This window comes from Vigna unguiculata, chromosome 3 (genome assembly GCF_004118075.2).
Source record: "Vigna unguiculata cultivar IT97K-499-35 chromosome 3, ASM411807v1, whole genome shotgun sequence".
In the NCBI taxonomy this organism is placed as follows: domain Eukaryota; kingdom Viridiplantae; phylum Streptophyta; class Magnoliopsida; order Fabales; family Fabaceae; genus Vigna; species Vigna unguiculata.
The window spans coordinates 38,715,884-38,860,062 of NC_040281.1; the positions used below are offsets into that span (position 1 = coordinate 38,715,884).

At 32.0% G+C, this 144,179-nt stretch overlaps 10 protein-coding genes, 2 long non-coding RNA genes and 2 pseudogenes across 15 annotated transcripts; 8 read left to right on the plus strand and 6 right to left on the minus strand.

Annotated features, from left to right (window-relative positions):
* The first annotated feature begins 1,015 nt into the window (after window positions 1–1,015).
* On the plus strand, window positions 1,016–5,945 carry LOC114178333 (protein DETOXIFICATION 29). The gene is made up of 7 exons (XM_028064174.1): window positions 1,016–1,413; window positions 1,966–2,507; window positions 3,623–3,709; window positions 4,625–4,681; window positions 5,082–5,439; window positions 5,542–5,628; window positions 5,728–5,945. The coding sequence occupies exons 1-7, from the start codon at window positions 1,099–1,101 to the stop codon at window positions 5,806–5,808; spliced, it is 1,527 nt and encodes a 508-aa protein (XP_027919975.1). The 5' UTR covers window positions 1,016–1,098; the 3' UTR covers window positions 5,809–5,945.
* Window positions 5,946–23,590: 17,645 nt separating this feature from the next.
* Window positions 23,591–30,297, plus strand: LOC114177557 (primary amine oxidase-like). 3 transcript variants are annotated; one of them, XM_028062951.1, is made up of 12 exons: window positions 23,591–24,005; window positions 25,175–25,275; window positions 25,408–25,713; window positions 26,004–26,116; window positions 26,214–26,544; window positions 26,630–26,845; window positions 26,949–27,185; window positions 27,533–27,718; window positions 28,182–28,322; window positions 28,923–29,191; window positions 29,560–29,641; window positions 29,965–30,297. In XM_028062951.1, exons 1-12 carry the CDS (start codon window positions 23,825–23,827, stop codon window positions 30,088–30,090), a joined length of 2,289 nt encoding a protein of 762 aa, XP_027918752.1. In that variant the 5' UTR covers window positions 23,591–23,824; the 3' UTR covers window positions 30,091–30,297. The 3 variants fall into 3 exon arrangements, with proteins under 3 accessions (XP_027918752.1, XP_027918751.1, XP_027918753.1); XM_028062950.1 differs by having other exon boundaries at window positions 23,592–24,005; window positions 25,166–25,275; XM_028062952.1 differs by lacking the exon at window positions 23,591–24,005 and adding an exon at window positions 24,266–24,410 and having other exon boundaries at window positions 25,166–25,275.
* Window positions 30,298–30,957: 660 nt separating this feature from the next.
* LOC114175426 lies at window positions 30,958–33,237 on the minus strand (annotated as a pseudogene).
* Window positions 33,238–40,337: 7,100 nt separating this feature from the next.
* Window positions 40,338–41,278, minus strand: LOC114177086. The gene has a single exon (XM_028062322.1). The coding sequence runs from the start codon at window positions 41,194–41,196 to the stop codon at window positions 40,564–40,566; it is 633 nt and encodes a 210-aa protein (XP_027918123.1). The 5' UTR covers window positions 41,197–41,278; the 3' UTR covers window positions 40,338–40,563.
* Window positions 41,279–47,345: 6,067 nt separating this feature from the next.
* LOC114178009 (anthranilate phosphoribosyltransferase) lies at window positions 47,346–56,708 on the minus strand. The gene is made up of 10 exons (XM_028063671.1): window positions 56,212–56,708; window positions 54,516–54,998; window positions 54,266–54,423; window positions 53,959–54,042; window positions 53,798–53,850; window positions 51,184–51,265; window positions 49,698–49,805; window positions 49,369–49,492; window positions 49,057–49,142; window positions 47,346–48,079 (listed from the first exon to the last, which is right to left on the minus strand). The coding sequence occupies exons 1-10, from the start codon at window positions 56,582–56,584 to the stop codon at window positions 47,858–47,860; spliced, it is 1,773 nt and encodes a 590-aa protein (XP_027919472.1). The 5' UTR covers window positions 56,585–56,708; the 3' UTR covers window positions 47,346–47,857.
* Window positions 56,709–58,144: 1,436 nt separating this feature from the next.
* Window positions 58,145–61,100, plus strand: LOC114175427 (protein POOR HOMOLOGOUS SYNAPSIS 1). The gene is made up of 8 exons (XM_028060190.1): window positions 58,145–58,393; window positions 58,562–58,678; window positions 59,303–59,368; window positions 59,491–59,597; window positions 60,049–60,248; window positions 60,334–60,380; window positions 60,548–60,575; window positions 60,872–61,100. Exons 1-8 carry the CDS (start codon window positions 58,145–58,147, stop codon window positions 60,949–60,951), a joined length of 894 nt encoding a protein of 297 aa, XP_027915991.1. The 3' UTR covers window positions 60,952–61,100.
* A 23,786-nt stretch (window positions 61,101–84,886) lies between these two features.
* On the plus strand, window positions 84,887–87,958 carry LOC114179927 (lysM domain receptor-like kinase 3). The gene is made up of 10 exons (XM_028066437.1): window positions 84,887–85,563; window positions 85,672–85,876; window positions 85,978–86,143; window positions 86,239–86,328; window positions 86,538–86,643; window positions 86,818–86,969; window positions 87,052–87,149; window positions 87,276–87,414; window positions 87,541–87,639; window positions 87,776–87,958. Exons 1-10 carry the CDS (start codon window positions 84,912–84,914, stop codon window positions 87,938–87,940), a joined length of 1,872 nt encoding a protein of 623 aa, XP_027922238.1. The 5' UTR covers window positions 84,887–84,911; the 3' UTR covers window positions 87,941–87,958.
* LOC114179928 lies at window positions 86,939–87,803 on the minus strand. Its single transcript, XR_003603551.1, has 3 exons — window positions 87,724–87,803; window positions 87,569–87,632; window positions 86,939–87,342 (listed from the first exon to the last, which is right to left on the minus strand). It is a non-coding gene; the product is annotated as an uncharacterized LOC114179928 (long non-coding RNA).
* A 7,587-nt stretch (window positions 87,959–95,545) lies between the features above and the next one.
* Window positions 95,546–102,850, plus strand: LOC114178910 (AP-1 complex subunit mu-2-like). Its single transcript, XM_028065057.1, has 11 exons — window positions 95,546–95,928; window positions 96,157–96,303; window positions 96,399–96,461; window positions 96,555–96,731; window positions 96,804–96,907; window positions 99,597–99,704; window positions 99,840–99,936; window positions 100,059–100,156; window positions 100,328–100,469; window positions 100,927–101,049; window positions 102,319–102,850. The coding sequence occupies exons 1-11, from the start codon at window positions 95,800–95,802 to the stop codon at window positions 102,415–102,417; spliced, it is 1,287 nt and encodes a 428-aa protein (XP_027920858.1). The 5' UTR covers window positions 95,546–95,799; the 3' UTR covers window positions 102,418–102,850.
* A 1,593-nt stretch (window positions 102,851–104,443) lies between these two features.
* On the plus strand, window positions 104,444–107,223 carry LOC114178964 (pentatricopeptide repeat-containing protein At1g60770). The gene is made up of 2 exons (XM_028065120.1): window positions 104,444–104,814; window positions 105,807–107,223. The coding sequence occupies exons 1-2, from the start codon at window positions 104,587–104,589 to the stop codon at window positions 107,049–107,051; spliced, it is 1,473 nt and encodes a 490-aa protein (XP_027920921.1). The 5' UTR covers window positions 104,444–104,586; the 3' UTR covers window positions 107,052–107,223.
* A 3,928-nt stretch (window positions 107,224–111,151) lies between these two features.
* LOC114179583 lies at window positions 111,152–114,122 on the minus strand. The gene is made up of 7 exons (XM_028065978.1): window positions 113,599–114,122; window positions 113,420–113,506; window positions 113,120–113,335; window positions 112,511–112,675; window positions 112,376–112,429; window positions 112,102–112,248; window positions 111,152–111,705 (listed from the first exon to the last, which is right to left on the minus strand). The coding sequence occupies exons 1-7, from the start codon at window positions 113,950–113,952 to the stop codon at window positions 111,331–111,333; spliced, it is 1,398 nt and encodes a 465-aa protein (XP_027921779.1). The 5' UTR covers window positions 113,953–114,122; the 3' UTR covers window positions 111,152–111,330.
* A 9,691-nt stretch (window positions 114,123–123,813) lies between these two features.
* Window positions 123,814–127,616, minus strand: LOC114179933. The gene is made up of 7 exons (XM_028066443.1): window positions 127,218–127,616; window positions 127,028–127,114; window positions 126,727–126,942; window positions 125,394–125,558; window positions 125,000–125,053; window positions 124,726–124,872; window positions 123,814–124,378 (listed from the first exon to the last, which is right to left on the minus strand). Exons 1-7 carry the CDS (start codon window positions 127,569–127,571, stop codon window positions 124,001–124,003), a joined length of 1,401 nt encoding a protein of 466 aa, XP_027922244.1. The 5' UTR covers window positions 127,572–127,616; the 3' UTR covers window positions 123,814–124,000.
* Window positions 127,617–137,691: 10,075 nt separating this feature from the next.
* LOC114174911 lies at window positions 137,692–140,586 on the plus strand. Of its 2 annotated transcripts, XR_003602767.1 has the most exons (8): window positions 137,692–138,003; window positions 138,591–138,731; window positions 138,825–139,088; window positions 139,172–139,247; window positions 139,343–139,470; window positions 139,540–139,630; window positions 139,716–139,914; window positions 140,231–140,586. It is a non-coding gene; the product is annotated as an uncharacterized LOC114174911 (long non-coding RNA). The 2 variants fall into 2 exon arrangements; XR_003602766.1 differs by having other exon boundaries at window positions 139,343–139,630.
* Window positions 140,587–142,895: 2,309 nt separating this feature from the next.
* Window positions 142,896–144,179, plus strand: part of LOC114175428 — a 12,044-nt pseudogene continuing 10,760 nt past the window's right edge.

Here is a 144,179-nt window from a genome sequence, read left to right on the forward strand (position 1 = left end):
AACCACATCACTTAATTCACGTAAAAGTTAAACAACAGAAAAGTTAAACAAGGAAGAATCCAATTAAAAATTAGCCGGATTCAATGTATCAAAAATTTAAAACTTAATTAAGTCTTTAGTTAATTATTCTAACAATCATTTAGCTTAATAATATTTATTCTAACTATTATAAGTTAATAAATTAATTTTCAAATATTACATTCAAAATTATTTTTCATTTAATTTCAATAATTAATTATTTATTAATATTACAAAAAACCTAAAACCTTTTCTAATAAAAAAAATCAAATTTCAATTCTTTCTAAAAAAAAATTCTATCTAATTAATTTTTAAACAATAAAACACATACAAACATACATCTTGATTTCACGCATATTTATTACACATTTATTTGTTTTCTTCTTATCACATCATATATCTATAAATTTATTAACTTTATTCTCGCTCAAATGTATATTAAGTATATTAGCCTTTTTATATACATAAATATTTTTGTATAATATTTCAGACACCTTTCAAAGAAAAGAAAAAAAAGTACATAATTTGATTAAATTTTAAGGCTCTGGTCGGGTCCTGTAACTAAAAGGCACACTATTTTGATTCTGGAATACTTTTCCAAAATGGATTTTTCAGGGAAAAAAAAATTAATGATAGATTTACTCATTTAATTTTTAAATATTGTAACTATTTCTATACAAACGTTTTCTAAGACAAGAAAAACTAGAATTCGACTTTGATAGGAAACGATCAAAAAAGAATTCTAACTAACCATACAAATTCATGTCCATTTTTATAAAATTCTGGGACCACGTTGGTCTGGGAATTTTTTATTAGGTTTTATTTGGATAATATTTTCTCTCTGTTTATGTTTACGTTAAAAATTGTCAGTGAATATTCTTAAAAACGTGGGAAGAAATTTATATTTGGGACAAAAATTTGTATAGGTAATTTTGATTCCATTTTGAAGTTATATTTTCCAATTTCTTTTTGTCATTTTCTTTCTTCTCCCCTCCCTCTTCCGCAGGGAACAGGGGGTGTGAGACTATTAATGTGTTTTTATGGCCCTAACCTCTCTTTATAAAACTCTCACTTCTCTCTATGGGAGATCATATCACCATGGGGGACAACGATAGCCAGACGCAACCGCTTCTCACGCCGCGCCCAGACACAGCAGTCTTCACGGCGGATTCCGATGACATCGCTCCGATCACCGGTACCGCCGACTTCGCCAGAGAGTTCCTCGTCGAGTCCAAAAAGCTATGGTACCTCGCCGCCCCCGCCATCTTCACCTCCGTCTGCCAGTACTCCCTCGGCGCCGTCACCCAAGTCTTCTCCGGCCACGTCAGCACCATCGCCCTCGCCGCCGTCTCCGTCGAAAACTCAGTCATCGCCGGCTTCTGCCTAGGCATCACGGTACCTAACAAAAACAGAAAATCTCCCCGTCTTATTTACGCATACTGATTTTCTCCTAAAGTTACTACCACTCAGTATTCATCGTCTTTTTTATTTTATAGATACAATTTTTATATTAATTTCTTTAGTATCATTTTGACTTCTTTCAATTTTTATGTAAACACTAAAATAGATTAAGAATACCGAAGATCCTTTACCATAAATGATGTTGGTTCCAATCTTTGCACTTTCCTATACGAAAATGGAAAAAAAAAAAGAAAAAGAGAGTATCGGAATAGATTCATCAACAGTATAAATAAGATCATGGTTTTACATGTATACAACAAAACAATTCTTGTATGAACTATAGAAAATAAACGATTCACATTTGTATAATTAATCTCTTTTAATTTCCATTTTTATTAACGTTGTCTATTTTGTTTCACTGAATTTAATTTTAAATGATTAATAAAATTAAATCATATAGATTAATTTTATTTCTATTCTAAAGAGTACAAATATAATTAACACATTATTGATTGATCCATTAATTAACGATGGAGTTTGGTGCAGTTTGGAATGGGAAGCGCGTTGGAAACACTGTGCGGGCAAGCGTACGGGGCGGGGCAGGTGCACATGCTGGGTGTGTACATGCAGCGCTCGTGGGTGATTCTGAACGCCACCGCCATTCTCCTGACTCTGCTCTACGTCTTCGCAGCGCCGCTGCTGAGGGCGATAGGTCAGACGGCTGCGATTTCTGCGGCGGCAGGGGAGTTCGCGGTGTGGATGATTCCGCAGCTGTTCGCCTACGCCATGAACTACCCCATGCAGAAATTTCTGCAGGCGCAGAGCAGGATCATGGTGATGGCGTGGATCGCCGCGGCGGCACTGGTGCTGCACGTCGTGTTCAGCTGGCTTCTCATGCTGGAGCTCGGGTGGGGCATGGTGGGCGCCGCCGTGGTGCTGAACGCCTCGTGGTGGTTCATCGACATAGGTCAGTTCGCGTATATACTGAGTGGGACCTGTGGTGAAGCGTGGTCTGGCTTCTCCCTTAAAGCCTTTCACAACCTTTGGGGTTTCGTTCGCCTCTCTCTTGCCTCTGCTGTCATGCTCTGGTTTCTCCTTCTCCCTTTTTCTTTTTACCATATTCACTTAACAGATAAAAAAAATACTATTTTTTTTTAATTCAAAGTTATATTTATTTTTACTAAAAAACAGCTAAATTATTCAAATATATATAAGCATAATTGAAAAATTACATAATGAATGGATTATCACAGTTACACTGTTTTATTTAATTTTAAAATTTAAAGCAATTAATATTTTTAGTGAAGTATTTTTAATATTTCCATTTTCTTGACAGATCTTATAAGACAATAAATAGAAATGACTGCTGTAAATATGGAAGAAGAGTTTTTAATATCAACTTTACGACTTGTTAAGGGTTGGTGAAAAAGTAATTACCAATTGAGTGGCAGCAAAAAGAAGATAAAAGTTAAAATATATATTATTAAAATACTATATATATTATAAAAGTGTGGACTTATCTCTTTCTTTACCAACTAGTTATTTTGTTGAAGGAGGATGTTTTTGACCCGATCGAAATGACAGCTGTTTTTTAATCTGTGGCTGTAATATTGTGCATGCAATACTTACCGTTCACATTCCTTTCATCTTGCTTATCCCTTTCATGTTGCTTATCATATTAGTGTGGTCTCCTTCACCTCAACTGGCCATGCCATCCTAGATTTGTTTTCCCCGTTTTGTACGTAAACAATAGCGTCTTTGGATTGTCGTGGTCGTTCTCAGTTTTTTATTTTTCTGTGGTACAAAAATTTAAAGATCAGATAGAATAAAAATAAAAAATGAAAGCAACTGGTGGATCTCGCCTTTATTATTTTATTCCATATTAAATAGACTTTCTTTTTTTAATTCCCGTCTGTTGTTTTCCTTTCGGCTTCTTCATTAAGGGTCAACAAACGAGGAGCAATTATTTATGGATTTGATTAATATCAATCCTTATTGTACTAGATTGTAGTGAGTGTGTGGAAGAATTAACAAAAATAATTTGCATAAAAATAAGTTAATTTTATTTTAATAAATTTTATTTAGAAAATAAATGTTTAATTAATTAAATTACGTGAACTAATTAAAATGGCATATTAATGTTTTATGAAATCGATCTTTATTTTTTGGTTTTTAATAACTTAATTTGGTTGAATGTGCGCAGCCTCGAAGTGTGGTACTTTATGGCCCTGATTCTCTTCGCCGGATATTTGAAAGATGCGGAAGTTTCGGTTGATGCGCTGTCCATCTGGTGAGTAATTTCCGAATCATGCTGCTGATTAACATTGTGAAATTAAAAAAACAGAAGAAAAAGTTAACAACAAGAATATTCACTTTTTTAAGGAAAACATTCAAGTGTTTTACAAGTGGGGTAATAATTTTTTATTTAATATAATAGATTTGTTTAGCATACTGTATGAAACTAATCTGAACAGCAATACTACGCTGTTATTACTCACTTGGTGCACATGTATTAATTAGCCGAGTGTACAGGTCATGCATCTCGGTGGAATTTTTTTTTCATCGAGATGTGTAAATAGCTACATCACATGAATATGAATCCACTTAAAACAAAATGGCAGCCAGCCGGCGGGGTTCAAAATGATGACTTCCACTGATGATATTTGTTTATTTAATAAAGTTATTAAATAATTAAAAGTTGAACATGGAATTTAAAAATTAACGTGCAGTGGATCTGAATCCATATGCACATTCATTTAGTCATTTAGTGCCTCTTTCAAAAGTTTAATTTGACTTGTACTCATCCTTAAGTGGTTTGTCTTACCCCCTGTTTCGACAAAGGATTAGTTGTACGTGCTTTTCACTATTATATCGGGGATTCTTGTTATTTCCTCCTGTTTGTGGAAATAATTTATTAGATTTTGATGGTAGGTGGACCAAATAAATTTTCTTTACTTAATATTAATAAATAAATTACTTAAATATTAATGTTTATTTAATTTTATATTTAATAAATAGTTACTGATATCTGTAAGTAGGTGTGTATATATTCACAAACTGTGTTGATAACTTTTATCCACTGGAGTGTGTCTCTGTCATCTCCGATTAAGACTTTGGAAACGTATTAAGTTTGTCTACAGCTACGTGGACCGAACTTGTTTACATCATTTTTTTTATGGAATATTGACGTTTACTGAATTTGCAGCATGAACCTATTGGGATGGACCATCATGGTCTCCTTCGGATTGAATGCAGCTGTAAGGTTTGTTTCTAGCTACCTAACCATTTTAGGCAATGCAATTTAATGATATTTATTTATTTTATGTATTTATAAAAAATTAATTCATCAAAAAGTAAGAGAACAATGGAAAAGATATTGTTGGAATGACACCTCTTAACAAACAGTCAAACCTTGGAATATAACGAACTTCGTGAAGAAATATAAAATAAAAACATCTATTGACAAATTCAAAATAAAGTCATTAACTTAATGACAACTTAACTAAATTCCTAATTATTTTACCTTTACCTAAATCAGTAAATGGATTATAAAAGTACATCATTAGTTTAAAATATATATATATAGCTACAGTGAGAGAGAGTTTACAGAAAGTGACAAACTTTGGGCTAACTGGTTGATGAACATTGATATAAACTTGCAGTGTGAGAGTGTCAAATGAATTAGGTGCATCTCACCCGAGAACAGCAAAGTTTTCACTTCTTGTGGCGGTGATTACTTCGACTCTGATTGGTGTGACGCTGTCGCTGATTCTGATAATATTCCGGAATGAGTATCCCTTTTTGTTTTCAAACGATTCAGCAGTGAGAGAGATGGTGGCAGAGCTGACACCGATGTTGGCCATTTGCATTGTGATCAACAACGTGCAACCAGTTCTCTCAGGTGTTGCTGTTGGTGCAGGGTGGCAGGCTGCAGTTGCATACGTGAATATTGCTTGTTACTACCTCTTCGGCATTCCTCTAGGTCTTCTTTTGGGCTACAAGTTTGAAATGGGTGTCACTGTGAGCCTTCTTCTTCTTCTTCACCTTCCCTTCATTATTTACTTCTTCTTTTCATCGTTCTTCATGGAGTAATGGATTTCTTTATATGATGGCTCATTTCAGGGGATTTGGTCTGGAATGCTGTCAGGGACAGTCTTGCAAACTTCTGTTCTATTCTTCATGGTCTATAGAACTGATTGGAATAAAGAGGTAATGATACATGTTTTTCAGTGTGTGTGTGTGTGTGTTGAGAATGCTAACCAATCTGGTGATGCTTATGATTAAGATTTTTGGTGTGAATTATTGCAGGCATCCCTTGCAGAAGATAGGATAAAGCAGTGGGGTGGTGGGGAAGAAGATTCAAGAGGGAAGAATGACCAAGAAACATGAAATTTTGCAGATTCTTGAAGCAGATTGTATCTTATTTTATTTCAACAAACATTGTTTTCTTTCTCTAGGGTCGTGTGGATGTCAATCATCCATTCATTTTTGTTCTCAATAAGAGTGATCTTATATTCCGTCTCTCACCAATTTTTCTAGTGTTTTATAAAATAAGTATTAAAAATAAGGGTTAAATATGTTTTTTTTTTCATAAATTTTAATAAATTTTGGAATTAGTCATTCTTTAAAATTTTATACCAATTTAGTCTTTCATTTTCAGAAATACGTTAATTTAGTCATTCTTATTAATTTTTGTTAAGTTTATTTGACATTTTAAATGTATTTTATGATAATATTTGAGTTAACATTGAAGTGAAAATATGTTAAACGATATAAACAATTCAAATACTATCATGAAATGTGCGTAAAACGTTAGATCAACTTAACAAAATTTGGTTAAATTGGACTAAATTCACGTATTTTTAAAGATGATGGATTAAATTGATCAAAAGTTTTGAAGAGTGACAAATTCTAAATTTCACTAAAACTTAAAGGACCAAAAGTATATTTAACCCTAACAATAAAAATGTTGAAAATTTAATATTTTTAAAATATATAAAAGACTTCTAATAAATAGGAGTTTTTTTTTTTTTTACCAGGATTTTTATAAGAATGGATTTAGCTTGGCCACATCGAGAAATTCCCATTCGTGAGATGAAGTGCACTGTTTGGTATGTATTTTGTTTTTCAAAAGATTGTTAGAGATGAATTCTGTAAGGCTAATTAACTTTTTAATCATTATTATTACATAGATTACTCTTTTTTATGTCACAATTAACTTATTACTAATAAAAAGGTAAGTTGTACGTCATTATTAAACCAATTTGTACACTAATTAATTTAATTATTATTGAAAATTATAATACATCGTAAAATTAGCTTTTTGTGGGTATAATATATCGTAATTGATTTAATTTCAACAAATGATAACTGTAAAAAAAATAACTTTTATAGTTAGATATATGACTTGAACGAATATATGTTATGTTTTGTGAAATACATAATTGTTTACGTTATGTTATGTTATGCGCTGGGAAGTCACACAGAATTTAGATTCTCTTATAGGTTTTTTTTTTTCTTCAAAATACATCGACACTAATTTTTTATATTTTAAAATATATTAAAAGAAAAATTAAAGTACCAGATGACAATGTCAAAAGTTATAGTAAAGTCTGGACTCAAGTCACACCTAATAATAGCTCATAATCCAAATCATTGGTTTTGCGAAAAAGATACTTTTTAAAAGTTGAGGATGATTTAGAAAAACATTGGGTGCCAATAATAAATTCCTAATGTTTATTTATTCATTGACACAGTTTGCTAAAGTTGCGTTAGTGTGGTTTTCACATATGGCTTTGCGTTTGCTCTTATAAAAGGGCCAACGGACCCAAATTTGAATAATGAAAATAAGGTTTTTCTTCTCGTGTCTTCATAATTTCTAAGTGTACTCCCTAATTGCTAAAATCATATTTTATTCTTTATAGACGTAACTTTTTGATCATTTACTTTGAAAATTTTCTGAAACTAGTGTTCTATATTTTGGGAATGAATAAGACTATTAGAACAAGTTTTCTGGAATACATAAAATAAAATACATTTTGGAAGGAGTGAGATATAACAATTTCCTAAGAGTGAGAAACATGTTACATAGTGCCTTGGCGATAAATGAAGTAGGAGATGAAGCACGTAAACATGTTACATTGTGCTTGAAATCCATTATAGTTTTTTTTTTAATATAAATTTTCTTTTACTTTTATGTTCTTTCTCACCTAAGGTTATGACATTTAATGGCATACCAAGGTTTGTTACAAAATTGAAGACAAACATGTATATAAGCAATTTTTCAATTTAAAAAAAAAAAAAATTCATTCATAGGATGTCCACTAAATAACATTTTTATCCATAAAAGCTGGGCGAGTCCTTCTATCACTATTGAAAATAACATGGTAAGGGTGTTATTTTCAACTTCACATTGATTACAGGTAAATATCATAGTCTCTTATTTATTATAACCAAGAACAATTATTGGGCTTAGTTTGCCTATTAAATGTATGCAGAGGTTCTGTTACTACACTTCCCCAAACAGGTCTGCTATGTCTTCAGTGTCTGGTCCACCACACTACTAAACTATCCACATTTCTAGTTCAGCCCATGATCCTATAGTTGGACAAATTTTGAATGCTACATAGAGCTTCTGGGAGTTATATTTCATGTATTTTTTGTAGATCCCGTTTATATTTACCATTTTTTTTTATTTTTTTCAATAAATATAAAGGTTTATTTCCTAACAATTATATATGAGTAACTCTTGTCTAATGTTGATTTTTTGTAATGTTCATACTTAGGATAACAAATTTAAGGAAATAATTTGATAGATTATATGCCAATTGGCTTAAAGTAAATACTCATGATGTAATTTGGAGTTGTCCTGATTTAGTTAAATGTGATAGAATGTTTGGATAATAGAGAAAAATATATCGATAATTTTTATGTTTTTTAAGGGTGTAGACTTTTCTTCATGCTAAGTTTATGAAAATTATTTATGTTTTGGAATATGTTTGGAGGAAGGATTTCATCATCAACTTGGGTAGGAAAGTAACTCTACTTTGATTTGTCAAGGTCCTAAGTTCCAACAAGTGATACCTTGGACTCTTGCCTCTGTACCTTTTTGGGAGATGACTTGAGAGATAATGAGTAGATGAATTTGAGGGAGAATAGGAGATAAAGTGGTGTTTTTTTTAAGAGATTTAGAAGTAAAAATAGAGAGATTTGAAGGTAAAGTTTGTAAAAGTTTGAAAATGATTTAATGAGCGTTACAAATAAAAATAATGTTTTAATAAAATAAAATGTAAGATTGCAATTTTGTCTTTATTTTTAAATGAATATAAATAAAATGTATTTAGTTAAAATTAATGGAAAATAAAATGAAAATGATTAATTTTTTTTCGCAAATGTTAGTTGTTAGTTTTTTGTTAGAACTCACAACATCTTCCACACGTATTTTTAAATCCACCAAAATAACCTTATTTCTCAAAATTGTCTGTTGAAGTCAAACTCACGACCTTTTCCTCCCTTTCCTCTCATCCAATCACTAAGCCCTTAATTATTTCATTGATCCTTGTTTTTGTAGAAAAGTGTGAAGTCGGTCTTCCAATTTTTTCTTATCTCAATTTGATCTTGACTTTTTTAATCTGATTGAATTTTGTCCTTGTAGTTAATTTTTTTAAAATTTTTTCAAAATTTATTTTTTATTTTTTTACATGTGTCACTTCACATTTATACTATGACACAGTCAGTGTGATGTGATAGTAGAAGTGTGATTTAATTAATATAATAAATTTTTAATGAAATTAATATATGATTGGTTGAAGCAGTTTTAGTTATGTTATGAAACAGATGTTAGAACAATTACCGACAAGCCATAGGGTTCACTATTGCATTGATATCTGAAACATAACTAGTGTCAATAGTTTTTCATTGGATGGTTATACTAAAAGTGTGGAGTCAAGACAACAGGTGGAAGAGTCCTTAGAAAAGCAATGGTTTAATCACAACGTGTCATCGTGAGTAATCCAGTCTAACAAAGTTTGGAAAGAGAAGTAATTATATGTTAAGATCTACGACCGTAAGTGGTTAAGATGAGTGGGAAAAATGTTAAGGGAAAGGAAGTTCTAAGAGTGACTTTAAGTAAGGTTTTTCAAGAAAGATGTTATCAAGGTTTCGCGACAAGTTTCTCAAGTGTGAAGAGAGTTGTCAAGACATTGAAGAAAAACATGATTGACGCTTCAATGATTGATTGTTCTTTGTGGTCGATTGCGGCTAAACACATCAGATGTGAAAATGGTTGTTGATCAGAGTACGCAGCGGAGTAATGGTGGGATATACTTATCAATAGTGGGAATACAAGAGACGAGGAGGTATCTAACTCATAACCTGGTGGTTGACGTGGTAGTGAGTTCTCTAAAATAATAGACGTGTCAGTGTTATGATGATTTGTAAAGATGTTTAGTGATCATCAACAGCTAGAAGTATGGAGTTGCATAGAGGGAGATGGATAGGAAACGAAAGAGATGAATCGAGTTATGGTTTTGAGTTGTGCTATTACCTTAGAAGTGGAAAAGTACTAGTGTGTGTTTTAAGCAGAAAGAGCATTGCAGTGGTTGGTTCGATAATGAAGAATAAGAATTGGTGGAGAGATGGTTGCAGATTAGTGGTTTAATAAATGCTAAGGACGTGTTAGAATTTGGTGTCGTTGTTGCCGCAAGTGAAAGGTCTAGTCTGGAAGTGGGATAACATTGTTATAGACTCTGCTGCTCTGGTCAAACTCAGTATGAGAAGCATGATGTCATGCGGATGGTGATGGATAGGGTGGTCAATAATGTTATAAAGTTGTGTGTGATCAAGTCAGATGAGTGGTACCTCAAGGAAGAAACTAGATGATGAGAAGTGATAACAATCACGTTTTAGGTTGAGATCGGTTGCAAATCTTTAAATTTTGGTAAAAATCTACCAGAAGTAGTGGAGAGCATATGGAAGGTCAGTAAGCATATCAAACATAAGTGGGTTGGTTAGGTGTAAAGGATCATTCAAGTTTTAAGGTAGAAGCTGGAGAGTTGCTTAGAGAGTAGTGACTAATCCAATCTACATTGTTAAACATGCATCACTTAGCACAAAGGCAGAGTTTTCAGTAAGTTTAGGTGTTGCAATCGTTAAGTCAGTCATGTATAGGTGGTTGTTGTAGAGAACATGAGGAGAGCATGGTTTTCTTTCTATCTGACGAGTGAATTTTTGGGGACGAAAATTTGTCTTGTTGGGGAGAATGTAAGACCCTAGAAAATGGCATTTTAAAAGTGATAGTGGTTTAAAAATAGTGAGACTCGATTATTTTAATATTAAAAGGTTTTAGTATAAATAGAATTGTTATAAATGAGTTTCATTATTTTAAAACACACCATCTCTCTAGAAACCACTTTTCTAGAGTTCTCTGACTTCTCTCTAGAGGTTCTGCCTCTCTGGTCGTTTGATTGAAGAACCGAGACCATAGGATTGATCCTCTCGGCGAGCTCTTCAAATTGGACCGACCAGTTTCTCCGTTCGTGTAAGTTGAGTTTTCGCTATCTTTTTTAGTCTTTTTCTATTTTCTGTTGCATGGAGCCTTTTTCCGCTTGCATGCGACGTTTTAATCATCAGTATGAGTCTCTGCTGATCAGTGATCATAACGGTATGTCGTGATCGTTCTTGTGATGTTTCTATGTGTAGATAGAGCATCTTGTGGAGTTAGAGGTGTTGACGTTTTTAAGGCATTGACGTTTATAAAGCTGTCTAAACAGGATAACAAGTAAGGGAAGCTAACTGTTTTACTTGAATTTCGTATAGAAATCATTCTGATGACTTTGAATTGCATGATTGAGTGTTGTATGAGTGCTTGAACTGTGTAATTGAGTGTATGATTGGATTGTGCTAGATTTCTGGAATGTTGCATGTGAGAACAGATTGGGAATCTGGTATTTTCGCCTAAGCGAGCAGCTCTCGCCTGAGCGAAAACACCAGAAACTCATCCCCTATCTCTGTGCGAGATCTCGCCTAGGCGAGCCAGTCTCGCTTGAGCGAGAGTCACTCTTGTCTAAGCGAGACAGCTTAGCCTGAGCGAGAATTTGCCCAGAGTTTGGGTTGTTCTCTGTTTCGAGCCTCGCTCAGGCGAGAATGCCTTGCCTAAGCGAGAGAGCCTTTTTGCCTGGGCGAGATCTTCTAGCTTGGGCGAGAACCTCTGCAGCTGAGTGTTATTTCTCTGTTTCTAATGGATGAAGCTATGTTTGAATGTTAAAATATGAACTTAGTTATGATATGCATGAATTGTTATGACTGGTAATATGTGTGGTGAAATTGCATGAAGTTGGAATATGAGAATATGTGGTTGAACTAGGATTTCAAGCGAAAATCCTAAGAGGAATGTTTTAGTGTATGTAAGGACATAAGGACTTAGTTTTGGTTGGTATCCTGACGCTCCAATAACCATGAAGGCTCATGTAGAATGTAATGGATTATGTCGTGAGGAGTAGCAGGAGGTCCTAGTCTAGTTTGTGGACCCAATTCAGTCACAGACGCGAAAGGGACTTATCTTGGGAGTGGTTGGGTGATAACCCCTTGTGTCCAAACTCTGCAGAGTTTGGGAACCGTCATAGGTGCATGCCACCAAGAGATCCGATGTCGTTTACATAATCCTAATATCGAGTCTAGAGTAATATATTTGCATTGTGTTTGTGGTGGTTTATGTGATTCTGGTGAAAATGAGAGAGATTGCATGATTTATGTTTATAATTGAACTGTATGATTCCTTTAATCAGATTAGCTTACCCTTGCTTTTTGTGTGTCTGTCTCGTGTTGTATGTTTTCCTTTTGCGATGATCACCTATTCGCTGGGAGCAAATGTGGTTGCAGTGTCAAAGGCGCTTCTGGAGGATAAAGAGTCATCGTTTTAGTGTTGAGAAGGAGGTTTCCAGTGGGAGCTTTAACAGTGGTCAATTTAAGTATAGAGTTTATTAGTTTAGTTTAAGTGTATAAGTGATATATTTTTATAGTCATATCTTTTGTAAGATTGTACTAATATATTGTGTACACTGGATTATCTATTTTGGAACTATGATGAAACTCCCTATTTTTATTAGTTTTAAGCTGCTAAAATTGGGATGTTTAATAAAATAAAAAATATTATAAATTAATTATCATTGTGATTAATGTTTTTATTATGGATTTAACTTAAAAGAGCATGTATAAAATCCCGAGCATACTTAAAAAATAATTAAATGTTATGAAAAGTAATCTTTGCATGGAAATAATGTAAAAAATTAAATTAAAGCAAGGATAAAAAAATAATTACATATGAGAGTTGGCTTTTTGCCCAAATCTTTATGTTTAGAGGAGTAGTATTAATAACTCTCCTCCCTTTCTTCTCCCTTAAATTGTTGCAAATCAAGAAATGGAATAAGAACACATCCTTCAAATCTTCTTTCACAAAGGGTAAATACTTTGAAAGTGTTAGAGAGATGGCATAAATATTTTTTACGTGTCAAAACACAATTCAAATTAGTGTGTTTACCCTGTTTTATATGTTCCGCTCAAATGTTAATTTTAAATATTATTTAATCAATAACAAATTTAATTTTATTAGATAAAAAAATTATATTCATTCATTTTTAAATTTAAAAATCAAAATATATAAAATTTGAGACAAAAACAGATTTCAATTCTGTTCAAAATTTATGAATTAAAAATATATTTAAAAATTTCTAATAACCTCATTACCTTTCAAAACATTCACATTTAAAATTTAAAAATCAAAATATATAAAATTTGAAACAAACACATATTTCAATTCTGCGTCAAAATTAAAAGATTTAAAAAATATATTTAAGAATTTCTAATAACCACATTACCTTTAAAAACCCTTTATAATAATCACATTAGCTTTGAAAGTGAATTTTCAAGTGATTGGTGAAGTGTCAAAAGATTATTTTTCTTTATTGTATTATTTCTTTTAGGTTAAATCTTGAATATGACATCATGTTTAATTTAGTAATCATCGACCGTTAAAATGTTGCAACCAAGTTGAAAATAACTAGGATTTATTGTAGGACTAAAAACAACAGATCCCTCTTAATATTAACATAAGACACTTATTTTTTGTTTAATCCTTATATTTTAGTATAATCGCGTTCAAATTGAACATATTATAATCACTTTATACAGCTGGATAGGAACTAAATCGTTAAGTTTCTCATATGATACGTAATTTAAAAACAAAGAATGGAATAAATATAAAATATAATTTTAATATTTTGTTTTTTAACTTTCACGAGGAATTCTTAGAATTTATGTAGCCAAAGTTGTCCTTGTCTCCTGGTGGAAACCTCTAAACCAATGAGGATGTTTAATTAATTATCCAAAAGTCTTAATTTGCTCTTTCACCTCTTTTTTCCCCATCACCTTGTTGCTACTTGTTATCATTATGAAGAAAAAAAAATTATTGTGGGAGGTTTTTCAAATAATAATAATTGTTATTATTGCTAGTATTTTTTTCTTGTTATACTTAAAGAATTTAATTAAAATGTAAATTTTACATTTATTCAGTTACAAATTATTGTGCATGATAAAATCATTATTTTAAAAATTTAAGTTTAAATAATTTTGATTAGTTGCAATAATATTTTTTTTACAGCTATACTACTATTATGCCTTTTTAAACTTTTGCATATAGTTAATAAAAAGATGTTATATTTAAGTGGGCGCATAGATTTCAAAATTATTTCAATTTAATTTGTAAGGATCATGTTGCTGGCCAGATAACCCTTGTCATATTGTCATCACTTTAATTGACCAATTTTTTTTTTTCAGAGATCTCTCATTTGAAAGATTTGACCACCCTAGTTTTGTGTCACCCTCTAAAGTGAAATCAAATCTTATGCAAGAAAATATGTTATAAAAAAACCATAAGATAGAGGCATGTTATTGATCTTATCTTTCCACATATATTGAATGATATCATGTAGCCAATTAATGATAACATTACGTTTCATTGTCTACATCATGAAGATGATATCTTCACTATCTTGAGAATTTAGAATATAACTGTCCACGCCCAATTTTGTTTGGGTTATAATGTTTTTTTTTTCTTTTTTTTTCATTTTATTTTATTTTTATTTTATTTTATTTTTTTATTTTTATTATTATTCTATTTTTATTTTATTTTATTTTATTTGTTTTAATCTTATTTTATTTATTTTTATTTTATTTACAATTTTTTTTATTTTCCTTTTTTTACTTTTTATTATTTAAGAAAAAAAATGAAATGAAAAAAAAAGAGAGAAGACCAAGAGGTTAACGTAAGGTCTCTGATGGCTAGCTGGCCATGGTCATGATGGTTGAAGAAGGAAGGAACAAGAAGCAACATCTGCTTTCAGCCTTATCCCACGTCTCGAAAAAGCGTGTTCCCTTCAGATAACACGCACCGTAGGCCTTCTTCGTTTTCGATGAAAAACAAAAAAAAATCTCGATCTCCGAAAGCGTTTTCCTTCCCCTGCCGCATCTCCCTTCGTCGAGCCTTTCCTTTAATGGTTGGGGGAAGCATTCCCTTATCTGAACTTGGCGGGCATTCTTTCCAGCCTTATTCATTCAATCAAATCAAATAGGGGGTGGGTTTGAACATAGGATAGGCTAGGCTCAAACATGATTTGAAGATCCTAGCTACGCCATACGTTCAATACAAAATCTGGAAAGCTGCGGGGATGACAAAAAGAGGGTGCTTTCCTGTGTTGCACTGAAAAAAAAGAAACCTAAGAGGAGACGCTCTTCTCTTAGGTTTCTTCCTCTCGCACCCCTTAACTACTTAAGCGCCCGGCCCACGTTAGAAGGGAAGATTAGCAAAGCGAGAAAAGACAGAGGGAGGGGGAGCAGCATCTTATTCTCTTCGCGAGAACTTCCAGATCGGAGAAGCATTCGGAACGGGCTCCGCGTTCATTTCATTGGTAGAAACGATCCACAATCCATTCGGGGCTTCGGGGAACCAAAATAAGTCTTTCGACTTGATTCATAGATTGAATCAATGATAGATAGAAAAAAGAGATCTCGTTCATCTATCTTTTTTTCTCTACTCTCTCTCAAGAGGAATAGAATAGACATCCCCTTAGATGTCTATGTATCCTTTATCCATCCCCTTTTTTTTAGCGTTATATCTTATCTACTCTCTCTAAAAAATGGAGAGAGAAAGAGCAGATGGATCCTATCCCCTATATCGAACACTAAATCCTATCTATTGATAGAAAGATCTTCGTCAAATACCGGACTTTGCCTGTTTTTTAGGAATTCCTAAGACTCATATCCAAGGCAACTTACCACAAGCACCCCACTCCATACGACTAGTTGGGGTTCGCCTTTTTAATCAAACAAAGTAAGTATAATATAATAGAAGTAGTAGGGGCTTCATAGCGACTTTCATTCTAAAGGAAACCGAAGAACAAACCTTTAGTCAATAGGAGCCCTACTTCCCTCTTTGCGACCTCATCACTTCAAAGCGCAAACCAATTTCTTAGTCACCGGGCAGAGCGCACCTTAGGTACTTCAGTAGGGCGAGCTTTTTGATAGCGACTTCTTTCGTTTGGTAGGGCGACGAAAGAAAGGCTACTTCAATCTAGGAAACAACCGGAAACTCGAGAGGGTCGCCTTTGGAAGCGGGTGTAGATAGGTTAAAACTCGAGCTCCCGTTCTGCGGCGTGGTGGCAGGACCGATAGGAGATTGGCTCCGAGTGTAGATAGGTTAAAATCCGCAGGAGTCATGCAAATACATAGGCCCCTTCCCCTATCTTTTAGATGAATGGGGTGGTTTTATAACGTTCCGATCTACGGTCCCTCGGAGCGAGGGGTTAGGCAGGTAGTATGGGCCCTCTAACTTCCAGCTATGTGTTGTGCGGCTGCTGCGAAGCGAATGAAGGAAAGCTCTTCGAGCTTACGCTTACTCTCAGCCTCTTTGATTGGTAGGCAGGCGGGCTAAGCCCCCCACTTAAGATTCCATTCATAAGGGTCATTTTCTGTTGTCGTGACGCTTTGGTTAGGCCGACTACTAGAGGTTACTTCTAGCTTCTATAGGGGCCTTTCCACTTTGGTGTAGTTTTTGTTTGTATTGGTACTTAATGAACATATCAAACAAAGGCGAGCAGTATAAGCCCTTCTCTGGCCTAGGAAAAGCAGCGAACTCTAGAAGCACGCTAGGGCGTTGTTCACCTTTGGACACGAACACTATTCCGTTCTCAGCGTAAACCCACCTTAGAGATTGAACGGCAATAAGATAAGTCGACGTTCAATCTAAGACAGCGCTGATAGCTTGTAGTGAACAACCCCCTTATTTACCATTTACCAACCGAAAGCAGCCTTTGGTACTTTACTTAAGTAGTTCAGGTTTGGAACCCTTACAACTATGATAGAAAGCCGTTTGCTTGTTGCCAAACCCTTCGCCTTTCTTTTGTTTTGAATCAAAGTAGGTTGCGACTGTTGTATTTTTGTTTAGTAGGTCGGGGGAAGCTACCGCTTATACGACAGCTCTGCTTCCCCGTCTTGCTTCTGGCAAAGCTTCTACTTTGCTTGCTTCTCTCGCGCTTGCTTGCGCGAAGGCTTATAAAGTCCTTTTCGCTAGGTCCAAAAGCTTCTGTCAAAGCGAAAGATCTGATCCAACTGAAATCCCGCATATCCGCTGCGCTCAATATGCGGCTACGGCTAGGCGATCATATCATGCCATAAAACTCTTTTTTATGTATAGAGAGACCCCCTAGATATACAGATAGAATAGATGTTCATGGATAGACAGACATTCCATTGATTCTTAGTTTTGGGGCTCGTCGATCCAAATGAATCATTTTTGTGGTCTCTCTTCGCCCTCCGCCCCAAAACTTACCCACAGCACAGCGCCCATTCGCTTCGCGCGCGGGAAGGCAACGAAGTTCAGTTCATGAGACCGCGACGGAGTGGAGCAGCCGCGACACGAAGTTCCTTACCTTAGCTGGATCTCGCTGGTGCCACCTAAACGGTAAGTAGGCGACGAATGTGTGACATTTGGAGTTGTCGTTCGTGCACCTGTCCCCAATGGAAGAATGAGTGATCCGTTCCCCTGCGGATCATGGCCTTACCACTTGGTCCCCGATGGCCAGCGGGGGATTCAGTATAGCAGCTTACGTTTTTTTGCGCTGCGCGTTCCCGCTGGACTGGACATGTGTTAGCTTTAGGAAGTATGGTTCCGAAAGTGACTTCGGTTCGCCAGTTCAGGCTCAACTCCTCGCTTTACGTTAGCGGACCTACACTACAGGTCGGGCCGGGGCTCTGCGCTCTTTCTTTCTGTGTGGGACAATGCCGGGGAGAGAAGGGAATGCGTCGAGGCGGCGAACAACAACAACACAACTACATTTTGGCTTTTCCCTCCATCCATGAGATGAGCCCAGTGCATTGGACCGATGGATAAGAGAACTGAGCTGGCCTAAAGCTTGGGCGCTCTACGTACGATGTAGACTCCATCAGATACATATCGATTTCTTTCTGATGGATCAAGAAGAGTTGTCTTCTCAATAGATAGAAAAAGGAGATTTCTCCTTATTCTTGATGGATTCCCTCTATTTCATAGATACTCTTTCGATCTATCAGAACGGATCAGGCTATCTATCAATCGATTTAAAAATAGCACGTTCATCTCGCTCGTTCATTTCCGCCACGCTAACCCACAATAATAAGAAGCAGCTAGAAGCGCTTCTAGCCCTTGAATTCTTATTCACGAATGAATTGGGAAAGCCAACGCTTTCGGGAAGAACATAGAATAGTAGAGGATCCAGCATGCAAAACACGGCGATCATTAGAAATTCACGAATTAGAGATGCTGTAATATACTCTTTCCCATAACTTCTCATACCAGACCAACCCACTAAAATACAAATAGGGATCAGAAATGTGGTCAATATTACGAAGAAAAAAGAGAGATCGTCTATACCCAAATTCAAATTGATGTTTTCATAAGGAAGCCATCGAAGGTTTTCCACAAATTGAGATTTGGCCGTAGAAGGATCGAATTATATCCGAGGAATAGGGGAATACAAAAAAGTAATAAGAGATTTGCATTTGTCTTTGGCCATAGTTGTTGTCCATTAATGGGTGAAATATGAGGCCCATAACAAGCTTCATATGCCTCTCTTTTATAAAATCAATCTTCAGGCTGTTCTAACTTGTAGTTAATAGCAACAATGGCACGTCTACATGGAATGCCTACTAAGTTCTAAAAATAGCAAGAACACCTATGATTTGTAAGGTCAACGACCAACTTCTCCATAGTAAATCCTTGAGTGACTTCAAAAATGCCATCACCACTCTAAACAGTAATCTAATTGCCACTCTTTTCACCTATATGCAACTAACCACTCATATGCAACAAGATTCACCTACTTCAAGTCTTCCATTTTAGCTTTCCAACCTTGGTAATACGTTGCTTTGGCATCCCCCATCATGAGGTTTCTAATCAAGACACTCCTCCAAAATTCTTCTTGTAGTTGTTGTACAAGTGTCTTAGACAAAATCTATGTTCCACCCTATGTAGGATTTCGTCAAACACTTGCATTAGCCTCTGCAAATAATTACAAAACAGCAAAAAAATGATTCAGATACAGATACAATGTGCCTAAATAAACAGATACAAATTTAAAATTTACCTTATGTTGATAAGAAATAAACACCCAGCGATTAGATTGTACATCCCCAATGTCATCCAACAAGAGACTAAGAAATCATCTCAAGGTCTCCTTACACTCATTTTCCACCACTACAAAGGCAAGTGGGAAATACTGGTCATTTGGGTCCCTCTCAACAACTACTAACAATTGCCCTCCATAACTATTTTTCAGGTGACAACCATTAACACCTATAAATGGTCTACAACCATTAATGAAACCTTTCTAGCACCCCTCTAGACACATGTAAAAAGCCCCAAAACGTGGTTGTAGGGTGGGTTGGGGAGGATTAATTTTAATCTTGCATGTTGTACCAGCAGACACTCTTTTCAACTTTGCAACATAGTCATGCAACAAGCTATATTGCTTCTCCCCATCCCCTTCTACAATGTCCATGGCAATTTGTTTTCCTTTCACAACCCTCCACCTACTAATCCCAACATTGTATGTCTTCTTTATGTCATCTATAATTTCATTTGCAGTCATTTTGCCAACATTTTTGTACTTGTCAGCGATAATTTTTGAAATCCAATCCTTGTTTGCATTCCTATTCGTAAATACCCTCCCACAACTATGTGAATCAACCAATGTTTTCACTCGAAATGTGTGACTGCCTCCAACTTTACTACATAGAATAAAAAAATCACATTTCTTCTTACGAATAGCCCTAACTCTAATGTCATCATTTTTAAGAAAAATTACCTCTCTCCCATTCAATACTGAGTATTCCTTGAGAGCTTGTTTAAACTCTTTAAAGGAACAAAACTCCATTCCTAAGCAGAATTTGAAGTCTCTTCCCATATCGTCAGCTTTAAACATTAGGTTCTTCTACACATCCTCCCCTTCACACTCCAGATCACTTTCTAATTCATTTGTACTATGTATTGCATCCATCTCATGATTTCCACCAAATTGGGGTGTTTCAAAACCACCAGCACTTGCACTAGCTGAAGGCTTCATTTTTCTCCTATTCATTCTCATATTAGACCACCTTTGAAGAACATCTCTTATGTTCCTGTGTGATGTATCATTGCATCCAAAACCATCATCATTGTCTCTATGAAGTTCTTCTTCACTTTCATCCAACACTTCATATCCACTTTCAACTGCACTATCATCACCACTTTGGACATCCACACCTGCAACCACATTTACATCACCCACAACAATAGCATTTAACCCAGCCTGTCCGTGAGCATCCTCATTAACAACTTCATCATGATCCCGAGCTTGAACATCAACATCCCCAGTTACATCAATCCCATCCTCAGGTTCATTAACCATGTCACTATTAACATCACCAACATGAACCTTCTGACCAACCATCTCATTAACACCAATAGCTCCCTCCTGACCACCACCACCCTTTGTACCACTCTGTGTCCATTCAATAAACTCAATTGGTTCAGCAATACTAACCACATGTTCTACATAAATTTGGACCTCTTATTTTCTACTTTTAGCATAGTCAGACAATTCAAGTGCATCTTTTATCTGTTACCAGAGGCCTCTAATCTCTGTTCATCTTACCTCTTTTAGGCTTCAATCACACTTTCACCATTCCGTCATATTTAAATTCCTCCTTTAAGATGGACAATGCCTTAAAATATGACCACCTATCAGCATTCACTCCATGGACCACATGTTCTTCCCCTCCCTGGTATCTTAGAAACCTTCCTTTAAAGGATTCAAATTTTCCTATTGGTAAAACGCAATCGAAAAACCCATCTCTGAAAAACCAACAAAGGTACACTTTAGTTAGCCCAAATATTGACACCAACTCAAGCAATTGATCACCCCAACAATTCATACAAACCATTCAAAGCATAAATGGAAGAAATAGAAACCCTAAATGCATGAAATAAAACCATAATGGCAGTGAACACAAACCATTGTGAAAACAAACACACAAACCCTAAATCAACTGAACGAACTAAACTAAACGCCTCTTTCAAATCAAAAAATCCATACCTTCGTTTTTGTTCTTCACCAAAGGGATACAACTTTATCGAACAAAATGACCTTCGTCTGCAAGGTTTTCCACTTCTATTAAATAACGCAATTCAAACCAGCTTTCTCTACAACCTACAAACCTTTATCGAAACAATTTATTTGTTGCGCGCGATGATGAATGTTCTCCCTAACGATGGTGGTCACGATTCATTCTTCCAGTGGTGGTCTTTGAATTCACACAGGTAAAAAACAAACGTAGGTTAAAAACGCAAAACACACGTTTTGATATTTCATTTAAGTAAAATAATAATAACACGTGTCAAACATATCTTAAAATATGTGTCAAAATCTCTCCTGTTGAGGTGGAACATCGTTTGCCACGTTTTTAAACACAGTCCAAACTAAGGGACCAATACTAGTGATTTCGAAAGTATGAGGACCAAACAGTGACAAAGTTTTGATGAGGGACCATTTGCAATTTTTTATGAAACTTGAGGGACCAAATACGTATTTTTTCCATATATTTTTAGTGGATAATAACAGGTTTGCTCAACACCTCTGATCTTATTGTTTAAGCCAAAGCAACATCTCTAATGATTGAATTATTTAGGGATGTCTGTTTAAATCAAACTTTTGTCTCTCATATTTTAAGTTTGTGACATTGACCTAATAATCTTACTTGATTATGATCTTCTTCAATTCCTCAATGTTTAGATTTTCTATGTTAAGGAGTTGGAGAGTTCTTTGCAAGATCTCATAGTGCTTACCTCTCAAACATAATTCTTTATAAGAATTAAAAAGCCATGTTGAGGAAAAGAAAATATAGTCGTCAGAAGGAAAACAAGGTCTTTTACCTTTTGTTGGACAATGATTCTATTCTCATTATTATTATAATTTTTTTTTTTCATTTTTCTTATTATAATCATTGAAACATTATATGTTTTAAGAAATTATTTTTATTAAAATAACTTTAATTTCATGAATTTAAATAAAAATATAATATTAAATCAACTTCTAAATAATTTTTCAATAATTAATATATTTCTCTGGCAAAAAAGTACTCATGTAAAATTCATTAACAAATAATGGTATCTAAGGGTTAATCTTATGATTATCTATTAAAAATATTTATTCAATATCTATTATGAATTTTATCCGGGGTACGAATTTTATTTTATCATCATCAACTCATACACCTAGTTTTTATTTTATTTATTTATCTTAAACATGATTTTCTTAAGAAATCTCAACTACATGCTAACACATTTTGTGTGTTTTTACCTGGTCAAACAAGTCTGGTTAATAGCCAAGCTCCTTAATTGGGCTCATTCGATCTTATTCTAAAAGTAAGGACCACATCCATAATTTTTGACTTCACATTATCATTTATTCCATTAAATGATGATTGTTGGATCATATTTACTTGTATTAGAATTTGCACACATTTGTTCAAAAGTATGTATTTATTCCAGTTTAAATGTGATAATAATTGTGATAAAGTTTTTCTATATATTTTTTGAGCAAGATATTGTTAATATTTGTATCATAAAATTCTTAATCACTCTTCAACCAAGTGAGACTCTATTGGGTAAATAAGGATCAAACCTATCACTACACAATCTCTGACCTCAATTTGAGCCTGTTAGAATGTATCAGGTAAGTTGAGATTGAACGTACTACGACACAGTTCCTTCATCATCAAATGAGTTAGGATGCATTAGGTAGATGATCATGGTAGTAACTTGCAATAAACAATAAAGATATTTGTAAATATTTATAAATATTCACACACATAATAAAATTTCATAGATATTATGTTACGACTAATATAACACAGAATTTTTTTTTATACAGCATAAATAGAGAAGGTGCGGCAACCTTTTCGTCCTACTCAAAAAGTTTACAAAAGCACACGAAGAAGTTAAAGCAAATGGTTACCTCGAAAATAACCTATAAGCAAATCAGAACCTCCAAAAGGTTGAAGCAAATGGCCCGAATCATAGTTTCTATCTTATTGATGTTTGTTTCATATTTTTTCAATGACATATTTATATTACAAATTGTAACTACAAAAAGGTAGTAGTAGGAGCACTAAAGCTGGAAGCAATAAAAGGGATCCGTTCGTTTGATGCACACGCAATTGCAAAAAGTTAGGAGCACTATATCGCATCATTTTCCTTTCCTTTGTGGCACAGGGAATTGCCACATCGTTGGGCAACTTGGAGGAGCACACTGAAAACAACCTTAATTTGAATAATTGAGTGATAATTTACTCCACGTATAAGTGGAATGATAATGCAAAGAAAAGGGTAAAAAGAAAAGATAGAGGAATGAGTTGCATGTTCCGTGGGAGTGTGTGTTGCATCACTGTCGATGCTGTCTGATATGCTTATTTGGCAACCTTGTCGCTTTCGCTGAGGTGACGTCCTCTCTTCCCCACCTCCACCTACCTTCCCTCATCCATCCACACACTCGCATCAACCACTAATCATTATTTTAATTAACCAAATTCCATTCACCAAACTCCACTCACCCCATCGTTTTTCCCTTCATCCCTAATTAAAAACAAAAAAAAAAGCTTATTTCTTCTTCTTTAAAGCACCGTCCTCGTGTGATCCCGGTCAAGTGAGTCATTCAGTTGTTCAGTGGGTGATAGTGGTGGTGGCGGCGGTGGCATACACTCGAAACAACTGGCATTATTGCTGTATGTCAGTGGGGTATTACACTGGAATTTACTACACTGAGCTCGCTAACCCTCTCCAATGGCCACAGCTCAGGAAAAAACGACGCCATGTTGCGCCACCACCGGGGCTAACAAACCGTCTTCTTCTGCGTCGCCCCAATCACAACAACAACCTTCACAACAGGAACAACAACAACGGTCCTCCGTTGCCACCTTCATTCCCGCGATCGATTCTCCTCCAAAACCGGCGTCTGCCAAAGGTCTTTCTTTTTTCTTTTTAAGTCAATTTCGTTTTTATTTGTTTAAAACTGGATATTATTATTATTTTTTACTTGATCTCGTCTCCGTCTCCTTGGTTGCTGATAGAATGATACCAATAAACAAGTTAGTGTTGTCAAAGTGTTTTTCTTTTTTGGGTCAATTTATTTCTTTGACTTCAAGTTATAAAGCACACTTTACTTGCTCCTTTACTTGCTCGCATATGCATGATTGATCATGCTCTCTTTCTCGGCAGTATTATATTGAGTTCGTTTTTTTTCCTCTGTTCGAACTATCCGATTCCAAACTTCATTTCATTTTGACCGTCATTTTCTCCTTATACTCTCATTTTCGAAACAGAGTAACATGCATACTCCTTTCTTACGGCTTCCACCACTTACGACATGGTAAACACTGCGTGCATCAATTGTACTAGGTCTTCATGTTTTCTCTTTTTCTTTCTTCTTCTTTTTGCATCAATTTCATTCTCGGTGGAAGTTTCAACTTGTCATGCAGGAGAACTTGAATGAAGTGTCATGTTTCTTTTAATTGCATAAAGAAAGAGAACCTTATCTTTTTCCTCTCTAAATATCAACATGTATTAATTTGGAGAGTGATGGACGACTTCTTCTGGGGCGATCTGTAGTTTATGCAGTCCTTAATGTGCCTCGTTAAGTGAGGACTTATCTAGCCTAAGTCCTATCTTTAATATGTGTTTTTTAAGTTCAAAATTTAGATATCGTTCTTAGTTGTTTTAGGTTTTAAGTTCATTTCGGTTACCTTCTTAGTAAAAGTTTGCATTAAATGTGAGCCTAAGTTATTGAAGTGAGATCTCTAATTTTGATTCCAGAATAGTACTAAAAGTACTTTAGAAATTACATCTAAGTTTTGTCCCTTCTTAAATTCCCCCAATTTCAATAAGGATAGAGTTACCCTTTTAGCTTCTCTGTGGTGCATTGCTCATGGATGCTTCAACTTTGTTGCTCTCTCAGGTTTTCAGGGAGATTAGGAGCCTTATGTATTGGGTCTTATGCTCAGCTTTTCCATTTTTGTTGCTCTTGGTCTTTTGTGTTTTTCTTTATCGTCTCCCTAGTTTATCTCTTCATCTCTGATGAAATTTCTTCTTATGTCCAAAGTTGAAGAAATGTTCTTTTTGACGTAGGTATCACAGTCATGGTGAGAGCTCAAACCAGTCATCCTTTGGATCCACTATCTGCTGCTGAAATATCAGTAGCTGTAGCAACCGTTCGAGCAGCTGGGGCAACACCTGAGGTACATAACTTCTTCCCTCCTTGGTATACATTTTGCGTGGTTTACTACCGATTTATGGAACAACCGTGCTAAGCTATAACCTCTTTATGCTACTGTCTGCATGTTGATGAAGTTATTTGATTATCTTGTTAGGTGAGGGATGGCATGCGCTTTATTGAAGTAGACCTGGTAGAACCCGAAAAGCAAGTAGTTGCATTAGCAGATGCATATTTCTTCCCTCCTTTCCAACCATCACTGCTCCCCAGGACAAAAGGGGGACCTGTGATTCCTACTAAACTTCCTCCAAGGAAAGCAAGGCTAGTTGTTTACAATAAAAAGTCAAATGAGACAAGCATATGGATTGTTGAACTTAGAGAAGTTCATGCAGCAACTCGAGGTGGACACCATAGGGGCAAAGTTGTTTCATCTACAGTTGTTCCGGATGTTCAGCCTCCAATGGTGAATACAAACTTACTCCAAATTTTATTCTTCCTTAAAATGGTGATGCTTATTAGGTTTTTTGGAGTCCTCCTTATGCCCAGCTAATTAATTATTAAACTATTTACCTTTTCTTTTCCAATTTTTCTATGTTGAAGTTTATTACTTCTTTTCCGATTTTGCTAACTGGTCAATAAAAATCCTATTTACCAATTTATGATAACTGCTGCAACTGTTACATTGAGATTCGAGTTGTTACTTTCAATTATTTTCAAATCAAAATTGTTTGTGTTGTTCTCTCTGTCCCATAGGATGCTGTGGAGTATGCTGAGTGTGAAGCTATTGTGAAGGAGTTTCCACCATTTCGTGAAGCAATGAAGAAGAGAGGCATCGAGGATATGGATCTCGTGATGGTGGATCCCTGGTTAGTGACTGCTTTATGATGATTTTATAGACTAATACGGTAATTCATTTAAGCTATGCTTTGTTCTGTCTAATTCTTGTGCTGTTGACACTTTTAGGTGTGCTGGATACCACAGCGAAGCTGATGCTCCTAGCCGAAGACTTGCTAAACCACTAATCTTTTGTAGAACTGAAAGCGACTGCCCCATGGAGAATGGCTATGCCCGTCCAGTTGAGGGAATTCATGTACTTGTTGACATTCAAAATATGGTTATTCTTGAATTTGAAGACCGTAAACTTGTTCCCCTTCCACCTGCTGATCCACTAAGAAATTATACTTCTGGTGAAACCCGGGGAGGAGTTGACCGAAGTGATGTGAAACCCTTACAGATTATTCAGCCAGAAGGTCCAAGTTTTCGTGTTAATGGACACTTCATTGAATGGCAGAAGGTGGTTGTCTATCTGAAGCATATTTTCCAAAACCGCATTATCATACATATTGAGAATTGCTAAAACTGATGGACCATTTTTGCAGTGGAATTTTCGTATTGGATTCACTCCTAGGGAAGGTTTGGTTATTCATTCAGTAGCCTATATTGATGGAAGTCGAGGACGAAGACCAGTGGCCCACAGATTGAGCTTTGTTGAGATGGTGGTCCCGTATGGAGATCCTAATGATCCTCACTATAGGAAAAATGCTTTTGATGCTGGGGAAGATGGCCTGGGTAAAAATGCTCATTCTCTCAAGAAGGTCAGGACATTTGCTTATATTCCAATTAATTTTTTCTTCATTTTATCTTCCTTTCTCAATTTAGATGAAATTAAACTGGTTATGCATAATATCATCATTTCAGGGTTGTGATTGTTTAGGCTATATCAAATACTTTGATGCACACTTCACTAACTTCTATGGAGGTGTTGAAACTATCGAGAACTGTGTTTGCTTGCATGAGGAAGATCATGGTATTTTATGGAAGCATCAAGATTGGAGAACAGGTCTGGCTGAAGTTCGAAGGTCTAGAAGGCTGACAGTGTCTTTCATATGCACCGTGGCTAACTATGAGTATGGATTTTTCTGGCACTTTTATCAGGCAAGTTAGATTTCTATCTTGCATATACCTGTCAGTCTGTTGAATGATATTGGTGGAACCATCTATGATATTTGAGGCCTACTGATATATAGTTACTTTCCTTTAATAAATACAAGTATCTCAGGTAGTAAGTTTGTGTATAATAGAGAATACTATCAGGGATTCAAGAGGACGGTCGTGTTATGTTACCCTAAATCAGAACGGAGTTAGATCTGTAGCACCGCTTTCATCGTTATGTTATATTGCAGCGAGATATTCCCTTTACTGTTTTAAATTGCATACATATTATATCTATGTCTAAGCTTCAAATATTCTAGTTTGCGGTCTGTAATTTTTTTTTCTTGCAGGATGGGAAAATAGAAGCAGAGGTCAAGCTCACAGGAATTCTCAGCTTAGGAGCATTACAACCAGGTGAAACACGAAAGTATGGCACAACTATTGCACCTGGACTATATGCGCCTGTCCACCAACATTTTTTTGTTGCCCGTATGGACATGGCAGTAGATTGCAAACCTGGCGAAGCATTTAATCAGGTTAGCATGCAATTTCATTTTTAAGTAGGAAAGGTCTTTAGTGCAAAACGCAAACTTTTCTCTTACCCCACCTGGCCCAAATCTTAACTTGTAATAGTAAAAATATCAAATAGAATGTCATAAATCAGGTGTCTTCGCTTTCTATAGCAGGACAATGAGCTGTGTAGAACTATTCATGTATCAAAAGAATACCACATATGAACGGTGCTGTGCTCAGTAATTTCTATTTTCATTAGGTCCTTTTTATAGCAAACTACTGATCTAAATCTTTTAACATTGTTAACATTGCTACCGTGGCTTATGAGGTTTCTGTTCTTTTATCTGTTGAATTTTCATGTTGAACTCCTGATTTTATGACTCAGTAGTTTATTCTACAGTTCCTTTCTGATATTTATGTTTTTTCTCTTCCATCGTATAGCTAGATTTCATTAAGTATAAGCTTATATCTACCCTCTCTGCCCAGGTTGTTGAGATGAATGTCAAAGTTGAAGAACCAGGAGACAATAATATTCATAACAATGCATTTTATGCTGAGGAAAAACTGCTTAAATCAGAATTGGAAGCAATGCGTGACTGTGATCCTTTAACCGCTCGTCACTGGATTGTAAGTTCTTTCTTATTTTTAACCCCCTCCTCCAGGAAAAAAAAAAAATTGGATATTGAATTTTTCCCTGGGTGAATATTTCTGCTGTCACTGTCCACTTTAGATGTTTTAGCAGGGACAATCTAAAATTTTCAAATCTGGCTGCTGTTTTAAGCTGCTTCTGCTCTGTAAGTTGTGAAGGATATTTCACAGTACTATTTATGCCTACATATATGTTAAATTTATTCACATCAATTGAAAAAAATGTTATAGTTATTGTGTGTGTGTGAGAGAGAGAGAAATTGCATGATTCAGGTCGTCATTGATTTAAGATTGCCACACTACTAGTATTGTGGCCCCCGTATTGAGAAACTATAAATTGTAGAAATTGTTTTTTTACAGATTCCAGGATGCTTATAGTTTTTGAAAATCGTGAAACGCAGGAATGCGTTTGTTATCTATCTTGCCAGTTTTTCTCCCTACTTTTTCTGTATTCCAAATTTCCTAGGGCATATATTTCCTACCGGCATATTCACTGTGGCAGTAGTTATATTTTAAAATGTTGGGATTATTTGGTAGTTTGAACAAACTCTATATCTTACGTAATAATGCACATTTTAGGTTAGGAACACAAGGACCGTAAACCGAACTGGGCATCTAACTGGTTACAAGCTAGTACCTGGCTCAAATTGTTTACCTTTAGCTGGCTCAGAGGCCAAGTTTTTGAGAAGAGCAGCTTTCCTGAAACACAACCTTTGGGTTACTCCTTATGCACGCGATGAAATGCATCCTGGCGGAGAGTTCCCTAATCAAAATCCACGCGTTGGAGAGGGTTTGGCTACTTGGGTTAAGCAAAACCGATCGCTGGAGGAAGCTGATATAGTTCTTTGGTTAGTTCACTCCATTCTTCTAGCTAGATGATAACTTCTACTTCCACAGTTTAATATAAAAATATACAAATTTTATCAACTATATTTCAATTTTTTTAACCAAGATGAAATAGTTTTATTCATTTGACTTTAATCTGTTAGTTTGATATGAGTATGGTAAAAAACAGTGTGTAGTGTACTGTTGTATTATACTTGCTATGATGCTACTCCTCCAATACCCTTTTCCATTGCAAACTTGAATATGCAGCAGTGCTTATAATTAGTAGCTGAGTTGCCATGAATAACTGATAATTGTCCTATACTTGAAGTTCTGATGTCATGGTTATTTATTTTTTGCACTTGTCACCTTATTTGACGGAATATTTCAGGTACGTATTTGGAGTGACACACATTCCTCGATTGGAAGACTGGCCTGTTATGCCCGTGGAACGCATTGGTTTTATGCTTATGGTATGCTATTCATCCTCTCTGAATTTTAAATGAGATTCATCCTGAAATGAAACACTTTTCACTCAAATATACAAGAATAGAAAAATATAAGCAACGCACTCTATCAAATCCTCTCTGTTATTGGTTAAATTCATTAAAAATGGGTCTCATTTTTTCATTCAACGAGTCTCTCCTGGTACTATACTTTTTAATAAATTTTAACCAATAGAAAACTATGGTTAGAAAGAATGTTTTTAGCACTTTGTTCCACCAAATGTTGAAACACATTTTTACATGAAATCACAAGTGATACTAGTTTTTTGATCGTGCATTTTATGATGCAGCCGCATGGTTTCTTCAATTGCTCGCCAGCAATAGATGTTCCACCAAACCCAGGTGATTTGGATGATAAGGAGAACAATGGCTTGCCTGCCAAGCCTATTCAAAATGGGCTAATTGCCAAGCTTTGAAAGGATTGAAAATCTAGACAATCGGGCTCTGTCTCTGTACGTTATGTTCAAATAAATCAATGTTAAATACTACTGTTTGTACTGGTGTGGTGTTCAACCTGGCTGGATATTTAAGAACAGGCTATTATTGTATGTATAATTAACATGTATGTTTATTGTTGCATGGTAGATGCAAGGTAGCTTTATGTCATTTGATTTTATGAAGAATCTATGGGTGAAGGTGAGTAATTGTGCTAAGTAATAAATGAAATTGGATAATAGTATCGGAAAATGTTTTCATACATGTCTAAAATAGTGATCTACCCTTCACACACATCAAGAGAGGAGATAATATAAGTTTATTGGAGATATGATCTAATAAAAGGATATGGTTCACAAAGAACACAATAATAACAATGAATGAGAGTAATTGTATTATAATATCAAATATCTCTATGATGCAATGTATATAGCATGTAGTGTACCCGAAAGAGTAAATAGGTTTCTATAAATACAACCTAGCTAGGGATAATAGAAAACTATTAAGATAGTTAAGAGTAAATATCATTTAATATATATGTGGTAAATGATCTAATTAGACTTAACATTCTAGATGATGTTATCTAATAAACGATGTTTTGTGCTTTTCATCCGTGCTTTTCATCATAAGATAATAATCTTAGAGATAATACATCTATGGTAGTTAAAAACGAGATCTTATTCAAGATGGGAAAGGAAAATAGAAATCGTAAATAAAAAAATCGTAACACGAATCGTAAGATCCTAAAAATTTATAAGTAAATTTCATAATACATGAAATAAAAAAGTACATCACTAGATGCCAACATCCTCTGTATATATAGGAGTTGTAACAAAATAATGATTCATCTAAACCAAATAGTCTTCTAAGTTAAATTCACAATCTTCAGCTCCATCATTTCCATCTCCTTCATCATTCAAATCAGTCATATCTAAGTCTTGACTATGTAAAGTTTCATCTTCCACAACTTCAACTGGAATCAAGTTCTCATCTAAATCCAATGTTTCATTTTGTTCATGCTTATCTTCCTTAATCCATTCTTCATCAAATGAATAATCATCAATGTTAATTTGAGCTGGTTTTCTTGTTTTTTTTTTCTTGGCTAATTTTGAGTTGGTCATAACAAAAACAACATCATTCATTGTGCTTTGCTTTAGCCTATTTCTTCTCTTTATGTGGACCTAAACAAATGCAAAGACAAATATGATAAGCAAGCACTACTAGTAATTTATTATAGAGTAATATTCTAACATTAAATTACTATCTCAAAGGAACTCCAATTACACTCACATCCAGAGGAACTACATGTCAAGCTTAATACATGAATCACAAATTTTTGTAGTTCAAGATACTTATCACCATAAGACTCCCACCAATCTGCTGGAGTCTTTAAACTAATTGACCTAGCCAAGGGACAACCAAAACATTTTTCTCGTTTTCTAAAATATTAATTTGAACATCAATGAGAGTTTTTTCATCCTCATCCTCTACCATCCTAGTTATACATTCCACCAAACCTTGTTTCACTTCTAAATATACTTTAAATCCAGGACGATAATGCATTTGACAGTTAAGAAAATAGCCTATAGCATGCAAGGGCCTATGGAGTTGTTTGTCCCACCTTTCATCAATGATGTTCAACAAAGACAAATAACTAACCAAAATACATTACATTGAGTTAGTTTTTACTTTCCATTAACAGAAAAATATAGATAGTTAGATGACTAATACATTTTTTTGACAGCATTGAGAGCCTTTTGAATCTTCTCCTTTGCTTGATCCATTGCTTCATAAATGAATTTTATGGTTGGCTTTTGATCCAAATCAACCAATCGAAGCATTTTAATTAAAGGCAATGCACCCTTCAAACAAGTTATTATATTCTTCAAAAACTCCTTATCTAAAACAACATCTTCAGCAATTTTACCATCAGTGGTCTTAGGAAACTTACTAAACTTCCATTCATTGCTAGTAAACATTCTAATCAAAGCTCATTTATTCTCATATAGGCATCCTAACATCAAGTACGATGTAGTGAAACAAGTAACACCCAACCTCACCAAATCCCTTTTTTTTGTGAAATGTTGTAATAGAGATTTTAGAGAAGATCTTGAATAGATAAAGGTAGTCATTTTTTTACCCTTTGGAATTGTCTCCTCGTGAATTGGGATCTTCTTTTCATAATCTTCCAACATTAAGTCGACACAATGTGCAACACACAGTGTCCAAAATAGCCTTTTTCTCTTTGTCATCAACAAATGGCCAACAACTTTATAGTTTTCTACATTATCGGTGACAACTTGAATGACATTTTCTTCTCCTACCTCTTCAACAATGTTATCCATCATATCAAAAACTTTCTCAGCTGTTTTAGATATTGCAGAGGCATCTATGGACTTCAAAAACACAGTTCCCTTTGGGATGTTCACCAAGAAGTTTATTATTGTCCTTCTTTTCTTATCAGTCCAACCATCGGTCATAATAGTACACCTTTTTTTTTCGTTCATCCTTATGTTCTTATAAAACAAGGGATGTATTTTTAACTTACTCCTTTAAATATTTAACTTTGATCTCATGATAAGATGAATGCTTAAATCCAAGACCATGCCTTGAAACCAAATCAAGCATAGCAATGAATTCTTCACTTTTTGCCACATTGAAAGGTATAACATTGTTACAGAAGAATCTAGCAATTGCTTGACAATCTTCCTCTCTCATACATTTCTTAAACATGTTATTGATGGTAGTTTGTGTACTAACTACTCTCTTCTTTAAAATATTTGTAGGACTTGAAGCTTCACTATTTTTCTTTTCTCACTAGCTTATATTGTTTCCTCCTCCATATTCAACCTTGATTTCTTGTTTAAACTTTGTTGCAAACCAACAACAATTTCCCACATTTATTTCTCCACTTCATCAATAACATCCTTGCAAGCACCAACATCTTTTTGAGTACTAGCCAAGTGATGCTTCAATCGATAAACTCCCCATGTTACTACCTTCTGACAGTATTTGCATTGTCGCTTTCTAGTATCCCCACTAACAGAATTACAATGTTTCCATGCTATATCACTCCTATTTCCTAGGACATTTTTTGGAGCAACAAGCATAGAAGATTTTGAAGTCATTTTAATAAAGCAAAGTGGATAACAATTTGGATGTCGTGAACATTGTAGGTTGACAAATTGATGTGGTGATGGTGTGAAAGAAACAAAGGGAATGGATGTTTGGGTACATGTACACTAAGTGAGGAAAAAAAATAGAGAGAGTAGAGGGAACTGTGCAGTACAATTGTTTGTGTCATGTGTGTCGTGGTTGTTCTATTATTTATATAAAAGAGGGAGTAGCTTTTTTAATCTTAACAAAAGGAGGGAATTAGTAGTTTTTAATTGTAAACAATGGCGACAAAGAGGGAATTAGTAGTTTTTTTAAGGTAAACAATGGCAACTATTATTTTTTAATCTTTCACTGTCCCGCTTTTTTTATTTTCTTAATCTTAAGGAGTAGATTTTTCAAGCCTAACAAAAGGAGGGAAACAATAGGGGCTATTATTTTTTAATCTCTCTTTTTTATTTTCTTAATGTTAGATGCCACTTTTTTTAACAAAAGAGAGGGAGTTAGTGACTTTTTTATTAAAAGTTACTTTTACCTGTAGCACATAAGAGACGGAGTAGTGACTTTTTAAAAAAAGGTTACTTTTACTTACAACTTTTACGGTGCAGGTTTTATGGTGACTCTTTTTACTTTTTAGAATCACTAATGGGATTTTAAAATTAGGCTTTAGAAGTTTAAAAAATTAGGTTAAAGAATTAGGGTTTTATTAAAAAATGTCTCAGTTCTGTCACCCTTCACGAAGAGAGGTTGTTGCATATCTGTGAGATGTGAGACTCGCCATCAACGTTGTCATTAGAGTCGACGTTGCAAGACTTGCCGCTGATAGAGGGCGTTGTCGCTACCGCTGCTGCCACAAGGTTTATTTGCTTAGTTTTCCTCACTGCTAGAAAAGATTGTGATGTGAGGCCGCGAGAGAAGGATTGTCGCGATTGGAAGGGACTGCATCGTCAGAATTGCCATTCCAAATCGAGTTGTGATTTACAACGACGATCCAACATGATTCGTGAAGATCACGAGTTTTAAGTGAAAAGAGATCAGAGAGGATGAAAAAGATTGTAGACTCGTACGATCTTATGTTCTGGGTTGCGATTTTAAGAACCATGAATACATCATAATTTTCCAAATTATGAAAGAGACATAATTTTTTTCTTCCAATAAGTTAGATGTAAATTTACGTCTGACATGTAAGATATATATGTAAATTTATGTCTGGTTTACAAGGGCCAGATGTAAAAATCCTCTTTTATGTTTGACCTTTGCAGGTCATATGTAAATATGTTTCAAAAAACATACAAGGCCCATTTCTTCCTCTCTTTCCTCCCTTTTGAGAAGCTTTCTCAACTTTGGAGACAATTTTTTGCACATGGGGACTTCCATTGGTTACGTTTTTGGCATTTCTCGTGTGTAGTTCATTGAGAAACATCTTTTCTTTGATTATTTTTCTAGATTGAGGTTAGTTTACTATACTTCTCACTAACCTATGCGCGTGACTAATGGTGGGAGAACTCAGTCTAATTATGCATGAATGTTTCCCTTGTTTGTCTCAAATGTGAGTTTTATGATTTTGGGTTTATACTTTGTTAAATTAGATTTTATATTAGTTTAGATGTAAAAATTTGTAGAAAATACTGTGAAATTATTTATAGTTTATATTATTTTTTGAATTGGACATATTATTGTCCATGTGTTTATTGTTTGAATCAGATACGTCAGGATTTGGGCGAAATGTGTGATCACCTATTCATCTTCGGTATAGTCAGGGGTTATACAATTTGAACTTGGCATGGAAAAGTATTAGACAACCCTACTACGTCACAAACAATATAATACGTTGAAGCGTGGATGAATGATCGTTTAGAGGATATGGTACGTGATGTTGGTGAAGATAATTTTGGAAGAGCTTATTTGTATGATTCTTTAAAGTCTGATTTAGAGGAATAATTGTACCAATGATGCAATAAATTTACATGACTGTATGCAACGTTGAAATTGTTTAGTTTGAAACCAAGAAATGGATGATTTGATAAAAGTTTCACATAATTATTGGAATTGTTAAAAGAACATGCTTCTAGAAAATAACATGTTATCAAATTGTAGCTACAAGGGGAAAAATATTTTATGCCCAATGAGTTTGGAGTACAAGAAGATACATGCATGTCCAAATAGTTGTATATTGTAAAGAAACAAGTTTGTGGCATTAAAGGTATGTCCAACGTGTGGGTTATAACAATTTAAAAAGAAAGTTGATGGAAATAGTGTTGATGAAGAAACATATGGTCTCCTCGCTAAGGTGTTGTGGTACCTTCCCTAATACCTAGGTTGAAATGATTATTTGTCGTTAAAGAAGATGCAAAGAACTTGACATGACACGTAAATGGAAAAAAATGTGAAAATCTTTTTCAACACCCAACTGATTTTTCACAATGGAAGAAGATTGATGTAACATTTCTAGAGTTTGGTACTTGGACTTGCAATAGATGGTATGAATCCTTATGGGAACTTAAGTAATAAACATAGTGTTGATGATTTATAATCTTCCTCTTCCGTTGTGCATGAAGAGAAAATATATGATTTTGCTTGTGATGATTTTTGGAACTAGATAATCGAGAAATGACAATGATATGTACCTGAAGTCTTTGATTGATGATTTGAAATTGTTGTGGGAACAAGGCGTTGATGTGTTCGATTTATATTCTGAAGAAAATTTTGGTTTGCGTGCAATGTTCTTTTGCACAATAAATGATTTTTTAATATTTGAGTTATTTACACCATTTGACACGTTTCTACTTCATCTTCTAGTGGAAATGGAACATAAGGCCTATTGGGCCTTGAAATTTCTGAACTTTGATACCTATTTGTCGGGTGAGAAGGGGTAATTGCAATTGCAAGAACTTGAAGAGATGATATTGATTGCTTATGATAGTTCAAAGTGATACAAGGAGAGGGTCAAGTTGTATCATGATAGAAAGCTTTTGAAAAAGGATTTTCAACTGGGCCAACAAGTTTTTCTTTTCAATTAAAGATTCAAACTCTTTTCGGGTAAGTTGAAATCCAATTGGTTTGGGTCATTCACTGTCAAGCCTTATGGTGCCGTTGAGTTGATGGATCATTCATTTGAAGATCCACTGATAAAGGACTATCTCAAGATTCCATACAAGAAGAACTTGAAGATGAACCTTTACAATTTAAAGGACCTAGCTATGACAAGGGCAAGGAGCAAGAGATTGAAAGATCAAAACTATTCAAGGCTCCTGATGCTACTAGCAATCTAAAATTCAAAGAATATAAAGATCATGACTTGAAGCACATTTGAAAGATAGTTTTTAGGAAAATTAGTTTATGTTTTTAGACTTTGGGTTTCCTCTTAGAAATTAGTTATGTTCTATGTTTTGGGCTTTGGACTTTCTTTTATAAATTAGTTTATGTTTTTATGTTTCGGGTTTGAGCCTTCTTGTAAGGTTCTTAGGTTTTCTTAAACTTATGTGCCTATATATAGAGGTACCAAAAAAAATGTAGACATTTTTAGTCATATATTGAATTGAATTTGATTTCATTAAAGTGAAGATTCTCTTTGTTCTTGGCTTAGGCCTCCAGTTCTTATCAAAAATTAACATCTTTGTGGCGAATCTTCACTTGACTTATCAATCTACTAGATTGTGGCGTTCTCCATCTCTATCTTATTCCGCGTTCTTCTCTGATTTATTCATTTTGTGCCTCTTGAGGATTCAAACTCAGAAACGATCACACTTTTTCCCGGATAGGATCGTATCATCCACTTAGAAGTTGGGTGGTGAATGGTCAAATATTGGAGCATTATTTGGAAGGTGAAGTTGAATGCCTCACCACTACTTGTCATCTACATGATCCATGAACTATTACAAGTCAAGCTAGTGACGTTAAAGAAGTGCTAACTGGGAGGCAACACAATGTTTATTGTTTTTTCTAGTTTTGTCTCATGGTTGTTGTTTCTATCTGGTTTGTCCAATGAACACGAGAGTCGTCCAGCGAGTCTGGTTTTTCACAGAGTCTGATAAAAAAGTATGTAGACTCGCCCAGCGACCACTTATCTCGCCTAACTCAAAGCATTGCAGCTTCTAAAAAAAATGGTCAAACAAGTCATTAGGCACCCAAACTCGCCCACCAATCAAAACTCTGACTTTTTTCTCGCTGGACTAGCACATTCACCCAACGACTTATGGTGGTGTTTCTAGCCCTGGAATCAATGGTTGGGTGACCCATGACTCACTTAGTCCAATAGATTAAAAAAATATATACCTAACTCAAAAGAACACATAACACTCAATATCCGAAATGAACATAAAACATGATTAAAAATAAAAGGTTAATAATTTTAAATACTAATTATTTATCAAACTTCTCGTATAATTCTGAAATGTCCTAACAGAATAAAGATCGAAGAGTCCATACTCTTCAACTTTAAAGTGTACAATAATCATGTCAATTATGAAGCTCTCGTAAACGTTCAACTTTTGCCAAGGACTTAGGAGCGATGCGAGTCTGATGCAAAACTTATTCTCAACTCACGGTGAATCCCAAGTTGAACTATCATTGAGATCAAGGGCCTGCATTCAACATTCAAACGATCATATTAGCTGAAGGAGAACGACAAGAGTAGAAATGTTAGGCTTTCAACATAAGAACAACATAAGACTTATCAAATCATCCAGAATAAAAAATTTCATTACTTTTATTTTCAACGATAGTCGAAACATATTCTTAATTATTAGATAGATCGAACATGAATTTCTAACTTTCTCTTGAAGAATAATAAAGAAAATTTTCTCATTCTAGAATACTATAATATAATTTTTATGGACAAGTATTATTTTAATATAGGATTCGTTGTTGATAGTTCAAGAACGGTCAAGAATCCATGCTAAGAAAAACAGTTAATATATATGAGCCAATAAATTTTGCTTATGGTCTCCAATAATGAGACTCCATTCAGGACTATTATATATCAACATAAGCAACAAACAACTCACTAGAAGCCAAGAAAAATTTTTCATTCTTCCTCTTGAAAAAATTGAGTCATATACTGTTTTTTTTAGTGGTGTGGATTAACCCAAATTAAAACGAAAGCACTTTATATTAAATGATAGTATAAATTCTTGAGTTACGCAAATATTTTATATCATAAACCTAATTTAAACACACTACATAAAGGTTTTTTGTCTTCTTTTTACATGTGTGAATGCAAGTTATTCTCCCAATCAAATACCAGATCCCGAGGGACCATTGTTTAGTACACAGTATTCGATGAAGTTTCTGAAGTCATTCCCCACTTGGTAAGCTAATGAGGTTTTTGTATATTCGTAATAAACATTCTATATTTAATAACAGTCTAAGAAGGAGACAGATAAGATAAGCATGACTTTATATTGTACTCTAGTGTTCAATCTACCAATTATTGGTCATCAAAAACATAACTTTATTATAAGTGTAAAATATATATACATAGAGAGGGTGATTCAAGTAGCATAGGATTCTAATTTTTCCCTCCACATGTGCCTTGTCCCTTTACCATATGAATCCATTAGCTAATATCACACAGAATAGGGAGAACCTTCCCACTATCAATACTAGCAAGAGGGTAGGGTTCATTTAGATAAAAAATATGCCAATTTAATTCTATTTATGTCCATCATTTCCACTAATCATTAAATTTTCATAACTTTGGATTCAAGAGTAAATGTTGAGCTCCTCTTCTTGAACAACAAATTACTTGTTAGATAAAATTATACTCTTTTCAAACTTTAACATTCATAAAGTTTACTTTGTCATAGATGGGCAGTACAAAGGATTATTTTGACATCATAAACTAAAATTCAGTTTAAATATAACTATTGTAAAATTGAAAACCTTAAACTATATAGGTCAATCTATAATAGATGTAAAGTAATTTTATATATGAATTAGCTCTGTGTTTTAATTAAAACACACACAAATTTACGAATGTATATGAATTTCTTTCCAATTCACACTATAAAACCAAAATTTCCCCGGGAAAATAAAGGAATTATTTACTTAGAAAAAAATGTTTATATTTTCTACTACAAAAGTATAGCATAATTTTACTTATTTTACTTACAGATTTAATTTTTTTTTTCATAAAATAGTAAAAAATATTTTTTTTTTAAATGTGAAGGAAACTCACCCTTAGGTTGAATATCAATAGTATCAACATATATATAAACACAAATGAGTGAATTTAAAGTATGTTTTATATATTCTACTAAGTTTCCAATACCTACTCAGACTTTTTTCTAAAATATGAATAAGAAATTACATATTATACGGACACTTATTGAGCCTGAGCCGTTCTTGTAAGCATCAAAACTCTAATATAGGTGACGACCTTGTTTTATATTGGAAATCAGTTTTCGCATTAATGAAAGTCACGCCTTCTCACAAAAAACACATCTTCCTAGTTAGTTTACACAGCTTTCAACTGTTTGAAACTCAACTTGATTTTATTCAAACTTCAAAGGTTTTCTTTTACTACAAGGTTTACACCAGTGAAGTTCAAAAACTCACCAAAATCACATGTCTCAAAATCTACAAAACACTTACACAGAGATAGTTATATACCCTTACCAATAAACTCTACCCTAATAACAAAGTTTGAATCTATATTTTTGTAAAGTGTGACTTAAACTTTTGATGAAAAGAAAACATTTAATGACAGAAGGAAAGGTAACGGTACTTGGCATGAGGACTCGTGTGGGGCTTCTGTGTGCAGTCAATGAACAATGTGCTGTGCCCCATCTCCTCTCTTTTGAAAACGATTGCATATTCCTCCATTCGCGTTTGGCAACCCAACTATTTCTTACTTATCTCTCATTTTGACTTCATAATCAAATTTCTTATTCCTTCGCGTGTTCATGAACAGTGTCACATGTACCCCTTTTTGGAATCGCACCATTTTTTAGCTACCAATTAGATAAGGAAATAGTTCTTCTATCAACATTATCTAAAAAAGCACAAACACATACCGTTTTTTCAGAAAAATACACTCACCATCTCAGTTCGCTTTCAATTCAACAAGAGGCCCGTTTTCAAAAATCTCACATATTATTATAAAGTAAAATGATTAATATCATGCAGAGCTAATTAAGATGCGATTTCATTTATTTCTAGCTGCTCTATACAAAAACACTTTCTGAACTACCGAAGCTCTAGCCACAGAACCAAAACGGAAAACACTTACACTATTGAGAGAGACGCTAAGATACAGAAAAACAGAAGCAGAAGCTATAGCTATAGCTATCTCTAAAGAAGAAAGCGGTGACTAAGATTCATTTTTTGATTTTTTTCGTTCATATTTTCTCCTGCGTGGGATCAATTACGTGGCGTATGAACACTGTTTCCAAGTCTGGTGGCGTGAAAAAGTCTTGAACAACGGCACGATAATTGCACTTGAAGGAAGGTTTTGGCTTCCTAGGAGGAGGTGGGCACGTGAAGGGTGTTGGGATCTTGGATTCGACGGCTGTTGGTGTGGTGGAAAACTCTTGTGTGTCATCCTCTTCCTTGTGTTCCTTCTCCACAGGGACAGTGTAAATAGGCTTCAATGGCGGTCGTAACGCGATTCCAGCGATGACCCATTTTCTGTTGGTATCTGAATCAAACCCTCCCTCTACTTGTGGCTTCTCGGAGAACCCCATGTGAATGAAAAAGCATAAGACTTTGTGTTGGTTGTTGTTGTTTTGATGAGGAATGGGAAAATGTTGACTGAAGAAAAAGAAAAGATAATGAGAGGGGAGAGAGGAAATGGAAAAGAGAAGAGAGGGTTGAGGTGATGGTGAGAATGAAGAGTAAGATACAGTATTAAATGTGTGGAATATAAGGAGTGTGAGGATGATGAATGTTGGTGTGTTAGAAGAGAGGTTAGAAAGCAATTGGTGAAGAGAGAAGAAAAGGAAGGAGAAACTCGTGACATAAGCAGTGACCATTAAATAAAGAACACCAATTAGAAGAGTGTGAGAGAATGGTGCTGCTGCTGAGGGTGAAGATGCCCGTGAAAATGCCTCAACATAAGACAGGATGTGTAAATAAATGCTTAATTTAGTAATAAAATAATTATCATCTCCCTCCACTTTTTTTCTTTACTTTTCATTTTTACACTTCTGCTTTCAGTTTATTTTTAGAGAAATCAAATGTCTTAACTCAATCTTAGTCTTAATTAATTTGAAAAAAAAGAGAGTTTGTTTAAGTTAAGAAAAAGTTGAGTTCAATCCATAAAGAATATGTTGGTCATCCATTCATGATTGGAACAATTTGTTTTCATCATTGGAACTAATAAAATAGCAAAATACTTCTTAAAGTTGTACATTATTACTTAATTCAATCATTCAAATTGTAATCGATCATCCCTTAAACAAATTAAATAGTTCTTGAAATATAAAGTATCAATCATTTTATCCATTGAAATTTTAATAGTAAAATAAAAGTTTATCTACAGCTATTAGTTTCTCTAAATCTATTTTCATGTCTTTTTGGTTGGGGAATCAAAAAGGCTTAAGTGCAATATTGATTGATAACTTATATTTTTTAAGGATTTTTTATTTTTATTTATTTCAAAAATCAATTTGATTATCACTTTATGTATATATTTTTATTAGTTCACTTTTATTTTCCTGAAAAAATTAAATCACATGCGGACATGTATCCATATCAAAATATCTCATTTAGGTATTCATATTTTTATTTTCAATTTTATCCTCTAATAAATAATAAATTTTTTAATTAAAATAATTATGTTACCATTTTAACTTCCAAATATCACTAAGTTAGATTTAATTATTTCATTCATTTAATTTTTCTTTTAAACTAATCATTTTTAAATTAAAATAAGTATTTTTAATAAAAAATTATCTACAAAATAAATAAAAAATATTTAAAATATTATTCATATTTATTTTTAAATTAAAAAAAGTGAACATACATGCGTATGATGCATGTATTTTCACTGAACAATACGAGTATTTTATGTGAAAACTCAACATAATTTTAAATATAAATAGTCTTTAACAAAAAATAGAACTTTTAATACAAGTAAATTTAAATATAAGATGAAGATACCATTAACTTTTATAAAAAATATAAGAAAGAAACATTTTTTAGTTTTTATTTTTTTATTGTCAACAAAAAGAATCAAAATATATAACAGTAATAATAAATGTTCGTACTATATCTAATAATCATACATAATTTAATCAAAATCAAAAATAGTTTAAATATTCATTTCTTTTACCATTTTTAACACTTTTTAAAAACAAAATTCTATAACCAACGATACTTCATACTAGGGCTAATTGATCCTAATGGTATCACATTGTATCCGAGTAAAAAAAAAAATGCATAGATATTAAGATATGTTGAAAGAAATAGAGTAGGTTGAAAGTTGGCGGGAATTGTTTTAGGGCATTATGTTGTTTGGATGAAGAAGAATGGGAAGTTATTCCCTCTATGCCAAAAGCCATAAGCAATACAAAGCACCTTTCTCTTTTACCGAACTTTTTTGAGATGCGGCTCACAGGGAATCATGTCACCACCAATCAGTCTTGTTTTCAATTTTTCTTTTTTTTATTTTCCTACTCACTATTACTGGTCTTTCAATTTTCTGCATCTCCATCATCATTTGTCCCTTATCCTCATCAAATTTTTATTTCCATCAAACTTTTTTCAAACTCCAATTTTAACGTAACATGCATACATACTTGCATAGGTGGTGCCTCCAGGCCCACGATTTCATACCATAAATTAAAGCTGTTCTTCTTGTCTGCTCATGCACATCTTTTTCTCTAGTTTTCGCTTCCTACATTTGTACTAATACTTCAATCAAATAAATTAAGCCCTTGTGTTCATAAAAAACAAGTTCCCCACTCATTATAATCTTATTTAACTCAAACAAATGCTTCAATAAAAGATACTTGTTTTCATATAAAAAGTTAACACCCATGAAAAAAACGTGATATTAACTGGATACGAGAAAGTGTAACACTTTATAATTTAGTGTTTTAAAATTTTGAATTTGAAGTAATATTAATCTCGATAAATCGTAAAAAAATAAGAACAAAGTTAGCAAAATTACAATAAAAGAAAACACCTAAAAGATCTCCTTGCAAAGAAGGTGACCACAAATTAAGATTCAAGCTTTTGAGTATGTGAACTGGAATCAATTCAATTTCGTCACCCTATTACTTTCACGAATGAAAACAAAATTACCATTTTTTTATTCAAGTTAGTTAATAGCATCAAGAATAATGGAAACAGAAGTATGGGATAAAGGTGGCCCTTCAAAATCAGCTGTAATAAAGTGATGTCATTTTGGTCCTTCAAAAATGTTAACATCGCTATATATGATTCTTCAATAAAGCAAACTATAGTCTATTATTTAGTTCATTTACCGTACAAGTATCAACAATTTAACATCTAAATTAGAATTTTCTTTTTCTCACTTATTTTCTCAATTCAAACATTACCAAATTCATGGTTTTTCATGACTGAGTTTTTATTAAAAATGTTTAGGATTAAAGTAACGATAATTTTGTGTAAAAATTGATATAATAAATTGTCATGTTGATTTCAAAGTCAAATGGTTGTCCATCCATGAAAAGCTAGAAGACATAATTTGTTTACTAATAGAACATTCATTAAACATATTCACAACATAATTTAGCAATCTTTAATATTCTATTTACGAACAAAAATTTCTCCACACCCTTTTATTCCCTTGTACCTAAATTTTGTAATGGATTCTACACATGTGGTTATTTTTATTCTTTTGTGCTCCTCCTATTTTCCATACCAATCGCATCGTTAAATATACATATCCTTGGTCCTCTAAATTTTCTTGTGACTTTCAATTTTGTCCTCCTTTGTTGATATGACATAACATTATTAGCATATATTTAATTTATGCATGTGAATGACCTGAGAATATCAATAAGCATGTGGAAAGAAAATCCAAGCAATGTTTCCATGGTCATTTTTGTCATCTTATGCGTATCCTATAGTGTTCTAGAAGGAATGTTGATTCTTTTACCTCCACAATAGCTTCTTCTAAGCAAAGAAGAATGTGATACATTCATTTAAACATCATAGAATTCACATAAGTGATTATGCTCATAAATCCGAAAAGTCTTCATGAAATAACCACCACAAAGTTCTATATTTTATAAGAGATGAAGATTATACTGTATGTGGTGTTTGTTCTCACTATAAAATGTGTCCAGCCTTATTTAATTATTTTAAATAAGAAAAAAACAAAATTACCTAAATTTGGTCAAATGAAATGAGTAAGTGGTGCAGTAAGCAACTTGTCGTAATGTGATCTTGAATTCATTTACCTGTTCTCACTTGTCACATGTGAGTTGAATTCAAAGTAACGAGTAAATCAATAATTTTTTAGAAATAAGTAAACGAAATGATAGCTATATTAAAATATATATATATATATATATATATATATATATATATATATGTATGTATATATATAAAATATGTTTGACATAGAACAGTGGGACCTTATCTTAAAATTAAATATTTGATAATAATTTATATAGAAAAAGTTAGAAGTTGTAATTGTTTTTAGAAGTTTGCAAAATAGCGCAGTGAAGTAGGTGTAATTAAATGAAGGAGAATGACATTAAATTCTGACACAATGGGAAACCGCCAAAGGCAACATCACAAGTGGCTTCAAGTACACTTCTGAAACCCTTCAACTTCGCATAGACAGCCCACCAACACCATTTTTTTTCTTCATATTCTCAATTTGTTCATTCTTTTTTTTTCTTTGGATCCTATCATTTTTTATTTTACCATTTAATAATTATAAATATTATTATTTTATTTCAAAATCTTGTTAGTTAAATATAATATATGTTATTATTAAAAGAAGTTGTAAAATGAAAGCAAGGAGAAAAGATAGATATCAAATAATAATTTTTCTTTTTTTTTTTTCGTGTCACCTACTTGCCCCAAAAAATAAATACGCAGAACATACTAAAAACCAAATTCTACTAGTGTGCCACTAAAAAGAAAAGAAAAGATAAAAAAAAATGAGGAAACAAAATGAATTTTTGTTGAAAATAAATAAATAAAAATCATAAATTTATAATAAATGTTAATTCATTTTGTACCATACATTTATTGTTTTACTTTCATTTGAGAAAAAAAAAATGACATAGAAAGTGTAAATTATGGAATTCTTCACAATCACAATTGGAGTTTTGTTTTGTAAGGAACAGGGTTTCTCTTCTTCCTTTGGCAGACTCTCTATTTCCTTGTTGTGATTTTCTTTCCTTCTCTCTTTCCTTTTTTTAACCACAATGTTTATACTATTTTTTCATTGTCCAAATAAAATAAGCAAAGGCTTCTATTTTTTGTATTTTGAGGAAAGGCTTTTCTTTCTATTAATTTAGATTGGCCCTTTAGTGTTTTAATGACAAAATGATCATGTTTTAGGTAAATCAAATTAATTTTTTATTATTTTTTTGAGTTTATAAACATAAATCTTCAAGCCAAAATGATTAGTTTTAAATAAAAGTAAAATATTTAAATGTTTTTACCAAACTTCTTTTAAAAGGATTTATAACAAGACGATTAAACTAAAATAACTTCTACATACTTTTAATTTTAACTTAAAAGTAACTTTAAATTTAAAAAAAGCTTGGTCAGATGCGTCATAAGAAAAACTTGCTGTCATTGAAGGAAAACTCATAATATCATGTTTGCTTAAAAGTGGTTTATGTGTTTAGTATAGTTTTCTGATATAAAAGGAAAAAGGATTTTGTACTTTAAAAATTCAAGTCAAAACACAGCCAAAATTTGAGGATCAAGTGCTAATTTAAAAGTAAAGATAGGTTGGACTAACTTTTACAAGCCGAATATACCAATCTATTGGTTTAAACGTGCCCAGCCTAATGCAAAGCAAAGTTTCGAATTACAGAACTTCATTTTCTTTTCTTTTTTTTCACTAATAACCTAAAAACAAAATCTGTTATCTATTTAATCTTCAATTTTTTGACATTGTCATCTCTTATACACTAACACGCAACACGTAACAAACGGTATCAATTCAAATGTGCAAGTTTCTTTAACAGTTTGCACTTTTTTTAGTCCTTTGCTAATTGAAATAATTTTGTATGGATAGAACAAAAATAATCCTTTTCTTTTATCATTTTTATCAAGCTTAAAGATTAGCGTATGTATACAACTCATTGGGTAAATATATATGAATAGCTTTTTTATTTACAAGACTCCCCATAAACCGGTGTATCCATCCAACAACAAAAACATGTTAGATACTTAAGTAAACAACATTATGAGTATAATTATGGAATTACACACTAAATTAACCCAAATTCATCTACATAAAAAATCCATGAAAATACTATAAATATATAAAATAAATAATTATTTTAGTATAATAAATATTGTTATATTTTAGTTTTAATACAATAAAAAAAGTTAATTTTGATACATTATCATTAATTTTGTTAATTTTATTTAAACTTTATTAATAATTAATATAGTTAAATACATATTTAATATTAGTAATTAATAATGTACTAATTAAAGAAAAAAATAATGTTAATATACAGTTATCTTTTAAGCATCAACTAAATATTTTAAATTACATATTAACATTGATTTTTCTTTAATAAATACACAATAATTTCTAAACATCAAGTACATGTTTAACTAATTTAATCATTAACATAATTAATAAACAATAATAATGTAATATAATGTTTCCATGTATCTACAGTTACATTCGTCACGTATTCATCAACTCATCTAAAACTATTGTTAGGTGAAGAAAGAATAATCTAGACAGAAGATATCATAGAGGAAAAGAGTTAAATCTTATGGAGTCTATTCAGTCTCAAAGAACAAGTTTAATCTTATTCATTCAAGTTTTATGTGCAAAAGATTATTTCATTGGTACAGATAAAAATCACAGTTAAATTTATGAAAATAGTCTCTTCCCAAATTGAACATCCTATATTTGTTGGAGAGAGTCTTAAGTATACAATAAAAAGTCGAGACCAAAACACCATGATCGAGCTAACAATAATCTAGAACACGTTGGCAGTTAATGTGTCAAGTTCTCTAATTATAAATTTGTAGGAAGTTACAATGTTCAATTTCCAATAAAACAATACACAATTTCTTCTCCTGACTAGAATCTTGCTAAACAATGTCTTAGCGATATTGGCGAAGGTATTAAAAGAAAAAAACATATTATTGAAAATCACAAGCACACTGGCACACTTCTATGTATTCTAATTAAAAACTTTCCCTGTTAATTTTTTAACCAGTGTCCTAAGAACACTGGTTAGCATTTGTATATTAGTATGCCACCCTAATTACAAATGAAGCTGCTATCTGAGCGTTCTAAACATGTTGGAGATTGCTATCCAAACGTAATCAAATCCTCAAAACTGATGAGTAAAAAAAAACCAATGCCTCTCCAATTTTTTCTTTCTTCCATATTCATTACTTGGGATCAAGAAGGGGGAACCCATTTAAGGTTGTTCCTACGCTTTTAATCTCTCACATGTTCAGCACGTTGTAAAAGTAAGGTATTTTGCAATGCTTAAAAATTCAACCCATCTTGTGGGAGACCTTGATATAGTTTAGAAGTCGTTTTAGAGCATTACCACTGTCGATGGCCTCTCTAGCCCTATCCAGCGCAGCAGATATATCTTCTGCACCATCAACTCCAAGCAAGTGATCCACAACTCCAGCATTCAAGACAATTCGATCATACGCTGGTCCTTTTTCTCCCAACAGAGCTGATAAACCAAATTCAATGTTCTTCGAGACCTGAAGTTCCAAAAAGGAAAAAAGATCATAATGCCAGTTAAAAATCTCACAATATAAAACAAACGACACACTAGAGGCTTCCTACCTGCAATGCATTACCTTATACAATAGTTTAATGAAACTTAATATTTCAACACATCACCAAACATTAAAATTCCAGACAAATTCACGAAATGGTCAGATCAAAGTACTACAATTCATAAATGATGGTCCTCCAAGTTCATTGATAAAATAGCACACGCATGCAAGGAGTAAGATAATTTACGAAATATATTATTCAAACATTGTGTTTGAAAGTTAGGTAAGTAGATAGAGCTCACTACAAAAGACACCAGAACTCACTAAGAGATAATTAATTGTAGAATGACATGTGCGGAATCACAGACCTCTCTGATGGTTCATAAATAGAAACAGTCGCGTATTGTATTTTTATCAGAGTTTTGGTAAGTTTGATTTTACTATGGATTTGAGATGTCTTGTCTTCTGTCTCAGAAAAGTGTGTTGGAGATCTACCTTAATTAGAGAAATAAGACTAATTTTCACTATATCAATCATCATGGATAAAAGGTATCAAGTGGCTTCTAAATTTTCAGTCAAATTGCATTGGATGAATGGAACAAAGATTTTATTTTTAGAAGATATAATTAAATCAATTAGATTGTTAGAAATAAGTATAACTTGGGACTTGTTCACTTGGTAGTTGATGGTAGATATTTAAAGCAGTGATTTGAAATTTTATTTTGGAATTATTTAGGTTCAGCTTTTTAAATACTCGGGAGATTCTCATGCTATAGGAATTAGAATTTCTTGAGGTTTACATACATACACTGTCTAATAAAAAAGGCAACATTTACAATAGCGACACAAAATTTTAAACATATTGGGAATAGTTAATTGCAAAGATATTGCTGGTAAGTTTCAAATATAGGATAGAGAAAGATCAAAGGAAGAAAATACAAAAAGCTAAAGAACTTTACAGATCTATCAGTTCTTGGTGTGTCTGTGGGTTGGAAACCGTACTCCTTGGCATTTACTTCGAGACTAAAACCTTGACGTGTCACTCCTGCAATATAAAAAATAAATTTACTTCATGGGTATTAATCTAAGATATGACATAGTACAGAATTATCAAGTTCGCCGATCAGAAACTGGCACAGTGACAGGGTTGTCAATTTGCTTTGAAAAAAAAAACCTAAAAACAACCACATTTACAGACTTGGACACTATGACGAAGTAATCATTTAAGTACACAAATAATGCATAGAAGTAAACAACGAACCAATACATACCGCCAAGTTCAGATGTGGACGAGACATCAAGTGCACGGAACCCTGAACAGTAGTTCACAGGAGGTCCCCTAGTTGCGTTAGCAGATCGCAATCTTGTAGTCAGTGAGAGGCCCCCTTCCTCTCCCTACAAAATGACCATAATCAACATGGTGTGGCTTCTTTTGCTAAGGTGTTAGCAACTTCCGATATTAATATATTATATTAGGACTATTTAACCAATTTTATGAGAAGAAAACAAATGTTCATAATACAAGCATATTAATATTTTTATGTTCGAAAAGAAGGATAAGAAAACACAGACTGAGAAGCGTCAAACGTGGAATCCCAACCTTCACTACCAAACCTGAATGTACTCCCCTTCTCTTCATGAGCATTAACAATGGCTCTTCATAACCTTCATGATAAAACCCAGCTACAATAGCTTCCTTACCACTTGCCTGTTGAAAAATGTCAGCTTTTAGCTAAATTGGGAAACAGTGACTTCTTTGATAAAAAGGGAAATCATGCTTGGTACCCCCATAACTTGGGCCAGTTTAATTGGTCTACCTAAGGTTTATAAGAGAAAGAAAAAGAAAAAATCCATCCAATTCATGGTCTGTTCTTATTCAGTTCAGACTTACATTCAAAATACAGAATTTCATATACTACAACAACGATAACAATAACCTTGTCCCACTAGTTGTGTCGGATATATGAATTATACAATGACATTGAACTTAAAAACCAAATTCTCAGCCATATAATTCACAATTAGACCCCTTTTAATAATTTTCCTGCTTAAATACACATTTTGTCCCTATTTTTGTTGTGTTTGTTCAATTTGGTTTTCATTTTCGTTTTACGTACAATTAGATCCTCATTTGTGTCAAATTGTGGTCAATTTGGTTCTTTTTATTAATAGCGTTTAAATAGTTAACATTTTCGAACAATGCATGTCACATGTCAGCTCCTGGTTAAAAAAAATTAAAGAAAAAATAAAAAAATAAAAAAAAACAGGAGCTGACACATGACATGACACTATTAAAAAATGTTAACTATTTAGACACCGTTAGTGAAAAAGAACCAAAATTTGATGAGAATGAGGATCTAATTGAACGTAAAACAAAAATAAGGACCAAATTGAACAAACACAATGAAAATAGAGACAAAATGTGTATTTAAGCCTAATTTCTCCATACATCTTTCTTCGTTCTCCTTCTAAGCCCTATTCTTACCTCCATTTATTTTTGAGATGGTTGCAAGTCATGATTCCAAAACTCATAGGCTTTAACTAAAAGTGAATAAACATTTTTTTCCATGTGAGACTAATGTGTGGTATTTATTTCGTTTGAGCAACCAAAAGCTTTTATTTTTCAGGCTTTTACAAAGAACCCCCTAATGGCCTTTTCAGAATCAAAGAACCGGAAAAGGAGTTAAGTTCTTATCTTGTTAGCACTCGTTAGGTTGAAAACTTCATTACTTATTAATACTTAACACAAATTTTTTCTTCTAAAAAATTCAAATTTGTGCTAAATTGACTGTGAGTTATTTTATTGATTTCTTAGTAACTTCATGCACAAAAATCTAATAACTTGTTAATATAGTACACGGAGTGCAAAACTAAATGTCCTATCAAGAAATATAATGTCATACTAAAATCACTTACAAAATTTACAAATAACCTTTTTTAACAAATAATGGCTTCTGATACAACTAAAGACTAAAATTAAAAATAGACTATTGAGTGGTGAATTTAAAATTTGTTAATACAGAATCAAGTTAAAATCCAAGAGAGATCAATAAAATTAACAAAAGAAAAACAAGTCTGTATCCCACCTTTACATATTGCTGAACCTTTTCAGTTGATGCAAGTGGAGGGCGTTTCTTTATGTGTTCCCTAATCCCAATTAAAGAGTAGCTGTAGGAAAAAAGAGGGGATTGAGGAGGGGAAACAAGTTTAACCTCCATTCCAAACAGTATTATTATAAACTTGGTTCTTGAAGACAACTCCCCTATATTATTAGCAGACATTATAATTTCAACCTGTATTGCTAACAGCATTAGTCTCTGTTAGTATGAGTTATACCATTTTTAACAATATCCACCTATATTAATTGACCCCATTCAATCTCACTGCTATTCTTGTAGTACTTTCCTAAACTCATTAGAAACGTGGGATATTATGGGAACTCAAATCCCACATCGAGTAATGTGAGATGTTGGTGGAGTACTTGAACGGGTCTTCCCCCATCAAAGATGGTTTTTAAGAGAGGATGCAACATAATAACAAATGCACCAATAGGTATAGTAGTGGAATAGAACATACCAATTAGGTAAAAATAACGGAAAATAACTGTTTTGCTTCTTTTTTCTCTACATCTGAACACATTTTTACCCTCACTTTTGCATCCATCTTTATCAACTTTTTTCCCTGTTCCAAATATTGGACTAGTCCATATGGTTTTACCACATTCAACAAAGTCTCCATCATTCAATACTGTTTTATGAAGTGCCCCTAGTTTTCATAAAATGAAAAATAGTCCCTACAATTTCAAAACCAGGTAATATGTCCCTATTTGGTTTAGTTTCAATCAGACTAGTTTCACGAGAAAGCAAAACTAGCTACAAGAGATATTTGCATTATTCCAAAACTATTGAGGAATTGTTTTCAATGATTCTAAGCTATCGTCGAGTGAGAAGAAAATATTGTTATAAGAGGAGATTGTAATAATTAAAAGTGTGTTGTAATAAGAGGATATTGTAATAATAGTTACAAGTGTGTTGTAGAAAGATACTATAGATCTTTGTCGAATCATGACTTTATAGATAGAGCTCTCTGTATATGGATGCTAATGAACTTTAGAGATAGAGTTCTCCCTCTTACACCTGAGTCTTTTCAATTTGGCATCAAAGCTCCCGATCGTGGGCGCTATGCTTTTGCATTCTTTCATTGTGGTCTTAGTTGCGACTTCCTTCTAGGGTTGCTTGAGGTGCACCAATTTCCTTTGTTTATCTAAGTGCCTAAAGAACACCTAGGTTGCGTTTCACAACCTCTGTCACTGTCACCACCAACCTAAACAAAGTCCACACCAAGAGATTCGTCATCCTCTGTTTTGACACTTCCTAGAGTCAGCTATCAATGAAGTAGCCATGCGCTCACATGCATGTTTACCTTCTCTACGCGTGGGTTCCAAGTGTCACTAATTTTTGACGTGTGACAGCACTTTTGATCGCCATTTGTGTCGTTGCTTGATTTTTCAAAGGCACCCTAGCAACTCATCCAAGTAATTTTGATCTTCCACATTTTTCTAATGTTTGTCATCTCAATAACCGAAATCATCTCTGGTGGGCTCAATTTTTTAGACGCAAATTGAAGGGTTAGGGTAAGTTCAACCATATTGGAGGGAGGTCATATCCCAAGATAAGCATAATTTTCAAATTTGGGACAATGATGTCTTGCATACTATTATTAGGCAATGGGGATCCATGACTATAGAAATAAACAAAAATTGTATGTTCTACTGTGAAGTTTGTCTTGGAAATACTTACTCCATGCGACATGACATCCTTACATGATTTAGAAAGCAAGATCTTCAGCGCCAAAAACAAGATCTTCAGCGTCAAACAGGACGCTCTCTTTGTTGCAGAATAATATGGAATATTGGAAAGTTTGTGGATTGAGTTGGAGCAACATCAAAAACTGAAGCTCGAAAATAGCTGAGATGTTATCACTCTCGCTCAGCTTGAAAGATGATATTTTAGTTCCTATCAAGATTGAATCCTATTTAGGCACAAATTATTGGGAAGGAAAGACTACCCTATCTTTTTGAAGTCATCTACATAGTTTGTGATGATGAGACTCGTCGAATGGTTATGATGAATGAACCCTCATCGAAAGAGTTGCCATGTTTTCTAGAAAGGCTTCCAAAACTAGGACCTCAAACCTTGGAAACATGAAAATCAACTCAAAAGGCAAGGAGGATCATTGATGCTCTCATTATAAGAAATTTGGCCACACCAAGGAGACTTGCTTCAAGTTTCATGAAAAGGAGAAGGTTCTCATTCGTCTGGCAGAACTAAAAGGTCATCCCCCAAGAAAGGTTTATCAAGCAACTTCAAATTTTGAAAATTTTGGCAACAAATCTTTCATCCTCTTCAATTGAAGAAGAAATGTTTTCACTACATGTTGAACTTAAATGTCTAAAAATTCTCATGGATTCTATAAGTTATCTTCGGGTACTTGTTAACTAACCATAACCGGTAAGAACTCTAATTCTTCTTTTAGTATTTCTAAAACATTATATAAAGACTCTTGCAATTAGTGCTTTGGTGTGACAAACCATATTCCAATAACTAGATGTGACACAATCCTTCATGTTCCACAACATTCTATACATAAGTTAATCTTTAAAAATTTTAGAATTCAAAATGTTTAATGAGATGCTCATACAGAGACGGGCGAGCTTCACGCTGACTGACATAAGCAAACCCAACTTCGTCATCCTGGAAAGACAATAGATCACAAATAACTTTATTCATAGTGGCTAAAAGAGGATAGTAAGAAAACCACTATGATGGTCTTACAAATTATTTTCCGGAAAATAAAAAGACCTCAAGAAGTTTTTTGGCCTTGACAGGGGATAAGTTTACATTTGCCCCCATAAACTTCAACATCTGCTCCTCAGTTACACCCCCCTAAAAAATAAACAATAGTTTATTCAAGAAATAGAACGTGGCTCAATGTGAAAAACGAGCAGATAAAATATCAAAGAATAGAATTCCGAAGTAAAAATTTGAATTTGATGATGCACTTAGTCAGCTCCAAAGATAGAATTTCAGTAAACTTCATGATCCGTAAGCATCTTAATTTCTGCTTAAACAAATAAAACATCCAACACTTGGAAAACAATTCACACACCTTAGGTGCCATCCAATCAACACCATGAAGCAAGCAAGACTCTCCATAGCAAGATCTAACAGCAGCAACAAATAAGGTACTCCTGAAGAAGCGTGTGTTACCATCATAAGGTTCACCATAATGAGTCAATGATCTGACATCAGCAACTGGAGGGGGGCCTGAGAATCAACTCACAATAATATTAACAAAAAGATTCTTATTTGTGACAATTAAAAAGAACAAAATGGAATAGTTGGGTTAAAATTCATACCAAATTCATCATCAAATGCAAGGCAGTATGCTTTTAATTCACGGTCAGTTTCACGGTTCATACGTTGACCAATTAAAAATGCAGAAAGCAAAGCCTCACTCGCTTCCTTGGGCTTTTCATGGCCCTCTTGGAAGGGAAGGACATCCTTTAACACACCTTGCACTTCCTCAAATCCAAGATGGCCACCAGCCAACACCTCCCTAAGAGCACCAACCAATCGCATCTCGCTGGTGCCATTGCCAACATATTGCGGCCCAATGGAACTTCCAACACCCATCATCAACCCTTCCGGGTCTGCAATGAATATCACCTCAGGTGGAAGCACTCTAACCAGAAGTGGCCAAAATGTCTTCATTGCACGGGTTTCCCCTTCACTCCATTGTGTTGCTTCAGGAAATGCATTTGCGCGGATTGTCATCCCCGCGAAAAATGCCCCAAGTTGTGCTTTAGAAACTTCATCTTCATCTTTCATTTCTCCCCTAGCTAGGATGAAATACAAAGTAATCAAATCTTAGACAATTTATTTGTTTATTTTCAATGACTCTAATATAGCTTGTAAAGAAAAGCATTATTTCAACAAAAATCATCTATTAGATATGATTGAAGGCCTTTATTCTTACAAACTTAATTTGTTCTAACAAAACCATCTTGGAACTGTTCAAATTTGATTATGATTATTGATTACTAACATTTGACCTCTGATGCACTGATACTACAAAATCAGTGACACGTCTTGAACACATACGAAATACTGATAAGCGTATCATACAGAACCTTAACTATCAGAACCTCGATGTTTCATTTTTTAATCCCTTATATTATAAAGAAAGATTTATTATCATAACTGAATCATATTAGTTTTATTTAAATTTGAATACACAAACGCTTTTTCAATGAATTTTGCAAGAGATTAAAATATTACTAGTAATATGATAACAATGCCAAATCAAAACAAATATTAATTATATTAAGAAAAAATAATTTAATAAAGAAAAATAAAATAATTAAATAAATATAAGAATTATATAAATATAGTAATTTTAATTAAATAAATTATTTATCTAACATATATACTGTATTTTAATTCTTTGAAAATTTAAATATTCAGAATGGTATTGTCCCGGTATCCATGCAACATAGCACTTGACTAATACTAGAGTCCTGTAAGCTGATATACATACTTTGGAGGAAAAAGTGTAGCCATAATAATTGGATTAAAACACCATTTTGGTTCCTTAAAAATTTAAAACGCTATCATATTAGTTCCTCGAACTAAAGAAATTTAAATAATTCTCTAAGATCACATCAATCCCTAAACTTAACTACTTATTATCACTCTAATTCATAAAAAATGTAAGTGTTTTCACTTCAGTCACTTGACATCTTTGAATTTTGAACAAAAATAATTAACAAATTGAAACTTCAAGGTTACAAACTGTCTCGGAAAATGCGAAAGGAAGATTCACAAACACACACTACACTGATTGTTTGCCCAAATAATTGATGAGAAAGTTATCAAACATTTGAGATTGTGATGAAATGAGTATGCCAAATTGTTAAATCTCAACTATTCATTTTCTAATCAAACAGTATGACTTTGATAATGTATTGTTCTCCGTTTCTGCTCTCACTTTAGAAAAGTAAAAACCAAACCACCACCAATAGCACATCAATGTGACATGAAAGAAAGAGTAACCTGATCTGAGGATTGTGTCGAAGACCTTGAAGGCTTGCTGCTCGTCGAGGGGACGAGTCTGGGTTGGGCCTGTGCAAACCCTAGCTTGGGCCTCCAGCACCGTCTGGTTGGGCCTCGGCAGCGCCGAACTGCGATACGAGGAAGACAGCGCCGGGTTCCGAACGTCGAACTCGGGAATCCCGAATTGTTCGATGGTGGTAGAATCCAGCGTGGCCCTCGGCGGCGGCGTGGAAGAGAGCCTCCGGTTGATCGAGCGGTGGCGATGGAGGTTGGGAAAGGGGCGAAGCTGAAAGCGAGTGATGCATGGAGGCTTGTTGGGGAAAATGGAGTTTGGTGGGGAGAGAAATGGTTCGGGATTAATCAGAACTTTCATCCCTTTCAAGTATTCGTTGTTAACGATTTTTCGCTTTCTCTCTCTCTCTCTCTCTGGCTAAGGGTGCTTGGCAAGCTTGGGAAGACCAACCTTGTGAAGACTATTGCTGAACGATAAGCTCAAACCTCAGTTTTTAAAATAAACAAAGAGCTCAGTAGTTCCTCATTCAAATACAAAAGTAAAAATAAATTAATAAAGTCAAAATTAAAGATTTCATACAAGCCCGTGTATTTTCCAGATTTATTCCTTCACAACTTTTTTTTTTGCTGACCTGGCACGGTTCCAGTTATTATTTATTTACCCCAATAACACAAGAAGCACAATATTTTTTATTTAATATAAATTATTTGTTAGGTTAGAATTTTGTGTAGGAAAATTCAATTCTAATCGTTTTGTTTGGCCCACGTTGGAAATAGTCGGGAAATTGTGACTACATATTTCTATTTTTGTAAGAAAATATAAGAAAAATATTGGAAGTAAAGAAATAATTAATTAAATAACAATTATTTTAATTTTAAATAAAATCATTAATTTGAATAAATGATTTGGAATAATTAATTGATGGGAGATATATTTTAATCAATACTTTTACATTTAATAAATTTATTTCAATTAATGAAATAAATGTTATGATATATTTTGATAACAATTGAAACTTTTCTTCTTCTTTTTTTTGAAAAATAAAACTTTGTTAAATCTAATCAATTCATTAAGTAGTTATATTATGAGATAATTCATTAATAACAAAAACTGAAAATTTATTATTATTTTTTATTTCATGTATAATGGGATTTGTCTCATTAAAAACTAAAAATAAGTATTATCATTAAAATAATAAAAATGTAACTCAAGCAAACATCACATGAAAGAGTTTGTAATTCAAATATATTCTCTAAAGACATTCGACTTCTTAGTGGTAAAATTTGTATATTTAATATTGAATTATTTATTTGAATCATCTTCTTGAAGTTGACAAGATGAACATGTTAAAAATGGCCTTGGTACTCAAGTAAATAACATGAATTACTAAGTAAATGAATTAAGTCTAAAATATGAATGCTGTGTCTCTTAAGTAGACGTGGAGATCTTATATTTATTTCAAGTAAATAAGTGATAAGACTATAGTTGCTTACTAGCATTTTAAAATTGATTATTTTAATTAGGTCAGTATTAACAAAATAGGAAGTTACGTAAGATTAACACTTTCTTAGTTTATATTTTGGATCACACTAGGGAGATTTCATGATTAGACTAAGTCTATGTGACTAAAATGGATGACACTTATGGGAGTTGCATTTATCTATCCATATGGAAGTTATATCCATACATTGTTATCAATGGAGCATCACACTCGTTCTTAAATCATACATTGTAAAAATCATATTTACACCAGTCTGTAACTAATTTAAAAATTATCTATATTTGTATATTTTTTAAATAATGAATTAGCAGGCAGTTTGTTTTACAAGCAATAATAGTGCATCATCCGAGCGGCATATATAAATGAACATAAATTAAAATAACAAAAAAAATCGAAAGAGAGCATTTGAAAAACGGAAAATGGCGGGCACCGTGGCAGTGATTGAGCAATCGGTGAAGAAGGTGAGAGACCAGTGGGAGATATGCTTCGCTCGCTTCATCCCCTATCCCTCTCTCCCTTCCTCTTCCGATCTCATTCCTCTCCCTCCTCGCCTCCGCAACCTCCCTCCCCGCGGCAGCTGGATCTCCTCCTCCGCCGTCGCCTTCCTCCGCCTCTCCTCTCACCTCTCCAACCTCCTCCTCACTATCTCCTTCAATGCCGCTCTCCTCGTCCGTTCCTCCACTCGATCCTTCTTATAACTCCATCTCTTCAATGTTTAATAACCGTTGCTATTGCTTTTTCTTCATTAGTAATAACCTTATTTGTTTCGCTCCTTTTTCGGACGACAACGCCTTCACTTTGAATTGTGAACTCACTGTGTTTGAATATCGTGACAGGAAGAGCACTACGTCTCCAAGCTGCATTTTACCTGGCCTCAGGTGTCGTGCGTTTCTGGATACCCTGCCAGGGGCATCAGAACTGTGCTAGTTAGTTACAGAGATCCCCTAGGCGAGGCATGATTCTTTATATCTATCGCAAATTGATTTTTAAGATTTTTCATCCAACACAACAACTACTAAAATTGCTCAATTCAGTTTGAATTCAGAATCAATTCTTCGATGTGAGAAACTTATGAACATTTACCTAAAATCACGTTAGCCCCTGTTGCAGTGTAAATGAAGCATGTTACTATGTTAGGAGTGAAGCTGCACAGAGTAGCTTATAAGATTTTGTTAATTGGACGTGGAATTTAGTTGGAAGCTCAAGTCAGCGATGAAAAATTTAACCGCACTATCAGTTGATATTTCGACGTGCTTTTGGATAACTCAACACGAAAAATGCACTTAATTAAATTACATCTGTCTGGTAGAAATAGAATGTTTTTTCTCTGGATTGCATAACAGGAGACTTGTTAATTCCCTCTGTGACTTATGTAAAGTTTAGAGATACAATAGCTCTATGACGGCTCCTTCAATATTGTTGATTATTTAACATTTATGTAAGATCAGTAGCTGTCTCGTGGTGGTTGGGTTGGTAGGGTGTAAGTGAATGTGATACTATTGTGTGGAGTTTTACCTGGCTAAATTGATTATTGGACAGTTAATGCAAGTTTTACACAGCCAATTTTCCTCTGTCAGATTCAAAAGTTTGCTATGCGGTTTCCATCAATCTATGAAGCGGAGTCATTTATCGGTGTTTTAAAGGTAATTATTGCTTATCATAGTTTACAATCGTCATTCACCAAAATATCTGCAACCTTGGGGCTGAACTTCTTCTAAGATCACGTTCTCTCTTATCAATTCTTGATGATTGTGTTGCTTCATAGGAGATTCTGAAAGCTGACAAGGACCCAGAACCTTTGAATACCGACTTTTGTTCTGAAATTTCATCGCAGTCAGAGTTTATGTCAACAAACGAACACTCCTATAGTAGGTATAAAGGAGTTCGCGTCATTGGAGAAATAGGAGGATGTAACTGAGTTGTTGGGCCCTGATAGATTGTTAAATAACCTTTCACTGATCTGTTTTCTGTTTTGCCACATTTATCTAGATTAGATATCTGTTCTCATTACTTATATTAAGGTATTAGTTGACTTAGCATGTTTAGAGGAAACTTCTCTATAAACACTTTTAGGGGAGAAAAATCGAAAGCTGAAGAGAAATTAACTTATGCATCAGTTAAAAAACAAATTTTGAAGAAGCTAACAGAAAATAACTTTACAAATTAACTTATTCATAAGTTAATTTTGACTTATTGAGAAACTGATTATATTTTTTCTTTATATGTTTTTCTCTTAGAAGTATTTATGGAGACGTTTCTTCAAACAAACCCTGAATTATGTTGGAGACTTTGAATGAATACTGAGACTTTGTTTTATTTGTAGAGGTTGTGAAGAACCGAGCTTCATGACTCCGGCTAACAATTACATTCCACAATTGCCAATATTTGTGAATAATGAGATGGGGCAACCTTCAGGATCCGAAGTAAAGGGAACCACACCCAGTCACAACTTTGAAGGCATGCTCCCAGCCTTGCCACCCAGTTTTTCCTCACTACTAATGGACTGCTCTCAGAACAACCTGGGTTTGTGAGCCTTTTTGTTTTGACCTAATATTTGTTCTGATTTCTATCACAACCTATTTCATTTGAATAAAATCATACATTGCAGCTCTGCCAACTTTTTCGGAGGATATTGAGCTCAAATCCCAAATTGTGGTACATATTTTTTAATTTTGGCAAAGATATTACTGGTTGATGCTTTAATTAACACAATCACATTGATATGATGCTCATTACAATTTAAGTTTGCTCTAAGATGCAAATATTTTGAGGGTGCAACTTCTCTACCGCTGACATGATGTTTTTTTATCTCTTTGATGTAGAGGTATATGGAAGATTCTTCCTTCCAAGGTAGGAATCCTTCTTTCTTATTGCATATTAGTGTCTCTTAACTTGGATAACCATGATGTGCTGTTTTATTTATTTTGTTCATTGTTTCCCTTTCTCCAGTCCCCGGGCAGAATCCGAATGGAAAATTCTGAAAGTTTTTATTTTTGTTTTGTTTGAACATTGATCGTTTTATGCACCTCGTATCATCGGATGCTTTAGTTATGCTTTTTAAGCTTAGGTATTTATTAGTAGTAGAGGTCATGTACGGTCTTCCAAATTGTGTCCAAGAGATTCCTGACCCATTTTCTTGTCATTAGATATGTTGATTAAGGTGGAGAAAGTTATCAGCGAATTGGGGGGTGATATGTCCCTTGAGTTTACCACTCCAGGGAATTGAAATTGATTAACGGGCAGCTTAGCATCTCTCCCTGCTTACTGCACCTGAACCACGAAGACCTTCACCACACATTCCCAACAAATGTACAGCGGACTTCTTTCTTTACAGTGAGGCTAAATTTTGTCTCGTTGTCTTTTATTGTTCAGCAAACAGCAATATCTGATGAAAGGTAATGCATAGTGTTTAGCTAGTGCAACCGTATCAAGTGGTTTCTGTTTAAGAAACCTTAGTTAAAACAATGACCTCAGAGTAATTGTAATCTGGTATAGTACAAATATATTAACAATGTGCTCCTCTCCATTATGGCACCACATGATATTGAGTCTAGCAAAATCGAGTCATAACACCCCTGTTTTTTAATTATGGTCAAAATTCATTTAGAAATTCACCAGTACTTATTTTTTAAGTTATTCTCAGTTTACTATCACTCTAACCATGTGTTTGGTTGGTTGCTCGTTCATTGCTTAAAAGTTAAAACGTAGTACCAACCATGCACCAAGTGGTGGAGTTGAATATTTATTTCAGAACAAAAGGAAAGGGCTACCTAAATATCAGCTACTACAGATTTGCTAGGATTAGGAGAGTGAAGAGACAGAAAACGTGGAAAGTCAAACACCGAGTAAACAGAGAATAACAGTTAATTTCTTTCCTTGTTTAACAGGTAACAAAAGAAGGTATTGATCATCAAAACAGTTAGTCCACGTAGTAAAGAGGTAATATTTAGATACAAAATCTTCGGTACTTACTTTTATCATTAGAATCAAACCTTTTGTTCAATAAGCAATTTTCTATTATGCGAGTTAGTGAACTAACGTTATAATTTTCATTGGAAAATAGTATAAATACCGTCTAAAGTATTTTACTTAAGTTTTTTTCATTGAAAGGTCATGTATAGACACTTAAGTGCCAATTAATAACAAGAAAGAAAAAGAATCCAAATATAACAGGTGATACGAGGAAAAATAGTAAGTTTTATTTAGGTGTGTGATATGTACAAGAGTGTTTATTATGTATTGTCACTAACACAATTAGGGACGTCAAAAAAATCTGTACCCGCAGATATTCGTGGATAAAACCCGCAACGAGTAGAAAATGGATATTAAAAATGGATATTCGCGGGTACGGGTATTTTTGATACCCGTATGTTAACGGGACGGGTACGGGTATAATAGTATCCGTACCCGTGGATACCCGTACCCGCTAAACTTTAATTCACAAAAGTACCATTATATATATATATATATATATATATATATATATATATATATATATATATATATATATATATATTAATAAAAAACATTCTGGCCTAATTTTTTTTAAGTTGGACATCTTGTCTTCCGTCTTCATTCTTCAAACTTCAAGTATTGGTACATTTTTTTCTTCCAAGTACACTCCTTGACATTCTTCTTTTTCCTTTATTTGAAATTGTGCATATACATCAAATCCTATATAGACAATGACGTTTATGATATGTTTGTTATCAAATGATGAAATCAAAATAAGAATACTTGGCGATGTTTATTATTTGTTTATTTTTAGGAATCAATTGGAGAAAGTTGACTTTTTGATCAAAACACTAATTAAAGAATTTTCATTGTGTTGAACGTTCTTTTATATTTACTTTTATAATTATTTGGACTTGTATGAATTTGAGTTTATTTGAACTTTATTTAAAATTTATGACATTCATGTATTTTATTTTATTTTATTTGAATTTATGATTAAATATTTGTTTTTTAAATAATTTTGTAAATACCCATGGGTATCCGTGGATATCCGTATCCGCAGATATGAAAAAATAGGCAGGTACCCGCATAACGGATACCCGAAAGATATGGATACGGGTACGAGACGGATATTTATCCAGCAGGTAGGGTACGGGTTGACATCCCTAAACACAACAATGAAAAGTTACATGAAAAACATCAAGTTTGAGAATAAAAATATTATTTTAATATATATTTTAGGTTGAACTATGATTTGAGTTCTGAATAAATTTAGAAATTTTTAGTTGAGTTTCTAATAAATTTTGTTAGCATATTGAATCTTGAATATTTTAAAACTTACATGTTTTGATTAATCTCATTAGGTATAGTTACGTTGTACCGTCACTCTTCTTATATGTTGTCACATCATATTTTATTATAAGAGACCTTGATGACATGATAAAATTATTCTCAAATATTTACTATATTTAACATGAAAATTGTTTTTAAATTTAATTAAAATTTTAAATTTCAAATTCAAAAATATAAATTATAAAAATATTAAATATAAAATTATAAAATTATGAATTATAAATTTATAAAATAGCAAAATTAAAAAATTTACGATTTGATAATGATATAATTTCATAATTTTATATTTTAATAGTTTCACAATTTTGTATTTTTATAATTTCATAATTTCACACTTTCATAATTTTATAGTTTTATAATTATTAAATTTCATATTTATATATTTTATAATTTCATAATTTCATAATTATAAAATTATATATTTTTATAATTTTATAATTCGTTAATTTTTGTAATTTTATATTTTTTAGTTTTATAATTTTATAATTTTATAATTTTATAATTTTGTATTTCATAATTTTATAATTACATATTTCATACTTTTAAAATTTTTGTATTTTTTATATTTTTAATTTTAAAATTTTAAATAAATTTAAAAAAAATCATTAAATATAGTAAAGAATTGAAAAAGGTCTCTTCATAAAAGTATTTTTGCAAAAAAATTATTTTGTGACGACATTTAAAAAAGATGAAAAATAAGTGTCATATCGTAATGTTAACAACAACATTTACCAAATCACAAAATTTATTAAAAATACAATCGAAAATTTTCAAATTTATCATAAACTCAAAATATAATAATTAAACATATATTTTATATATATAATTTTAATATATTTTTTTATTTTCATTCATGCTACTGTTTTTTTTTTCTATTTTTTCATTTTTATTTTCTAATCCAAATAAGACCTCAAATTAGCTCCCAAATATTCTTTTTCATTGTAATTTTTTAAGTAAATTATTTGAAATCTCAATCACCACAATTTTAAGATAAATATATTCGCATGCTTTGGCAGAGATGCAACCATGTAAAAAAAATGTAAAATAGAGAGAAAAAAAACACAAAGAGGCGTGAAATTTTTAGGAAATAAGAGAGTTATGTAAACGAGGTACACATCTCGATTTTCATTGCTAGATCTCATGTATAATGTATAATATTTAAAAAAAAAAAAACTTAAATGACTCTAGCTCTTTTATGAGGCGATTTGTTCAATGCAACAATATATAACCTATTCCTAGGTGTGTCATTAAAAGTTTCCAAGTAATGAAATAGTTCCAACAATACAAAACAAAAAATAACAGTTAATAAGTTGCAGCAAGATGTTTCCGCGTATTGATCTTTTCTATATATATATATATATATATATATATATATATATATATATATATATATATATATGAATAAACCTCTTTTAGGGGAGAGAAGAACTTAATTCTTTAGTGGAGATATATTATGAGACTAGAACCATTCATTATTATTTTTTTTCTTATAGTTTAAAATGTATAGGAATAATTAACTTTCGTATTCATAGAGTTGGACGTAATAATGTATATTTAATCTTTGTGATTTTTACTATTCAATATATATTTTTCTATAACCTTGTGTTATATTCTCATTTTTAACTACGTGAATTGAATGATTGTATATTTGTGAGTATCTAATCATTTAACACGATGTTTGAACCTATACCGTAATAAAACAATTAATTGATTGTGCATCTATAGATAGAACTCAGTGCTCAATAGAGACTATTAATGAAAAAAAAATATCTAACACATTAGGATTTTTATTGATAAGTTTATACTTATCTCTAAGACATTATGACTTGTTAAATAGTGATATGAAGGCTAGAGTAAGAATTGGAGGTATATTTGTTAGTGTTTTCACGTTGATTTGCTGTATGAAATCTAAGTCTTTGCCATGTATTTTAATTTTAATTAGCTTTCTATATTTAAAAGTAAAAAATTAATATTTTTCATTGTTTTAAAATTCTTGGCCTTACTTTAGTAAATAATCATAGTTTCTGCAAACAACACCAGGCTATGTGGAAAAACTATAACTGAATTTGGACTTATCCATTTTATTACTTTTATGATTTGGTACATTTGTTAATTTTGTAACAAATTTTGGGTATACTATTTATATATATATATATATATATGCTTTGTAATAATTCATAATTTAATAATAAATAAACATTAATTTATAAATATTTATTAAATTTTATATTAAATATATTCTTATAATAAAAAAATTTTATATATACATTTTATAGTAAATATTTATGATATATATATATATATATATATATATATATATTAAATTTTTTTATATTATTATTGTGAGAACTTTTTAATTTGTTAATTTTATGAATAATATTTTTGATAAATAGAAAATATATAAATGTTTATCATTAAATTTTGTCACAAAAACTCATTTATTGTAGTGAGTAAAAAATGTTTTGTTGAATTAATTATCAAAATCATCTATCAACAAATCATAAGTATTAGAATGCTCATCAATAGATTATACTATAATGTTTTTAATTATTTTATTTCAATCATTTAGGTTAAAACATTTTATGTCATTCTTTTACGTTTATATACTTTCTTTGCTCCAAATAGTTAATTTTCAATCATTTACTTTACACTTCTTATCTTTTTCTTTTACTACTTTCTTGCACTTTCTTGGTTTGATATTTCTTATCATTAATTTAGACAAATATTTTACACAATGTTTTTTCTACACTATTTTTATCAAATAGACTATATTTAGAATAGTATATTTATTTAGGAAGATATTTATAAACATTCAGCTGGTAAGAATTTAATATAAACTCATGACAAATTAATTTACCATAATGAAGTGTCCCTAAAGGAAATACTTGTTCCCTTCCTCAAAAATAATAGTGTGATTATGATTGTTGAAGAGATTTCCTTTTGATAAGTACATCATGAAATATATATATTACACTAATTTTAATATATATTAATCAAATATAAAATAATTTTGGATGTATAATTTTTTATATATATGATTTATGTAAAATGTAAGGCCCATTTATTTTATTCTACCCTATTTTTAAAGGGGCTGCCCAAATTGGTTGGGCCTAGGGCTGACCCATAAGGAACTAAAGACCCTAACCTCAGCTAACACTCTCATTTTTGCCACATTACAGAAACGAAGCCACCTTACACTCTCAATCTCCCCAACTGTGCTCTGCTAGGGTTTTGAGACCCATTCGATTTCAAGTGAGTTTGGCTCATTCTCCCATCCACGTAAGTTGTTTCTACTTCGTACTCTCCCCTTTAGTTGGATTTTCGTATTTCTAGTTAGGTTTCACTATGATAACCCATTTGGAATCTGTTTCCACCATTATTTTTCAGCTCCTCAGATCTGTTTCCAAAATTGTGGTGCTCGTAGCTTAAGAGTCGAGGTTTTCTGCTAGCTCTTTCCAGGTAAGGGAAGCAAGGGTTTATAGTTATTTGCATTTTTAGTATGCTTTCTTAGTTTGAATCATATGCTTGAAGTATGCTCGTGGTATGATTGCTTGATATTGGTGAAAGCATGATTTTTGGTGTTGTTTATGCGTTTTCACGAGTGAACAGTGGTGAACACTGTTTTTCTCGCCCGAGCGAGCGTGTCTCGCCTAGGCGAGACTAATAGAGGCTCGCCCAAGCTTTTCTGTGCGAACTGTCGCTCAGGCAATTGATCTTCATTTTGAGCGAGGTGTAATCTCGCTTAAGCGAGAAGGGGCTTGCCTGAGCGAGAAATCGCAGGAGCCACTGTTCCACTGCTTGAGCTCTCGCCTAGGCGAGAAGGGGCTCGCCTGAGCGAGAGGACCTTTCTCGCCTGAGCGAGGTCCTCTCGCTAGAGCGAGACTGGAGAAGGTTTTTGTGCTATAGTGTGAATGGCCCACTAACGTGGTTGCTTGCTTGCCGACTTGAATGCTTTACTAGAAAGGTTTGAGGGATGACGTCATGATTTCGATATGAGGTTGAGATGAAAATGATATGTTGCTTTATTGTGTATGAATTGGAAAGTATGAGTTGTATGATTGGTTGCCTATATTCATATACACATTGACATGAGATTAGTATTTATGGGGACTTTCTGATTGGTTGGTGAAACATGTACCAAGTGTGAGTAGGACGTAATTCCATGACTCTTGTAGTGAGAGCTCATGGTGGTGCCTCATCTAATGGACGTAATCCCATAGGCCCTCCTAGTGAGAGTGATTGGTGGTGCCTCACCTATTGGACTTAATTCAATGAACCTCGAGGTGAGAGTTCGTGGTGATGCCTCAATATAAGGACGTAATTCCACGCGAGTATCATGGTGGTGCCTCAAGGCCAGGACGTGATTCCACGAAGGCCTCGTGGTGGTGCCTCATGTAAGGATGTAATTTCGCAGAGGCCTTGTGGTGATGCCTCACCGCTAGGACATAATTCCACGGTCTCGTGGTGGTGCCTCATTATGCGTATCCAGATAGTCTGGTCTTGGAGTCTTAGATGGTTTGGTATCTTTGGTGTGGTTTCTCGTTATTTATTGCTTGACTATGTAATTGAATGTTGAGGGTTATGATATAAGAATCTTTTACACTAGCTTACCCTTTTGCTTGTTTGTATGTTTGTGTGTGGTTTCCTCCATTGCGATGATCATCAATTTCATTGATGTGAGCAAATGTGAGAACCCCTAGCAGTGGTAATGACAATAGGGATACTGCAGCTTGATGGTTATGGACGGGTATTGGGCTTTCTATGGAGCTCGCCGCTGAAGGAATGTTATTAGTTAGATTTCTCTTGTTCTGGACAAGAACTTGTGCTACTTTTGAACTATTGTACTTATGTTAGACAGTGTGGCGCCTCTTTTCTTTCGTTATGAATATGTTTGGGGTACTTGTTAAGACTTTGGCAAGTGTACCAAGTCGCGCAAGTAGTAACCGGTAAGACTGGGATATCGTTTCCCAAGAGACTCGTGTATACTAAATATTTGCGTAATTAGTGACTAATTTAAACTAATGAATAAATTCATAATTTGGGTTTTTGTATGAAATTAAATTTTGCATAAATAATTAAAATTGAACTTGGATATTTGAAGACTCTAAAAAATGGTAAAGACTAGAAATGCAATGGATTGATATTGTTGGAGTTAGACTTCACCTACTTCACTCTCATGTATATTAATCAATAAAACTCTTCTCCATTAATTACTAAAGTCAACCCACAAGTTTACTCAAACTCTAATCCCTTAGTTGAATGGGCCTAGGTTTCCTTATTTAGAGTCAATTCCTTGAATCCCTAAATAAACAAACCCGCTTTACAAATTAGGGTTTAAGACAACTAATGGGTCAAGTTCCATTCCTAGATACAAGTTCTATTAGGTATCTTGTTCCAATTCAAAGTTTCAAGAGATATTTTCCAATACCTAATGACTCAAATATCATGCAATGAATGGGTAAAACAAAGCAAGCTTTAAATACATAAACAAGATACTAGAAATCAATGGAAGAAGCATATATATATTCAAACCATTCGAAAATACATGAAAGTTCAGTGGCTACATCTAGCCCCAACAAAAATGGGTTTAGCTCTCCATTGTCATGGAGAGCTCAAGCTTACAAAATGGAAAATGGAAGAGAAAGAGATACAAAGAGGAAGATGGAGTTGTTCCCACAAGCCTTAGCACTCCTCCAAGCTCTCCTAATCGCGTTGCTCGAGCTCCAAAATGTCCAAGATCCGTTTCCCCTCGCAAAAACAGAAGAAAAAGAGCCAACTTGCCACATCAGCGAAAACGGGCGCCTGGCGAAAGGGTCTCACTGCCAGGCGCTAGCCATCAAACATGGGACAAATTTCCCATCTACCGCCCGGCGGTGGCCAGGTGCCGCCAGGCGATGACCAGCAGTGGCGCCTGGCTGGCGCTTGTCTGGCGCCTGACGCTAGCGGCCTGTTGCGCCTGGCGCTGTCTCTGTGTCGCCGGGCGCTTCCTGTTGATATTTTTGCTCTTCTCCTTGCTATTCCGGGTCACTCATTTGTCTGGACTTTTGGAGCAAAGCTTCCAATCTACAAAAAGGACACAAAAATGGGGATTAGTGGTATATTTAGATCAATGTAACCCACAATATATTTATTTACAAAAGTAAGGTAAAATTGAGGATTAAGTAGGTTAAAAGCTTTGGAAGAGATGATTTTGCTAATGAATTATAGCTTGGATAATGGTAAAAATTAACATTATCAACTCCCCCAGACTTAAAACCTTGCTTGTCCTCAAGAAAAAAGGTAACTTGGCATAGATGAACAACACAATTGCAATGATCTAGCAAATCAAGAAAACAATGTCAATTGTGCTTGCTCTTATTTGAAAGATTGTGTAGCACATGTGTTTCATTAGCAAGGCAAACTAAAGCTATGGTGTTCACAAAACAAAAATTTCACAAGTGCACGCAAGATTTTATAAGGGATCAACAATCATGGCAAAATGTTTCCTTGATCAATGGGAACCACTTCTCACAAGAACAGGTGTTTCACTCAAGCCCACTAGTGTATGGATATAAACAACATTCTCTCTACCATCACAATGTCACACAATTTAACTTTGCTTTTTGTTCAAAATGGCTAAAACTTTCACATGCATGCTATCATCACAAGGTCTTTTATGGCTTGTATCGTGGTTAGGCTAAGAAGGAAATTTGGTTTTTCAGGATAACAAAAGTACCTTAAGCTAAGAGAGCAACTAATCAAATCATGAAAGTATTTTTCTCCTTTCTCTATTGAACCAATGAAACCAATTCCCAACTTGCTTGCACCAATTTTCTTTTCTTTTCTTTTTTTTTGAATTGAACCAAAAACTTTATAAATTTTGCCATGCTCCCTTGTATTAGCAATAATTCCCCCAAACTTGAACCATACTCATTACTAACAATCATTTGCTCTCTCAAGCTCAAAGTAAGGTAGTCAATATCTTCACTATGCTCAAGGTTCAAGGAATGAGGCTCAAAGAAGATTAAAAGGGTTTGCATAAGAAATCAGCTTGAAAAGAATTGGCTCAATTATGTAACAGGCAAAAAGAAAGATGGCCTTGATCATCTGTAGCATGCAAGTAAATGATTAGCAAATGAACTCAAGCAAAGTCAATTATGAGTCCACAGTGATAGCATTCACACAAATCAACTCTAAGGCACAACCTCTCACAGGGTATTTGGGTTCCACAATTGTCAACATATGCCAAAATCATTGATCACAATTAAAATCAAGCATCACTATATCAAAATGAGAACAACCACAAGCTCATGCTCACAAGCCAATTCAACATCATTTCATAGCAAGCACAAAAGATGATCACGAAAAGTACTAATTCAATGCAAACGATTAGTTCACCACAACCAAGTTACAAAGTTCTATACTATCAAAAAGAAAGTTAAAACTGAAATCTAAAAGCATAAATTAAATCAGGACTATCAGCAAAATAAGTCCTGCAAAAAGTGAATCACTCTCTCCAAATGCTCAGGCGTCATCCTCGCCCTCTTCGTCTAGCTCCTCCTCATCATCATCACCAGCAGCTGAGGCTCCACCTCCCCCAGTAGTAGTGGCCTGGGCCCCAGGCCAAGCAATAGTGGCAGCAAACTCCTCAGCTAATGGGGTGTGCAGCTCGGGAATCATTAGGGAGATGCCCCTAAGCATGTCTGTATTGGCCATCCCCAGCCGGTATAAGGCTTGCATTTGGGGTTCTAGGAGCTGAAGGTGATCGAGCTTGGCCTCCAAAGCCTGCAACCGCATATCAAAGTTGGGAGTTGCCTCGGACTTGGGCTCTGGCTCAGCCTTTGGCTGTGGCTGATGGCGCCTCCTGGGTCTGGGAGCAACTGAGCAAAACCTCTGAAATTATGAAAAGTCCAGGTCCTGCGTTGCTTTCTCCAACGGGGGTACAGAAATATCCACCCCTGCCAGGCTGCAAAGATGGGTGATAAGAGAGGGATGGCCAAGAGCGGCCTTGCCAGCGGCGTTGACACACCGGTGGATCTCATTTGCAATAAACTGCCCTACATCCATCACTCGACCTGTTAGAATGATGTACAAAATGGTGGCGCGTCCCTCCGTAAGATCAGACACATGGGAGCACGGGGAGATGTTGGCGTGCACAAATGCTGACCAGAAGTAGGCCAAGGGGTGAAGGGAACCTCTTTGAATCGTGCCCCTGTGAAATCCTTCACCTGCCAAGCAGAGTGCTTGGATCAGCTCTCTAGGCGCCACGCTCTCATCATCCAACACTGAAAACTGGCACTCCACATCATCACCCAGCTGGGTGCCCAAAAATTCATTGATCGTGTTCGCATCAAAGGGCACCATTTTCCCCCCGCACATAGCTGAGAAAGGTGGGAGCTGCTGAGGTGGTAACCTTGGCATTAGCATAAAATTCTTTCACCAAGGTTACACTAAAAGTGCTAGGATAGCTACCCAGCCTTTCCCAGCCACGCCTGATCAACTCCAGCTGAAATTCGTTGATCTCCCCGGGTTTGAGAATCACTTTCCTCTCTGCCACCAACTTTCGTTGCATGATCACTTGGAAGCAGTCCTCATTATCCTTTGTGAGGAAGTAGTGAGAGTAAATTCTCTCCTTTCACTTTTGCCCTTTTGAAGGGTTGCCAACGACGATCTTCATTCTTTTAGGATTGGAGGAGGATGCCATCTGCAAAATGAGCATTGGTACAAAGAGGCAATTTAAATTAGTATTGGAGTGAGAGATTTAATCAAAAAGAGAGTTAATTGCATCTAAATACTAAACTAGAACAACAAAATAAAGAGTCATTCATATGCAAAAACAATTGTAGCATTGGTGCCTCACAACCCAAGCAACAATCACAAGAAAAGCAAAGAAAGAGGCAAAAACAGGAGCCACCACCTGGCCCTTCCAAAACAGCCGCCAGGCGCCAGCTTGCAGCAGTGAGCACTGCTAGGTGCCACCGCCTGGCGATAAAACAGGACAAAATGGCGACCGCTAGGCGGTACATAACAGGCCAGCCAAAAATTGCAGTGAACGAGCACAAAATCAACAGAAAAACCAACTACAATGGTAGCCCAAAAAGCAAACACGAGTTTATAACCACAAATAGCAACGGAAACAATGATTATCAAGGCAAAGCAAAACCCTAAACTAATGAATCAAGAATTTTTAGACAAAAACAAGCATCAACTACTCTAGAAACGATGAGAAAAACACAAGAAAGAGAAGTTACTTGAGTGAAATACTTGAGTGAGTGAAATGCAAGAAGTGTTGAAGCGTGAAGAGTGGTGGCGAGCAAGGAAAGAGTCGAGAGGAAGGGACTTCGCCTGGCGAGAGTGTGGTGGCAGTGTAAGTGAGTGTGAGAAAGGTACGAGAATGGAGTTTGGCAAGAGAGTGGGTTCAGATTAGGGGTTAGGGCTTTGAAATTAGGAGAGGAATTGGGAAAATAGAATTAGGGATTTGAGGTGAGAGTAGGGAACCAGCGGCGCCAGGCGAGATTTAGGTTTTGAATTGTGAGGGAGTGGGCCAGCTGAAACACAATTAAAAAGCCCAAATCAGTTCGTGCAACGCTACCGCCTGGCGGTAACTCACGAGCTGCCAGGCGGTATACCAATAAAATCACTCTGGGGATGTTTTTCTGGTGTGGCGCCAGGCGGGTGCTAGGGAGCCGCCAGGCAGTTGGCTTTTGTAGTGGTTCCAGGGGTCAATTTTTCAGGTGGCGCCTGGCGGGAGGGAGTGAACCGCCAGGCGATTACTACAGTCATGGAATTTTTTTGTGTTTTTGGGTTATTGTTGAGTTGGCTTTGACTCTATTGTGCTCCCACCAACCTTTCACTCTTGCACACATACTTTTTCAGGCTTTTCAACTTCAAACCAAGCATTCATACTCAATCAAAACATTCAATTCACTTAACAAATGCACAACTTAATTTAAGACATGATTTCACTACACAACTATGCTGCTCATATTCTCACAAACAACCAACTTTACACTACCACAATCTATGATGCATAAAGGTTGAACTCCATCCAAAATGCAACAACAAGCACATGCTATCACATCCTAAAACTAAACATGCTTAACAACATTCTAGGCTATGCTTCCACAAATTCACAAATGCATGCAACAAAATTAGCACAAAGTTCAAACATCAAATCAAACACAAGAATCTATGCTAACACACTTCTAACATGCATACAAACCTCATACTGAATTGAAAATGAAAATTAAAAACCAAAATGAGTTTAGAGCGCTGGGTTGCCTCCCAGGAAGCGCTTGTTCAACGTCACGAGCCTGACAGATAAGGCGTTTAAGCTTGGTTGGTGCTTTTGGTGTGCTCTTTCCCAACCTCACACCTATACAACTTCAATTGAGTACTAGTCACCAATTTAGTCCTTCTAGAATAAGGAGCTTCAATTTCAATCCTTCCATCAACTTTGATGTCTCTAATAACCCACAACCTTGACCATTTTGACTTGAATCTTCTAGGGGAAATCTTCAAATGTTCCTTTCTCATCACAATTGGTTGGCCAGGTCTAAGCCCATTAGTCCCCATCAAAGAGTGGTGGTGAACTAGAGCATCATCTTTCTCTTCCCTCTCTTCATTCACCTTTGCAGAGAAACAATTAGAGCACTTTTCAAGCAACTTTGAAGCTTGCCAAGGTCTACTAGTAACAGATAAGACTTCGTTGACGACCTTAAGACTAGTTTGTTCATCAGTCGGTTCTTGCACAGCTTCAAGAACATTGAACGTCACCTCCTCATCTTGGTCTTTCAATTTTAGCGTTCCCTCATCCACATTGATGACAACCTTGGCTGTCTTCATGAATGGCCTACCAAGAATGAGTGGTACCCCTTCATCTTTCTCCATTTCCATCACCACAAAATCAACCGGGAACTTGAGCTTATCTATCTGCACCACCACATCTTTCACCACGCCATAAGGGTATTTGATGGAGCTATTTGCTAGTAGCAAGGTCATCCTTGTTGGCTTGGCTTCGAGACCATCAATCTTTTTAAGCATAGATAGGGGCATCAAATTAATGCTAGCCCCTAAGTCAACAAGAGCTTTCCCCATATCTTGATTTCCAATGGTGCAGGGGATGGTGAAGCTACCCGGATCCTTGAATTTTGGAGGAAGATTTTTCTGAATAATGGCACTACAATTCCCTTGCACTTCAATGGTTTCCTCTTCTATGTATTTCTTCTTTTTGCCAAGGAATTCCTTCATGAACTTTGCATAAGAGGGTATTTGTTGCAGTGATTCAGAAAATGGGATCTTGATCTCAAGTTGTTTGAATATGTCTTTGAACCGAGCTAATTGTCTCTCTTTCTCTTTTCTTGAAGGATTTTGAGGATAGGGAAGGGGTTTCACAACAACTTTCTGTTTTTGTCTTTTTTCTTTATCCTTCTTTTCATTTTTATTCTTTTCTTCTTCCACAACAATCTCTTCATCAACTTCTTCCTCTTGAATCTCTTCTTCATTCTTTCTCTTTTCTCTAGCCTCCACCTTTTCTTTAGAACCTAGTCCAACCTCCTTTCCGCTTCTAGTGAAGATGGCCTTACATTGTTCTTTGGGGTTGGCTTCGGTGTTGGCGGAAAAAGAACTTCCTCGTTGATCAGCCAATTGCTTGGCTAATTGCCCCACTTGCACCTCCAAGTTTTTTATTGATGCGTCAGTGTTCTTTTGATTTTGAATTGACATTTGCAAGAACTGTTGCATCATGTCCTCAAGCTTTGAGGTTCTGTCAATCAAAGAGGGATGTTGGTAAGTTTGTTGATGTGGAGGCCTATTAGAAGGTCCTGCTTGGCCCATGTTTTGGTGAGGTTTCCATCCTTGATTATAGTTCCTTGGTCGGCCTTGATTGCCCATATAACTAACTTCCTCTTGAGATGTGCTTGGCATAGCACATTGCCCATTGGTATGGTTTCCTCCACATAACTCACAACTTTGCACTTGTTGGAGTTGAGCTACAGAGGCATTTTGAAGCTCTTGAGGAAGTTGTGACAATTTCTTCATTAGGGTCTCCAACTGCTGAGTCATAATCTTATTTTGAGCCAATAGAGCATCTTGAGATTGAAGCTCTAGAATACCCTTCTTTCGAGAATGGGCTCTCTCAATATAGGCTTCATTATCATTAGCTGCCATATTCTCTATTAACTCATACGCTTCCTTTGGCGTCTTCCACTTGATACTCCCACCGGCAGAAGCATCTAACATCAACTTTGACTGGGATTTAAGCCTTGCCAAGAAAAGAGTGAGTTGTGTAGGTTCATCAAACCCATGAATGGGAGTCTTTCTGAGCAATCCTTTGAACCTGTCCCATGCTTGCCCCAAGGACTCATCCACGTCTTGCTGGAAAGCAGAGATTTCTTGTTTGCCTTTGTTGATCTTGGATTGAGGAAAATACTTGCTCAAGAATTTGGCAACCACATCCTCCCAACTAGTGAGACTGTTTTCAGGGAAAGAATTTAGCCAGACTTTGGCATTTCCCGCCAAAGAGAAAGGGAATAGACTTAGTCGAATAGCTTCATCAGGCACTTGATGGATTTTCACTGTATTGCATATCTCTAAGAAGGTGGCCAAATGCGTATATGGATTCTCATAAGCCAATCCATTAAATTGATTACTTTGCACCAAGTGGATTAGAGCTGGCTTCATCTCCATATTAGTAGCATTCAACGTTGGTCGAGCAATATTGTTGAAATTAATGGTCCCTGTGAACGCAGCATAATCTTTCAGAGTGCGTTTAGCACGACCTCTACCATCACCATGAGGATTGTCTGTCATTTCTTCTTCTAGATAAGAATCAAGATTATGAGGAGTAGACGGAATAATGTCTAAAGTAAAAGAGTGATGGGCGACTTGTTGTGCTTGAGCTCGCCTTCTCCTTGTGGCACTATTGTTTCTGCGGGTGGTTTTCTCTATTTCAGGATCGGCAATGAGTGGTTCTGAAGATGCAGTCCTCCTTGTACGAACCCTACCCTGCATAAACTATAAAGCAACAACAAAAGCAAGCTCGAACTACAAGTTAGCCCAAAATTAATGTGCGTATATAAGTTAACAAAAAAAGTAAATATGCACAAAAGAATTTAAGTCTAAATAAGTCAAAAATCACACAAAAGTCTAGTATTAGACACAGGTCCCCGGCAACGGCGCCAAAAACTTGTTAAGACTTTGGTAAGTGTACCAAGTCGCGCAAGTAGTAACCGGTAAGACTGGGATATCGTTTCCCAAGAGACTCGTGTATACTAAATATTTGCGTAATTAGTGACTAATTTAAACTAATGAATAAATTCATAATTTGGGTTTTTGTATGAAATGAAATTTTGCATAAATAATTAAAATTGAACTTGGATATTTGAAGACTCTAGAAAATGGTAAAGACTAGAAATGCAATGGATTGATATTGTTGGAGTTAGACTTCACCTACTTCACTCTCATGTATATTAATCAATAAAAATCTTCTCCATTAATTACTAAAGTCAACCCACAAGTTTACTCAAACTCTAATCCCTTAGTTGAATGAGCCTAGGTTTCCTTATTTAGAGTCAATTCCTTGAATCCCTAAATAAACAAATCCGCTTTACAAATTAGGGTTTAAGACAACTAATGTGTCAAGTTCCATTCCTAGATACAAGTTCCATTAGGTATCTTGTTCCAATTCAAAGTTTCAAGAGATATTTTCCAATACCTAATGACCCAAATATCATGCAATGAATGGGTAAAACAAAGCAAGCCATTAAACAGAAGAAAAAGAGCCAACTTGCCACATCAGCGAAAACGGGCGCCTGGCGAAAGGGTCTCACCGCCAGGCGCTAGCCATTAAACAGGGGGCAAATTTCCCATCTACCGCCCGACGGTGGCCAGGTGCCGCCAGGCGGTGACCAGCAGTGGCGCCTGGCGCTGGCGGCCTGTTGCGCCTAGCGCTGTCTCTTTGTCACCGGGTGCTTCCTGTTGATATTTTTGCTCTTCTCCTTGCTATTTCAGGTCACTCATTTGTCTGGACTTTTGAAGCAAAGCTTCCAATCTACAAAAAGGACACAAAAAATGGGGATTAATAGTATATTTAGATCAATGTAACCCACAATGTATTTATTTACAAAAGTAAGGTAAAATTGAGGATTGAGTAGGTTAAAAGCTTTGGAAGAGATGATTTTGCTAATGAAATATAGCTTGGATAATGGTAAAAATTAACATTATCAGTACTGTGTACCTTCATATCCAAATTTCCGTACTCTCTGGATATTTATGTATATGGCATTTTATTAAATTGAATTTATGTATTTAATTGGGACGTTACATAAAAACAATCAATGTGGATTTGAAAATTACTCTACGATTAAAACTTATTGATGTTTGATGATTGTTAATTAAGGCTATTTGAATATTCAATCAAATTAGAATGTTTGAACAACTAACATAGTGATGTGAAAAACATATTAAGAGTAAAATTTGAATAAAGTTGATGAAAAATGTGAGATCATGAATATTGGTAACCAAGTTGAAAAGGGTAGTTCAAATTCATTAGATTGGGAAGTAAAAATAACTTTTAGTTAAAATATCTTTTATGAGATTATATTAAATTCGAATAAAACATTTTCAAACAAATGAACCGAAGAAAGTAAGGTAGAAGAAAGTAAGGTGATTACCAACATATTTTAAATAAAATACTTTTCAAACAAAAGAAAACAACACCAACTATCGTAATATGCAACAAGATTTATCAGAATGTCCAACAACAATTTATGATCTTTGGGAAATGAAAGTGAGAAATACTCATCTACACAAAAGTTCGTGTGGTGTCAAAGTTTGGTTTGTGTGGTAACCAACACAAATGAGTCCATGTATCAAAAGTTTTCTTGACGGTGAATCACGTAAGTGTGTTTCATTAAGATGAATGACAGTACAAATAAGAAGTACTTGTCTAAAGGGACTCACACTTAAGGGAAAGATTATTGAGAATCCAAGTGTGAGTCTAAGTTTCATATTGAGTAAAATAAAAAAGTTGAACACCATATAAGAATAAAGACCCATAAAATAAATTCATCGTCTTAAGTTTTTGAATTAACAATAATGTCTCTTATGCGTGGATTGGACTCATGTCTCATTGGTGTTGGACTCATAAATGATATTAAAGTCAGTTTAATCTTGGTAATTGACTCGTACAAATACATTATGGTCTCTGTATAAAAAATCTTCTTAACAAGGACTTGGATGGAAGGTGGTGCCTTTCTTTTATGTACATAAATAATTAGAGATCACATGTAAATATTTTCGAATTAATTTGTAAATTTTCATCAACGATATAATAGTTTATAAAATGTATGGCAGTGTAATTTAATCTCTTCTCAATGTACTCAACAATATAAGAAAGTTAATCCTCATGGTCTTTATTATTTTTTAATCCAATATTTAAATGTGAGTTATTGGAATTGATCTCTTATATATGCTTAAGGAACATCTCCACACGGCGTGTTTGGTGTTAATTTACCTTTGAAACAGGTTTGTTTTGTTTTCTTGGTCTTTTCTCCGTTTAGCATTGAAAATGAAGTCTTTAATGAATTAGCTGGAACTTGCTCAAAGGTAAAAGATGAACAAAGGTTTCGAAAGAATTAATGAAAATACTTTTGTTGTTTGGCTTGTTTCATGGTTATAGAATCACTGGTCATAACTTGTTACGATAGTGGTTACTAAAAACAAACGGTGAAAACAAAGACATAAAAACTAGACAACCACGTCCCAGCTTATGCAGGTCATAAGTTCCCACAGTAGGATCTCTATTGGTCTACTCATGTTAAACCAGATGATATTTCTTCTTGTATTACTCAACTCCATTCTTTAGAGTAAGGTTTTTAAATTTATATTTTGTAAATAACAAATCTAGCTGAAAAAATCTTATTAAAGATAAATTTATCGATTGGAAATATAAGATTTTTAAATTCATCTTATTAGACATATGTCAAGAAAAATAATTTTATGTTTGTTATAAGATTTGTAGTTGTATTTGACCTTTTTGTTATAATGTTTGTGGGTGTAGAAGAAAAAACTAAATATTCAGAATTTTTAATCCATGGTAGGCTCATTCAAATTAATTTATGTCTATTTAAATTGATCATTTTAAACTAAAATTCATATTTTTAGTTTAATCCAATTAATTAAATTTAAATTAAAAATAAGTTGAATAACTTCTACAATTTAAAAAATTATATAAAATCATTGTTTATTTTAATAAATTATATAGTCTAAAAAATGATATAGTCAATATAATGTTTTATTAATTTTGGTTTAAATACTTTAAAGTATCGTTGATTTGAATATCAGTCAAGATCCTATCAATCGTAATCAATCATTATGTTAAAAGCCAGTCTTACTCATTACATAAATTATTAATTATTTTTAAGAATTAATATTAAAAGAAATAAAAATATTTTAACAAGCAATAAGTCATTATGTTATAATAAACAAACACAACATGTAATTTTTTATTTTTTTAATGCAAGAGCACTATTTTAATTAAAATTGACAAATGGGTTAGATTGTTAAATCAGAGATACTTAATAATAATTTGTTTTTGTCACGAACTTAACACTTCTCAGTTATATTTACAAAATAAATTTATTTGATTCCATGTTTTTTCAATTTAAAGTGACAATCATAACATAACAAACATTTAAATTTAAAGGTTGATTCACTTAGTGAAAATCTATGCATGATAACAATTTTAGTAAAAAAAAAATACTCATAACTAATTTAGAAACTAATTTATAAAATTAAAAATTATTGGTTATTCAAATAATCACTATTATGAATAAAAATTATAATTGATTATAAATTAATCTCTAAAATTAGTTATCAAGATTTTTGTTATAAATGAATTAGTTTATAAATTTAAATAGAGATCAATTTATAAATTAATTCTTTCTGTAATCAAAATCTTGATAACTAATTTTAGGAACCAAACATAATTTTGTATCATAATAGTAACTATTTTAGTAATAAATATTTTGTTATTTTATAAATTAATATCTAAATTGGTCACTACAATAACTAATTATTTTTTGTCATAAAATTAGTTACCATATAAAATTTCTTATAGTTTTTGTCACTACAATAACTAATTATTTTTTGTAATAAAATTAGTTACCATATAAAATTTCTTATAGTGATTTAAACGAATTTAAAACTTTAGGAAATTGGTATGGGATTTATTTCATTATTGACCTTATCAATATTCTCCATATACAATATTCTCTTTTATTGGCATATATTCACATTTTAAAATAACTTATTTTTTATTCTATTTAGTTGTTTAAAATTGTACTAAATATTGATTTTTCTAACATATAATAAACATTTCTCAATCTAATTATTTAGTAATTAAGTGTTATCAACCATATTAGTACACATCGAAAATCAAGTTAATAGTTCATAATAAAACATAATGTAAATTTTATTCATATAAAAGTTTCCAAAAAATATTGTATAGCAATTACTACATAATTTCACGTCCAACGTGAAATATGAAATTTGTACTCACACACAAAGACTCTCATAACCCATTCATATACCAAGAACCAACAAACTCAATCTTGGAAGGACTATTGTATTGACTAGCATCCTCAGACCATGCACCTACCATTGATCTTTCACTCTTGCCTCTCAAAAGTTATAACTATATCATGTTCGGGTTGTTTCATGGTCCATAAGCATGGTAAGGTAAATGCAATATCACGATTTCAATCTCTTGCCAAAACTACATATATGAACCTCCCTAGACTCTCGCAACTAGTTATTTTCATCTATACAAATCTAATTACTAGTAGAGTCGGGATGATCTTATTCAATCATTTTTGTCAAAACAATTACACATAAATACAACACATTGTTGTATTCCAACTCTAGGAATAACTACCTTCTCATTCCATTCATATTCATCTCAACTCATAATCAACATTCCAATTTGTATACACAATCATAAGAAAAATAGACAAGGAACAACATATCATTAAAAAATAGAGTAGGGTCCGACGATATAGAAGGGCACCCAACACTCACAAACATGGGGCTCATTGCCAAGTGAGCAACCAATGATACCAAGGTAGCATCCGGTGTCCTAGTCTGTGGAGCTCATTGACCTTAATTTTTGAAATAGCACCCAACGCCTTACATCCACTACCCGACACCATATAAGTAATTCAATGAAATTGGGCAACTCAAATGGTGGGTCACTGTGGAAAAACACACAAACAATGTGGTCACACAACAAATGGTGAAAGAAAACAACAAAGAAAGAGCTCTTTAAACGAACATGAACAAAGAGGAAATGAACATGAACATAGAATAAGAAAGAGTTCTTTAAACACGACAATGGCAAACCTACAAACGCAAGAAAAAACAGATAATACTTGAAAATGAAGATGTTCGCAACAACGGGAGGTAACAATGTTATGTGCGGGCTAAGTAAAAAATGTTGAAATTAATCCTAGGGACATAATCTACGGGTCATTTTATTGTAAAACCGTAGCATATATTCTAGTAGTAAGAATATAGACTATGGTTCCTCTAGAGAACCGTAACCTATATGTAGGCTACAGTTTTATCTTAACCCAACCTATACCTTCTAAAAAATTGTAAAAACTCCAAAGTGTTTTTATGGGCTACATTTTTTTTATAATCATAGTTTTATAATAGATTGTTAAATGTGATATGTGCACCAGTAACAACAAAGTGAGTTCATAAACACAAAAGTAGGAGAAATGTTACTTAAAAATAAGAGTTGAATGCAATGAAAGCTTTGATTCACGAACACATGGATGTAGTTTGCATATCCGTTTCCATGAAATATTTAACACATATACTTTTTAATTCGTTGAAAATTCACTTACCTTCATAAATGCAAAATCACTTGATTTTGTGTCATATCACTTATTCTTTATTTCATTAATATCACGCCACTTCAACCCATTTTTAATATATTAGAATATTGTTATTTTATTCTTTTTAACATTTTCTTTTTTTAATATTAAGAACCCAATACTAAAAACCTACACAAATATATATATTTAGATAAATTTTTTATCTTATCCTTTTTAGTATTCCTTTCTTGAATATTAACAATTAGCATAAAAATAAATTTGAATATTATTTTTAATTTATTAATTATCATTGAATTTTTCTTTAAATTAAATTTTTAAATAATGATTACAATAAATAAAAATAATTTCAAATAAGAAACAAGTTAATTCTTAAAATATTAATAACAAATTATAATAACACATATTAAAATAAATTATAATATAACATTATATAAATTTTAATATAAAATAAATCGCACAATCAAAAACATGCCATATCCTATCTTTTTTAAGGTAAGATAAATCGTTGTATAAAATATATGTCTTACCTGATACTCATATTATATTTGTGCATTATGAAACAAATTTCTATGTTAGTTATAAATTGAAGACATATTCATTTATTTTATATGTAAAATAAAAAATAAAATTCTATATTTATAAAATTGTTACCGATGTCATTTATTAATTATACTAGGTAGATTAGAATATTAGAATACTAAATACTTTTTATTATTAAATACCTTTTATATATTTTAATGTTATAAAATTACAATATGTCATTATTTATATAAAATCATTTTATAAATTATTATTATTATTATTATTATTAACTAGTTTCTCTTTAATTACTTGTTTTTGTTAATTGTTTCTTATTTGGCTTGTATAGCAAGAAGTTATAATGCACCAACACTTCAATTTGTATCATGTATTCGTGTCCAATACATATTGATATCCGATTAGATACTTTACTGATACTTATCAATGAAGAATCTAATATGAAAACTAGTAATACTTTTATGATGACAATAATTTATGATTTTTTTTATGTTGAAAACATTTAAATACATTTGAATTTAGTTTGGATTAACATAATAGTAATCATATATTTATCATGTTTTTAAGAATTCTTGTACATTTTTTCAATATACATATATTACGTATCGTATTTTATTATTTTCAAAATACACATGTCAACATATCAAATACGTATCATATCGAGATATCATAAGCAAACAAGTGACTCTCGTCCTCCCATAATCCTTCTCACTTTTTTAACCACCAAAAACTTATAATCATGTAAAAGTTATTTTAAATCGCGGTAACATCTTAAGTCAATCCAGGTAGAACAAAAGTTTGATTCTACTTTGGTAACTATCATGATTACGAACTTTTACTATATCATTAAAATTTGAAACATTTTTATATGTTTAGAGATCTTGAAACATTTCTATAAACTTGTGTATTATTTTAAATTAGTCACAAGATTATTTTTCGGTCTTATACTTTGATATATATGCTGACCAAAAAAACCTTTTATAGACATAATTTTAACCACGTTTTCGAAAGAATGTTTTATATTGAATAATCTTTCATGCTTTTAAAAACGTATTAACACCTTCTATATTAGCCAAACATATTTGAATTCAGAATTATTCCTTAAAATAAGTTTAACCATTCACTTTAGTTTCAATACGAAGCTAACTAACACCATTAGTTTTAATTAAGACATATTATATGATATAACATCATTTGTTTCTCTTCTTTCTTCTTTAAATCTAAGATAAGAATATTCATTTTCCTCTTCTATCTTTCTTATTTATAAATCTAAGTAAAACACACTTATTTTCTTCTCACCCATTCCTTCTTTAAATTTGGTATAATAAATTACTTTTTCTTTTCTTTTCCTCGTTTTCTTCCCCTTTATTCTTTATTGTTTATTTTTTTTAAGATCCTCCATAGTTTTCTTCCCCTTCCCTCTTTATTGTTTATTTTTTCTAGATCCTTTATTGTCTCCTTTCTTCTACTTTCTTCTTTTTCTTCTTTCTCCTTTTTTCTTCTTCTTTCTCCTTTTGCAGTACAGTTTAGTGATTGTATTAATTATATGTGATATTCTAAATATTTTACATGAACTATGATAAAAAATTAATATTTTACTTAAATTTAGCATCAAAATTAAATTCTTTAAAGCGATGGAAGTGGATGAAAGAGAATAAATTGAACAGTAGTGTTGTTACCAAGCTTCTACATCTTGTAATATAAGTTATATAAGTATTAGTGCATACAAAATGCAATTGCAAAACTTCTTTAATTTCAATTTAGACAATGTCTGTGCTTATATATTAATATTCAATTTATCCATATGAATTTTAAGTCATTTCCTCCACTCACTTGTATCAAATTTCAATCCACATCAATTTAAATTAAAGCATTCTAATAAAAAGAGGAGACAAAAAATAACAAAAAAGAGAAGCGAAAAAAGATACATATACTTTAAATATAACATAATATATTACTTAATGGATACAAATTCCCTTTTACATTGCTTGTATTGTTCTTGTGTTTTCAAAATACACAAATTTTAATATATTAAAAAAGTTTTACGTTTTTAATATATTTTAAAACATTGAAATCAGTATCTTAAAAATACACCACCAAAAACTCAGAAGGAATCCAAATTAGTCCATCAACAAAATTGTAACGGATACAATATTTAAAAATTGAATTTAGCAATTTTTCATAGTTCATCGTGTGCTGCCAATCGAGTAACGTTGATTGGATAGGAAGTTGCCTCTAATACATGGTAACAATCATTAATAGTTAATGTTGTGTTTGACAACTATTTCTAAACCTACAAGAAAAAGGGTCCCAGATTATATCTATCAACAAAGAAGACTAAAACGTTTTTTTCTTGAAAGAATCTACAACCATGTGATGACAAGAGCAAGGGATGCACCTTAAAACTAGTACGATGTTTTCCTTATTGTCTCTCCTTCACCAGGGGAGTTTCTACATCACAACTATGGCTTCTCTCACTCCTCTTCTTCCATTTCTTTTCCCTTTTCTGGCAACTTCTTTTGTCACAGTTTTTGCCTTTCAGGTCTCAATCAAACCTTATAATTTGTCTCCTTTAAATTGCTCTGCTAAGATCACATGTAATGCCTCCCTCTACCACATATCTCATAATCTCACCATTCAGCAAATTGCCTCTTTTTACTCCGTTACTTCTTCCCATATCACACCTATAAAACATGGCACCAAACAAGACTACCTCGTCACAGTACCTTGTTCATGCAAACATACGAGTGACCTTAGCGGATATTTCTATGACACCATCTACAAAGTAAGGCCACGTGACACTTTTGTGAATATTTCAAACCTGGTTTTCAGTGGCCAAGCTTGGCCAGTTAATGGTACATTTCACCCAGATGAGAATTTAGCAATACACCTTCCGTGTGGGTGCTCAGAAAGTGGCTCTCAAATAATTGTCACCTATACAGTTCAGCCAGATGATACACCAACACTGATTGCTGATCTGCTAAATGCTTCACTGGTTGACATGATGAGCATGAACAACGTTCTAACTCCGAACTTTAAATTCATAGATGCTGGTTGGGTTCTATTTGTTCCCAAGGGATCCAAAGGGGTATTACCCAGTACTGCTGCTGAAAATGGTGACCTCTCTGCCTCTTCTTCTGCAATATTCCATAATGCATGATATTTACTAATTTACCTTTTTATAGAAATTGTGTGCAAAATTTACCTTTTTACCTTGTTTGCAGAAAAGAAACTTAAGTGGACAACAACAATAATTGGCATCTTAGCGGGAGTGACATTGCTTTCAGTTACTACAACCATCATTCTCTTTGTCAGGGTAAATAAAGTGACTCAAATGAGCAGTGAAGATTCACACCTTTTCTCTAGAAGATCAATGGCCAATAGAACTATTTCCTCAAAGTATAACTTTCAAAAGGAATATATAGAAGGTAATTAAATTGCAGTTTTCGTAGCAGATGCAACTTATGATTCAAATATAATTTTTTTAGTCATAATCTCTGTCAATACACTGAAAGAGAAAGACTGCTATACTTATTCATGCTAAATTTTGGTGCAGATGTAATTTCATTAGAATCAGAAAGACCAATAGTATACAACCTTGAGGATATTGAAGAGGCTACGAATAACTTTGATGAAAGTCGAAGAATAGGAAGTGGTGGATATGGAAGTGTTTATTTTGGAGTGTTAGGGAACAAGGTATGCAAATACCAAGTAAATTTTTTAATGATCCTCAGCGATGCACGCACATTCTTTGATGTGTTGACTAAAAGCTAGATATCATTTAACTGCAGGAAGTTGCTGTGAAGAAAATGAGGTCCAATAAATCTAAAGAGTTCTATGCAGAACTCAAGGTCTTGTGTAAGATCCACCATATCAACATTGTAAGTAACAAACAGTTCTGATGATACTTTCTTTGTCCATGCGTTAAGAATTTTATGTTTGAATATAACACTGATATATGATCTATTCAAGAGCCAGAGTTCGATCAATGTCCAAGCTAAGTTTAACCATTTTGAAATGCAATCAATTAAAATTTGTGTTGTTTGCTTTGAGAAAAACAAAACGGTGCTTTTGATAATGACTATTACAGGTGGAGCTGTTGGGATATGCAAACGGAGAAGATGACCTCTATTTGGTGTATGAGTACGTTCCAAATGGATCTCTCAGTGATCATCTTCATGACCCATTACTGAAAGGTACTTTTTTTCTTTTCCTAGCAAAACTAAAAGCAAAAATTGTTCCAAAAAAAGCCACAGAAACAGAAAAATTATAAGAGTTTGTCCTTGACAAGTCTATTGATTAGTTCAAGAAAAAAATGTAGACAGTTATAAGATATATTTGGAGAAACCTGAAGCATGATACTGGAACAGGGAACCAGCCTCTTTCTTGGAGTGTTAGGGTTCAAATTGCACTGGATGCTGCAAAAGGTCTTGAATATATACATGACTATACAAAAGCACGATATGTGCACCGTGACATAAAGAGTAGCAATATTCTACTTAATGACAAGTTCAGAGCAAAGGTACTTGTCAAATTGCATTGCTCCAATAAAGTTTATGTGCTAAATTTAGTTCTCATCATTGTTCTTGACAATGGATTCAAAGGTGGGAGATTTTGGACTTGCAAAGCTTGTAGACAGAACCGATGATGAAAATTTTATAGCAACCAGACTTGTAGGAACACCAGGCTACCTTCCACCAGAGTAAGGTTTTATGCATTTCAATCATCATAACTAGAATTTCAGTCCATTATAACACAAATGCCAGAAACCTCTTTTGAGCACAATCTTTTCATTTATTCATTCTGGTATTGTTTTTTACCTTCTAAGGTCTCTGAAGGAGCTTCAAGTGACCCCAAAAACCGATGTGTTTGCGTTTGGAGTGGTGCTTTCAGAGCTGTTAACAGGGAAACGAGCATTATTTCGGGAAAGCAAAGAAGAGATTAAAATGAAATCACTCATTAGTGTTGTAAGTGTTGATAGAGGAAATAATTAAAATGGTTGGTCCAGTTTGAAATTCCTTGGCTGAAAGCCGAGTGAACAATCTCATTCACTGAAATTTTTTGATTGAGGTTTTTCTTTTCGTGAAATTCAGGTTAATAAAATATTCCAAGATGATGAACCTGAGATTGCCTTAGAAGATGCCATAGATAAGAATCTTGAAGCAAGCTATCGGATGGAAGATGTCTACAAGGTAGTAAGATTCATCTATGATCATAATAGTTCAAAAAAATAATTGTATTAAAATATTAAAACAATAATAAACCTTATTGATTACCAAAATGAATATCACTAATATTATAATGTCTGACATGAATATGATGTTGCAGATGGCAGAAATAGCTGAGTGGTGCTTGGAAGAAGATCCAATAGAGAGGCCTGAAATGAGGGATATAATTGGGGCACTGTCTCAGATTGTGATGTCCACAATAGAGTGGGAAGCATCCCTATGTGGAAATAGCCAGGTCTTCAGCGGGTTGTACAGTGGAAGATGAAGATTATTAGGGTTTGGAATTATTGCTTCAAGTCTTTGTTAATTTTAGTAATTAAGTGAACCATTTCATGTACATTTATTCACCACATGACCATTTTGTCTTGAGCTTTTTGCATTTGCTCCCTATGATTTTCATTACCACTTCGAGATATATAAGTTTTTCAAAAGGAAAACAAAGTTTGGTTCGATAAGTTGTTAGACAACAAACTTTAAAGAACACTTTATTTACAGATAAGAACAAACTTTAAGGAAAACAAAGTTTGGCTCGATAAGTCTGAAAGTCGTTATTGAGAGACAATTTATAGAACACTTTTAAAATAATAAATAAATAAATGATTTTAATAATATAAAAAGTAGGTATTAATCAAAAGATTAACCGTCATTTTTAATTATTTTATTCAAAATATATGACATTGGTCAGATTGGAAATAAAAATAAAATAGTTATTTTTGGATTTTATGTCTCGGTTTTTCTTATAACTGAGGTAGAATGAAACTTTATGTCACATTTTCTTAAATAATTGAGACAGAAAGTTAGGTTAAATATTTTTAAATTTAATCAAATTACATTATTACTCTTTCTTTTTCCTCTCACGAATTTAGCAATAATGTTCCTGTTATATTCCAGAAGAAGAGAGATGTAGAGAGATTACTCAAGAGGGAGAGTTTTATATATATATATATATATATATATATATATACCAGAGAATTATCGAGTTTGATACAATAGATTCTAGAGAACAAGATAAAGGAAGAGTTTTTATGAATACCACATCCTATACGGTTACAAGCTATTGTATATATATGAAACACATATTGCAGTTACTACACTTAATTGATTTTCTCCTTTTGGATCAATAACTTCCAAGTTTTCTGTCTCGCACGCTTACTACACCTTGGTTCAATTATGTTGCGCTTATCTCCACTTGCAGTTACCATATAATCCATATCAACACTCCCTCCGTCGAAAGGGACCTTGTCCCCAAGGTCAAATGTAGGAAATTGAGCCTTGATGAAAGAAACAGATTCCCAAGAACTGTGAGCATGAGGTAAATTAGACCATTGAATTAAAACTTGATCATTCAAACAACCTTGTTGCCAAAGACGACGAGAATCTAGAATTTTAACAGGTGTGAGAGTGGAAGCCTCTTCAGCAGAATGTAGGGGCAGCGGAAAATATTGTGCAGAGGGGTCACCAACACACTTCTTAAGAAGGGAAACATGAAAGACAGGATGAATACGGGATGTAGAGGACAGTGACAAACGATAAGTAACCTTACCAATACGCTCCAAGACCGATAAAGGACCAAAGTAACGAAGGCCCAATTTTTGATGACGATGTGCTCACAATGTGAGTTGACGATAAGGTTGGAGTTTAACATAAACCAAATCACCAATGAGAAACTCAATATCAACACGTTTGCGATCCGCAATCTGCTTCATGCGATTTTGAGCACGTGCAAGATTATGCTTCAGAGTAGTTAAGGCTGCATCACACTACTGTAATAAGTGGTCAATCTCCTGAACAACAGAAACTGCAGAATCTCGTACTAAGGAAGGTGGAAGACGTCCGTAAACAATTTGAAACGAAGTCATGCCAGCTGAAGTTTGGTAAGCAATATTATACCAAAACTCTGCCCATGGTAAAAATTGCAACCATCCACGAGGACGATCAAATACAAAGCAACGAAGGTACATCTCAATACAACGATTAAGAGCTTCAGATTGACCATCAGTTTGTGGGTGATACGCCCTGCTCATGGCTACGGTAGTGCCCTGACACTTAAATAAGTGCTGCCAGAAGTGACTAGTAAAAGTCTTATCACGATCGGAAACAATAGAACGAGGAACGCCATGTAATTTCACCACATGTTGGATAAAAAGTTCTGCAACGGTAGAACTCGTAAAATGCGTCTTTAAGGGAATCAGATGGGCGTATTTGGACAACCTATCAATAACCACCATAATGACTGTGTATCCATTCACGAGCGAAAGTCCGGTAATGAAATCCATTGCAATATCATCTCAAATTTTATCCGAAATTGGTAGTGGATTAAGTAACCCAGCAGGTAAGGAGTGAGATACCTTTGCTTGTTGACACACTTGGCATTGGCGAACATAATCATGCACTTGTTGTTTCATTCCTGGCCAATAAAATTGGAGTAGGAGGTGCTATAATGTGCGTAGAAAATCAACATGGCCCCTAATCGGAGAATCATGAAATTCTCGAATTAACTTCAAAGTGAGGGGGATTGTTTGGGCACTACTATTCGGTCTTTCCAATATAAAAGTCCATCGTGTTCGCAAAAATAAGGGAAAGTTTGGCCAGCACGGAGATTGAGAATGAGACGACTATATTCAGGATCTGCAACAAGTTGATATTTCAATGTAGAAACAAGAGCACACTCTTGTAGATATAAGGCAAAGCAATCCATACGAGATAAAGCATCAGCCCCAACGTTTTGTTTACCCGGCTTATACTCAATAACAAAGTCGTAACCCATGAGTTTATGCATCCATTGTTGTTGCTCTGGTGTTTGCAGGGTCTGATCCATTAAAGAACACAAACTTTTGTGATCTGTGCAGATGATGAAACAATGGCCCAATAAGTAATGGCAGAACTTGGCCACTGCCTCTGTAATTACGAACATCTCCCGAGCATACGCTGATTTATTCTGCAGTCGACTAGAAAGCTTTTTAGAGAAAAACGCAATAGGATGTCCTTGCTGGCCCAATATAGCACCAATTCCTGTACCAGAAGCATCTGTTTTCAATTCAAACAGAATGGAAAATTTTGGAAGGGCAAGAACGGGGGCTCAGGTCATAATGGTCTTGAGATTGTGAAAAGCTACTTCAGTTTCTGCAGACCAATGAAAAGAATCCTTCTTTAATAATTCATGTAAAGGAGCGGTGAAAGTAGCATACCCTTTAATGAAGCGGCGATAATAACTAGTGAGACCAAGAAAACCACGAAGTTGCTTAAGAGTAGTAGGAATGGACCATTGGAGAACTGTTTCAACCTTGTCAGGATCCATATACACACCCGAAGATGAGACCAGATGACCCAAATAAGAAATTTGTGTTATGCCAAAAGCACATTTGGACAACTTAGCGTGAAGGTGATGTTCCTGCATAAGAGATAAAACCTGCTCCACATGCTGTAAATGGGCAAACCAAGAAGCACTATAAATTAGTATATCATAAAAAAAAATACCAAAACGAACTTGCGTAAGAATTGTTGAAAGATTTGATTCATAAGAGCCTGAAAAGAAGTTGGAGCATTAGTGAGGTCGAATGGCATGACCAACCATTCATAATGGCCTTGGTGTGTGCGAAAGGCTGTTTTGTGACAGTCCTCTGGTTTAACCAATAATTGGTGGTAGCCAGAACGCAAGTCCAATTTAGAAAAGTAATGGGCACCGTGTAATTCATCTAGTAACTCATCAACTGTTGGAATCAGAAAGCAATCTTTAACTGTGACTGCATTTAATGCTATATAATCAGTGCAAAATCGCCAAGAGTCATCCTTTTTCTTAACCAAAATCACTGGAGAGGAAAAAGGACTTGTGCTATGTTGAATAAGCCCTTCCTGTAAAAGGTCAGAGACAATCTTCTCAATCTCTGTTTTGTAACTAAAAGGATACCGATATGGGCGCACCTTCATTGGGGAAACACCTGGTAACAAAGGAATGGCATGGTCATGATTTCGCGATGGTGGTAAGCCATGAGGCTTGTGAAATACCGAAATGTATTTCCGAAGTAAAGCAAGCATATCAGATGGTGGAGGCGGTAACAAATCAACCAAAAGATCCTTTACATCAGTAGATAGAAGAGGGTGTAATGTGAAAACAGCGAAGATAACATTCGTATGATGAAGGCGACGAAGATGATGGTAGTGGGCTTGTGAAGCAGAAGGCAAATTTGGAGAATCGCCCCAGAGAGTAACAAAAATAGAACCATCGAAGAACTTAATTGTGAGTGTGCTATAATCTGCGACATGAGGGCCTAAGGTTGCCAACCAAGAAGCACCAAGGATAATGTTCGCACCTGGTTACTGGTAGAAGAAAAGCAAATAGGTGAATTGTATGTCCCTGAATGGACAGTGGAATTTGTTTCACATACCCTTCACATGTCAAAAAGTGACCATTACCAACTAATACCTTGAAATTAGGCACATGCTCAATTGGAAGGTGAAAAAACTTTGTCAAACGTGGTTGAATAAAATTATCAGAAGATCCACTATCAAGAAGAATTTGAACGTCATGCCCACACAGTAAACCGCGAAAGCGTAAGGTACTAGGTCCAGAAGCACCATGAAAAGCACAATGCGATAAGTGATGATATTGGGCAACTGTCTCCTCAACTATTGGAACAGAAACATCGGGGAAACTGGACGATGAAGCATCCGACGATGGGTCATCATCATGAAGAAGAAAAAGAAATTGACGATTGGGACAACGATGCCCAGGTGAAAACTTTTCATCACAAGTATAACAAAGCCCACGATCACGACGAACCTGCATCTCAGCGGCAGTGAGGCGTTTAACGGAATGAGTAGAAGGCAACGATTTCGGTGTAGGAAGCAACCTATAAGATGTGGAAGAGGGGGAGGCAGGAAAAGGGCCAGGGTAACGGTGTGGGGAAGAGGAAACAAGTGGCTTTTTTGAAGGGTGCGAATAGGACATGGGCTTAGCATCATATAATTTTGCTAACGCCACCGCCTTAACAAAAGAAGTAGGAACCTGGACCAAAACCTCCCGCTTAACATCATATTTGAGACCACTAATAAAACAGTCGAGTAATGCAGCATCGGTGAGGCCTTCGACGCGATTAGCCAACGATGAAAATTCATGAGAGTAGTGTTGAACGGAATCAGTTTGTTGAAGTTTGAATAAAGCAGCATGAGGAGAGTCAAATGGGGAAGGACCAAAGTGTGCTTAAATTGCATGCACCAAAGCTTGCCAATTAGGAAGGAGATTAGTGCGTTGAAGCATTTGAAACCACGGGCCAACGTCACCATCCATATGTATAGCAGCAATGGCTAATTGTTGCGCGTCTGGCGTTTGATAAAGAGCAACGAACTGTTCCGCGCGAAATAACCAATTGAGAGGTGCAGATCCATCAAACTTAGGAAAATCCAATTTCATAGAGCAAACAGGCAAAGCATTATGAGAATTCTCAGAAATAGAATCAGGCCGGACTACTCGTTTCAATTGACGGGACATGGTTTCAATTGAACGCGTAATGGTATCCATGGAAGCTTCAAAACGATCTAAGCGAGAGGGTTCATTAGAAATCACAAGGGAATCCAACGTTTGCTCTAATTTATCAACACACGCAAACGTGGTTTGATGAACCATAACTTGGTCATGGAGTCGCTTTAACTCCGCAGTAACTTCCTTCAAATGAGTATTTTCAGCCATGGGAGGGTCAATGAAAGCACCAAATGTTATTTTCCAGAAGAAGAGAGATGTAGAGAGATTACTCAAGAGGGAGAGTTATATATATATATATATATATATATATATATATATATATATGTATATATATGTGTGTATGTATGTATGTATTGATAACACACCAGAGAATTACCGAGTCTGATACAATAGATTCTAGAAAACAAGATAAAGCAAGAGTTTTCATGAATACCACACCCTATACGGTTACAAGTTATTGTATATATATGAAACACATATTGCAGTTACTACAGTTAATTGATTTTCTCCTTTTGGATCAATAACTTCCAAGTTTTATATCTCGCACGCTTACTACGCCTTGGTTCAACTATGTTGCGTTTATCTCCACTTGCAGTTACCATATAATCCATATCAGTTCCCCTCTGTGTTGCGGCGACATCGAGCAACACTGTTCACTACCGTTCCGTCGTGGTTGCACCACCAATCAACTGCCACTTTGTCATTCTTGTTGTCCATCGTTTAACCTCGCGATTTTGCGGTATTTTCTCGCATTTTTCTTCGTTTTTGGTTGAAGATGCCCGCACCATCAACTTTTGCTTCGTTTTTGCACCATCGGTTCATGCTTATGCAACATTGAGGGTTTCACATTCAAGCACGGTGATTGCAAGTGCATTGTCAACGTGGTGTATGGACATATCTAGTGTCACGAGGTGGAGATGGTGATGACACAATGGCTGTGAAATTGCAAAAGGTGAAAGCTCTGGGTTTGTAGTTCTGATATTTTTTTTTGTTTTTAATTTTTTAATGACTATTATGCTTTGATTGTCTTTATAACCTAGGTAATAAAACTCAATTTTATGTCTTGGTTCCGAACTGAGGTAAGAATGTCACCTCTTTTCACCTTAGTTAGATATGTCTCGATTCTTAAAACGAAATGAAATGACCAAAATAACCGCAACAAAAATCCTTTCTTGCAATAGTGAGTTTGAACATAATAATTAGTTGTGACACGTTAATATGATAAAATAATAAATAAGAGATGGACATTTTAAAATTTATAATATGATATTTTCTTATTAAATTATATTACTTCTTAATTATCTAAGTGTTTTCGATAAAATTAAAATTGAAAAAATTAAAAAGGATGAGATAACAATGTTGAATTGAAAGTGTGCAATCATTACAAAATATCCTTTAAACACCTAACACCGGTAAATTTGAATTGGTGAAGGAAGAAAGAGCATAGTATAATAATAAATTAAAAGATAAATTATTCTTATCTAAATTGTAAATTAAGAAAAGAAGAAGAATTAAAAATATTTTAACGGGAGATTAAATTAATTTATAACTAAAGATTTTATCTCGATAATTTAAATGAGAAAAATAAATTGGACAACATAACTACAGATACATACTAATTATAATTCAAAAATTAGACTTTGAAATAACTATTCTTTTGAAATAACTTTGAAATATCTATATTAAACTTTAAAAGTAATTTGAAATAATTAAAGTGTAAAATTATTTTGAATGAGTTGAGCTTAACTCCATCATGAAAGTAAATTAAATTAAATTGAGCTACTCTAAATTATTTGAATTATATGGATTTTTTGAATTATTACCAATAAAAATTCCATTTTGAGATATATTTTTCAATATTATGAATTACAATTCAATTTTGTTGAAGCATTTTTAATTACAAGCAATTCAATTTTTAAAAACTAAATATATAGAACAATTTAGTGTAATTTTTTAAATAATTTAATTTTTTACGCCATTTAATTCAATATTAAGTTGATTGAGTTTATTTTTTAATAACTCTAATTAGAGATACTTTCGCTAATGCCAGCATGTTTTAATTTCGTGATTTAAAATTCAAATATTGAAGATGACATTTTGGATATGAAATAAAATGATTTTTATTTTATTTTTTATGAAAAATTTGATTAGAAACTGGATTTGGAAAATTCACACTAAATTAGACTTCAAACTTTTTCACTTTATAAACGTTGGATTTGCTGTTTTTTTTTTCATCTTGTTGAAGATTGTTAATGTTTATAATTTTAGAAAACTTACAATGAACCAAATCTAAAACAAAATTTAATTGGAGGAAAAATAAAAATAAATCACATATTTGATGGACTAAATTGTTATTTAGTCTTACATTTATTTTATTGTTTATTGATAGAACGTCGTCGTCATAGTTCGTAATCGTTTTTGGGTTTCAACCCACCACCACCTTGAATGGAATCCGACATTGCATTGCAGCGATAGGTAGAAGAAACAATATCGAAGGCTCCAATTCCTACACGCAGTGAGCGAAACCCAATGACTCTAGCCATGGTTTAGCTTCTAACATGGCTCGCTGAACCCCTAGCGTTTCTCCCTCTTTGCAACGCTCGTCCGATCCCGATCCCTTTCTGATTCCGATCTGATCCAATCCAATGGCAGGGGCAGTCTCTGCTCTGTTCCTTCTCGACATCAAAGGCCGCGTCCTCATTTGGCGCGACTACCGCGGCGATGTCACCGCCATCGAAGCCGAACGCTTCTTCACCAAACTCATTGAAAAAGAGGTTCGTTCCTTCTTTTCACCAATCTATGATATGATTATTTATTTAACTCAGCACCAAGTAACGTCTCAATTGCATTCTTTTCGTTTCAGCTCCTGTTTTGAACAATTTGTTTCTGCTGTTTCTGGTGCAATTTATAATGTTTTTGTCAAACCTAGGCTGGATTTTATGTTAATAGGAATGGAAAATTTTGATTGTTGTATAGTGAAGTTTGTTTTCAAATTGTTGCAGGGGGATCCGCAGTCTCACGATCCGGTTGTGTTTGATAATGGCGTGACCTACTTGTTTATACAGCATAGCAATATTTTCCTCATGACGGCTACCAGGCAAAACTGCAATGCTGCTAGCCTTCTTTTCTTCCTACATCGAACTGTTGATGTAAGTGTGTTATTTCTAATCACGGTTTTGAATTGAAGGCTTGGTTTTGTCATGGCGATAATGATTGATAGGAATGGTTCGTGTCTTTGAGGCAGGTGTTTAAGCATTATTTTGAAGAATTGGAAGAGGAATCTCTAAGGGATAACTTTGTTGTTGTGGTAAAATGCTAGTGTCCCTTTGAACACCAGTCTCTTTAAGAGCTGAATTAGTCCTTCTGGGCAAAATTTTGATTACGGATATGTCCTTTGCAGTATGAACTACTTGATGAAATAATGGACTTTGGCTACCCCCAATATACTGAGGCAAAGATTCTTAGTGAGTTTATCAAGACGGATGCTTATAAAATGGAAGTTGCACAGAGACCTCCCATGGCTGTGACAAATGCTGTATCCTGGCGCAGTGAAGGAGTGACCTACAAGAAAAATGAGGTGGGCATTAGAGTTTATCTTGACTTATAATTCCATGGTCTAGACTACCAACTAATATTCTTCTTTTTTCAGGTTTTCTTGGATGTGGTGGAGAGTGTTAACATACTTGTCAATAGCAATGGGCAAATAATTAGGTCAGATGTGGTTGGGGCATTGAAGATGAGAACATATCTGAGGTTTGCTTTATACTTTCTTTGAGAACTGGAGTTTCAAACCATTGACATGGGCTATTAGTTAATTGGGTTAACACTAAGTGCTATAGTTCTCATTTTTAAAAACTTCAGGGGAGAGGGTAGGTAGATCAGGAATTCCTTTAACCAGACAAAATGAAAAAAAGTAACTGAAAAGTGCACTCTGTTTTCTCTGAATATCTCAAAAGGAGCTCCCTTAAAACACATACGCATGAACCAACATGTAAGAAAGGAAAGCTATTGGTATGAAAGAAGATTCTGTGGTGAAGAAGTTTCCAGTAGGCAACCTCTTCTAGTAAGTTGTCATCACTGCCAATCTTTCCTGTGATTTTTTGGCAACCTGTTCTAGCAAGTTCCGTTGGACATTTTAACAAGCTTGTAGAGATTTTTTACTGACAATGTTCTAGGCGTGCTGCAACTCCTAACCTTTCCAGCAACTGCTGAAAAATGTTCCACTTGTTATTTTTGGCATACTTCAAGTGCTGGTGAATTTCTTCAGTGAAGTTATCCTCCATTACCTCTATTGTTTGATCTCTTTCATAAATTCTCAGCCATGCCATTCTCCAATTGCCTCCAAGTGCTTAGTTGTCAGCTCCAGCAGTGTGGACGTGTGATTTTAACAAGTGTTTATTGAATTCTCTGATTCTAGCTAATCTCAACATTTTTCTGTTATCTCCTTGAAAGATTTGATGTTTTTCCAGTTTTTGGGGAATTCGGAGAAGTTTTCTATTCTGTTACTTTTAACAATCTATTCATAACTATAATCACTCTAGCCCTTTTGTTGTGCTGTCTCTCCAGCAATGGTCATATTTCCATTGTCTCCACCACTGGATCCCATGTTAATTTATCTATTTTTAAGGGGTTTATTTGTAGCAAGCTAAAAGTTTAGTAAGCTTTTGCTTGAGGGGGATAGTCGTAACATTCACATGTGATGTGTCTCTCACGTGTTAATTGCATTTATTGTTCTTAGAAATTAAAATTAGTGTCTAGGAAGTAGCAGTCCACTTATTATTAGCCTAGGAAACAGTGCTCACTTGTATATGTGGATGTTTTGCATGAAGGATATACTGCTATTCACTTAAGTTATTCCATTCCATTATCTTTTCTTTCCCTCTAAACTCTACAAGCACTACACATTTTCTTATTCTATGCTTTAACAAGGTTCCCTTCAAGAAAGTGCAATAATGAGTAGACATCCCCTGGTTCTCCTAGCTCAATTTGCGTCTTTGCATGCTTCTATTTGCAAGTCCCCATGCTTCTTACAGCCTCTTCCTTGTGACCCTTTTTGTCAAATCAAAATTCTATAAACAGCTACAAACTGTTCTAGTCCTGGTGATTAGGGTAGTTAGGTTTAACATCTTACTGGCTTGTTAGTATTCTTTTCCTAATTATGGAAAACCACTTTTACATACTTTCTATATTATCATGTATGACAGGGTTGAGAAGCTCTCTTTCATACACAAGTTTTGTGTTAAATATTTGTTCCTAGTCTCTGTTTCAAGTTGGAGTTTCTACTGCTTTGCGTTTTCACAACCCAGTCTCCTTTAGCAAATCCAGTTCATATTTTTTGTTGGTTTATGAATATACCTCGTTTAGATGTAGCCAATTCTATGCTCAAAATGTTTCAGTGGACCTTCCTAGTCTTTCCATTGGTGATGCCGTTTGAAGAAATTGGACTGGCCACATGAATATGTATGAGGGGAGAATATTTTATTTGGGACCATTGCCAGGTTGAGTTAGGCCTAAACCATTTTGTAGAGCAAAAATAGAGGAAATACCTGATAGAATAATTCTATCAGCCCAGCAAACTGGCCCCTTCACCTAGTGAGGATTCTCATTGATTCTCTCTCTTTCTCTCTTAATAATTCCATCATCCATCCTTTCTCTCCCTTTATTCTTTACATATTTAACTAAACCCCACATGTCATTTGTCTCACTCCATTGCCAATGCCAACTCAGCATCCATCCCTATTCTTTCTCAAACATTTCCTACGATAGAGATTCTGAAGTTTGGTCCAACCCCACTATTTGGCTCTGATTGGCCCATTTCTTCCACACTGTTCCTATTACAATCATAACAAAAAGTACATTTTCTGCTCATATCATAATCAGTCTTGACTAACTTAAAACAAGGATTGAATCTATATACTAGCATATAATTCATTGTATCTGAGTTACACAATCAAATTCATTGCATCCAAATACTTTTTGAACATGTAGTTGGGGCATCAGTGTACGAAACAAGTAGGATATCAATATTTTTCCTTTCTTTGGAGTATTTGGGCTTCATAGGTGTGATGAATCTGGATGTTCTTCCTTCCTTGTATCCAACATTTATGAAAACTGTTATGAAGTTTTGCTAAAGTCCGAGAAATGCAAATGAAAATCGTATGTTGGAGTATGTTTTCTTTTGTTGATTAGACTTTGAATTGCTTCATTCATTCAGTACTGTTAAAGAATTTTAGGAGCTGGTGCTAACTGTACATGATTAGGTATTAGTTACATTGAACATAGGTTCTACTTGGCTCGTTTTAGAGGCTACTTTAACAGTTGATTGATGTTTGGATTAAGAAGACTGTTCGTTCATTTGGAAGTATCTATTAGTATAATCAAATTATGTGCTTGAGTGTTCATCTAAATCATGGAGATTTAATCCATGGCTTGTACAATGCAGTGGTATGCCTGAGTGTAAACTTGGGTTGAATGATAGAGTATTATTAGAGGCACAAGGTAGAACAACCAAAGGAAAAGCAATTGACTTGGAGGACATCAAATTCCATCAGTATGTATGCTTGATTCTCTTCCTTATATTCACTGATTGGTAACTGAGTGCAAATTTGAATATATATACTTTCTACAAGCATGTCTATGTCTATTCTTGACTAATTCTCAAATTATGTGCTGACAATTGACAAAGGTGTGTGCGCTTGGCCCGATTTGAGAATGACCGAACGATTTCCTTTATCCCTCCTGATGGATCATTTGATTTAATGACATATAGGCTCAGTACACAGGTACATTTTCTCACGACATAAAATAAAATTCTGACTTACGATGACATAGTAAATACATAATTACACTCATACTGGAGAAAGAAGTATTCCAAGTCTGTTGATTCTCTGATCTCTGTTCCCAGGTTAAGCCTTTAATTTGGGTGGAAGCACAAGTTGAAAACCATTCAAAAAGCCGGATTGAGATTATGGTAAAAGCTAGGAGTCAATTTAAGGAACGCAGGTTCTGATATTTTTTCTTTCCCCCTTTTTATCTCTTTCTTTTTAATCTGATTTTTCCTTCATGAAAAATAGAGAACTGCTTACATTAAATTTTGTCTCTGCGCGTTTGCTCTAGATTTATACTATTATATGTATTTACTTCTACAACTACTCAGATAATTGAATTTTTCAGTACTGCCACAAATGTTGAGGTCGAGTTGCCTGTCCCTGCTGATGCAACCAATCCAAATGTTCGAACTTCAATGGGATCTGCATCATATGCACCTGAAAAAGATGCATTAATCTGGAAAATAAGATCATTTCCCGGAGGCAAGGTATTACTTCACTAGGAAGTTCCATTGTACCCACAAATAATGCCCATAGTCTATGATGCACAAATACGATACGTGTATCGAATATGAGCCATATCTGATACGTGTATATTTTGAAAATAATGGAATAATTTATTTTGAAAATAATAGAATAATTTATTTTGAAAATAATAGAATAGTTTATTTTGAAACTAACAGGATAGGACAAATGATATATGTGTATTGAAAAATGTACAAAATTATTTAAAATATGATTGCTATTTTGTGAATCCAAATTAAAATCAAATGTATTAAATGTTGTCAAAATAAAAAATTATAAATTATTGTCATCATGTTACTCTTTTATAGATTAGACACTTCATTATATGTGACACAAATTAAACTATTCATCATAGTCCATAGTTGATGCAACAATTTGATTGAGAGCTAATGGATCTGGTTCTTTTATTTGATATGTCAGGAGTACATGTTAAGGGCAGAGTTTCGTCTTCCCAGTATAGTAGATGAGGAAGCAACCCCCGAGAGAAAAGCTCCCATACGCGTAAAATTTGAGATACCATATTTCACTGTGTCTGGGATTCAGGTATTGCTACGCATACAACACTTTCCATATATTCTGAAAATTACTATTCTTATATGCATCTTTACCTTATTTAAAAATGAATATTTCCTCTATTATATATGTCCTATCCTGAATCACAGTCTTACAGTACTGGATACAACATTGACGAGGATAATCTAACACCCTAAGATCCATAATATAGGATACTGGAACATTGCACACTACTTATATAGGAGACTGAAAAACTAAAATGGAATGAAATACGATCATATTAACGGTCTAATTAATAGTCAATATTTTTATATTGTTACAAGTTTATCTATTTCCTACGATAGTGAGCCTCTCTACAAAAAATTCAGAAACATTATTTTACAATCACTAATTGGTTTCTTTACAAAAGAATTCCAACAAATGAATGTTTTATTAATTCTACTAGTGGGCATGTCCATTCATAGGGTCTTGGCTTAAGTGTTGAGCTGACATTTTTATTGAACGCCTAATCGGAGTGTCTGACATGTATGAGAGTTAGTGTCAGGAGCATGTTCAACACTGTAACACTTAAAAAAAGATAGGTGTCCATGCTTCATCATATAGCTCACACTTTCACTGCCTTTATTTGTCTGTTGGTTTCTCACTTGTCATTTTGATTATTTCTCGATGAGCAACAATTGTATTTAACTCAATGAATCTCCTGAAATTCATTCGTTTTCACGGTTGAATTGATATTCCGGTCACAAAGACTGTTTATAGATAATATTAAATTGTAAAATAACTATTAATTACTATTACTAATGGGAAGAAAGAACTTGACATCAAAAATGGATGAGATAATATTATTCACAATTTTATAATTTTTCTATAATTAATAGTTTTTTCTAGTAGCAATATGAAATGCATGGGACTAGGTAATCTGAACGAAACATCAATATTCACACGACATTATGCGGAAATCGTTGTTAAGTTTATCATATATTTTCTTTGGATTCATATATAAACAAAAAAAGTATGCTTAGTAAATTTAAATACAAACAGATTCCTACTAACTCCACTTTATTTAATGTTATTGTTTCAAAAATAGTTTGTTTACACAATTTTGAAAATGTAATTTTATTTTATTTTATGAAACTTCGAATATTAAATAAACTTAACTAGCATGAATGTGAACGTAAGCCATTTTCCATTATTTTAGAGTCTGGAGATATATCTGTGATTTTTAAATTCAGTAATTTAGGTTATGATTGCTTAATTAATCAAGGAGTTATTCAACCGTGTAAATGTTTTGATTTGTAGGTAAGATATTTGAAGATTATTGAGAAAAGTGGGTATCAGGCTCTTCCATGGGTGAGATACATAACAATGGCTGGAGAGTATGAACTGAGGCTCATTTGAGATTTGTATCTTTGTTTTGAATGATCGTGGATGGAAAAGGGAATCTCAGGTGAAATTAGTTTTTGGCCGACCGCATCAAATTAGAAGTTACTCATTGTCTTGAAAGATGCTGTCAGCAGAAAATGATGAGTTGCTAAGTGTAAGCTAGAAACTCTTATCAAACCCCTTCGGTCAAATCTGTTTTGATAGGGAAAATGGTTGGTTCTCCCTCTTCTTTTTAGGCCTTTTCTGTAATCACAATCTGTCCATCTTTTTCCATCTTCTCCTTGTAATTTCATCTTCTTTTTAAAGAGAATTATAGGGTTTTGTATTACCAAGTAAATTACTTCTATAGACCAATTATAGACAAGGGAAATAATTGTCCCTCGGCTATGTATGAACGATAAATACAAATGCATTTTTTAAATATTTATTTACAAAGTTTTACAGATTAGTTATGTTGTGTGATTTTGTTTCTTTATCATGTTAAGAATGCTGTTATTGGGAGAATTTGTATTATACTGGTACACATTATATGTTTTTGTGTAATAAATCGATTCTCAAACCTACGTGAAATGCATGTTTGAATTAGAAAGCGTAAAAGTTAATGAAATTATATAGTTTGGAGAAAGTCTTATTAACTAAATGAAAAGAAAAAGAAGTAAAATGAATTGATTTTGTCTGAAACTTAAAATTTATTTATTCACAATACCTCTTTTTTTGTTTTTTTATAACTTTTCCAAAGTTGAAGTTAGTAAATTGGTTTACCTAAAAAAATAACCATTCTCTCTATTTCTTTTCCCGTAAGTTTTAATATACAAATTTGTTGAAGTTGAGCCTATAAAACCTTAAAATTTGGTGCCTAAACTCACTGGTAAGCATAGCTCTTACTGCATTTTTCTGGCATACAGTACTAGATATGGTCAATGCATATGTAAATATTTGAAATATGTTAAACCTTATTTTTGTCAGAAAGATATTTGTATCAACTAAGTTTTTGTTTAACTAGTAAACTATTGAGTACTTAAGTATATTTATCGGATTTTTTATTTTACGGTGAATATTGTGGAAAATAATTTATTAAAAGAGATGATGAAATGTATTGATAATCACTATTCTTCAAAAGGAATTGGATTCTAATTATCAGCTAGAAATACCCTAAGTACACAAAAAGAAAGGATGTTGGAAAAAAAAAAACTTCATAACTATATATGCTTTGCTCCTATAATCTTTGTATTAGTTCTTTAGTTTTTTTTAATCAAACCATAACTTTTTTTTTTCTTTTATCTAACTACTAAGTCATCTTATAGCTCTACAAACAATATTTGTAGTGGCAATAGACAATAAATTTATTTTGAATAATTCAGCACCATACCTAGTAAAAATTTGATGAATTATATTTGTAAAATAATTTATATAACAAATTCTATAAATAAAAGAAAGAGAAAGAGAAGCATGACATCAATAAATATTTTAACGGAGAAAGATGAGCACATAATATATTTTTATATGCTATTGTACGAGTAATTACAACTCTAAGAATTATAGATAATAATATTTTAATCCATTTTTGTTTTGACCACTCTAAATCCATGATTCTCTTCATTATTAGATAATTTATTTTGATTTTTTTAATGATGTGATGTTATGATCTAAGAGTGATGAAAATAATGAATTAAAAGTGAGTCAAAAACAGTAGGTCAAAGTATTATTATCCAAAATTTATCCCATCTTATACAATTTTACTTTAACATGTTATTTCTGTCTAAGCTTGAACAGACAATATTTTCTTAGCACAAGAGTTAACTCTTATTCTTAATGTCTTGCACAAGAACCTCTGGAAGAGTCATCGCAATGAAAAAATTGGGAGTATAAGAGTATCATTGAAACTATTATTTGTTAAACTTATTCAAAATTAAAATTATGAATAAGAAATAAGACTCAGCAATTTATGTATATATACATACATTAATAAATTTTAATTAATAATAAAAAGGTTTTAAGACATCTCGACCCATGTTATTGGAAATATGGCCGGAAAGCTCATTCTCAACCATTTTGGGCCTCAAGAGAGCGAGCCCAATATTCTTTTCTTGTTGGTGCGTTGGAGCAGTTAGGGTTTTGGGTTTGGTTTCTCTGAGCGCGAACATTTCCGATCTTTAGAATCAGCGAGTAACAGCAATCTGTGAAATGTCGATGATGCAACGTTACGGACGCAACAAGAGCGTGGTGAAGCGGTCAAAGAAATACTTGGAGGAAGCACTGTACGTGAAGCTCTTCAAAGATGGCGGTTCCCAACTCAGCGTTCGTCAGAGCCTCAACAACTTCATCAAGACCGGAAAGCGTGTTTACAAATGGGAGGTTGGCGACACTCTCAAAAAGCTTCGCGATCGGAAGCTCTATCAACCTGCTCTCAAGGTCACTCGTTCATTTTCATTGTTCGCTTTTTTAGGTTCTAAGTTTAAACTATTTCTACGTAATGTTTTCCTTTAGAAACAGATCATGTAAGCGATTCTACTCATTTAACTTCTATTTCTTCTTGTTAAACTTTTTTGGGGTTGAATGTGAGTTTAGTTACTTTATATACTGAATGGTTCACTATCAGCTTCTTGAAGTGAAATTTGTCTCTCGGTTATGAAAATGTATTTAGTGTAGTATACATCTTACGCGCAAAATAAATCGTATCATTTTGTTATCAAATTTATAAACATAGGTCTGCCACTTTGATTTCGGTGGCAACAAGGTTTTTGTGGCCACATTGGCTGCATTTCACTGTTGTTTCTTGCAACATCAAGGATCACAATCTTAGGAATCACATCATATTTTCAGAAATGGAAAACTAAGAAGAGATTATTTTATTTTGAGGGAAAAGCAGACGTTGTCCTATTTGAAGGGAATGAATATATATTCAGTCCCTGTTTCCCATAGTATGACTTCGGATCTGGTACGTAATGTTGTAGGAATTGTTTTATTGTTGTTGCTATTTAACTTTTAACCAATTGGCATTGGTGTTTGTATAAGCTTGGGATTTTGAATTAATATTGTTTTGTTAGCTTATGTATGTGAATGCACCAAAGGCAGTCATCGGGGTAGTGATGAATTAATGATAGTATGTGCTGTCAACTTATTAACACACTAACACAATACTGATGAACAGATAAATGGGAAATTTTGCATCCTATTTTAAAGAAAAGTAGAGTATACAATTTTCTCAAAAAGAAGAGAAGAACTTGATATTTATCTTTTTTATTAGTTCTTTGAAATTTGAGTGATGAATTGTCTTGTGTGATTATGTTTTCTTTGTGCAAGTTGGGAATAAAACTATGCTAGCTCTAAATCTTGAGTTATTGTTGTTAGCAGACTATAATTTTTCATAACTTTTATTCATGGGGAAATACATTTTGTTACAGCTATCGGAAACCATGGCTAAGAGGAACATGATCAAGACAGTCAGTGACCATGCTATACATCTCGACCTGCTTGCCAAGGCTCGAGGAATTACCACTGCTGAAAATTATTTTGTTAATCTCCCAGAATCTTCTAAGAATCATCTATGTTATGGAGCCCTTCTGAATTGTTACTGCAAGGAACTGATGACTGAAAAGGCAGAAGGTCTTATGGAAAAGATGAAGGAGCTTAGCCTTCCTTTAAGTTCCATGCCTTACAACAGTCTTATGACTCTTTACACAAAAGTAGGGCAACCAGAAAAAATTCCATCCATTATACAAGAAATGAAGGCTAGCAATATCACGCTGGATTCTTACACCTACAATGTCTGGATGAGGGCTCTTGCTGCTGTTAATGATATTTCTGGTGTTGAAAGGGTTCATGATGAGATGAAGAGGGATGGTCAAGTCACTGGAGACTGGACAACATATAGCAACTTAGCATCTATTTTTGTTGATGCTGGCTTTTTAGATAAGGCGGAAGTGGCGCTTAAGGAATTGGAGAAGAGAAACGCTTTCAAAGATCTTTCTGCTTATCAGTTTCTAATTACTTTGTATGGGCGAACTGGTAACTTATGTGAGGTTTATCGGGTCTGGCGATCACTCAGGCTGGCATTTCCTAAAACTGCAAACATAAGCTATTTGAATATGATTCAGGTGTTGGTTAACTTGAAAGATCTACCAGGAGCAGAAAAATGTTTCCGGGAGTGGCAATCTGGCTGTCCTAAGTATGATATTCGAGTTGCAAATGTTCTGATTGGAGCATATGCAAAATTGGATATGCTGGAGAAGGCTGAAGAGCTCAAGGAGCGCGCTCGGAGGAGGGGTGCCAAGCCTAATGCAAAATCCTGGGAAATCTTTTTGGATTACCATTTGCAGAAGGGTGACTTTAAGTTGGCAGTGGATTGTCTAGACAAAGCAATATCAATTGGTAGAGGGAATGGTGAGAAGTGGATTCCATCGTCAAAGGTCATGGATGTCATGATGGGGCATTTTGAACAAGAAAAGGATGTTGACGGTGCAGAAGAATTTCTAGAGATTGTGAAGAAATCTGTGGATTCTCTAGGGGTGGAGGTTTTTGAATCCTTGATCAGAACTTATGCAGCTGCTGGTAGGACCAGTTCGGCCATGCAACGGAGGTTGAAGATGGAGAATGTGGAGGTGAGTGAAGACACCCAGAAATTGCTTCAGGCAATATCTGTGGAGTAACTCACGATGCTTTCATTCTTCAAGTTTTGATTGTTGTAAATTTAGATGATGTGGTCATTCTACACATTTTTGCTTCGTTGATAAATTTATACATTTTGGAATGTACGTGCTGTAGAACATTAAGGGCCTCTAATTTGATTATTGAAAAATAAAATACACATCTCATAGTAAATCTTGTTTGATACAGTAAACATTTATTGTGTGCTTGGCGTAGAATAAAAATGTAAGAAATAAAGATAGAATATTTTAAAAGTTGTGTAGGTTATATAGAAAATAAAGAAACGTACGGAGAAAAGTAGAAATAGAGGAATGAGTTCAATTATTATCTAAATTTAAAATAATGAATTTATACGTTTTTTTATATATTTGTTTTACTTTCTTATTTATAGTATAACACGGAACTTTTATCCATAGTTAGATTCCTAAGCATTAAAATAACATGTTGAAAAATATGAATTTGGTGTATTGGTATCAAAATTCTTTAATTGCAATCAATGTGATCCCTTTCCTATGATGCAATATACATTGATTATATGTGAAATTAAGAGTATAATGAAGAAACAATGATCAATATTTCTTAATTTTTTGTTAATTTCCTAATAATATGTGAAATTAAAAGTATAACAAAGAAACAATGATCAATATCTCTTATTTCCTTTGTATTTCTTATTTAGGAAAGATAAGAAATCTAAGCATGGGTGTTGGAGAGCTTTTCAATTTATTTCCATAAACCTTTTAGAATAACTTAAAAAAGATGGATAATGATATTTTAATCTACTTTTTTTGATTTATTTTTAAGTCACCATTGTAATCATCATTAAATTATTACATCACATCACTTTAAAGAATCAAAATATATGATCTAATGATGATTGAAATAATGTGTTAGAAATGAGTCAAAGGAAGTTGGTTAAAGTATTATTATCTTAAGAAGATTACTCTCCAACTTGTATTAGTATGTGAAAATTATATCATTTTAAGGTAATTTAAGCAAAAACTTCCATCAAAGTTTTAGGTCATGTTTGTATGTGTAGATGGATTTAAGGGAGAGTGTGAAGATATATTTGTGTGAATTTAAGTGGATGAATGTGTTTTTTTGAATAGATTTAGAGGTTGAAGTGAGTAGATTTTGAGATAAATTTTATAAGAGTTAGTGAATGATTTGAGTGATTTGATAGATTAAAAAAAGTTTTAATAGATAAATTTTAAAATTACTAACCCCTAATGATAAAAATAAAATTAAATAATTATTAGAAGAGTTAAAAACATTAAAATTTAACAATATTTTAATATATATATATATATATATATTATTATTATTAATTATTATGAATAAATTTAAATAATAATAATTATATATATTAATAATTTTTAACAATATTTTAATTATTTTTAATTATTATACATATTCATATATTTTATTATTATTAATTATTTAAAAAAATATTAATATTAATTATTATTTTATATATAATACTAATTATTAAATATAAATATATTATCATTGATTATTATAAATTATTAAATACATTAAAAAATCAATAATAAAAAAAATATATTATTGAATAAAATAAAAATATTAAATCTTAACAAAAATTTTATTACTATTATTAATTATTATAGACATTTATATAAATTTTAGTTTTATTAAATATTATATACATTATTAAAAATAATAGTTATTATATATATATATATATATATATATATATATATATATATATATATATATATATATATATATATATATATATATATTTCAATAAATGTATCATTAATTACAACATAATTTTTTTAATAACTAAAAAATATAATAATCATTATAAAATAAAATTATTTATTATTATTATTAATTTATTACAATATATATATATATATATATATATATATATATATATATATATATATATATATATATATATATATATATTAGTAACCGGTTACATAATAACAAGTATTATGTGTTATATATATATATATATATATATATATATATATATATATATATATATATATATATATATTTATTTATTTATTAATAATTAATAATATACAATAAATTGCGGTTACTAATATTTATTTATATATTTTATATAATAAATTAATAATAAAAAATAACATATATATATAATAAAATAATAATAATAAATAAATAAATAATTAAAATTATTAAAAATTAATAATATACAATAAAATATTTATTGTAAATAAATTAAATAATAATATATTATGATTGATAATTATATTAGTAGATATATATTTATATAAAATATGTAATATATATATATATATATATATATATATATATATATATTAATTAGTAATAACCTGTTACATAATAACATGTATTATGTATGTTATATTTTATATATATTTATTAATAATTAATAATATACAAAAAATTATATAACCGGTTATTAATATATATTTATATATTTTATATAATAAATTAATAACAATAAATAATATATATGTATAATAAAGTAATAATAATAAATAAATAATTAAAATAATTAATAATTAATAATATACAATTAAATATTTATTGTAAATAAATTAAATAATAGTATATTATGATTAATAATTATATTAGTAGATATTTATTTATATAAAATTTATAGAGAGTATAAATAAAAAATATTTTCTGATATTCTCAAATTTCTACGAAATGAGAGGGATGAATTTTTAAAAATTATTCATAAATCTATCATTTTTTTTTTAAATTATGTAATTCGAACATAAATTCTTTTTAAATCCATCCTCGCATATCGTTGTACTGGATATCTATTGTAGCATTTATTTTTTTACAATTATTGTATAATTTATTAAAAAATATTTTATAACCTATTATGACAATTTTGTTATTAATTGATCCACTAGAAAACGGTGTTTTATTTCGCACACCATTTGACGTTTTATTTCCCACACCATTTGACATGACCTGATACCGTTATTCGTGTTTAAACTATTGGGGAGCCTATGGTAGAAAGAAATTGTAGCTTTCCGTGAATCTAAACACGTTCTGTTTAACTTTTAAAAACTAACATTATCAGGAAACTATAATTTTGTAAATGATTTTAAATCATGCTTTCAACAATAGGAATTTGATCATCTAACTATTCTAATTTAAAATAAATAATTTTTAGAAAATAATCACGTTGATTTTATTAAATAATTTAATATGATAATAAATTAAAATTTTATTAAAAATAACATATTACTTCTTTATTTTTAGAAAATTTATGTGAATATATTTAGAAATATTTTGTACTAGTCAAAGAGATTTTAGTGATTCTTAAAATTTATAAATTCCTATATTCGTGATTTTCAGATATGAAAAAAAAAAGCTCTTGTTTAACCATTATAAGCTAAATTTATGAAAAATAATCAGCCATAACAAATGATATTTTACATAGGTTTATTTTAAATTATTATGATATATTATAATATTATATAGAGGTATGAAAAGAGATTGATATTTCATAGGTCATTTAATACAATTATAATTGGTCTGGCGCATATTTTAAATGAGAAGTAATTTTGTATCTGGTCCAACTTTATGTTAGATCAATATATTATTTTACCCACTTTATAAAAAATAAAATACTAAAAGTAGAATATGTATATTTAAACTTTAAGACATAATAAAATTTAGTTTTTTATATAAATATCAATGAATTAATAGTTTCAATGCATTTTTTTTCCTTTGCTGGTGTTTGTGTTTTGGGATTGGATTTTTTCGTTTCTTAGTGTTTTCTTTTCATTTTTGTAGAGAATGACCCACAATAAATTGCTTGGTCTTAGAAAATAGTACATTTACAACTATTATTGTATAACAATGATTTATAAATCCAAGTATCGATCGAGCACAAATTCAGCTTAACTCAGAATTAAATGAATTTGTTGGATTTAATGCATCCCAACTTTTATAATTTGATCTGTATTATGAAATTTCGAAATATTTATTTTGATGGAATAAATTCTCATAAAAGTATATTATTCTTATTCATTCATTTGAAGTTTAATATTAAAAATAAATTATACGAACTCTCTGCAAATATCATTACGGGCAATAGAAGAAGTATATATAGAAACAAAAAAAGGAAAGTATATATGATAAAGGCAGTATATATGATAAGAACCCTAATGTTTTATGAGAACAAATGAGCAAAGTTGACTGGGAAGAAAACCTATGACCAAAACGAAACCCAGAAATGCGAAAAGGAAAGTAAAGAGAAAGGGTTCATTTCATCTCTCTGCCAATGATTCAATGATTCCCTTAGGGACACTTTACATTTCTTCCAGGTCCACCATAGAAAAAATAATTCCCCCATGCCTTACTAGACCTCTGTTGTAGGTGGTAGCAATTGGGGTGATCTACTAGAACCTTTATATTTGACAAGGGGATCAAGCTGTTGTGCCAATCCACAACTTTCATATTCTTGAAATATGAAGCTTTTCCAAAACCCTCTTCTGCAAAATGCCCACTACCCATTTGAGTGGAAGTGTGACCTGATGACCCTAAATTTACTATTTCTCCACCAAATTGAATCATGCTTGCATGATATCTTAAGTTGCTGAACAACGATGCTGGCCAGTACCCAATAAGGTTATCGGCTCCATATTGAAGCCACCAGTTCCCACTCTTTGGATCCTGCCAAATAAACCAAACCTTATATTTTTCTCACAAACAAAACCTACTCAACACATACACATAATCATTCATAGCAACATCAGAAATCACATGAGAAAATGGTCAAAAGTGTTGAGATCCAATGGTGGACGTCACTCTTCTATCATTAAAATCTAATGAATGCTTTATTTCACAGATGAGACCCATAAACTGATCTTGTGTAAATTATTCATTATCTTACAACATTAACTGTAAATTAAGAATGTGAACTCTTAAATCGTTTAATTTGTGAAAAAAAACTTAACTTTTCTCCTCAACAGTAAAACCTATCTAAAGACAAAAAAAAACTAAAACCTTAAACAATAGGCAAACATCTAGATATCCAAAGTCAATTTAGTAACATGATCAGAATATTACCTTCCAAATGAGTAAGGTAATATCAAATTGGCCACCATTGTATGAAGAAATTGGAGAGATTGCTGCTCCAAGTGCAATTTTTTTGTTGGTTTGAACAAAGCCCGGACAAAGTAAATTGTAACACCCAGTTCTGTGGTACGAATCATTCTGCAAATAATGACAATAATTAGTGGGTTTGAATAAAAATTTTGTTATCAGATATCTTACAATTGAAGAAAAAATAATTATACGTAGTATAGTTTTCCACCTCATTTCCTTGAATAAATTTACTTACCGTCCAATAAATAAAGAATCTAGGTTTCCTGTCCCCAAATATCCTCGGGTAGACCTGTATAGAAAATTACTTGAAATTAGTTGGATTAGTTAAAGTAAATGATTTAAATTTAATACATGGATGATAGCAACATGCCTGCCAACCAGCTTCAACGGTGTTGAGATCACTCCCAAATGAACCAGAAATGACCCACATTTGAGACAAGCTGAATTCAGTTGGGTCATCCACAACGGGTGCCCACACGTTTATGGTAGCCTTTGCTCCGTAGTACTTATTCCCTGTTACATATCCAATTGCATGCTGTGCAGTATGCACCACCCACAAACTTTTGTCAAACCAATTTCAACATACCATAATTAAGCTTCACATAACAATATTAACAATACATAGATATTCTTTATGTTTCTCTTCACAATCCATTATACTTTTAGTTGCTTTTCTAAAAGGACTAGGAGAAGTTCATTATTGTATTCAGTTTCACCGTACGAGGACTCACAAATGATACAATAGAGTGGAATACAATGCTTTAATGTGGTTTAATTTACTTAACTTTCAAAAGGGTACGATAAAAAAAATTAAACATTGAACTTCCATACGCTTGCTTCTATACCAATTACTCTAATATGTTTGTTTGAAAATTATTAGTTTATGCTTACTTCACTTTCTTTGAGAAAAAAATAAGGGAAATATAGAAAAGAATATAAGAGTTTGTGTTGCTTTCTATGATTGCTCTAATTAATATACCTCATGTCCATTGCTGGTGATGTCCATTTTGACACTGTTTAGTGTTTTTTTCATTCCAAATCTACGTACAGAGCTAGCTCTCAAAATATCCTCCTCCCTTGTTCTTCTTATCGGAATTGTCCCTTCCGGACACGATTCACCAGACAAACTCCACAACTGAAAGTTCTCACTCAAATCATCCATTTCGTTATGCCCTCTCGGTCCTTTTGGGGGATCCTACAAAAATTAAGATCACTAAAAATTACCAATTTTTTATGCTAAACTAAAACTATAAAACACACAACAATAAAAAATAAATACCAATGGTTTCTGTCCTTTCAATAAAGGATGATGAAAGGCTGGTTGTTGATGAGACATAACACAGTCTATTATATCTCCATCAGGACTCTGCTCAAAAGAAATACAAAAGTATATCAATTATATAGCATGGTCAAGAAAGAAGCCAAGAGAAGGTGAATAGAACAATAATTTGCACAAACCTGAATTGTCTTAACAGGAGGTTTGTTGATTTGCTGAAGGCGAGCCCTTATGACGTTCAACTTGCGCAACTCTTCCTTTGGCTGAAAAGTGTGATTGGCAACTAGGTGGTTACCAAATTGCGATGAACGAACAGGACAAAGGGTAGATACAACAAGAAGGAAATGTAGAAGGAGAGAAATGATTGGGGAGCGTAAACATAGGGTAAAGGCCATGTTTGGGAAATTTCCTTCACTCGTATGTGTTGACAAATTTGTGTGTGCTTGTCCACATTTATGTTTTCTTGTTCCAGCAACGGAACGAGGTTGTGTTTTTCTGAGTTTTGATTTTGTCCATGAAAACACATTTACCGCCATGTCAAAATAATGTAGGACGAGGACTCTGAGAAAGTTTAGTTACACTCTTTCACTATTTTCGAACAACCTTTTACTCTCTCACTTGTGTGTGTGGTGCTACAAACAACTAAAACTTGATTCTTTTTGGGGTTCGACTTCTGTTCTATTTTGCCCATTCGTTTTGTGCACCTTTCAAGTACTATAATGCACCTTGCACCTTTCAAGTACTATCTGTTTATACATTATAAGAAAATTTCTCTTTTAACAATCAATTTAGTGACATAAAAATTGTTAATTATTATAGTGACAAAAGATTAAATATCAATTTAGATACCAATTTAGCAACCGATTATATATTTTTGGCTTAAATACCTTTTTGGTCCTCATTTTCGTAGTGTTTGTTGTGGATAGTCTTCATTTTGACAGAATGTTTAAAATTGTCCTCATTCTTACCGAATGTTTAAAATGATCCTCATTTTCGCAATTCGTATTTTATTTAGTCCTTTTCTGTAACGCCGTTTAAATCATTAACGGAGCATTGTACAAGTGACACAGTTTGTATTAGAGTGTGTTATGTGTACTGTACAAATGTGGTAATTATATATTTGCGACTAATATCAACATAATCAAACTAATTCATTTCTTCATTTAACAATAATACAAAACAGATTGGATTTACTTTAAAATCATTAATCTGTCTCATTTGTGTCATGATGATGATATCTTTTCATCAACACCACTATTTAAAAAAGTTGCAACTCACGTTATTGGAACCACCACTATGTAAATCAATAAACCAAAAATTAAAACCATTTTATTATTAACACAAAAATAAAAACAGATTGTACCCAAAATTTTCTACCAATATTCTTTGGAATTTTGCCATCCTCAAAGCTGCCATCTCTCCGCAACTACAAATCGGGGTTAATCCATTTCTCGTTGAACCACCAACAGTGCACTAAGTGATACAACACGGTTGCCTCCAACGATTACAACCAGAGGTAAAGGAAGAAGATTGAGACTGTAATATACCTATATAATGGGATTGCAGGAAGAAGAAGATTGCAACAACATCAATTGGGAATGGAGGAACAACATTGCCAAAACTCACCAACTGCCCAAACATTCCTTACCAAAACCCCAACTCACTTATTTAACCCTAAATATCTAATTATCACACATGTACAGTACACCTAACACACCCTGATCCAAACCGTGCCACCTGTACAATACTCCGTTAATGATTTAAACGGCGTTAACACCTGTACAATACTCCGTTAATGATTTAAACGGCGTTATAGAAGATGACCAAATAAAATACGAATTGCGAAGATGAGGATCATTTTAAACATTCGGAAAAAATGAAACCATTTTAAACATTCTGTCAAAATAAAGATCATTCCAACAAACACTACGAAAATGAAGACCAAAAAGATATTTAAGTCTATATTTTTTATTCATAATAGTAATTATTTTAATAATTAATAATTTTTTATTTTGTTAATCACTATAATAACTAACAATTTATTGTCATTAAAATTAATTATTAGTTAAGAGATATCTTCGGGTGAGATAGTATAAGAAATGCTGTTTTCTTTTTCAAATATCATCATTTTTGTTTTTTATGTGTATAAATACAGAACTTTAGTTATTTTCTTAAACGTACGCATTGATTATATATTTTGATGACATATTCATTCCCCAAAAAAAGTAACTATAAAGACTTTCTTTTTCATAATGAGAAAAAGCAAATGTAACTGTTTGTGTGCTTTTTTTAATGAAAATATATACGGATATTGTGGATTGCTTTGACTTTTATAAACCTGCTCAAAGGAACTTGACTGAATGTTGAAAATAATAGTTATTATTATCGTTTAAATCGTTCTCACACTTAATGTTGAAAAGAATAGTTATTGTTACTGTTTAAACCGTTCTCACATTTAACGTTGAGGAGGTTTGAGTTTAAAAGTTAATGGATTGATCTTTGAAGTCTTCTATTGACAATCTTTATTATAATATTATATAACCATATCCCTGAAAAAAACTCTTTAATAATAATTAATTTTAGTCACAAAAAATTACTATGATTATTATAATAATTAATTTAGATACTAATTCATAAAATAAAAAATCATTGGTTACTAAAATAATCATTTATGAATAAAAAATTATAATTGATTGCTAAAATAGTCAGTAATTAATTAAAAACTAATTTAGAAACTAATTCTTTTGGTAATTAAAATCTTGATAGTTAATGTTTACTGACCAATTTATAGACTAATTTTTTTGTAGCTAAAACCTTTGTAGCTAAATTTTAGAGATCAACTGTAATTTTTTATTCATAATAGTGACTATTTTAATAACCAATAATTTGTTATTTTATAAATTGGTATATAAATTTGTCATTATAGTGGACAACAATTTTCAGTCACTAAAATTGATTATTAATGAAATATTTTCTTGTATTGCATCACTATATGTTAGAAGTCCCACATCGACTACATATAAGATAATTTCATAGTATATAAGTGGAGTGCAAAACTTATCTTACAAGTTGATTTTGTTAATAATCAATTTTAGTGACTGAAAATTGTTGTCCACTATAATGACAAATTTATATACTCTTACAACTGGAGTGCAAAACTTATCTTACAAGTTAAACTTAAAACACACCTCTTAACATGGTATCAGAGTCAACTTAAGCAATGTTTTATTTTTATTCTATATTCTTATTATAATCCTCTTATATATTTGCGAAATTACATGTGCATGGTGGCTATCCACATTTTTAATTAGTCTTGTAATATTTCTATTAGAAAAAAAAAACGAGATATTAGATTGATATTTCGCTAGTTTGTTTAAGGTGAAATGTAGAAAAGTTTCTATAAACATTATTTGAGTTAAAAGATTTTTTCTACGTAGAATATGCATTACTTCCTTTCATGGATTTTATTCTTAAAAATAAAACAAAATAAATATATTTATATGTAAGTGATGCATATCTAATGGTTTGTTTGAAACAATTCGTTTTATATATATAAATATATAACATGATATTTTCTTTTGTATTCACATTTTAATATTTCAGACTTAATTATTATTTTTAAAATAATTATTTTATACATAATTTATTCTTAATCATTATTTTAATTTTTTTTGTCTTTAATCATTATTTTGAAAATTTCTTTTATATACATATCTTATTTTTCAAATTTTACATTTAACAAACTATTTTAAAAATTAGTTATATATTTCTTATTCATTTTAACTCAATTTTTTTTTCAGAAATTAAGAAAATGCAAATACAAATGCGTGATAACATCTGTATTTTTGCTAATATATATATATATATATATATATATATATATATATATATATATATATATATATATATATATATATATATATATATATATATATATATAATCGCTCTACATAGAATTCTGTTAACAAATGCTAAACAAGAAAAAAATAGAAGAAATGATAGCAAAAATGTACTATTAAAAGAAAAATTCATATGGATGACTTTCAACGTACATGAGTTTACTGTGAAGAAGAATTTCGACGTACAGATTCGTGTACCTAAATTAACCACTAAGGTAAATATATATATATATATATATATATATATATATATATATATATATATATATATATATATATATATTTGTGCCACTTGTCAGAAATTCCTATTTCTCAACTCAACACTAAGATGGTTGAAAATATTTATGAGATGTCTATAGGTTAATCAACACTAGATTCTACAAGTAAATTTGACATTACATTTAACTCATTATTACAGATTTTGGCAGCTGTATCGAATCACAAAATATTAATATTAAACTGAAGTTAAAAAAATATATTTATCAATTAAAGGTGAAAATGTAAATGCACTATGTTGCTTCAAAAACAAAATATAACAAAAAAAAAAAAAAATCAAACTTAAAGTTGAAGTTGTTGGAACAGTTGACAAAACAAATTAAAAGGATTTGATGATTCGATAAAATATAATATGGAAATATTGAGTTTGAGTTTTAAAAAACTACCCCTCATATAAATTATTTAAAATATATGTATATTAGTAAATCTTAATCATATCATTAACTAATAAATTATCAAAATCTTAATGTCATAATTGAGCCTAAACTTAATATGAATCTATTGACAATCACAATAAATCAATTAATACTACACATCAATAGTTTCAAAATACGTAATTAAAATTAACTTATCTAAGTTTGCAGATTTTAGTATATTGAACTCATTTTAGAATATATAGTTGATGGTTGTAGAAGTTATTTAGTATTAGTGTCGTTTGATGACTTAGAGGTATATCATTGGGTGAATTAATCTTTTGTACGTATGCTCTATTTTGTTAGATAGATATATGTACTTCTATTCACTTTATATTCACTTTATAAGTGTGGGTGATATATACATGGTATTCGATAGACGTAATAATGCTTATTGATTAAGACAAATTTGTTATTTAATTTCTATCTTCATGTATATCTTTGTGTGTTTATTTTTTCTTTATGTATCATTATTATTGTGCATAACACTTTGTGTGCAAGAAAATGAGTTAAATCCAATTTCAATATCTTTTCGTTGTAAGTGGCTATAATTCATTGAATAAAAAACTCTCGGACTATATTTATCAATTAAGGTTCATCTTGATAAAGCTTATAATTCTATTTTGGTGGAGGTTGAGACAAAGAGGCCATAGTAGTAGATGAAGTGAAATAATGATTTTACTAGTCTCTCTTGTACTTTCTTACGAGAACTTGATTAATTCTTTGATTACAGGTTAGGATTCACTACTAGAAAAATTTAATTTAGTTACCGAAATTAGTCATTGAAATAATTTAGTCGCAAATTTTGAGTGAAATAACCACCGATTTGTAGTGATTGCAAATTAGCCACCAAAATCGTCACAATATTGAATCATATTTGACGAGTTTAACCAAACCTTATAAAATAGAAATGTTCCTCAATGTATTTAAGAACGATGGTGATACATCGTCTTTAGGATTAGTCGTCTTCAAGAAAGACAAAAAAAATACTAAGAAGAGATGAGGATGAAGCTTTATCCTAAGTATCTTTACAAGTATTGCAAATATTTAAGTCAGTGAAGGAAAGATTATCCAGGATTTGGAAAATGTGACAATGTAACAGTTACTTTTGTAGAAGGACATGTTATCAATGAAGACATTGTGTTAGATGTTTCATTTAAGCAATGGTTATCTCTCTATTGGGTACCAATTGTGAACCTTTTGCTGCAAGTTATTCTCCATTTTCAATATACTTTTTCACAACAAATTTGTAACATAAAAAAAGGTTAAATATGTTTTTGATCCCTCAATTTTCAATGAAAATTGAAATTAGTCCATCTTCAAATATTTAACCAAATTTAGTTCCTCAACTTTAGAACTACGTGTATTTAGTCCTTTTAACCTCACTTTATAAAATTTATTTAACGTTTCAATCGTATTTCATGATAGCATTTGAATTGTTTACACCGTTTGACACATTTTTGCTTCAACATTAGCTAAGAAACTATCATGAAACACATTTGAAATGTCACATAAACTTAACAAAATTTGGTTAAAAGGACTAAATTCACGTAGTTCTAAAGTTGAGGGACTAAATGGGGTCAGATTTTCAAATATGGACTAATTTCAATTTTCACAGAAAATTAAGTGACAAAAAACATTCCAATTTTCACTGAAAATTTCACACACACACATAATGTTATCGTTTCTTCAATATCAAATATTTATAAAGAATTATAATTATCTATACCTCAAGTTAGAGTACATAATAAAATTTTATGATAACCATAACTTTTATTAAATTTGAAAACGTTAATAAAACAAAATTGATAAAATTTAAAAATATATTTAAATATTATAAAAAAATTATTCAAATTAAAAATTATTTTAAATGTATTTTTACTTCCATTCTTTAAATTCCAATGAAATCTTTTTTTATACAATAATAAAAATTATAATACACCACTTGAACAAAATCACAAAAAGAACAAAGATTAAACTAATAACAATTGAAATTTAGCAACAATATTTCATATTTTGAACTTTAGTATATGTTAGATGGTGATAAACAAGATTCATGACAATGACATTACATTATTCAATTATAGTAAATGAAATTTTTTATACAATTGTAGTGATAAAATTACACTTACGATAATGAGTTAAAAAATAAAAATAATTATATTAAAAAATATCAACTACACGATAAAAATAACCAATAATTAAAAATATAAAAAGGATCAAATATGTGTCTTAGAACAATTTGATAGACCCTTGAATAAAATCGCAAAAAAGAAAATAAATGTATAATTAATGATATGTTAAGATGAAAAACATCTTCAAAATCTAAGAAAATTCATATATCAAACAAGTCAGACACTTAAGAAATAATGAACATTATTTTAACCAAACAAAAGAGTTATTCAAATGAAGGAAAAATTAAGAATAAGAGAATAAAGAAGATAAAATTTTTATATTATTTAGTAAATGAAAGATTTGTGCCACTAAGTACTTAAATTGAGAGTTGAACATTTTTATGTGAAAAAAATAAAAAAAGTTTAAATATTAGACATAAAAAATATTTAATTGATATAAATCATAAGAGAGGAAAATTATCTTCACTCCAACTAACATTGTAGAGATGAAAATTGACTCTTTCAAGAATATTAGAAAACCAAATTATTGGGTTGACGTGCTTCATTTCATTTTAAAAGGTTGAGCTCTAAAAGAAAAAGTGCTCAAACAAGCTATCATACTTAATCACACATGACATAAACATGCATGCCAATGTGCTGGTGGCATCCATTAATACTACAACTTATGGTCACCTCAAAAACAATTCAAATTCATTCTTCAAATAACATCTATGGTAGATAATCCTATTCCCTTTATAATAACATTCAAACTTGCATCTCAGTCGAAATTCTCTCAATGCTTACGTATTCATTATTGCCGAATCAAATAAAACAAAGTGAAGTACGATAGAAAATAGAGTTAAGCAAATTTTTTTCTTCATATTTACTGTCATTAAGATGCATGACAATTAATTAGTGCTACATTTTGTTTACATTAAATGTCAAGCACTATTATATAATCCCTTTTCTTTTTTCTTTTTCACAATATTTTTTTTGTCATTATTTTATCCTTCAAGTCTCTACAAAAATCTTTTGCTGAATTCTTTATTACTTTAGAATACTTATTTGTTTGTACATAATAAAAAATATATATGTGTAAGGCCTTCAATCAAAACATCATATAAACAAGCATTATATGATATAGTATTTGAGATGTACTATAAGGACCAAATTTTAATAAATAATGACAATGATAATAACGAGATAACGATTTGGAACATGACAAAAGTATTTGAACCAACAATGTGAGTATTATGATAAAAGTGTTTGAAATTGTTTGAACCAACAATGTGGGTACCTACTGTTTTGCCTATCTATAGTTTGTTTAATAAATTGCTTGCTCATTGATATGTTGAAAATTTCTTTTACTGTAGTTTACCCTTTCTTTTTGGTGTCTATTTCCTGTTTGACTTTTCTTTTTGCATTGATCACCAAATATTTGGTGTGAGCAGATGTTGAAACCCCTAACGATCATCATGGTGATGGAAATGCTGCAGTCTAGTTTTAAATTCTAGTTATGACATATGTTTTGTGTCTTAGTCTTCCTGTTCAGTATATTTAAGATAACTGTAATAAATAACCCTTCATACCTTATGTTTCGTGCTTTATTTATATTATGAATATGTGATACCTTAATTATTAGTATTATTCTAATTTTAATGATTGTTAAAATTTATAAATTCCTATATTCGTCATTTTCAGATATGAAAAAAAAAGCTCCTATTTAACCATTATTAGCTAAATTTATGAAAAATAATCAACCATAACAAACGATATTTTACAAAGGTTTATTTTTAATTATTATGATATATTATAATATTTATATGCTCAACCACAAGTTATTCTTAGAGATGTTTGGTCTGGCACATTTTAAATGAGAAGTAATTTTGTTTCTGGTCCAACTTTATGTGAGATCAATATATTATTTTACTCCCTTTATAAAAAATGAAAATACTAAAAGTAGAATATGTATACCTTTTAAAATTTAAGAGAAAATAAACTCTAGTTTTTTTATAATATCAATGAATTAATATTGTTTTAATGTATCAGAACAAAAAGCTGGAATAACTCAAGCCCTTAACCATTTGAGGTTCAAGCCCTTCTTCTAGTGCAATGGGTTTTTATGCAATTTTTTTTTGTTTTCTAACTTTTATTTTCTGAAAAAAAAAATGTTTTTAATCCTTTGAAGTTTCACATTAATTTGGAAATGGTTCCTGGTCGAAATTTGATCACTCTTTGATCCCTACATTTTTAAAATAATTGTTTTTAGTCACCATTTCTGGACAACGTTAAAAATAACAAATGATGTGTCATATGCTATTTAAATTTTTTTATAAAATAAAAAATAGTGTCGGCTTAGCAAACGTTTTTTAGGAAAATTAGAAAAAATATATTTTTGGTCCCTGAAATTTAAACTTAATTTAAAAATGGTCCTTCGTTGAAACTTGGTCATGATTTGATCCTGCACATTCAAAATCATTATTAATATATAATAATAATATTACTAATACTAATACTAGTATTATTATTATATAATTATTATATATTATTATTAATATTAAAATAAATAATAATATTACAATTATCAATAATTTATAATAATAACACTAATATATAATTATTATTAATATTATTATTAATATTAATACTATTAACGGTTAACAAATAACAAAAAATCGTATATTAAATATGAGTAATAATATTAATATATCAGTAATAATATTAATAATAAATAATAACAATATTAATTATTATTAATATTATTACTGATATATTAATATTATAAATTATTATTCATTTTAATATATAATAATACTATTAATAATTATATAATGTTATTATAATTATTATATAATATTATTATTAATATTATTATTATTATTATTATATATTAATAATGATTTTGAATGTGCAGATCAAACAATAATCAAGTTTTGACCAATGATATTTTTAAATTAAGTTTAAATTTTAGGGATCAAAAATATATTTTTTTTCAATTTTTCTGAAAAACGTCGGTTTAGGCTGGAGCTAGTTTTTTTTTTTTAATTTTATAAAGAAAAAACATGTGATACGTCTTTTGTTATTTTTAAAGTCGTTTATAGATAAGAACCAAAAACAATGATTTTGAAAGTGCAGGAATCATACAATGATTAAGGTTTAATCAAGAATCATTTCTAAATTAAGGTCAAACTTCAGGACCAAAGATATACTTTTTCTTTCTCTTTTTCTTTTTTCCTTTGGTGGTGTTTGTGTTTCGGGATTGGATTCTTTCGTTTCTTAGTGTTTTCTTTTCATTTTTGTAGAGAATGACCCATAATAAATTGCTTGGTCTTAGAAAATAGTACATTTACAACAATTATGTATAACATTTATTTACAAATGTGAGTGTCGATCTAGCATAAATTCAATTTAACTCAGTGACTATATGAATTTGTTGGATTAAATGCATCCCAACTTTTATAACTTGATCTATATTATGAAATTGAAGTATTTATTTTGATAAAATAAATTCTCATAAAAGTTTATTCTTATTCATTAAAAATACAAAGATTGATGTAATCATTTGAAGTTAAATACTAAAAATAAATTATACGAACTCTCTGCAAAGAAAGAGGTAAGGAAGGGATGCCAATAAATAAAGGCAATATATATATATATGTATATTATTTCTCTTTCAAGGTATACAAAGAGTCCTGGTGGAACTGCAGCGTTGTAATGGATAAATAAGAACCCTAATTTTTGATAAGAACAAATGACCTAAGTTGATTGGGAAGAAAACCTTTGACCAAAACAAAACCCAGAAATGCCAAAAAGAAATTAAAGAGAAAGGGAAGTAAAGTAAAGGGTTCATTTCATCTCTCTACCTATGATTCAATCATTCCCTTATGGACACCTTACATTTCTTCCAGGTCCACCATAGTATAAATAATTCCCCCATGCCTTATTAAACCCTTGTTGTAGGTTGTAGCAATTGGGGTGATCTACTAGAACCTTTGGATTTGACAAGGGAATCAAGTTGTTGCGCCAATCCACAACTTGCATATTCCTGAAGTATGAAGCTTTTCCATAAGCCTCTTCTGCAAAATGTCCACTACCCATTTGAGTGGAAGTGTGAGACCCGAATAACCCTAAATTCACTATTTCTCCACCAAAGTGAATCATGCTTGCATGATCTCTTAAGTTGCCGAACAACAACGATGGCCAGTACCCAATTAGGGTCCCGGCTCCATATTGAAGCCACCAGTTCCCAGTCTTTGGATCCTGCCAAATAACCAAACCTTATATTTTTCTCACAAAGCAAACCTACTCAACACATACACATAATCATTCATAGCAACATCAAAAATCATATTAGAAAATGGTCAAAATCGAATGAATGCTTTATTTCACAGATCTTGTGTAAATTATCCCCTATCTTACAACATTAACCGTAAATTAAGAAAGTGAACTCTTAAATCGTTTAATTTGTAAAAAAGAAGAAGAAGAAAAGCTTAACTTTTTTGAGTAAAACCTATCTAAAGACAAAAGTAACCAAAAACTAAAGCCTTAAACAATAGGCAAACATGTAGATATCCAAAATGAATTTGGTAACACGAACAGAAAATTACCTTCCAAATGAGTAAGGTAATATCAAATTGGTCACCATTATATGAAGAAATTGGAGAGATTGCTGCTCCAAGTGCAATGTTTTTGTTGGTTTGAACAAAGCCTGGACAAAGTAAATTGTAACACCCAGTTCTGTGGTATGAATCATTCTGCAAATAATGACAATAATTAGTGGGTTTGAATAAAAATTTTGTTATCAGGTATCTTACCATTGAGGAAAAAATAATTTTACGTAATATAGTTTTCCACCTCCTTTCCTTGAATAAATTTACTTACCGTCCAATAAATAAAGAATCTAGGTTTCCAATCCCCAAATAGCCTCGGGTAGACCTGTAAAGAAAATTACTTGAAATTAGCTTGATTGGTTAAAGTACAAAATTTAAAAGTATTACATGGATTTTTTTTTTATTGACAAAGAATAAATAAATTATAGGAAAGGTGCTCTAACCCTTTTATAAAAAATACACAATTAGTTGAGAGAAATAGAGAAGCATGACAAATTTAATACATGGATGAAAAGGAGAGGTAGATGGTTGAATATGTTAACTTTTTTTTATTGCATAACCAAATGGAATGGATTTAAGACAAACAACTTGAAAGATATAGAAAATAAATAGTAGAAAGAAGATGAAGAATTAATTAAGATGGAGTAATGATGATAGCAACATGCCTGCCAACCAGCTTCAATGGTGTTGAGATTATCCCCAAATGAACCAGAAATAACCCACATTTGAGACAGGCTAAATTCAAATGGGTTTTTCACATTGGGTGACCACACATTTATGATAGCCTTTGCTCCATAGTACTTATCCCCAGTTACATACCCAATTGCATGCTGTGCGGTATGCACCATCCACAAACTTTAGTTAGACCAATTTCAACATACCATAATTAAGCTTCACATAACAATATTAACAATACATTGATATTGTTTATGTTTCTCTTCAGAATAGAATAATTAATAATTAAGCTTAATCACAATTTATACATTCATATTAAAATAATTTTTTTATCATTTATACATCAAATCTCTCCCTAAATATTCATGTTTTTTTATTTTTTACTTGTAATTTTTCACACTTAAAAATTTGTACACATGTAAAAAAAAATTGAATAGTTAGAAGGAGTAATTTGATCGATAAATATAATAAAAATTATTTTAACATGTATATATAAATTGTAATGAAGTTTAATTACTAATTTGGTCTCAAATTAGAGAGGACAAAATTGAATCATTTTAAAAAATTGGAGGACTAAACTGAATCAAAATTGTAAGTAGAGGGACTAAATTGAAAACAACTAATGATAGTTTGACAGGTGACACAATCATGATGTGCCACGTGGCACTTGTTATTTTTTTTAAATTAAAAAATTAAAATTAAAAAAAAAATCAAGTTGACACGTGTCACAATCATAAAGTGACACGTGGCAGTTTAATATTTATTTAAAATAAATTTTAAAAAAATTACAAAATTCCACAAAATAACACGTGGCATGTATTGAAATGGTATTAACGTCAACTTAACGGCAAAGACCAAATTGAACCATTTTAAAGAATTAGATGACCAAATTGAACCAACAAAAAATAAGGGGACCAAAATGAACCAAACCAACAAATTAGGGGACCAAAATGATAATCAAGCCTATTAATAAAACATAGATATTGTTTATGTTTCTGTTCATAATCCATTATACTTTTAGTTGCTTTTCTGAAGGGACTAGGAGAAGTTCATTATTGTGTTAAGTTTCATAGTACGAGTACTGACAAGTGGTAAAATAGGGTGGAATACAATGCTCTGATGTGATTTAATTTTCTTAACTTTCAAAAGGGTATGATAAACATTGAACTTCCATACGCTTGCTTTTACCAATTACTCTAATCTTTTTGTGTGAAAATTATTAGTTTATTCTTAGTTCACTTTCTTTTGAGAAAAAAATAAGGGAAAGATAGAAAAGAATATAAGAGTTCGTGTTGCTTTTTATGATTGCCCTAAGTAATATACCTCATGTCCATCATTTTTGGTGTCCATTTTGACACGGTTTAGTGTGTTTTTCATTCCAAATCTGCGAATAGTGCTAGCTCTTAAAATATCCTCTTCCCTTGTTCTTCTTATTGGAATTGTCCCTTCTGGACACGACTCACCAGACAAGCTCCACAACTGAAAGTTCTCACTCAAATCATCCATTTCGTTATGCCCTCTCGGTCTTTCTGGGGGATCCTACAAACATTAAAATCAATAAAAATTACCAATTTTTTATGCTAAACTAAAACTATAAAACACACAACAACAAAAGAATAAATACCAATGGTTTATGTCCTTTCAATAAAGGATGATCAAAGGCTGGTTGTTGATGAGACATAACACAGTCAATTATATCTCCATCAGGACTCTGCTCAAAAGAAATACAAAATCACAACAAAAGCATATTAATTATATAACATGGTCAAGAAAGAAGCCAAGAGAAGGTGAATAGAATAATAATTTGCACAAACCTGGATTGTCTTAACAGGAGGTTTGTTGATTTGCTGAAGGCGAGCTCTTATGACGTTCAACTTGCGCAACTCTTCCTTTGGCTGAAAAGTTTGATTGGCAACTAGGTGGTTACCAAATTGCGATGAACGAACAAGACAAAGGGTAGATACAACAAGGAGGAAATGTAGAAGGAGAGAAATGATTGGGGAGCGTAAACATAGGCTAAAAGCCATGTTTAGGAAACTTCCTTCACTCGTATGTGTTGACAAATTTGCGTGTGCTTGTCCACATTTGTGTTTTCTGGTTCCAACAACGGAACGAGGTTGTGTTTTTCTGGGTTTTGATTTTGTCCATGAAAACACATTTACTGCCATGTCAAAATAATGTAGGATGAGGACTCTGAGAAAGTTTAGTTACACTCTTTCACTGTTCTCGAACAACCTTTTATTCTCTCACTTTTTGTGTGTGGTGCTACAAACAACTAAAACTTGATTCTCTTTGGGGCTCGACTTCTGTTCTATTTTGCCCATTCGTGTTGTGCAGTACTATCTATTTATACATTATAAGAAAATTTTTCATTAACAACTAATTCAGTGACAAAAAAATTGTTAATTATTATAATGACAAAAAATTTAAATATATATTTTGATACCAATTTAACAACTAATTATATTTTTTTATTTATAATAGTAATTATTTTAGTAATTAATAATTTTTTATTTTGTTAGTCACAGCTAATAATTTTTTGTTATTAAAATTGATTATTAGTTAAGAGTTATCTTGTAGTGATATAGTATGAGAAATGTTGTTTTCTTTTTCAACAATCATCATTTTTGTTTTTTTTTATTTGTATAAATATAGGACTTTAGTTATTTTCTTAAACGTACGCATGGAAAACATACAAATATTTAGAGAGTCATAAAATCTCAGTCAAGATTATATATTTGTATGAGGTATCCATTCTCCAAAAGAAGTAACTATAAAGACTTTCTTTTTCTTAATGAGAAAGAGCAAATGTAACTGTTTGTGTGCTTTTTTTTAATGAAAATATATACGGTGCCACTAAATATATGAGTTGAATTGCAGGTTAAGAAAATTATTATTATATAAAATATTGTGGATTGCTTTGATTTTTTATAAACCATGTTAAATGAACTTGACCGAATGTTGAAAAGAATATATAGTTATTGTTAACGTTTTAAACCGTTCTCACACTTAATGTTGAAAAGAATAGTTATTGTTACCATTTAAACCGTTCTCACACTTAATGTTTGAGAAGGTTTGAGTTTAAAAGTTTGCAGTCTTGTATCGACAATCTTTATTATAATATTTTATAACCATCCCTAAAAGAAACTATTAAATAATAATTAATTTTAGTCACAAAATATTAATATAGTTATTATAATAACTAATTTAAATACTAATTCAGAAAATAAAAATTATTGGTTACTGAAATAATCATTATTATGAATAAAAAATTATAATTGATTGCTAAAATAATCACTAATTAATTAGAGACTAATTTAAAAATTTATTCCTTTGGTAGTTAAAATCTTCATAGTTAATGTTTAATAACCAACTTATAAACTAAATTTTTGTAGTTAAAACCTTGGTAGCTAAATTTTATAGATTAACTATAATTTTTTATTCATAATAGTGACTATTTTAGTAACCGATAATTTTTATTTTATAGATTGGTATATAAATTTGTCACTATAGTGACCAACAATTTTCGGTCACTAAAATTGATTGTTAATGAAATATTTTCTTGTAGTACATCATCACTTGTTGAAAATCCTACATCGACTAGAGATAAGACAATTTCATAATATATAAGTGGGGGTGCAAAACTTACCTTACAAGTTGGTTATTTAGAGTTGAGTTAGGCTTAAAATCTACTTTTTAACATAGTATCAAAGTCGGCTTAAAAAGCTTATCTTTGCAAGATTTCTTAGACATTTTATTCCATCCGCTATATTCTCGGTGCAAGAAGAGTGTGTTAAAGCCCACTTCTTAATATATATATATATATATATATACACACACACGAGTAATTTAAAGTGTGAGTAAAAAATTCAATGGTGGAATTTTGTTAACAAATCCGAAAACAAGAAAAAAATAAAAGAAATGATAGCAAAAATGTACTATTATATGATAAAAAAAATCATATGGATGACTTTCAACATACATGAGTTTACTGTGAAGAAGAATTTCGACGTAACAGATTCGTGTACCTAAATTAACCACTAAGGTGAAAAAAGAAGAAGTTATATTTGTACCACTTGTCAGAAATTCCTATTTCTCAACTCAACACTAAGATGGTTGGAAAATATTTATTAGATTCTATAGGTTAATTAACACTAGATTCTACAAGTAAATTTGACATTACATTTATCAATATTAATATTAAACTGAAGTTAAAAAATATATATTTATCAATTAAAGGTGAAAATGTAAATGTACTATGTTGCTTCAAAAACAAAATATAACAAAATAAAAAGAAATGAAACTTAAAGTTCAAGTTGTTGGAACAATTGACAAAACAAATTAAAAGGATTTGATGATTCGATAAAATGGAAATATTGAGTTTGAATTTTAAGAAACTACCCCTCATATAAATTATTTAAAATATATGTATATTAGTAAATCTTAATCATATCATTAACTAATAAATTATCCAAATCTTAATGTCATAATTGAGCCTAAACTAATATGAATCTATTGACAATCACAATAAATCAATTAATACTACACATCAATAGTTTCAAATTACCTAATTAAAATTAACTTATCTAAGTTGTAGATTTTAGTACATTGAACTCATTTTAGAATATATTAGTTGATGATTGTAGAAGTTATTTAGTATTGTCGTTTGATGACTTAGAGGTATATCATTGGGTGAATTAATCTTTTGTACGTATGCTCTATTTTGTTAGATAGATATATGTACTTCTATTCACTTTATATTCACTTTATAAGTGTGGGTGATATATACATTGTATTCGATAGACGTAATAATGCTTATTGATTAAGACAAATTTGTTATTTAATTTCTATCTTCATGTTTATCTTTGTGTGTGTTTTTTTTTTCTGTATCATTATTATTGTGCATAATACCACTTTGCAAGAAAATGAGTTAAATCCAATTTCAATATCTTTTCGTTGTAAGTGGCTATAATTCATTAAATAAACAACTCTTCGAACTATATTTATCACTTAGGTTCATCTTGATAAAGTTTATAATTCTATTTTGGTGGAGGTTGAGACAAAGAGGTCATAGCAGTAGATGAAGTAAAATAATGATTCTACTAGTTTATCTCGCACTTTCTTATGAGAACTTGATTAATTCTTTGATTATAGGTTAGGATTGTATCATATTTGAGGAGGTTATTCAAACCTTATAAAATAGAAATGTTCCTCAAAGCATTTAAGAACGATGGTGATACATCATCTTTAGGATTAGTCGTCTTTAAAACAGACAAAAAAAAGTTAAAAAGAGATGAAGATGAAGCTTTATCCTAAGTATCTTTACAAGTATTATAAATATTTAAGTCAATGAAGGAAAGATTGCCCAAGATTTGAGAAATGTGACTATGTAACAATTACTTTTGTAGTAGTACATATTGTGTTAGAATTTGCATTTAAGCGATGTTTGTCGGTTTATTGGGTACCGGTTGTGAACCTTTGTTGCAAGTTATTCTCCATCGTCAATATACCTTTTCACAATACCACCTTTGTAACATAAAAATCCACACTCTTTCTCACTAATCATCTTTGTAGTGCTACACTCTTCTCCTACTAGATTAGAAATTTAATTATGTTTTATTACAATTTAAAATATAAGAATAAATATCAATTAACCACATATATATATATATATATATTCTATTATTATTATTATTATTATTATTGTAAATGATAAAAAAATACATAAACAATTTAAAAAAAAAATGAATCAGTATATACTTTGAATGACAATGAGGTAGGATGAAGACGTTTTTCGCTATCTCATACTCATTCCCAAAGAAAAAACTATTCATCTCATCCTCATACCCAAATCTAGCGGGTATAAATTTTGTCTCATCCATATCCCTATCTCCACCGAATAACGGATATACTCATACCTACTTTCTTAATGTTTCAATATCAATTAATTATTTTTTATAAAACAATAAAAAATTATGACAAACAAAACATAATATTATCAAATATTCAATATCAAATGGAGGTATTCTCGTTTCTTAAATTCAAATATTTATAAAGAAACTATAATTGTATATATCTCAAGTTAGAGTACAAAATAAAAGTTTATGATAACCAACATATTTACACTGTGTTCCTTTGGGTGGATGTACTATTCACAATAAATAGAAAACAATGATTAGCGAGTGAGTAACACGTTCTTTTAGAAGTGATACAAGGTGATGAGAGGAGATGATTAGAGGGATTCATTGAAAATCCAATCCCACTACCCATAATGAGATTAGAGGGTGACATTGACGGATTTACCAAATTAACCCTTCACTTATATTCATTCTCCTTATTATGAAAAAATAACATAATAAAAATTAGTAATGCAAATAATAATTTATTATGGTTATAATAAAAATTTATTACTTCTAAAATTACTAATTAAAAGAAAAATAAGTCTCCATGTAAATAAATTATTTTCCACCTAATATATTAAATTAATTTTCATACAAAATATATTATATTATTCAATTTTTTACAAATATTTTTTTATATATTTTTAATCATTAAATAAAATGTATAAAAATAATTCTAAATTATTTATATCTAATTTTATAATACGTATAACAATATGAACATTTTGATAATCTAATTTTTTTATTTAATTTTTTTAATATGTCACATAAGTAAATTCAATCACAAATTTCACTCTCTAATCCACTCTAAAATCACCTTCGAATCTCTTAAAAGAAACAACACTAACTTCATCCTCTAATCTTCCTCTCCCTCTCCTTCTGAACCTTACTCCCAGAAGAACACAACCTTATTAAATTTGAAAACGTTAATAAGACAAAGTTGATTAAATTTAAAGATATTTTTAAAAAAATTAAAAAAATAAATAAATATTCAAATTAAAAAAAATTTAAATGTATTTTTACTTCAATTATTTAAATTTCAATTAAATCTCTTTTTTTATACACTAATAAAAATTATAATACACAATTAAACAAAATCAGACAAAGAACAAATATTAAACTAATAACAATTGAAATTTTGCAAAACTATTTCATCTTTTGAACTTTAGTATATGTTGAACGGTGATAAATAAGATTTATGACAATGACATTACATTATTATATTATAGTAAATCAAATTTTTTTATATAATTGTGGTGATAAAATTACACTTACGATAATAAGATAAAAAATATGAATAATTATATAAAAAATATCAACTATATGATAAAAATAAAAAATATTAAAAAATATTAAAAATGATCAAATGTGTGTCGTAGGAACACTTTGATAGACCATTGAATAAAATCGTACAAAATAAAACAAATGTATAATTAAGGGTATGTTAAGATGAAAAATATCTTCGAGATCTTAAAAGATAATGAAAATTATTTTAACCAAACAAAAGAGTTATTCAAATGAAACAAAAATTAAGAATAAGAGAATATAAAAGATAAATTTTTTATATTACTTAGTAAATAAAAGATTTGTGCTACTGAGTACTTAAACTGAGAGTTGAACATTTTTATGTGAAAAAAATAAAAAATAAATAAAAATATTTAAATGTTAGACATAAAATATTTAATTGATATAAATCATAAGAGAGGAAAATTATCTTCACTCCGACTAACATTGTAGAGATGAAAATTGTCTCTTTCAAGAATATTAGAAAACCAAATTATTGGGTTGAAGTGGTTCATTTCATTTTAAAAGATTGAGCTCTAAAAGCAAAAGTGTTCAAACAAGCTATCATACTTAATCACGCATGACATAAACATGCATGCCAATGTGCTGGTGGCATCCATCAATACTACAACTTATGGTCACCTATAAAACAATTCAAATTCATTCTTCAAATAACATCTATGGTAGAGAATCTTATTCCCTTTATAATAACATTCAAACTTGCATCTTAGTCAAAATTGTCTCGATGCTTACGTATTCATCATTGCCGAATAAAATAAAACAAAGTGAAGTACCATAAAAAGTAGAGTTAAGTAAATCTTTTTCTTCATATTTACTGTCATTAAGATGCATGACAATTAGTGCTACATTTTGTTTACATCAAATGTCAAGCACTATTATATAATCCCTTTTCTTTTTTCTTTTTCACAATACTATTTTTCGTCATTATTTTATCCTTCAAGTCTCCACAAAAATCTTTTGCTGAATTCTTTATTACTTTAGAATACTTATTTATCTGTACATAATAAAAGAATGATACGTGTAAGGCCTTCAATCAAATCAACATATAAACAAGCATTATATGATATAGTATTTGAGATGTATAAGGACCAAATTTTAATAAATAGTGACAATGATAATAACGAGATAACGATTTGGAACATGATAAAAGTATTTGAACCAAAAATGTTGAGTATTATGATAAAAGTGTTTGAAATTGTTAAAGCACTAGAACGAGTAAAAAAAAAAGAAGGAAAAACTATATTAAATTAAACTGAATTATATTGAATGAATGTTATACTTGAATGTTTACAACTTGTATTTATACTTTGAGATGCAACATGTAAGGGATTTAAAACTAATAATGGTTGAACATCGACCATAGTTGATCACTAACAATCCTTCTTAAGGAGTAGATTTGTCTGAAGAGAAATTTCGCACATTGAATTTTGTCACGTATTAAAGCAAAACGAGTTTAAGAAAGTGGTTTAGTTAAAACATATGTCGACTTATCGAGGGCAAAAAATTGGAGCATTCAACACTACATTTTGATTCTCACATAATAGAGTTAAAGTAAGAAAAGAAATTCACAACTTTGTAAGAAGATTAGAAATCTAGAACAACTCAACCAAAGTTTGAGCTAAACTTCACTATTTAGCCTCAGTGCTAGAGCATGCAACAACTTATTGTTTTCGATACCACCAAGATATCAAATTAGGACCAAGAAAAATGTCTACCCATGATGTAAATCTTCTATCATCAACATTCGAAGCCTAGTCAATGTCATGGTAGGCTTTTAAAGTGGAGAGGAGAGGTATATTGGAAATGTAAACCATAAAATATAGTATCCTTCAGATACCTCAAAATACGTTTAATAATGGTCCAATGAGATTCAAAAGATATAGCCGTGAATTGGCAAACCTTGTTCACAACATAATTGATTTAAGGTCGAGTGAGAATGGCATACTGAATAACACCCACAACTCCCCAATATAATATAAGATTAGAAAACAAATTAAATCCATGTTTCGAGACTTTACAATTAGTATCATTGGAGAAGAAATATGATGAAGTTCAATCATATTCATTTTGTGTAGTAAATATCAGATATATTTGGTTTAAGTCATGAGAATAGATTTAATAGATAAGTATTTGACTTTAAGACCAAGAAAATAATCAAGTTGCCTCGGTTCTTTCAAAGAGAAAGCAATATGAAGTTTTGATGTAATATATTGAATGTGTTTAGCATAGTTTCTACTAGTAACAATATCAATAACATAACCAGGAAATTAACCACTTACAATTGTTTTCTATAAACAAATAGAGACTAATCACAGGTACTGTTGAAAAGGCCAGGTTGGTGAAGTGTAGGTTGTAATTTATAAAACCACTAACGAGGAGCTATAGCTTAAGGTCATATAGAGCTTTATTTAATTTACAAACAAGAGTACTTCAAAGCCAGGTGGTTGAACCATATAAACAGTCTCGTCAAGAAATCCACTTAAAAAAATGTATTATTAACATACAACTGAAATAATTTCCATCCACATGTAACAACAAGAGTGATGACAACTCAAATGGTGGTAGGTTTCATTACTGCAGAGAAGATCTCACGAAAATCAAATTTGTGTATTTGATAAAAAATCTTTTGCCACTAGTCTTGTTTTGTATTTATTAATTGAGTCATTAACATTTTCCTTGACTCTAAACATCTACTCACACCCAATAGAACTTGTTTGTTAAAGGATAAAAACTAATACAAAAACACCTGTCCACGTGACAGGCTCCATGTCAGACAAGAAAAAAAAAATCACGTAAAAAAATGTTCAATGCTATTTTTATGACTACTCAAAATTTTACGTCAGAGTCCATCCTAATAGATGTAAATTTTCTCCTTTATGTTGGAGGAGGTTGTAACATACCTAAGATTACGTCAAACTTGAATTAGATATGGTTTATCAATTTTACTCCTAACAATTTTTTTTTTTAATTTAGTGAGTTTCTTTTATTTGATTTTTTAAAAAACTAAAATAACTATTTATTATAAAAAAAATTGCTTATAAAATGAATTAAAATTATCTATGATAAAATTATAAAAAATATTTATATTTATTTTTATAATTATAATAATTTTTTATCAAAATAAAAAGTCACACATTTCTATAGTGAATGATAAATTAAATTTGTCATCTTGTAAAAATATTCATTTGATTTAATGATATAAACTTTTATAAGAGGTTTACAAGAACTTAAAAACTTAATGAGCAATTAAGTTTCATAGCTAAATATAAATTTACTTTTTAGAGATTCATTCACAAATTTCCTTATAGTGATATATTAATTTCTAACTTAATTTAAGAGAGAAAAAAAATTATACTACTCTAATAAAATGTGATAAAATATTCAATGTAATGAAGAAATCATATTCTGATTGAAGCAAAATATAATAATTATCTTAACCTATTTTACCTTGACAACAGGAAGAAGACTCTTTGTATAACCATTATAACCATTGCTTTATTCAATTTTAATTATTTACATGGATTTTAACTTCTAAAAAAACAATTAATTTATCCTATAAAATATTTCTTTAGCAGATGAAAAAAAATGTGAAGTTTTAATATTGAGAGATACTTGAGAGAGTGTAACTATTACCGTTTATTTTGGAAACGATTTATCAAAAATTTTAAGATCATACATGTACTCAATGTCACACTCACATGCTTGGCCCAAGAGTTTTTATTTTTGCATCATTTACTTTATGAACCAAACCTTCATGGTAAGAAAAAAAAAACCTTAAATGTGTTTTTAAATTCAATCTAACAAAGTTGTCTTTTTAGCTTTTTATTTTTAGATCTACAGAAATAAATTAGAGAAATATAACTATTTTTTAGTTCTCTGAATTTTTTTACAAAAAATATTTTTTAAAAACAGGTTAATCTTTTTTTACCTACTCCGTTAATATTGTTGTTTACGTGAAAAATGGAAAACAAATAATCAAATTAATAAATCTACTGTAAAATAATAAAACATGTAAAAATGCATACGTCTGTTTTTTAATTATAAATTTATTATTAAATCTCTAATGTCGATAGGAAAATGAATTATATTATCCCTTAATTAATTAGGATGTATTATGTTCAGAGTGTATGAATTTTATTTTCTCATCAAACCAATTTCATTAATTCCCATAGGTGTACTCTCTAAATTGTATATTATAACTTATAATCACTATTGTAGCAACAACATAAATGTTTATTTTATATAACTATTGTTAAATATATAAATTATATTGCAACAAAGAGTAGTCAACTTTTCTAATTATCTTGAAATATTTTTAATGCATTTTAAATTAAAAATACTTTCTCAACTTGAAAACAAACCCGCGCAATTAATCAAGTTTCACATATACTTGCAGTGTAACGAATCATCAAGGTTGTCTCATTCTTCTGCATTCCAATTTCCTAGTCAAATTCCAAAGATTCCAAAGTCAAACGATCTACCTCCACATTCTTCTGCATAATTTATCCGATCGCACGTGAAAAGGAACATGTCTTTGAATTAAGGGTATATAAACATAGGTTAAGAATACGACTTTCGAGTAAGTATCAAAGATTTAAATGTAAAATTTTCTTCAATTGTTCACTTGGGCGTTGAGATTAGACCATAATCAGCTCCTTAATTAGCATTTTAATTGAAAGTGGTATAATGATTGGCATGAAATGTGAGCATTTTTCTCCACATTCTAACAAATCAAGAAGCCCACAATAGAGGGCGATGTATCCTAAAGATTGGTCATAGATGTAACTCCAGATTCTATTCCATGTCCATCACCCCTTTCTCACAAATTATATTCTATCCTGGGATAAAACACCTAACTAGCAGAATATTTGCGTGTAAAAAGAGGAATATTGTTAAAGTTGCCATATGAAAAAGAAGAGAATAGAGTCATGAGGAGTGGGGGTACTTGGGTTTAAATCATCAACATAAATTAGTTGCTTTACTTTCCATGAATCAGAACTGCAGTGAGCACTTCAAGTTTATCCACACATTCTAAATTTTGTTAAATTTTGAGTCTTGACTAATATTTGTCAGAGGTTTCACATCTATTAGGGATAAAGTAAATGTATAGTTTACGATGTAAATCTCATTTTACAGGTTACAGGTTGGTTTCTGTTGGAAATTCAAGTGTGAAAAGTCGCATCTACTATATATCTAAGAAAATGTTAGGATAATGAAGTTACTGAAGTAGACATTCTCCTTCATTGACATGTGTGCTAGAGTAATGGTATTTTGGTCATTTTCCTGTTGTAGTGTTTTTGGCGGTGCAGTGTGTTAAATGGTCTGATAGACATTTGTTGTTAGATTTCAAAGTCCTTCTTCTCCAAGCCAAGTTAGCTACGTCCTTCTTCTCCAGGTAACTTTCTTCTCCGTTCCTCCTTCTTCTCTATTTCTCCTTCTTCTTCATTCCTTTCTTATTGTCCGTAAGTTCATTTTCTTAACTTTTGAACTACTTTTTATCTGTTGATCGTTGTTGTTAATATTTTATTTTATTCTTTTTTAAAGTTAAATATTTTGTATTTACTGATTTTTGTTCTTGAGCATCTTTCTTCTTTATCCATTATTTTTGTACTTCGTCATTGTGTTGTAATATCTTTTAAAAGACGTTTATAGAAATTTCCTTTTGTTTCAGATATTATTTGTTCATCATTTTTAGAAGATGTTTTGATGTTTTTGTTGTAAAAAAATTTATGTTATTTTTAGGATTTTTTTTTCATTATTTTGTTTCTTTTGTTTAGAACTTATTGAAAGTCTTTTTCAGTTAGTTGTATGCACATTATTTGTTGACGAAAGTTTTTAATTTTTTTTACGCTTTATTTTGTTGTTATTTTGTTGAAGATGATTCGTACCTTGATATTTTGTTTTGTTTATTTTTCGTTTCTTTATTTGAAGTCGTTGTGTCGTTGGTTGAAACTTAACACCTAATTTATTGTCACGTATTAGATGGCAAAAAAATTTGATATGATCAAGGATATTGATGGAAGAAGGGAAACGTTGAAACTTGTTGTTAGAATTGTAGATTTGTGGTATGTTGAGTCATGGGATTCCAAACGAAGTATGGAACTGGTTCTGATGGATCAAAAGGTAATGTAAAGAACCATATTTTAGCATGTTGTATATTTTATTTTATAAGATGACAACTATATTTAACCATATATGTGTTAATTTGTTCTTCAGGGTGATCTTATTGGTGCAATGATTAAGAAGGAAGATATGGGTGTTTGGGAAGACAAGCTAAAAGAGGGTGAAACTTACATAATGCATAAATTTAAACTGTTGAAGAACAGAGCTCAATATAGAGTTTGTGAACATCCATTTAAGTTGTTGTTTATAGGAGCAACGTCTATACGACCACAACCCATTGCAAGCATACCTAGAAAGCTTTGGAAGTTCAAAAGTATAAAGGATATCATTGATGGAAAGTATTGTGCTGATTTATTGGTTAGTAAGTTTATTGTTGTATCGTAATGTATGTGCCCTATATTTAGTTTTTTTGTTAATTTTTTTCTTTTTTTGCATGTTAGATGTGATTGGTGTGCTGGACAATGTAGAGGAGAAAGGCCATTCGAAAAATGTTGTGTTTGACCTGAAAGATTTCAGGTTGGTTTCATTATGTATGGTGTTTTATATTTACAATAGTTTTTAATTATTTGATAACTATTTTGTAATGTGGTGTTGTTATGTCATTAATGTAGTGATGCTATAATATGTTGCACATTGTGGGATTCATATTGTGAGAAATTATTGAGTTATTGGCGGACACGTAGTCAAACATCTAATCTTGCTATTATTCTTACTCAGGCCAAGATAAAGCCTGCATCAGGTATGAATAACGTCATTACTATATTTAGATTATCATTATTATTTAATCTAATTTAATTAGTTTTTATAGGTCCATAGCCAGTGTCACTGTTAATATTATGAGAGTTTCTACTGACGTGGAAATTATTGATCACGTTAAAGCACTACTTAGACAAGAGGAGGTAGTATTGCAATATTTTGTAGTTATAACCTGAAATATGAATCATAGTTTTATTACTAATTGATTTTGTTTATAACACTTTGCAGGCAAGCCAAGTTGGTGAATGTATGGATAGTTGTCCATCTGATATAGTTCCTGATATTTGCAATTCCTCCATCTTAATGACAACAATGATAGTTTGTGTTTTTAAATTCTAATTGCAAATGAATTATGCAGGCAATGGTTATTGGTAAATGTAGCAATGTCAGTGTTTCTGATGTACCAACTTCTAGCGGGACTTCTTTAGTAAGTATTTAAAATATGGTCATTTTGGTTGTAAGATAAATTGTTATACAATGTTTGAAATTAATTATATATAAATATATATAAATATATATATATATATATATATATATATATATATATATATATATATATATATATATATATATATATATATATATATTGCCAGGCAATTGAACTTGCTGAATGTATTGGTAATGTTGCATGTGACTTAACAGCTGATACTGATAGTTCATTGGTAAGTATAATTTTAGTTCAGTTAGCATAGTAATATAACTGATGCTTTGAATCTGTAACATGATTATGTTCATCATTGCAGATGTGCCTTTCTTCCATCGTTGATGATGAACCTGATATAATTTTATGTATGACACCTACTAAAGATGTTTGTGCTCCCATTGATGATGTTCCAAACATTCCATCAAGTATCATGGAGTTTGATTTTCTGGAGGACATTCCTCTAGCTCAATTATCAGCTACAAAGACTACAAAGTCAATCAAGAGTATCAAAAAGGAGAAATTATAAATGTATTAATGTGGCCAGGAAAAGTCTGTTAAAATGTTTTTGCAAACCTTTTTATCTTTGTGAACCATGTTGTAATTTCTATCGTAACTCATTCCCGGTCCATTTTTGATGAATTCTAATTATGAATTTTGTGAATCACCTTTAATAGTTTTGGGGGTGCAAAATTGTAGAAGATAATTTTGAAGAATGCTAATATAACGTGATTGTTATTATTATATTTTAGATCTTTTTTTTTACAAGTAACTATATTGTTAAATTATGAAATTACTGCTATCTGTTTTGAAGTATTATTTAGTAATGACTTTAGATAAAAAATAAGTATAATGACTACACTACTACACTTTTCGTTTATGGCTTATAATCAAGATTTTCTTTATTAAACTTCAATATTAATGAATACTACCATTAATTGACATTACTATGCAACATAATAATGATACTATCACAATTGTATAAATGAATAAGTGCCCCAAAATAGATTTGTTGATTACAACTATAATAATACATTGTTATTTATAATTGATTAAATTGTGTGAATAAAGAAGTCATCCATGAAATATAATAATACAACCCACGAGCAAAAATTGTAATAGTTAGAACTTAAGACACTTTTTGGTTTCGATGGGATGTTTTAGAATTTCTTGAAAGGACATTCATATTGATTGAGAGGACATGCATTTAAAATTAATAGTACTGTTGAACATTTAAATTTTGCAGAGAAGTATGGAATGTACTATTACGGAGAAGTTGTTGATGGGTTTCCCTCATCAAAAAAGTATTGAACTTAATATTTCATTGTGTTATTAACAATGTCATCTATAAATAAGCTACATTGAAAATGCAGGGTAAGTGGCAAATAAGACATGTTAAGGTGAAAAGACCTCCATTTAATAACCCTAATTATATCTTGCATACTAATATTAGTTTATACAAGTTTTATTTTTGGCGGTAAAAATTGATGGATTGTTCCATCCAGTAACATATACACAAAAAATTTGACTAATGGTAATCTGATGAAGAATTTTGTAAAGCAAGTAGGAAAATATGGTAGAACACCAGATTTGTGAGGCTACTGATGACTTAGAGCAGACAAATTTTATACTTGAGCAATGAAGAGTATTATTTGGCTGGTGGATGATTTTTTAATTTCATGTACAATTGTTTTCTAGGAAGTTCGTATTAAAGCTTTAATACCTATTACAAAATCTCTGCATAACATTTACAGATTATTGGAAATGTTATATTGTTGTGTTAATGTTTTTCATGTACTGTTTTATCTATTAGGATGGATAATGAAAATACCAAGTCCAGTACAAGTGCAAGACTAAAAAGGAAACAAATAATCCAACAAAAGAGGATGAATGCTACGTGCATACAACAGAAGTACCCTGAAAAGAGAAGAAGAAATTGTATACCATTAGCTGATGTAACAAGTTGTTTTCTGAATGAAGAAAGGTCTCATAAGGAATTACCAATGAAAGGTCCACAACCTACTTTGGTGAATGAGCAAAGAGATATTGCTAGAAGCAGAAGAAAGCAACAAAATCTTCTTCGGAGGTTTGAAGCCATTGTTAATATGGTCACAACAACCAATGATTCCAACATGCCAACTCAATCACTACAGTTAGAAGTTATTGATGAACTAGAGTTAGACCGAGATAATTCAAATTCATCTAATTCCCATGTATAAGGTAAAAGTAAGTTATAATAAGGAAATGAATATTGATATACTTTGTCAAATACTAAAATTATATCAGTATGATTACAATTGTATTAGATGAATTACATGAATACTTATTTTGCAAACCGTCATGCAAAGTATGATATGAACTATGAATTCATCAATCACAAAGAAAGATAGGACTTCTAAAAACAATTATTGTAATATATTTTTGCAATCATCTATGATAATATAAACTCACTAAGGTATTCATTTGCAAGTTGTATGCATATATAGGGGATCCAATCTATATTTGTCAGCATTGCAAAGGTCATATGTGGTATCAAGAACGTATTGACAAAACTCATCGAAGTATTAATCCCAACTTTCAACTGTGTTGTGGTAATGGAAAAGTGCAATTGCCAATGTTAAAAGACCCCCCTGATGAGCTTCAACAACTTCTATTTCAATCTGATTTTAAACAAAGTCGAAGTTATCAACAACACATTAGAGCATATAACATGATGTTTGCATTCACATCTTCTGGAGCAAAAATTGACAATAAATATAACAATGGACGTGGACCACCAAATTTAAGAGTTCATGGCCAGTCATGTCATCGAATTGGTAGTCTTCTGCCACCACTTGGAAAACAGCCAAAGTTTGCTCAGCTATACATATATGATACTTTAACGAGATACACAATAGAATTCAATCTTTGAGGTAAACTACTATTATGGTTCCAGACTTTATTATATGATGAGGCTATTGTTTTGATTTGAAATTCAATGTCGGTGTATGAACCATAATGATATTGATGCTGAAATTGTAAGAACACTAACTGAGATGCTTGATAAGTACAATGTGCATTGCAAATCTTTCAAAATGGCTAGGGATCAATATGCAGAACAACCATTTCATGATCTCAAGTTAAGGCTTATAGCAAATAGGTAAAAAGATGGCCAAATATACAACATGTCAATGGTTTCAGATGTATCTACATTAATCATTGGGGATGTTGATAGCGTTTCTCCTAGAGATATTATTATGGAAAGCAGAACAGAAAAGCTGCAAAGAATAAACGAGTTGCACACCAATTATTTGGGTTATCAATATCCTCTATTGTTTTCATATGGTGAAGATGGTTATAGGCATGATATTAGTTAGCGAGATTCTTTGGCATCAAAACGTAATCGGTTAATAATCAGGGAATGGTTTTGTTTTAGAATTCAGACTCGAGATTGTGAGGCAATGACTATTCTTAGATCTAGAAGATTATTCCAACAATTTGTTATTGATGGATACACAATGATTGAGTCAAAAAGATTATCGTTCATCAGAAACAATCAATCCAAGCTGAGGGTTGATAAGTATAATAACATTTGTCAACCAAGTAATGAAAGCCAAACTGATGCCTCTGATAAAGGAAAATGATTTGTGCTTCCATCAAACTTTGTTGGTGGCAGAAGATTTATGGATCAATTATATTTTGATGGAATGGCAATATGTGGTCATGTAGGATTCCCATATCTATTTGTAACTTACTTGCAACCCGAAATGGCCAGAGATATCTCGAATATTAAAGACGACAAAGTTAAGTCCTTCAGACCGGCCAGATATTATTGCAAGAGTATTTAGAATCAAATATTATGAGTTGCTATCAGATTTAACAAAAAAAAACATATATTGGGCAGAGTAATAGCATGTAAGTATTAATATTTTTATGATTGAATGTCAAAATTTCAATTATTATTTTTTCTAACAACGTAATTCTTAATTTATTTTTGACAGACATGTATAATATTGAATTCCATAAACGTGGTTTACCACATGCTCATTTGCTAATATTATTGCATCCTTCTAGCAAATATCCAACAGCATTGGATATAGATAAGGTCATTTTAGCTGAAATACCATATGCCAAAAAGGAGCCACAATTGTATGCATGTGTCAAAGAACATATGATACACGGACCATGTGGATTAGCTAATATATCATCTCCATGCATGAAGAATGGATCATGTTCCAGATTTTATCCGAAGAAATTCCAAAATACTACCACAATTGTAGAAGATGGTTTTT

Coding starts and splice junctions, on each gene's coding strand:
- LOC114178333 (XM_028064174.1), top strand. CDS start 1,099: ATGGGAGATCATATCACCATGGGGGACAACGATAGCCAGACGCAACCG. Junction 1,414..1,965: donor GCTTCTGCCTAGGCATCACG/GTACCTAACAAA, acceptor AGTTTGGTGCAG/TTTGGAATGGGAAGCGCGTT. Junction 5,629..5,727: donor GAACTGATTGGAATAAAGAG/GTAATGATACAT, acceptor GAATTATTGCAG/GCATCCCTTGCAGAAGATAG.
- LOC114177557 (XM_028062950.1), top strand. CDS start 23,825: ATGGCCACAGCTCAGGAAAAAACGACGCCATGTTGCGCCACCACCGGG. Junction 24,006..25,165: donor AAAACCGGCGTCTGCCAAAG/GTCTTTCTTTTT, acceptor TTTTTGACGTAG/GTATCACAGTCATGGTGAGA. Junction 28,323..28,922: donor TAACCGCTCGTCACTGGATT/GTAAGTTCTTTC, acceptor TGCACATTTTAG/GTTAGGAACACAAGGACCGT.
- LOC114177086 (XM_028062322.1), bottom strand. CDS start 41,196: ATGGTCACTGCTTATGTCACGAGTTTCTCCTTCCTTTTCTTCTCTCTT.
- LOC114178009 (XM_028063671.1), bottom strand. CDS start 56,584: ATGAAAGTTCTGATTAATCCCGAACCATTTCTCTCCCCACCAAACTCC. Junction 51,266..53,797: donor CGTGAAGCTCGCCCGTCTCT/GTATGAGCATCT, acceptor TTTTTCCTACAG/CTACTCTTTAATTGGGATTA. Junction 49,806..51,183: donor AGGTTCAGCAATATGTAAAG/GTGGGATACAGA, acceptor ATTTTTCAACAG/GCAAGTGGTAAGGAAGCTAT.
- LOC114175427 (XM_028060190.1), top strand. CDS start 58,145: ATGGCGGGCACCGTGGCAGTGATTGAGCAATCGGTGAAGAAGGTGAGA. Junction 59,598..60,048: donor AACGAACACTCCTATAGTAG/GTATAAAGGAGT, acceptor TTTTATTTGTAG/AGGTTGTGAAGAACCGAGCT. Junction 60,576..60,871: donor GGAAGATTCTTCCTTCCAAG/GTAGGAATCCTT, acceptor TCTTGTCATTAG/ATATGTTGATTAAGGTGGAG.
- LOC114179927 (XM_028066437.1), top strand. CDS start 84,912: ATGGCTTCTCTCACTCCTCTTCTTCCATTTCTTTTCCCTTTTCTGGCA. Junction 86,644..86,817: donor TCATGACCCATTACTGAAAG/GTACTTTTTTTC, acceptor ATACTGGAACAG/GGAACCAGCCTCTTTCTTGG. Junction 87,415..87,540: donor TGAAATCACTCATTAGTGTT/GTAAGTGTTGAT, acceptor CGTGAAATTCAG/GTTAATAAAATATTCCAAGA.
- LOC114178910 (XM_028065057.1), top strand. CDS start 95,800: ATGGCAGGGGCAGTCTCTGCTCTGTTCCTTCTCGACATCAAAGGCCGC. Junction 96,462..96,554: donor GGGATAACTTTGTTGTTGTG/GTAAAATGCTAG, acceptor TGTCCTTTGCAG/TATGAACTACTTGATGAAAT. Junction 100,157..100,327: donor AGTCAATTTAAGGAACGCAG/GTTCTGATATTT, acceptor TGAATTTTTCAG/TACTGCCACAAATGTTGAGG.
- LOC114178964 (XM_028065120.1), top strand. CDS start 104,587: ATGTCGATGATGCAACGTTACGGACGCAACAAGAGCGTGGTGAAGCGG. Junction 104,815..105,806: donor TCTATCAACCTGCTCTCAAG/GTCACTCGTTCA, acceptor ATTTTGTTACAG/CTATCGGAAACCATGGCTAA.
- LOC114179583 (XM_028065978.1), bottom strand. CDS start 113,952: ATGGCGGTAAATGTGTTTTCATGGACAAAATCAAAACTCAGAAAAACA. Junction 113,507..113,598: donor CTCCTGTTAAGACAATTCAG/GTTTGTGCAAAT, acceptor TCTTTTGAGCAG/AGTCCTGATGGAGATATAAT. Junction 113,336..113,419: donor TGAAAGGACAGAAACCATTG/GTATTTATTTTT, acceptor TAATTTTTGTAG/GATCCCCCAAAAGGACCGAG.
- LOC114179933 (XM_028066443.1), bottom strand. CDS start 127,571: ATGGCAGTAAATGTGTTTTCATGGACAAAATCAAAACCCAGAAAAACA. Junction 125,559..126,726: donor CCAAAAATGATGGACATGAG/GTATATTACTTA, acceptor CATACCGCACAG/CATGCAATTGGGTATGTAAC. Junction 124,379..124,725: donor TTACCTTACTCATTTGGAAG/GTAATTTTCTGT, acceptor GTTATTTGGCAG/GATCCAAAGACTGGGAACTG.